Below are 143,725 nucleotides of genomic sequence, written 5' to 3'. Positions count from 1 at the left end.
TTCAGGTCCACCTTTCCCCGGGCAGGCCCGGATGTCCTCAGATGCTCTCCGAGCAAACAGCAACAAAATCCCTCAGGGGTTAAAGGCCCGTTCTTGCTCTAAGTGCACTGGAGCCTCAAGAAAGTGTAGCTGCCCCTGCTTCCAGTACAACATTTCACTTCCTCATCTTACGTACGGTGAAACCCAGGCACACGAAGGACAAACAATTTTTCTGAAGCTCTCGTACTGATCTGGTGACATGCCTGGAGGAACCCTCAGGGCCTCTCTCTCCTTGTCTCTCTCTGAATCCTTCAGTGTCTTCCTTTGCCTTTCTGCTTAATTCACACTTCAAGTCTGACTGCCAATCTATAGTATATGTACTACTATGTATAAAATATAAATACTTCTTAGATTCCTGCTTCACTTCCTGTCCTTTTCTCCTCCTGTATATAACTACGTTTGAAAAATAAAAAGGCTCCGTGGCAAGGGAAAACCACAGAACTGCTCCCAGGCATGGACCCCTGCGGGGAGAGAGGGCAGCCTCTGTCTGTGGGGCGAGGGCGCTTCAGATCTGGACTGCACAGCCGGTTCCATGGGACACAACTCAGCAGAAATTGGCAATGGAGGCATCTGTGCCAGACGAGGTGAACTTCCACAACCTGGTTTTAAGGAACAGTAAGTACAATAGAAATAGATAGATACACGATGCTGAATCTTGAGTAATAAAACAAGTTATAAACAGAAGTATGCCAACTTAAAGACGGACATCATAGGGAATAGTCTGGTCAACAACCAATCACCATTAGAATCAAAAAGTAAACCGGCCTTTTCACTGAGCACCTCCACGACATTTGTCAGCGCACTAAGTACATTGGAACCATGCAAAAATACACAAACATCTTAACTAGGTTGTTTTTTTTTTTGTAAAAAAAATCAAACACCAACATTATGCATTTTTGTTAATTATATTGGTTAAAGTAACAGCCAGTGGCTGCCAAATATCAGATACATCATATACATATTTTTATACAGAATCTGGACAACACAACATTACACATCAGAGAGAAAGAGAGAAAAATAGTATTTGTTCCTTTGTGGGTTTGTTGTTCTTGTTGTTCAGTAAAAAAATAAAATATGAGAAGCAATGCTAAGAAGGAAAACACTTCAACAAGTTAGGAATACATAGGGAGAATTGCTACCCAGAAATACAGGAGGAGAAGAGTTCATAGTTAGGTCTGTATCGAGAATTTTCTTCACTAAGGAACGAAAGAGCACGACAGGTGCACTGCTTTGGAAAAGCAGAGAGAGCGATGACACCATGCTGTCGGTTCCCAGCACGTTTCCAGCAAGAAGGAAAAAAAAATCATAATCACAAATTAATTTCACAAGTTTTGTTTTCAAAAATGTCCTCCCTTACCCAGGAAGCTGGGTAGTACAGGGTGTGGGCAGCTCAGTTTTGAGAGTCCTTGGCAAAGGTCTGGCCGAAACCAGTGGCCTCAGATTAGTTGGGAGACGTGAGCTGTCTGTGGGAACTCACACAACGAAATGTGACGTCGGCTTGCTCCAGTCTAGGCAAGTTTTCCCGTCGCCAGCCAGGGATCTGGTGGAGGGAGGACACGACCCCATGACAGGTTCTGCTAGCCAGGCCCCAGTCCTGTCCCCTAAACATCTGGCATCAACACAATCCTAAGAATTCAACCTGGAAAGAAACAAGACCTTGAACACAAGCTATGGAAGCACTACCGTGGTCGCAGTTAGATACAAAAATGTGAAAATTCAGATGTAATCAAAAATACAAAATCAGTGTCAATAAGATTTGCTTTTTTTTTTAAACCATTACAGTGCAAGGTTTTTCAAATTACAGTAAAAGTTATGTGTCTGCTTACAGTAACGAGAGTAAGTAGCTGAATTTGTTCTGCTAGAATCGGAGGTCCCTGATAAGTGGAATGCACCAGTCTGAAATCAACCCAGCACAAGAAACGGGTATTGGAACACAAACACAGTTCACTATGGTCTTTATCTCTCCAACAGCAACAAAATAATGGTGTCATTTGTACAACTCATTAGCATGAAGTTCTTCCTCCATTAAAAAAATCAGTAAATGGATGGTATCAAAATTCCAACAAAGACTGGAAATCTGGGGCTGAAGGGTGGAGTACCTGAAGGGCGTTTTCCCACATCACTGAGCTTCCCCATTGTTCTTCAGAAAAAAGGAAGTATTTTGGCATGAGCCCTTTTGGGCAGTGCTGCCTCCTGTTTCAGCAGCCTGGTGGGGTGGGGTGGGGGGCGGGGAGTGGCACCACCTCACAGATCAAAGGAAACCATGCCGAGGGTCACGCCCCACCATGCCATCACGAATCACCCCCAGGAGAGGAAAACAGAACTGTTAAACCAGAGCTGGGGGCCCAGAACGGGTGGGACTGATCTGGTGAAAGGATGGCCCTTGTCAAGGCCATTGCACTTCTCGGAGTCTCGGGTTCTGGAAAGGATGGAGAGAACAGAGCCCAGAGCCCCACACTGCATCTGACAAAAAAAGGCCATCATTTCCTCAGAGCTTTTCCTCTGGGCGTGGGCAAGAGGCTGAAAGAAAGGGTGACTGAGGACTCATCCTCTTTTGAGATTTGTAAAGCCTGCCAATGGAGGATGGGTTAGGAGGTGGGCAAGACACACTGGAAAGCCTCAAGGAGCCTGTCTCTCCATGTATGGGGTGGTGAGTGGGGAGTGGCAACCTTGACATCAGGCCAGAAGCCCGTGGGGGCCACACAGAGCCCCTGTTCCTCAAACAGCCCCTCTAGCCTCCTCCTGGGACCCAAACCCGGGAAACCCACTCTTTGACCCGTTTGACTGCCCCCTCATTTAGTCCCTCCGAGTTCATTCGAGTGGTGTGGGGCAAACTCTTCCCAGGTTTGCTGAAATTGAATGGGGACTATTTTAGGCAGTCCCAGGTTGTTATCTAGGGCCCGGGACCTGCAGTCCTACAGAAGTGTGGGTAGCACCCTCTCTCATTCCCCTGGGAGTGGCCGGGAAGTTGGATCCACTGGCCTCACACGAGGCACCTGAGTAAGTGAACAAACCCTTTACTCACACCTACATTCTGAGAAAGGGAAGAAGCACAGATTCCTCTCTCATGTTAGAAAGCTTTTGTACCTTTGAAAGGGAGTGAGGTGCAGTGAGCCCAGGAAGCACTCAATTATTTGGTGACAATCGGGCCACCGGAGGAAACTGGGACTTCCTCCCCAAATTTTGCAGCATGCCATAAGAAGAAAAAAAAGCACCAGCCCCTGCAGGCCTGGTGCTTGCCCACTACTCCGGCTCCCACTCCGTGGGTAGAGGTGGCAGCCGTGCTCAGCTGCAGCAGGTGTCTTCTGGTTTGTCCCATTCCTAGGAGCTGTGGGTTCACGTAGAACCTGTGTGTGCATCCTTTGCTTTTTGTATAAAGTGCTCACACTTCCTCATCACTTCGGCCCTAAGAGGTTCTGCACCAGCCTCATTTCCTACCTAGGTTTCCTAGAGTCAGTACCCAACCCCACCCTATTACAGCAAAGTGGCTGCCCTGGAAAAATCCTCTGTTCTGCTCACTCAGTTCTGACGTAAAACACAGCTCAAGACCTGGTCCTCTGGGGTACAGACGTGATGGGAGCCCCAAATAAGCCCTCTCCTTATTGCTCTGGGTGTCACTAAGTGGTTAGTCACTTCTGAGCCAGTTGAGGTCTACAGGGACCGCTCCCAGGGGTCTTCTCTCAAATGGAGGAATTTTAAAAGGTCTAAGCAAGCTGCCTTGCCTGAATGGCCTTAGCCAACACCTATGTTCTTCCTGAGATAAATCCCCAAAGCTCTGCCCAGCTCGATCTGCTCTCTACAAATGATGTGTTTCTGATCTGGCAGCCGATGATTGAGATAACATTCGATGATTGGCGATCACAATGCATTCACATGAGCAAAAGGACAGAATAAAGTTAGAAATGAGTTGATATGTGATGTGTCTTGAAGGCTAAAGAAACCTCCAAGATTCCTCTGTGCTAAGGTCCTGTTGCTGGCCCCAGGCCAATGTGACCCCTGGTGAAAATGCCCCAGAACTGGGTTGTGCTGCCCCGTTTTTGGTCCATGAGACTATTTAGAGCTGTTTGCTGTCAATTATGAATCTGTGTCTGCCTGAAACAGACTCCCGGGAATGGTATTGTGGAGAATGGACACTGTCAGCGCAGGGACATTGGTGGGACGTGGACTGTCAACTACCACCCAGGAGGATGGGAACTGGATGTCACTGGCTAGGGCGTCAGGTTCCCAGGTTAGACCCATACTCCCTTGGAACTGTGTGACTTCAGGCAGAGCCTTAGTTTCCTCATTTGTGTGTTGCCTGTGATGTTACTTTACTCAGGGTCGCTGAGAAAACCAAATGAGATACTACCTGTGAAAGCAGGAGATGCTGGTGGACAGCTCATTCACCTCTGTGCGAAGGCCCACACCTTCCTCACGAACCAAAGTTAGATAATTGTCTGCATCTGAAGCCTGTAGCCTGCTCTAAGTGGAACTTCAAAAGAGAATAGGGCTTTTGAGAGCATTATTTTTGCTTGCTTTTTTTTTTGGTCAAAAAATCTCTGTACATCCAATAGGGTTGACTCTCATCTTATGATGAGCAGATACTATGGTCTGTACCCCAATACACTTCAGCCGCTTGATGTGGATGACAAAAAAGGATTAGAAAAAGCAAAAAAAAATTTTTTTTACCTTTAACATACATATTTGAGTATGCTTATCAGGATAATGAGAAGTTGGCTTCACCTTTTCTTTTAAGGCAAGAGAAAAATATAGTTGATTTAGGAGATGCTCACCTTTGATTTAAGGAAGATCTCCCTGGTTTCTTATGCTCATAAAGATTAGGACATGTCAAAAGGAGAGGAGGTAAGGTTTTGTTTTGTTTTTCCCTCTGAGGGTTTCTTAGAAAAAGTTCCCAGACTGGAGACAATTCAGAGCTCATAGGCATTTTGTGGGATGAGTGGGTATACTACTGATAGATAGAATTTTAGGATAGGGAGGGACCTTGGGGACTGTCATCTTCACAGGGCAGAAGACTTAACTGTGCTTGAGCTGGTGGATGAGTTGGACACGAATCCCATGCTCCTGCTACCACACTCACGTTTCAGGGGCACACGAGCTTGCTCGGAGGGAAGGCTGGGCTGGAGAGCACCTCTCCCTGGCCCTGTGATGCAACAGCACAGCTTCCCAAACCTGCTCTCACCCAGCCACGCCTAGAGAATTTGCTGGAGAAACTACCGATGAATTTGTAGTGGTCCAGTTTGGTGTACTGCACTAGGAGATTAAGGAATTGATTACAACTGTCTCTTAAAGGTTTAAGAAACCTGCTGTATCTCATCACTGTCAAACAGTGAGGATTTTTAAAAAAATACCATCTATTGACACAATCTGTAGCTTTAAAATGGACTTACTTGGAGACTAATATGTAGTATTTTAGAAAAGGTCCCTGTTAAGTGATGAATGCAATAGATATGATACATCTTGACTTCAGAAGCTCTTTTGATAACACACTTCAAGACATATCTCAACATTCACCATGAGATTAGAATAGCGCCGAAGAAAATAGTTATTAAGTGACATTAAAATTTCATTTTTGGCTACAGGGGCATTGTGAGAGTGTTCTGCAGGGACTGGTGTAGGAATTCTCATCTCATAGGGAACCTTTGAAGGTTCGTTGGCTGATGCAAGGCTTGTGTTTACCCCATGTCATACCACCACACCTTGCTTCTCTCCTGGCTGTTCCTGAGCAAATATCCTTCTCTCTTATTCTCTATAACCTATGTTCATGTTCACAGTTTACTGCTTAACCTAAACTCTGCAGGTCTATAAACTGAGGATGGAGGTATGTGTTCTGTGGACATAAAGAAATGATGGCTAAAAACAATACCTACAGAGGTTGCAGGGCGGTTGGGTTTCGAGTCTTTCATATCTCCTGGAGGCAAGGCAGTAAAGGGGTCTGTGATGTTTGTATCCCTAAATCCATATGTTGGAGCCCCAATCCCCAAAGTGATGGTATGTAGAGGTGAGGCCCTTGAGAGATAATTGGGTTTAGATAAGGTCAGGTGAGTGTAGTCCCCATGATGGGATTAGTGCCCTTCTAAAAAGAAAAGACCAGAGCGCTCTCACTCTCTCTCTCTTCATCATGGGAGGATTCAGGAAGAAGGCATCCATCTCCAAACCAGAAAGAGACCTCTCACTAGACACCGAATCTCGTGGCACCTTGATCTTGGATTTCCCAGCCTTCAGAACTGTGAGAAAGAAGTGTTTGCTGTTTAAGTCATCCAGTCTATGGTCTTTTGTTATAGAAGCCCGAATTGACTAGGACATTGTTCATTCCTAAATTCTGGATCTGCATCACTTTAAGTCTCCAGATCAAGGCCACCATGCTTTCTTTCTAGAACCATCTATCTAAAGGAAAGAGGAATCTTTTCATTACTGTCCTTCCTCTCTCTCCCTTCTTTCCGGTTAAGACCCTTTCCTAAGGAGCATTGCTTTTGAGAAGGGCTCCTGGTGATCTTGCAAGAAGCATCTGCTAAAAATGGCTGTTAAGAGAGCTAATATATCCATGTACACTAGGGGTTACTTTCAGGGAAAAGAGGGGACACTCTTATAGGGGACACATAGTGCTAAGGTCCTAAACTGAGCGTATGCCATCCTTCTGAAAGGCAGGTAGAGCAGAGAGCTCACAACGCCCGTGCCATCTTCTCTCCTTTTGAGCCCAAAGATTGGGATCTGAACTCACCACTTTCAGCCTTACCATCCGGCCCCTGATGTGCAGGTTTAGCCAGATTGTGAATTGCTCAAGGGCAGGGGATAGTCAGGTGCCTGGGAGATTTTTCTGGGTGAGTGATGAGTGAGTAAGACAACTAAATTAATGAACAGAATGACTAGCCTGGGTGTGAGATCAAGAGTTTGACTGAGCTTTGGGTTCTTGAGGGAGGAGGTCTCCTTTAAATCAGCAGAGATTGCCTCAGTTTTGACAGCTGGCAGGAGGTAAAGCAAAGGCTTCATGAGCTTTGGGGGGCAAAGTTAGAGCCCTGGTTCTCCCAGTTCTTCAGGTCGGTCAGCATGGAACTGGCAGCTCTTGTCAGATACAGAGGTTTGCTTTGCTGTTCGGTTTCTTTCTAGCACCTTGGGTTCCAAAAAACAATGGGGTCAATCATAGCCCTTGTTTCTCCTCTAAAACATGGATGGATCTCACCCAAAGAACCTCCTGGGAGAAATCAGAGAAACACCAATTGACTTAAAAATGACGTTCTTGTAGGACATATTTTAGGATATTTTTTCAGAGAAAATCACTGGAACTCAGGGAAAGAGTTTCTTTTCCATTTGTCAGACTCAAGCTGAAGCCCCAGGGCTGCTGCTCTCGGGCCTTCGCAGTGTGAGTAGTCTGTACCCAGGTCAGGCCATTTGGGGCTAGTGCAAGGCTAGGTAAATGTACCAGTTGTAGGAATGAAGTCCCAGTTAGGCAGCAGGAGTAAAAGAAAGGTAAGATGCCCCCAGCAACTTAAGTGAGGGGAGGGTGCATGGTCAGGTGTGATGGCAAAGGCAGGGGACTTTCGATCAAGACACCTGAGCCCCCAGCATGGTTTTGTCTTTCACTAATCAAGGGAAGTTGGGAAAATCATTCAGCCCCCTAAGTCTCATTTTTGTCCTCTATAAAATGAAGCTCTATGTTAAATCCCCATAGAAAATGCCACTGTAAAGAATAAGCTGGATGATGTAAATAAGAAAATATACAGAAAAGCACTGAGCAAAGTGCCTGGCAAGAAGTAAATGTTGAGTAATTATGCACTAAATCTGAGATGAATGACAATTTGAGCAACACATCCTTGTGCTGACAAGGTGGAGTATGAGGGACATGGGAGCCAGTGAATGTGTCGGGGTCACCCTCAGCCTGGGATGCACAGGTGGTCAGGCTCAGGAGAGTCACAGAAGGTGAGAGGTAAAGGGAATGCTCAAAATTTAATAACGTAAAGCTTGGAATTAAAAATAACTTGTGCAAAATAGAAGTGCACCTGTTCTGAATGGATGCTAGGCTGGTCTGGTTAATGCTGGCATCTGAGATGCAGGAAATCACCATCTCTCCCATTCTGAAAAAAATTCCATGTCATGAATTGGCAACAACAGACATTTTATGGAGGGCATTTTATGGAGGTGAAAGAGAGAATGACTATAACGAAAGAGATCAAGGTAACTGGGGGATTCCAACTGGGAGGCCAAGCCTGTTTGTTGTATTAATAGGTTCTAATGCTCAGAACTGCCACTCCCTGCATTTCCACTTAGACTAATGCTGAGAATCTGAGTATATATCGAAGTCCAGGCCATACTTTAAATGGGAAATACGAATTCTAGGAATGGACCCATCTGTGGGCAGGTTCTTGTGCTTGCCCTGCTTCTTGTACCTTACATGAAATTAAGTTGAACAAATTGTGGGATGATGTGTGTGTAGGGCCGAGGGAATGGGGTTGGGGGGCACTGGGGGGGCGGATTGGGAAAAGGGTCAGAAAAAAATCTGTGGCCTCCTTTTCTACATATTCTTTTCATGGTATTTGGAAAGGCCCAGGACCACTGCACTAACTGCAGGAGAAACCTGGACTTTCCCCAGATCCCAAAGACTCAGTGCCCATAGGACCAGCTTCGAGGCCGCTATAGTGAATGCACAGAGCTGACTGAGATCTGCAGGGCTTGCCTTGCTCTGGGAGGCTGCAGTGGTCCTAAATATTCATGAAGGTTGGCCTGACCAGGGTTGGATTAAAACCTTATTAAGAAACAGAGATCAGACTCCTTGTGTCTCATTGGCAGCTTCGGGCTTTAAGAAATTCTGTTCTTTATTAAAGACTTCTTCCCCTTAGGCCTGGGAAATTCAGCGGTTCCAAAAAATCAAACCTGGAATGGTCAGTTGACACCTTCCAATCCTCTGATGTACCCTCACTGATGGAGATACACAAACCACACCTACTTTAAGTCATCCTTCCTCCTGGCTCCCGCAATGCAGGGAGGACCAGGGGAATAGAAGCGAGGCACACCAAAGCTTCAGGGACCTAAACTTTGAGCCACGCCATGCACACGAACCCATGAGTGTCTAAAAGCCCAGCTGTGGTAGTTCTAGAGGCCTCAGATGAGGGAGAGTGGTTATCCACAAGGAGGAACCATTCTCTGGATCATTTTACCAAAGGAAGAGAAACTGGTTGTAGCTTGAGAGATTCTTCTTTCAACAAGGTCGGGTGAATGTTAACAGACAGTGAAAGACACAGTATGGCATCCGTAGGTGTTGCTGGAAATTGCCTTGCTTTCTTATTAGGAAGCAATCAATCTCTTAAGTGAATGAAAGATGGAAGATGTCTGTGGGCATGGTCAACCCAATTGACCCATCTTCATGTACCCTGTGGATCCTTCCAAACCCAACTTGAATGCCAGTCTTTTTAAAGTCTTCCTTTATATCTCCACTTAACAGTATCGCTTCCTGTTTTAGATATCCAGAACATCTTGCACCTCTCCTAGGGCTCTATGTCTCACAGTATTATAGGCTCTATTTCTCACATTTATCATCTTTCATATTTAATTTGGGGGGGGGGTTTGTATCATCTTTAGGGCCCCTACAGTTCTAGCCATGCACTTGACATAGCAGGTGTTCAATAAATATTTGACAGCCAAGTGACTGACTGAATTTGAAGTGGGAATACTGTTCTGACAGAAAAATTCCAGTAGGGTAGAAATAAATCATTATCTGACACCTTATTTTTGTGAGGAAGGTCAGTTCATGGTAGACCTGGCCTGAGAAATCCAAGGTCAAAAGTCTCTACAATGACTGCACCACACATCAAATTCAGGGTGAGAGAAATTCTTGTATCATTTGCCACATCTTATTGTAATGTATTTGTTGCCTCTGATCTCAAAGTTCCTTAGGCACAGAAGTTGTTGTCTTGAAGCAAGACACCCAGAAAGCAGGGAGTCAGATATAGATTCTAAGTTAGAGATTCCCTCAGAAGTTCAAGAGCAATTAACAACCATGAACAGGACTGAAAGCCTCTCTATCTAGCATGATCACATCCTAGAGGAATAACAATAAAAGAAATCCCATAGCTTCCTCATAACAGTGCAAAAACTGCCCATAACAACCCAACAATGGTCAAGTCCAAAGACCAACCCACTCTGAGTAGACATGGTCTCCAGAAAGAAAAGAAAGAAGCTAGAAAAAAATTTTTTTGCAATGAGATGAGGCTCCACATGCTTTCCCCTGTTCCCATGCTCGCTCTGACATGTCAGTGATTCCCTCTCAATCAAGGCAGCTTTGCTCGTGAGCCGGCAGCAGGTCACTACATGGACAAAACTGACTGGTTTGTCGTGCCACACTTGTCACCAGGATTCACACACATCAGTCCATTCAGATTTAGAAATCGGTCCATTTGGATCCTTCCAGTACAAAAAACAGTTTCAACCTAGTGCTTGGGGCTACTCACACATACACCTAAAATGTCTCTACCCACGACGCAGCAAGAAGTTCCTTCTGTTCACCTGAAATCTCCTAGTTACTTATGCCCTGATGATTCGGGAGTGCAACGGGAATGGGCATCCAGAAAGTATGGTACCCAGCATGGAAGTGGCCCAGGACCTTCACAGAGAGAGAAGTCAGCCCAGTATTTAACTGTCAGAAGGGCCTCCGGTAAATAAAACTTCCCCTGTGGGAAAATTGGGGGCCTGAGATAAAAGGAAAGATGAAGCAAAGACATGAGAGTGTAGATGGCTATGTAGCTAGTGTTCTGTTTGCGTTGGATAGGTTGGAAGGTAGTGGTGCAAGAAAGAACCCCTCCAAAACCCCCCTAAGTCAGGCTCCTCTGAGTCTACAATAGTTATGTCACCCAAAGAACAGGGAATAATAAGAATTGTGTTTTCTAGTTCCTAAAAAACAAAGCGGAACCTTTCTTAAAGATGTAATTATTCCAAAAGAAACCTTGGGATCTGGGGAAGCTCAGTGAGGTGGCAAATCCCTCAGGTGGCAAAACCAACTTTGGAAGCATGTTGTCATTGTGACTTTGTGTATGTTTGAATTTATCATTTATTCCCTCTCACCTACTTACAGGTCTCTGTATAAATAAGTTATATTTATCAGTAGATTTTCCCCCTTTCAAAACAACACCAATGTGTTCCACCTTCAGTACACATTTTGTCTTCATTTCAGTTCACAGACAGACCATTATACCATAAAAAGAGAGAAAATGCTGAGAACAGACAAAGTATAACCTATCCAGAGCTGTTTTAAATGCCGGTTCCACACTGATAAAGAGCAAAGCAAACCTCTCAAATACAAGATAAAATGTCTGTTATTAATACACACTAGCAATTTTTTATAACCATCATAAGAAAAAAAGGAGGAAAAAATGGACATATTATGAAACTGAATTGTAAGCATTTTTCTTTTTTGTAGTCATGGTGGGTACTTTAAGGGAAAACTTGCCATTTGGAGAAGTGCTTCTCCCCACTTTGAGTACCGCTTCCCCCTAGTTCTCTGGAGCTGGGAAGTATTCACACACACACAGAATTTTTCTAAAGTATCATTTTCAAGGATCTTTAACTCATAGACCTTTTAAAATCCCATTTAAGACATATTTAATGAGTTTGAGAAACGTCTTACACATTTTGGCAAAAGACACGGCAAAATCAGGATTGTTGAATCATACAATGTCTTTAGGAGTCGTGGCTGACGTGTGCTTAGCAGGAGAAAGTAATTTTGTTCAAACACATAGGAACCAAAAGGAATCAATTGCCAATAATCCACCTTGTAATTTCTATCCAAGATTCCCTTCACCGGATACTGCAATCGGTCAGGATTCTTTTGAAAAACTTGAGTCTTTATGGCATTGCTGTCTTGTAGACTACAAATCTTTCCAAATCACCATCCCTCTTATCACATGGTATGGGAGCAAGTTCCAGAAGGTTTAGAGAAGATGTCGGAGCTGGGCACCGGGTAGGTCGCCACCAAATAGCACAACACATAAACTCAACCCAGGGGAAACGGCAAAGTCAGAAAGTTGGAAGCAGTCCAAACCAGACCACAAGGCTAAGGAGTCCGCGAGGACCACGCTCCATGCCAGGAAGTTGAAATTGAAAAAAGAACGAAGGCTGGACATAAATGAATACCAGAAGCTTCAAAAAAAGTCAAAGCCAAACCAATGTTTCCTTTTTCCCCCTACGCACAAAACCTTTTTGTTCTAAACCCAAAGCCCAAAGGCAGTGGGATCAATCGTTTTATCTGGAAGATTCGTCTGCAGAGACGCTTCCCTTCCACTTGATCACTCGAGTCCACAGAAATAAAGCACCTTTGGAACCAAAAGTTGTTCAAGAATCCTAATGTCTTATTCAATGTGCCGAAAGAGCACAGTGAAAATAATTAGAAGAATTCATCAAGTGACAAACACAATAATATTGACTCTAGTGAACAGGCAAAAGGGCTCCCCAGGGCGATTCACAACTAAAGAGATAGAGCACAATAAAAGGCTATGACATTTCATGAATATTCTGTGTTATAGCTTTGAACTTTATTGCAAAGCAAAAATATATATTTATATATATATATTTTTTTTATCTACATTTCACCTCTGACATTGTACACAACACGAAAGCACAGGAAACCAAAAAAACCATAATGAGGTAGATACATAACACTTACAGATGGAGGAGACTAAAGAGTTTAAATTTGGCTTCACACTGTGGCCACCAACGTGGGGGCTTCCAGCACAGCAGCAGGCGTTGGTGCACGGGGCAAGAAGCCCAGTGATCTCAGATCCAAAAATAAGCTCCATTAAAAAAAAATACCTGCTTCAAAATGAAAAATAAAGTTGTTTTCCTTGGAAAAGTCAGGACTCAGATGTGTTCAATTGCAAACCCTGGTGAAATAAAGGTTTTGTTTTCGCTTTTGCACCCAGGGGGGAATCTTCACCTACTAGGAGTAACCTGCCCCGTAGGGTTCTTCTGTGTAGTCCTGCTGGTGGGGGTGGGGCAGCCGTAGGAGCTCCGTGGCCAGGTGCGGACAGTGAAGGGGCACAGCCTCTCCATTTTCCCTGCAGTCGCCTTCACCTCTGCAGTCCCTGCAGCAGGGACCACCAGCCTCGCCTCGGGGGGCCCTTGAAATATGCCTGGATGTGGCTGGAAATCAATTTAGCTGTGAAGTCCCTGGCACGGCTTTACTTGTCTAGGGCCATCTGCTCTCCCAGCGGGTGAGGCAAGGAGCACCTACTGGTTTGGGGCCCTGGGATCATCCCTTTCCCCTGGGCAGTTCTGCTTATAGCCTTTCCAATGGAGAGCTGAAAAGGCCACCAAGACAGCCATCTTCGGCCTTGATTTTAACCATAAATGCAGTGTCAGGCAGTGGTAGCTGCCACAGAGGCCAATGTCTCCCTCCTTCTGATGTCTTGGATGATAGGAGAATGAGATAAGAAGGGACCAGGAGAGCCATCTGGCTGGTGGAGGCAGCAGCTGGGAGAACAGAGCCACAAAATGACCGACTAAGGAAGGGTCAGTTTGGCCAGTGCAGATGGCCCTTAGGGACCTATGGGACTCCAACTAGAAAGCCAAGGAGTAACTTGGGTTTGTCACCAGTGACTAGAAGACCCTGGAGACCGGAGGGAAAAGGGGGAGGAAACAAGGCTCAGAGACACGGGTAGAGCTCAAAGAGGAACAGGATCAAGCTCCCCTGGATTGTTCAGTAGTTACTGTGGTCCTGCTTCTGGCAGGATTGGCTCCAGTGGGAAAGAGCTGGGACCAGCTGCTGGCCAGGTCATCCTCAGGCAAGAAGGAAGGCAGAGGGGTCCTGGGGGAATGCTCAGTGAGTCTGGGATAATGGCAGGATGGGGGAGAGAACTCGACAGGCACCCACCTGGGTGAGAAGACTGGTACACGAGCAAAGTGGCGGTCGGGGAAGCTTGAAGCAGGCCTGTGCCGGGCAGGACCATGCCCCGTTCTCCAGAGCCAGACTGCTGGCTACACTGTGCACGGTCTCCCCTGTGGGCCCACAGATGCTCTAGGGGAACCCCTCTCCTCTTGGTCTTCCCAAGGCCTAGCAGAGCGCCTGGCATGTGGAGGCTGTCCTCGGGTCGTTAATTGCATTTTCAGAAAATGCAACAAGAGCATGGTTTGGGGAAGAAGGGGAGGTGTCCACAGTGTAATAAGAGCTTTGAAGACCCTATATCCCCCCCCCAAAGTAATACTCAGAGGCATCCTCCTGCCTTCCTAGATGTATCTCCAGTGAAGTCTCCCATTCAAATTTTGAGCATAAACCATTGCAGCGAGAGGGAATACAGAGAAGCAGGGTCCAGTGGGAAAGGAACTAAAACCAATCCATCTGAGTATGTATAAAAACTGAGGTCACAGCAAAGCTGGGTAGCTGCCTCTGGCCTGTCTGGGCAACAAGGTCAAAGTCAGGGTTGTGATCTGTCATGAGCACTTAATTTCAGGGAGCAAAGACAGTGAGCTTGTGATCACCACTCTCAAGTGATTTCCACTCTTGCCCTCCAGGAGTTCCTGGACAAGACAAGGCCAAGTGCACTTCCAAGTGTATCCCAAAGCTCACTAATCCAAAGACTAAATCTCTGTCCCCTTGGAGACCCACAGGCAAAGGAATCGGTCTGGACTGCAATGGGTGGCATTCGAATAAGGGTCAGGCAGGGCTCTCTCCTGCAAAGCTTTGGATAGTGAGTGCAGGCAAGGTGGTTCTTCTGTTGGAGGCCTTTGAGAATAAGTTTGATACCTTTTTGTCTGTGACTGTGAGAATGAGCAGAACTTAGGTGGTGTCTGAGTCTCCCTCAAACCCTGAGATCCTGTTGTTCTGCGTGCTCTAAAGAAGCCCCAGCTCAGCCCCAGGCCTGAGGGGTTTTCTCCGAGGATAACTGCTGTGACTACAGGCAGGGAGGCCTGGGGCAGCTGCCCAGGGGGCATCCAGCTGACGTCCTTGTTGTAAACATGTAAAGCGTGAGGCTGACTGGAGAAAGGATGAAGGGTGCATCGTGGCCCTCCCCCCACCTCTCTCTAACCTGCCCTTTCCCCTTTCCCCAGGTGTTCTCCTTCACTTATTTATATTGGTCCCCACCCCCCTTAACCAGTTCACATAACAGTGAATATCACTTTCTTAAGCCAAATAGTTGGATGTTGGTCATCTCATCTCCTGACTGAGGACTTTTTCAGGAGCTCCTAATGGTTTATCATCCTAACTTCAAATTTATCAGTTCAGTTGCCAAGGCTTTCATCAGATGCATTTTCTTGTCTGGCAACTTGAGTGTCTTTCTGGTATGGGTCAGTCCCAGAAGTCACTAGGTTCACCCCTCTGTTTTAGAGATGGGGTAACTGAGGCTCATGGAGGCACGTGACTGGCCCAGGAATGGTGGGGGCAGGAGCAGGATGCAGGCTCCCAGGTCGCCTCTCCCTCTGGCCCAAGCATCAGGGGTTTCTCACCATGCCCTGCCTAGAGTTATTCCTTCTCTCTACCATGTCAGAGCCACTAACTTTGAAATCCTACTCAAAACTTGCCCGGTGAGGCATCCATTTCTGAATTTGCCCCAATGCCAACTATCAACTCTTTTCATGGATCCTTAGAGAAATGATCCACTTTCCTAGAGTCACCTCACCTTTCCAGATCACACAACAACTCCAATAGGCCCACAGGAGAAGACAGAGTTCTCAGCACAGAAATGGACATTCGAAAGCACTTAAAGAAAGGTTCCACTGAGCTCTCCCAGGGCGCATGCCAAAGAGGCCCTGCTCAGCATGACCTGTGGGGAACAGATGTCCTTCTCCATGGGGACACCTTATTTCATAAATGGCCATCAAGTTTCAAGTCCCCTACAAGCTCCCACTTAGCCTCCCCAGGCATCAGCAAGGAAGCAAACATGCCAGGGCTTCCGTGGTCCAAGCAGTCCCTGCCAGGCCCTCCAAGCCACCTGAGCTACCTGGGCAGTGCGAGCCTTTGGGAGAGAGTGTGGGGAGAGCCTTGACCTTGAAAGAGAGTGGGAGCAGACACCCAGGTCTGGCCCCCACTGACCTGACTGACCGCAGGACCCTGTGCAGGCTCCCTGAGCCTCAGTCTCCTCCTTTGTAAAGGGGGGGGGGGTGAGATTTCTCGTCTTGCAAGATCACGGAAAGGATTTAGACGAGCTGATTTGTATGAAGGTCGCTGGGACAGAGCCTCCCACATCACTGGTACTCAACTGGTGTCTGAATCTGAGTTTGCCTGTGCTCCTAAAAGAGAGGACATTATCAGCTTCATCACGGCTAATGTCACCTGCCCAGGTCACATTGGACTTCCTCTGACACTCAGTGTTCCTGAAACTCTAGTGACCCTGAACACTTATTTCTTCTAAAGGAGCTGCCCCTTTCATCCATAGAAGGAAACACAACATTTCTGGTGGGACTCCTCCCTCAGAACCAGCCAGCCTGGGAGAGCTATGGGCTGCACCTGACTTCTCTGGTCCTGGTGTTCATAGCTCTACACCTATGGGCCCTACAGGGTCTCAGGTGCCAATCGATGGCAAGAAGTCACCAAAGCCACCGCAACAAGACTTGGACCCCAGCAAAGGCACTGTTTGTGCTGCTGATGAATTGTCAGGCTTCAGGTCAGGCACCTCCCATAAGGTGAGATTTGTGCTGGAACTCAATAAGGCCACAGCCTCCAGAGCTGGGCACGTCCCTTCCCAGAGAAGCAGGTTGTCACAGCCCCCACACTAGTATTGGACACTCTGATTCAATCCTGCTGGAAAAGCAAAGGATCTAGACCACTTCCACCCTGTGGAACCTCTCCATTTTGCCCCAAACTCTGAACCCCACAGAAGACCGGAGACCCTAGGTCCCCAAGGCTGTCTGAGGGCCACGGCACTGGATGGGCAGGCCAGAGAAGAATGGGGTCATGGGCTGGACCTTGGGAACTTTTGAGAGGATGCCTCTAGCTCTCCAGACACTATTTATGGAAGGCCAGGAGTTGGGAGGTGTCACGGTGTCTTGGCACTGATCCCCTTGGCATTCTCTGAGCTGGAAAGACAAGTTGGCTTCTGGAAAAGACTTCTGGGGTTGTGTATGCAGGACCAGGCCCCATGAATGCCTAAAATCTCCAAAACACTACCTCCAAGGGCAAGAGGACCCCCTGTACAGGAGAAGAAAGAAATAATGAGCAATAAATTCCTGGGTGGGTCTTAGCAGGCATGACTTCTGGAACAGGATCAAACGCAAATGAACAGCACTTCATTAAGATCCCCTGAGTAGCAAGAGTATGTGCAGGATGGGGGAGACAGGAATGAGGCCCACAGAGAAAAAAAAGCTTCTTGTCCAAGGACTACTTCCTTTATTACTTCACAGGAATTCCATCTAAGCTCCCCCCAGCCTCGGGGTGGAAGCATATTGTGCTGGAGCAGTCTGGCAGTGTCTGAATTTATCTTTTAAAAGCTGTCTTGAATGGCTCGGCCATCTTGTGCAAGATTTGGATGCCGTGTGCAAAACTCAGACTTGTGCAGACGACCAGAGACGTTGAGAAGCTGCCTTCGGCAGCAGGGCTTCCCCTGCCTGATTTGTGCTTTGTCTAACCCCATGATCTCTCTTCTCCTCGGCAACTACATTTTCAAACCTTGTGAAGGTGTGCTTGGCCAGATCGGTTCCAGGGTAGATTATGAATGCACGAAAATCTCGTGTTCTGCTCTAGAGCTAAGAGTGTATTTCAGATACCTCCAAATGGAGTGTAACCTAAGGGCTGATGTTCTGAGCACTTTCAATGTCAGGCTCTTGAAGAGTCTCTTTCTATCTAACTTTCAAAATAAAAACAGATGCAGTAAGCCCACTCAGGCACATGGCCATCAGTGGCTGGCGTATCAGCAGGAAGCTGTGCACAGGTGAAGGACTAGGATTTGGCACTGGGCAGAGCAGGTAGAATGGGGGGAAGCACTTGGTGTAAAGCTAAGGTACAAAAGATGAGTTCAGCCTCTGGGGATAGGTTACTCCATATAGGTGACCACCAATGAGGAAATAAACACCTGGACCGAGCCCCGCCCCCCCCCCCCCCCCCCCCAGAGTACACCAGGTCCCCGCCTGGGTCTTTCCTCAGGACCAAGGCAAGGTGCTAATTTAGGGGCCGTTCCCATGCTTTCCCGACCCCTGACCCCAGAGGTCACATGTTCATTGTTCCACTTAAGCCAATTTTTTTTTGTCCTTGCCTTAAGTCAACACATCGCCAAAACATATCCTCTCAAAGTAAACCTTATAAAGAAAACAAGTATTTTGAATAAAAAAGATGAACAAGCTGTAAACATGTAACCAAAATGTAAAAATACACATCAGTTCACTTAGGGAACCAAACAGGCTTACATTGAATCTATTTTGTTAACATGAAAGAAAAAAAAGCCTTTCTCAGGAACTCCTACATTTAGAAGAATCACTGTAGCATGCTCACCTTGAACCAGGGGCTGGAGACTGTGGTCTTGTAAAAGGAAAATCCGCCAGGGAGATGGGGCTCGGTGGGGGGGGCGGGGGGCGGGGGGGGTGGGGAGAGGAACTGGGAGATTGCATAGTCGTGAAACTGGCTTCTCATCAAGGTGAACAAGTGCGTCATCTGATAAAATAGCATTTGAGATATATATATATATATATATTTCTTCTGTTCATTTCTGTTTACGCCTTTTTCTCTGTCCACCACACACTTCAGACACCGGAGCGTATTTACAGTAAACACACGCACACACACGCTAGCACGAAACACCTGAACGGCACAGCCATATTTTAAAACAAGCCCTCCCGGCTCGTTTCGGGCAAAGTTTGGATTCGCCAATACACTTTTGCTACAGCCTAACCCAATTTTTGTCGAAACTCATGCTTGGATGATTTTCTTCTTTCACCGAGAACGGGGACAGGCGAGAATGGGGGCATCGAGGGAAGCACCGGAAATGGTCCTGTCTGCTCACCCCCCTTCTGTGGAGATGCCTCACACTTTAGTTAGGGCTCCCTTATTTTGGAAGGGACATGAAAACACAACTGCCTCTTTTTTTTTTTTTTTAGCTTTCTTGAGGTAAACAGTATTTGTCAACACCTTAGGTAGCAGGCACGCTTTACAGTGCTGTTGAGAGACCTTAGACTGAGGAGGAGACAACACCAAATGCAACACCAGTGCTCGGGACACGTAGAAAACACGTCTATGGTTCGATGTATTTCCCTTTCCTCTCATCCAGTCAACTCCTTTGAATCGCATAGAACAGAACAGAAATTTGAATAATTTCCTGTATCGTCCTGGGCATCCCGTTTCCCATCCCACCCTATCACCTGAACCTCTCACGCTCGCCTACTAAAAGTTGTGAATCAACGAAAAATTAAAATAAAGATGAACATTCTTCACATTTTTCCATTCTTTCTATCTGCCTCAAGTACATATATATATGATATATATATACATATATATATATCATATATATGATAGTTTACATTAATATAGGAAATAGCAAAGGTCTTTTAGTTATATGTATATAGAATCACTGCCTCTTATCTTTATTTTCTATTCTCTCTCTCTTTTTGGATAAACGATTGGCTATAACAATCTATAGTAAGGCTTTACAGAAAGAATTCTGCATGTTTTGTTTTTCTCTAAGAACCAAAGTTTATAAAATGAGGTTTGATTCTAGCACCTTATACAGTATTAGTGATGTTGACCCTCGGGAGAAGCCAGCACTGCCCCGTGTTGGGCGACTCCTGTCCTGCTCCATGCGTTCAAAGGTGTTGCCAAGGGGGGAGGACCCACAGGGGGCAGAGACGGGGTGCGAGAGGGGAGCACAACCAGACCCCAGCATTGAAATCTTAGCGACGCGCACACACACAATCCTAAAAACACGCCAAGTTGCTGTCTCCAAATGAATAACAATTTAGTGTTTCAGGGCTGCCAATGAATCCTTTTGAGTTACCCTCCCCCATGAGGTAAGGAAATAGCAGGAAGCCCATTTTGGGTGGGGAAACTGAGCCGGGAGACCGATGCAGGTGAGCAGGTCACAGAAGAAACAGTTTGGGTTAGGACACAGAGTCAGGGCTGCCCAACTGCTAGCCGCTCAGCCCCAAACCCTCCTTCGTCACCTTGGGTGGGTGAGTTGAGATTTTGGAAAAGCACTTTATTGGCCGCTGATGAGGAAGCAATACAAACAATTTTTAAAAAGATAAGCACCAAAGGAAGTTCAAAAGAAGCTGCTCTTTGCTCCCTTATCAAACATTCCACGGAGACAGCAACTTTCACAAAAAAGGAGGAGAAACATGTCGCAGGGGTAACCATCTCACGTGTCGGGGCCCTTCCCGAAAGTCACAACTTGCCACAGAGCAAGCAGTCAGTTCCCGCTGAGTAGCCTCTGTGTCTGCCGGGGAATGATCAGCTCCCACCAATGCTGCATCAGAACCTCAATTATATAATCATATAACTATAGTGACATCTCTATCTCTATATCTATGTATGTATGTTTACGTTAAAGTCTTCGACCGCACTGGCCCATGACACCAAGGGAAAGTACTGGCGTTGCTGTTTGCTGCAAGTGGCCGCCTTGACTGGAGTTGTACTAGAGGGAAGCACCACAGGAAAAGGCACCGCAAGGTTTCGAGAAGTTAAATTGTTTGTTGTTGCCACCCTGGCCTCACCACGGTGGAGGAACAGAAAAGCCTTCTATCCTTAAGCAAGGCCCCTGGAGCAACTGGTTCAGGAAGGATCCCAGCCCACGTTCCTCTGCCCATTTGCACCCACAGGGAAAGAGGGGAGAAAAGAGGCCCAGGTGGTTCTTTTTGCTGCCAAGTCTTTTTGGCCACTGGAAAAGGGACACATATCCATTCTTAAAAAGAAAAAGTTGGCGGGGGAGACTCAGACATTGGAAACCGAGCCCTCCATAAAAAAAAAAAAAGTGAGAATATGAACAAAAATCTTGTGCTAAGGCAAGTTCTACATGGAAGTCTGTCATTCTCGTTTGATTCCTCAGAGGCAATGCGTTAGGGGAAAACAGAGAGAAGGTGCAGGAACGACATCTGCAGGCACCATTAGCCACGAATAGCACCAGGTCTAGATTAATGAGGACAGACAGACGTCCACGTCTGTCCACATCGCAGAGAACCATAGGTATTGGCTGAGAATCAGCATCACTCCATCCTTACAGTCTGGCCAAGGAATTGGAGGTCGTTGGCCATTTGGAGCACCAAGAATGACGTGTGCCACTGACAAACCAGAGAAGGGCAGGGGGCAGCGAGGACTGCACGGTGGGTGCTAAATGGCATTTCAATGTTTCCTAGTTACGTGCCAGCCTTGAAATAGCCCTTCTTATGTTTCTCCTTCCAGGCAGGGGCCACACTTCACCTGGGAATGGGGAGCCTGTATTGGTTGCAGGAAGGTCTGAGCATGGGGTGAGGGGTGTGGAGTTCTCCCCACCAGACATCTCCCTTCCCTCGCTCCTGGTCTGGCTGGAAGAAGGAAAGTCCACTGGCCATGCTGGTGTGGATGTAAGGCTCCCAGGACGTGCTGTCTAAGCCCGTGGTGATAGGATGGGTAGGCCTGAGACCAGAGTCAAAATGGCCACTGCAGAGACCTCCCTTTGCAAACTCTGGTCTGTGCTTCACCTGGACACAGGCGCTGGTCATAGGGCGAATCTGAACATGCAATTTCTGTGGCATACACACTTAAACTATTTCTTGCCTTTCTGCTTCTTTGAGCTGTCTTTTTTTTTTAAAAAAAAAAACTTAAGCTGGTTTTCAAATTCTGGTGCTCATCAATACCAAAAATGACAGTGTGAGCAAAAGTGAATTGTCCCTACCTCTCTCCAACAATCTGAATTATATATCCAAACCTACTTTGGGGATGTGGACAATAGGGGCAAACAGAAGGCTTCTGTCGGAAGAGTCCTCCGTTTGTTTGCAAAGGGCCTTCTCTGGCACCTTCATGGGACAGATGACAGCCCCTGGGACACCCCATCTGCCCCCATCCCTTCCCCCAGGTCTCCTTTTATGTTAGCTCCCACCCATATGCCTCCTGTCCTGACAGATGTGGGCGTTCGGGGGTCTCTGTCTACCCACAGTTTTAGGAGAACTGCCTCTGCCCATTTGTCCCTCCCAGGACTTCCTAGAGTTTCCGCCTGGACAGGGGGTGTGCTGCTGGCCTTGAAGCCCCTGCCTCTCCGATGACCTAAGGCCACAGGGGTCCTGACCACAGTCCCAGCAACTGCAGCGGAGTCTAGACAGGAAAGTGCCAGTCTGAGCTGCTGGGACAGGAGCGCGGGCTCTCCAAGCCTTCCTCTCCAGCTCCTCTTGCAGCTGCTGACAGGGGAAATGGTAGAGCAAAGGGAGATCCAAATGTATCATTGTTACTGGTCCCTAAATAAGATCAAGTGGACGGTTCAATCGGGGGCAACCAGGAGCATTGGTTTGTAGCACTGGAGAAGGGAAATAATTGCCAGGCTCAGCTCAGAGTCAGCCTCCTGATATGGTTTTCCCTTATTTTCAGAGCCAAGAGCTCCCTCTGCTGGACTCCTGCAGCACGGGCTTTGTGTCTCCAGGTAGACGGCTTACTATATGCTGACTTCCACTAGCATTCTTGGAGATTTTAACCGAGTCATGGTGGCCAGTGTTAGAATGAAAGGGACACTTTGGAAACAAAGAGACTGATGACTAGAGAGGCTAAATAATTGCTCCATGGTCACACAGTATTGGGCAAGAACTCAGATTTCCTACCAGAAGTCTTTACACTCTCCTGCTATGACAGCTGGGGATATCATTCTTAGCCTTTCTGCCTTCATATTCTCATTCAATATGTTTCCTCCCTCACTGCATCACCCATGGCAAGGGCTGTGTTTTGCACATAATAAGTGCTCAGTTAAATGAAATTACCTTTTAACAGTAAGAGCTTTTCTTGTCATGCAAAGGGGTTTCTTAATTATGTAGTTTATCTCCTCAGCCAGACACACAAGGGCTCTCCTTACCTGTAACACAGGTTTCACATAAGCAGTGCCTGTGTATGTCAGGTGTGATAATGGGCCAGGGTCCTTCTAGACTTCCCCCCACCCTCTTTGGCTAAGCCACTTCCCATAGTCCTGCTCTACAGAGATTGGGCTAGAAATAGGCTTGTTTCTATTCCCTTAGCTTGAGAATTTGGTCCACGGCTGGTGGCCATAAACCTACATGCTCAGGAGGGCTCAGCCTACAGTTCACTGTAAATTATTTTTAATGCCACCAAACTTTGGAAACTATATTCTACTCATATAACTGCTGCTCAGAACAGAAGGACTGATGACAAAGATCAGATACACAAAGGAAAAGGGAAGAAAAGATTCCCCGGGTTTGCTCTACAGCAAACTGCCCATCTCATTGAAAGGGTCAGAGAAGGACCAAGGCAGACACCATCAGCTTAGAATTGCCAAGTTCTAGAACTTTCCTTTGAAGGATGCATGCACAATCGTACATCAAGGATGTACAATCATTTTGTACATGGGGGGGTGGGGGGTAGGGAATTGCTGGAATCTCAAAATGAATGGTGTTTATGATTGTGCTCCTTTGAAACCCTCAAATCTACAAACAAGCCAGTTTCTCAGACACAGCTAATGCTCAGAGTAGATAGAAGCAACGAGAATATTTTCTTAGCCCTTTAGGGAAAATTACAAATTTTATGCACTCAAGACTGAATTACCTGAGAATTTCAACTAGTTTTGCTCTATAAAGAGTCAGTTAGCAGTGTCATATCAGTTTTATTGGGTTAAGATGGGAAGAATGACTGGTAGAAAAAGTATCCCAGAAAAACTAAATGAAGGTAAGAGAATGTCTTTAAAAATGGGCATCATTTTGAGAAGACAGACTGGATTCTAGCCTCTGACCACTGCAGGCTGCCTGCCCTCCCCAGACAGCCGGGTTGGGATGGACAGTGACCAGGAGAGCACACGGGAAGACCCTAGGCATCCCTGCAGGGCGAAGTCAGCGGCCTGCCCCTGGGAAGACATGTTAAGAAATGCTGGAAAGCTCTGCTCAGCTGCAGGAGAAAAACCTGTTGCTTTGAGCAGCAAACCACAGTGTAGCAACCCAATGAACCTTCAGAGGATTCCTTTCCTATTTCTTCCTCTCATTTCTCCTTCTCCTTTTGCCCCCTCCTGCCTCCCTCCCTCCCTCCCTCCCTCCCTCCCTTCCTTCCTTTCCTGCTTGTATATTTTCTTCTGTAACAAATCTGTAATTTTTAAAGCAAAAGAAAAAAGCCGCCTAGGAGGGCAGGGGTGCACTATTAGCGCCCCCAGGATTGTACTCTCATCCTGCCATGCTCTACCTCCAAATTCCCCTCCTTGAACCTCAAGGAGAGACTTTTCTGTAACATCCATAGAAAAATGGGAGTCTAGAAAACATATCTTGTCACAAGAGAGTTCTTGCAAGGAAAAAGAAAACGGAACTATTATTCACCGGGGATCGGAGCTGGGGGTCAGGGAAGACAAATGTAGGGGAGGAGGTAGGTGTCCCTCACGCTCCTACATGACAGTCCAGCAGCTGGATGCATGCCACACTACCGGGGTTGGAGACACTGACATGCACATGGGGCAGGTCAGGAAAGGGACCCCAAAGGCTGCTCCTTGGAGTGGGGCTTGGAAAGGTTTCTAGGGCCTCTTCCAGACTCTGGTTTTCTCCCACCTAACACAGTGGCTACCCTACCGACACCTGCCCAGGCCCCATTCACTTTAGGGTATGGCTCACATCACTGCAGGGGGCTTCCTTTGCCCTTCCAGTCAAAGCAAGTGCCTCCCAATGGGCTGCAGGTCAGGAAAAGAAGGCCTGTGGCTCAAAGCACTGAGCTGCCTTAGCAGCTCCCCCACCCCGTCCCCAGGTAACCTGAAACACTCTCGACTGTGCTAGGACTTGTCCAGCAGGAGTGAACGCTGGCTCTTTGGCTCAGGGGCATGCTGTCACCTGGCAGGAGGGAATTCGACTGTGCACCAGCTTCTTCTCAGGTCTGCCTAACAGACGTGTCTGGCCGTCCGTCAGCGCAAGAGGGAGGCTCGTGACACGGCTCTAAAATTGGTTCTGCCTCCTGCAAAGCGACTGCTCTGAAGTGGCGCCCATCTGTCAGCATCACCAGAAGGGGGTCACGCGCCCTTTTGCAGGACCAGCCTCCCAGCACCTGCAGGTACGCAGGGCAAATGCAGCGGGCTCAGCCTTCCCTGGCCATAGGTCCTGGCAGCTGGAGGACACCGAACGCAGACCTGGCCCCTGGCGGTGACTTCCCACCCTCCTTTTGTGTGCTTCTTTCTCTCCCTGCTCCAGTGACAGCCCTGTGGTTTGAGCGCTAGCAAGTGGGAGCCATTTAGAAAGCTGCCACCCAGAGTCTCCATATTGCCCTGTGAACCTGCTGAGGAAACTGGGAGCAGGTGGAGACTCTCAAAATCCCAACACAACCCTCCACTGGCTTCCTGTCCCAGGTGGAGGAGGTGAAGACATCTCCCCTCCCAGGGGAACCTTTATGGCCTGCACGTGGGAGGGAGAGCTGCCTGGCTAGACCAGGGCTATTTCAAGTCTGGCAAGAGCCCCGAACATCAGAATTCTCTGTTCCATCCCTATGTAAGCCCTTTAAGAAAAAGATACATACATATACATACACACATATGTGTGTATGTGTATATATATATACATGTACATGTGTATATATACAGTATATGTATATATACACGCACATATATGACCAGGATTGGCACGTTTATGTATCTAGATGTGATGAATAAGCTTAGAATGCAATTATATGGTCATGAACTTCAATGAGGCTCCCGGTTCTACACAGTTCCCGATAATCTTGAAATCTCAGGTTGCCTCACAGCTTCTGTGGTTTTCACTGTTCCCTCTCTCTCTCATTTCATAATTACTCTAATGTCAGACCAGGAAACACAAAGCCCTAGACAATGAGGAGGTGCCACAGGCCAGAGGGGTCACCACTGTGCAGTGAGCCGTCGAGCTGTGCAGGGCCTTTGCGTGTGTCGATGGCATCTGCCCTAGGCAGCCAGGGGTGGGGAGAATTTGGCACTGTCACCTGGAGGCCCATGGTGGCCTCATAAGTTATCAGTGAGTGTCCCCCGCTGCCTAAGTTAACACAATCTGCCCCTCTCTCCTGCCCTCCAGCCCTGTAGGGCTTCCTCGGGGACCCAGAGCCACACCTTTTAAAGGCATGTGTATTCACTAAAGGAAGAAAGGGAGCCGGTCCTGGGCCTCAGTCAGGCTGGATCTGTGGAGAGGCTCAGAGAAATGCGAAATGGCGGTTTCTGGGCAGTTGATGACATACTTGGTGGAAGCATGTAGCAACAGTAGTGTCCAGGCCAGTGAAAAGGGGTTGAAGGTGACAAATGCCCCCAACCTGAAGCTGTGTGCCTGTAGGGACTGGGCTAAGGAAGTGGGCCTTTTGGAATCAACACCAGGGTTGGGCGCTGTGGCGAGCACAGGCTGGAGAAGGGCAGAGAAGGGCTGAGAAGCACAGGACGGTTGGGGGCCGGGCGACTCCAGAGCTGAAGACGTCGCTTCCTCAGGCCCTGGGTCCAAGGCCAAGGACAGAGAACCTCCGTGCTCACTACCTTGGGTTCCCGAAGAAACTCAGGTGGGGCCTCCAAGTCCTGTGTCTAAGGTAGGGGGGGCCCCTGTGAACCACTGAGCCCCATGTCTTCTCTGGGCAACAGAAGAGCCACATTCACATGAAATAACCCTGCCTTTCTCATTGTCCCTTCTTCCCTCTGAAAGGAGAGGAAATTCATTCTCTTCTTTCCCTGAAGGTTGGCATTCTATTTTCAAGATAACAAGTGGGTTCACTCTGGTTTTAAAGCACAGAGAAGGCCCCCGCTGAGCTCTGTGGCTTTCTTTTTGTGGCACAGAGATCTCGGAGGATTCAGGGAGACAGCCCTCATGATACTGAAAGAGCATTGCTAAAGCTACAAGGCTCTGGGGACACTTCCAGGAAGCTTTAATTTGGGGCCGGAATTCCCACCTGCTTAGCTCAGTGGGTGGTTTGGCTCTTTGTAGAAACTAGTGAACCTTGGGCACAGCACTTGACAAATAATTTGAGGAGTGGTACATTTTAGAATATTTTAGAATCCCGACTTGATTCCTTGAATGCGTTTGGGAAGGCAAGAACGTTGCACATAGAAAAACAAATGAGAAATTTAAAAAGGCTTTGTTTGAAGTTAGGCAGCTAAGAGATTGAAAACTCCACCACCACCACACATACAAAAAAAAGTCACATGTTTTGATTCGTTTTCTAGTCAAGATCATTGTCTTTGGAAGCCAAGACTTTCCAGCAAACAACAGTGGACCAGACTCTCCAGGGACACAGACCAACCCCAAAGTACCCAGAACTGCCCCAGAACAGCCTGAGCAAACCACTCTCTGGGTCTGGAGAGAGAAGATGAAGGCCAAGGCAAAGCTGAAGCTGAGCCCAGGAGGAATGACAGAAACACCAGAACCACATCCTCTGGTCACAGGCCACGCTCGCTGACATTTGCCTTCATTTTCCCTCAAAGGAAGAAGAGCAACCGACATTTGTTTGCTTCTCAGAATCACATTCTCTGCTGGAAGCCAACGCATCTATAGCCTGTCCTTCTTGCCCAAACATTTGGGAAGGAAGACAGAGAACATCCTTCCGGGACAGAAAGATAGACAACATCTTTCTTGACCCACATTAAGATAACTGCTATTCTGTCCTCTTGAAGTCATTTAAAAATATCTATTAATCAAAAAGGAGAAGAGGAATTAAATGGCCTTCCTCTTTCTTGGGAGCACCGAGCTTGGTGCCTGGCACACAGCAGGCGCTCAGCTGATGTTTAAAAGGATTTTAAATAGGAAGCAAACTTGATAACCACAATACTTTTATCTCCAAAGGACTTTGCCAGACTTTCATCACCTTATCCTCACAACACCCCTGTGAGGTAAGTAAGCAATACTCTTTCCCTCTTTACAAAAAGGAGAAATTGGTCTCAGGAGTGGCTTGACTTTGTTCTGCACAAGTCTACAGTCCTGAATTTTGTACTTCCAATAAGATGATCACTTCATGAGAACGTGCCTTTCCTTTCTTTAGATGCTTTCTCTGGCCCTTCAGTAAAACGATAATGCTTAAATAGGTCACTCAGGAAAATCAATTTCCTCTGTTTGAAAAGAAGATGCTTCGCTATGTCTGCCTCACAGGGTGTAGGAAGTAACCGTTAGATGGTTACACATAGTTTTTTCCCCACATACTTCTGGAAACCCTCCTCTTCTTAATCATTCTTCCTACCCATCTACTGAGTCATTTTGTCCTTGGTGGCTCCGTGTGTCCATCTTCTCATTCATAAATGCCGCATAGTTCATTCACCATCCATCCCAGTCAAAAAAGAAGTGCCGATAAGAACGGAGAGTCAAGTCTGAGGTCTCACTTATTCCTTCCTTCTGGTTACCATCAGAAATACCTAGTGGAAATAAATAAGCCAAGCAGGATCTGGCCGATCCACAGAACGATCAGAGATACAAGATCAAACAGAAGTCATTATTGAGTTCCAAACTATAATCTGGTCCCTTGTGCTGTCAAAACAATAACATTAATCTTGGCGAGCAGAGTCAGAACAGGTGGGAAAGGAGCTTTTGTCAGGGCCTGTGGCCAAGGAGCAGAAGGATCTGTAGCAACAACTGGGACCTGCGTGGGTGAGTTACCTGTTCCTTTGAGACAGTCTCAGGAGGTCCCCTTTTATGGGTGTGTGAGAGAGAGAATTTTTACATTGGAATGCACCTGAACTCCAAGGAAAGGGTCAAAGTCAGAGCCAGGTTTGACTGACCTAGAAGCATTGAAGCTTCTAGAATTTTCTTCTCCAAGAAGGTTCTCAGAGCCAATAGGAAATCAGTGTTGCAGCTGGCCCTCCTGCTAATGTTCTCCACTGCTCCCACCTGCCCTCACTCTGGTTTAAGTCCTAAGGAGACCATGAAGTTTCTTAGGACAGGTCTGTTTTCTCCCTCAGAGGGTATCTTGGTAGTTGAATTGAAAACAGTCAAACCATAGGAAAAAGAAAAAAAAAAGGAAAAAGAAACTCAGTGAAACTTTTCCAATTCAAATGGTGAAGAAAAAATACCCTGATCGAAATAAAACCCCTCGTGATATCCCCCAGCCCCTGTTTGTCTCTGAATCTCTGCCCTCGGGCCCCACCCCAAGCACACCAAGGAATGATGAAAACCCGCCATTGGGACCCACAGTTGGGCTGACAAGATGTTTTTTTAAAAAACAAAGTTTTACTTCTGTACTCTGCGGAGGCAAAGAGAAGGCGAGTCCATGGGATGAGGCGAGCCTCAAGGCTGAAAAAGATGGAAAGGAAGAACAAATTGAAAGGAATTTCCTGAAGAGCTTTCAACCCCCTGAAAGACAATCTCCAAACCCTCCCCATTCACCCGTTCCCTTGTCTGCCCAAAGTTCAACAAAGGTCAGTTTTCAAGTGGACCCTTCCACATATTCTCTGCTCCTTTAGGGATCATTAACATCGGGACATTTGGTGTAAGAGTTGCAAGTGGCTGGCTGGAGCGAGGTGACCCTCAGGCGCCTGAGCAAGCGCCACTGTGCTGGGCTCACAGTGTGTGAAGTGTCTAAGAAGGACAGGTATGTGCGCATTCTCCCTGTCCAGCTCCGCTGCTCCTCGCGCGGGCCTCCAGGCGCCAGGGCCCCCGGAGAACACGCCGTTCTTCTGTGGCTCCACTTCCCAAGTAACAAGGTCACCGCTATTCCTTATGTGATGCCTTCACTACAAGCAGTAATGACGGAATCCTCACAGCATCCCTGAGCAAGAGAGAAAGAAGAGGTTGGCCTTCTTCCTCTCCACTTTACAGATGGAGAAACCAAGGCACCGAGAGGTGAAGAATCCATGATCACAGTGGGACCCTGACTCAGCCTGTGATATTTCCTGATCTTTCTGGGTCTAAAGAAGAGCCTCTAAGAAGTCGACAGCTGAAGGAAACCCTCTAACCCCACTGCAGCCTGAGGACCCCAGAGCTCTGTGGAGGATGGAAAAGGTGACCAGTTGTCTGTGTCCGCCATGACATATGGCCAAAGGCTGCTTCTAAAGGTACCCTCTCTGGGTTCCCTGTTGGCACCCTACCCAAGGCAAATTATCTCTTCATCCTCCTTGGTTTGAGGATTCATTTTAGGAGCAGTCCTTCCCGGATGAGCATGGATGAGCTGATTGACTTCACTTTCTGGTGTGGGGTCTTGTGATTCGAGTGAGGGACTGGCAAGGACAGGCACCTCCCACAGGGGGCTTGCATATTGTCCTGTATATTGTCCTGTGTGGGGCAGGCCAGGGCAGGTGCCCCTGAGGTCCTGCCTGCTCATTTCTGATTTGGTCTATTCTTAGCCCTTGACACAAGGTGTTGGCCGTGTGCAGGGGGAACTCCTATGGTTGTCCGTCTGCGGCCCTCAGGAGCTGCCATTAATAGCACTCCCAACCTTTGGCTCCAGCACATACCAGCCATTTCCTGCCAGCCAGCACAAGGAAAGGTACAGGGAGCAAGAAGGCACAGCTCCTTCCCAGGAGGAGGGGAAGAAGCAGATGGTGCCCGGGAGAGTTAAGTAAGGCAGACAAACCGGGCAGGCAGAGGAATAAAGCTGCAGGCAGATCAAGGCAGTGCCCTTGTCTTTTGATATTTGGCCAATAGCACAAGATGCAGTGTTTTAAGCAAGAAATAAAACCTTTAGGATAGCTAAGGATGGGTGAGAAAGAGGCATATGTTGCCAGCATGGGAATTTAGATTATGCATCATCTTTGGCCCCAGCAAGGGGCTTCGGGGGAAAAAAAAAAAAAACTTGGAGAGGGCAGAGTTGCCTTTTTTACAAGTTTTGAAATTGGGGCAGGCACACATTGATTTAGGATGCTCTGGGGACAGTCATCTTACAAGCTTATGGTTTGGTAGCCTGTGTGACAGGCCGGCCACTACCACTTCCACGTCAAACTGTGCTTGGGGGTGGAATGCGGCTGCTGTGACAGTGGCCCATTTCAGACAAGGAGATAAGGATTTTAACCTTAAAGAATTTCCCATTTTGTTCATTTCAGTCACACCTGCGTTGAAATCCACTTCCTCCAGGGTGGCTGTGTGCACTTCTTGTGGAGGGCCACCCGACAGAAGCTGGTAATCGGGAAGTGCTCGAGAATGCAATGAACATCACTGCCCCTGATAAGGCTGAGCCTACCCCTCAGGCAGGGCCTTGCCCAGGTCTCCCTCCAGCTTGTCAAGATCTTCCCGGCAGTTTTCTGGTCCTCGCCAGGAATATCACTTGCCTCTAGTTAAATGAATGGCACTCCTCTCTCCACAGTCTCCAAATTTAAGGCCCCCTCCCTCAACCAAATCTGGCAGTGTTGTTTTAATATGTCTTTTTCCAGCTTGGCAAAGAAGTAACAGATTTCAGCTTTTTGATAAGAAAATCAAAAGAGTGTACACAAGGCATGCTCCCCTCACTTAGGCGGCTGCACCCGGAGCTGCTACCGTCACACCGGAAAGGGCTCTGAGTCAGAAGCCACTTTCCTTGCCTAGGAAAGCTCCGCCACGTGTGTCCATCCCATCAGAGAGGGCCAGGAGCAGGAGGGCATGGATGCTGTCTGTAGAATATGGTCCTGCCCAGGCCTGCCTCCAGACCAAAGCTTCTGCACCTGCATACTGCTAGGTAATGGGGAGAGGGGATTTTGCTCTGGACTGGGGGCATCAGGGCTCGGGGCCCATCCTAGAGCTCCCCGCCCCCAGGAGCAGGGAGCAGAGTGGATAAAGGGAAGTGTACTTCCTCTCTCAGGTCAGGTACACGGACAGCACAGGGCGGGGGGTTTGGTGGATACGAAGGTGTGAGGTCATGCCTACTTAGGGGTTCTCCAACAAGCTCAGCATCAGAAACCTCTTCTTCTGCCCTGTGACCACGTGGGAGAGTAAACGTAGAGGAAGAATGGAGGACAGGATGTCATTTGGTGTCTGTTTAACCCCCCCGCAAATTTCTATCTGTGAGAATAAGGCCCTAATTGAGGCATGGTCTGACACTTACAACACGAGATGCCACTCGGCCAATAGGTTTACCCTCACGGTCACAATCCAGAGAGGTATTTATGCTCTTTGAAACCACCCTGGGACTCAGAGGGGAGAGGTTAGGCCATGGGGTCACAGAGTTTCAGGTGATTGTGTGTTCAGGGAGGTTGAATATGGGCATCTTGCAGGGGTGGCAGAGCCCCCGGGGCCACAGAAAATGTTGTCCTCCTGGACTGAGAAGAGACATATCATCAGCCATGCCATTGACAGAGATGGGGCCTGTTCCCACAGCACCCATGGGTTCCAGCGTCTTTGGATGAGTCTGACCCTGTCTCTGAACCTTCCAAAGACAGTGGAGGAGTATATTTGAGACATGAGAAAATCCAGGGGTGAGCAAGGTCAGTGGGGGTTCACATGATGAGTTTAAACCCTCTTAGCTTCCCTCAACATGGTCTTAAGAGACCTGATGCTCCCATCTGGGATGTCACAGGCTTGTGGCATTGAGCTCAGATGACGTCACCTCCAGTGATCAGAGGAGACTGGCATTTCCTTTCAATGCAGAGGCCCGAGACAAGGCAGATAGATCTACTGAGCGAGGGAGAAATAGAGCTTTCAGAAAAGAAAGGATGCGACAGAATCAGCCAGATTTCAAACATGCATATTTCTGAGAATGAAAGAAAGAGCCACATTTTCTGTGTGGTTGTGGGCATATTTGCTGTGGGGCAGCAGAAAGGAGAGGGCCTCCCATTTTATTCTGTACAGCCTCCCATTTTATTCTGTAGCTCCTGGTACAGGGAGCTTATCTCGTACGAGAACCAAACACCAAGAGTTCATGTATTCTCATCAGGAGTTCTTAGGCAAGAAGTGGGTCCAAAGGGTTTTTTTTTTTTCTTGGAAATAACATCATAGGTGATCCCTTGGGGCTGGGCAAGCAGCACCTCGCCACTCCTAAGGGGCTGGTCAGGGACTCAGGCAAGTGGCAGGCTAAGGGCAGATCCCCAGTGTGGAGGATGCCACCACTTCTCACTGGAGGAAAAAGGTGACCTCCTGCAAAGCAGCCTAGAGGAACTGGGTTTTCAGGACCCAAGTCTTGCAGATAGGGAGACAGACCTCCCCGGTGAACTCAGGGCATGGAGAGTGTGGATTCCCGCACTGCTACCCTGGGCCAGCAAGCCAGCAAGCCAGCCACCCCCTGCAGGGGAAGCACACTAGCAGGGGAGGGGATGACTAGGACCAGTAGTGAGGTTTCCAGGCAACTGAAAATGTGGGCACTCACTAGAGGCTGATGAGATTGAGAGGACAGAAGAAAACTCTCATCTGGCCAATCTCTTTACGTTTCCTGCTTTCCCTCCCTCCCTCCCGTGTTTTCTCCTTCTTCCCTGACTTCTCTCCCTTTTTCTGTCTGTTTGTAAAACAAGCTTTCCCTGCTGCTGTGCTTAGAGGCGTGTTTTTCTTTGCATCATTGGGAAGGGAGCCGGCAAGGTGAAGGGGTGGGAACGGCCTTTCGAGGGAGAGGTGTGCCCTCCTGCCTGAGTCTTGCAGAGGCCCATCCAATAAAGGCTGAACGAATGGGTTTCTGAAAGGTCCTGTGCTCTCCTCATTTGTGCCCAGCGGCTACAGCCCCAGAGGACCCTCCCTGAGTTGGAAGTTATCACCCCAACTTTTGGTGCTCCAGGTCAATGAAAGTGAGCCGGTTTCTCAGCTGCATGTAAACATAAACACGCACACACGTACGCACACACACTCGCTGGATGCACAGTAGAAAAATAGAGCTGCAAATTAAAGCCTATGCCTGTGTTGAAATGAAAGAGAAAGACAAAGGAAATAAGTCCCAGAAGAGACGAACAAGCCTAAGTGGCACTGGTCCCAAAGGGATGCAAGGGGACAACATCAAGGACTGCTCTAGTGATGGACATCCAGAGGACTCCAGGCACGCGGAGCCCCAGAGCTGAGGCAGACAAGAGCTGGGACCCCAGCAAGTCCAGAGGATGGCTCCCCTTACATGGCCTCGCATCCTCCAGCCTCGGCAGAGTAAGCAGAGAGCTAAGCCCTCAGGAGGGAAGCAGAGTACAAAGGAAAAGCACCTCTGACCACATTGGAACTCCCAATTACCACTGAGTGGCCAGTGAGCCTGGCCCTTGGATGGGCAGAGACAGGCCCACGTGGCTGGTCTTCACCAAGGCCTGGGTGTGCTCTGTGCAGTGTGCTTCCTGGGTGGGTGGCCCCGGGGCCACGGGTTCTCTGCACCTCTCCTCCGGCCCCTCCTTCCCACTGGGGAGGACCCCGGGGGACTACTGAGTCAGGGAGGGGACAGGACAGCACTGCAGAGTGTAGTAACAGTAAAGGAAATCAAAGGGATCTGAACAAAGACAGGGACATCCGGATTTACAACTAAATTGAAGTTTAAAACTTGTTATTTTTTATACACCTTTAGATAAACAGTAAAGGGGGTGGGAAGGAGAAGCTTCTTGGAATAATAATTTTTTAAAAAACCCACAAACATAAAAAAAAAATTCCTCAGTGTTTGAACTTCTCTTAAGAATAGTTCAGTGTGAGGTCTTGCACCCTAAACAGTTATATCTGGAATTTTAAAAAAAATCGCAGCTACACACAACAAAGACTAAGAGTATTTGCTAAAAAATATTGTGTGTGTGTATATATTTATATGTATATATATCTTTTTGTGGAGATTTTTTGTTTTTGTGATTTTTTTCTTTTCCTTTTTTTTTTTTTTTTGTGCCCAAGTAGAGATACGATGGGATTGAAACGATGTCCTGGAACAGAATATTCCTTATAGGAACAATACTTTGAAAAATAACAGTTAAATGCTTGAACGTACTTGCAACAGCTCTCCAAATTCAATTTGGTACAATGAGAAAATAAACAGACTTTCGCCAAAATGACACAGCCTCTCAGACCCCAGGTGCGCTGCTGGTGTGAGTCTTGCCATCCAGACAGGGCTCATATTCCAGCACCGCCCCTCCTTCCGGCTGCCCCTCCCCAGACACCCCCTGCTCCACCCTAGCCACACCCAGAGTCTGCCTTAGAGTCGTGTTCTACACTTCTGGCAAGACCTTGCAGCAGACACACACACATACACACACAGACACACACACACACATATACCTGTGCTATGGGCACACACACTACACACACACACAAAATTTCCCACTCACCCCAGATGCACCAAGTGAGCTGAATGACTTTTCAGCCAACCACAATAGTGAAAGACAGAAGCACCAAACAGTCTTTGAAATGGGTCAGTTATTACAATTTGACATGGGTTTTGTTTTATATACTCGAATTTTCCTCTGTGTTCGTATTTTTAAAAAGCACAAATGAAAAATGAAGAATCCTTTCCAGATCAATTTAAGGCTTCCCACCAAATGGAAACAGAAGAGGCCTTACACAGTATCACTCGTGATAAATGTATACCTTTCAGAGCCTTAAAATGACGGACCAAAATCATTTTTGCCAGTCACTGATTAAGTTTTGTGCCTTTAAATCAATGTCATTCTTTTTGCTACTATGCTGAGTTTTATTATTACTGATTTTCTTGGATTATGTACATGGAAATTTCCTTAATTTACTTTAGAATTTCCTGTTCTCATCGAATTATTGTGGTGGCTTTTTTGTTTTGTTCTGTTTTGCTTTTCACCAGGAAAGAAATGTGCGCTGTACTGGGCGAGCGCATTAAAATGGCACGTGGTCCGCCTTCGAGGAGCTTTCTCGGCCGTCTGAGTTCCACACGGCCATTTGGCCCCTAGAAGGCGCCTTCAAATTGGGGTCGGGACAGGGGAGGAGGGGGAGAAATTGAAAAGAGAACGGGGTTTCAGTGCTTTCGCTTTTGGTAAATTGGTTTGTTTTCTTACAAATAATCAGATACGAAGAATGATTGCTTTGTGTTTCATTTGTTGGTTGGTTTTTGTTTTGTTTCTAGATTTGTTTCAATTGATTGTTTAATTTTCCCTCTCTTGGTACAAAAGACACCAGAGAGTTTTGCATGAGAAACCATGACAGTACTTAATGAAACTCAGCACCTAAGGGCATAAGGCAGTTGAAGGTTTTTTGTTTGTTTGTTTGTTTGTTTGTTTGTGTTTGTTTTGTTTTGTTCTTTCAATCAGCACCAATCCCATAAATGATCTACACTTGGTGGAAGGTATAAAACATTTGTTTTTCTTTTGGAGTGGAGACAACTCTTCCTTCTCCACCCTATGAACAATAGTGTGGGATTTTCAATACTGTTTCTTATGTGTAAAAAACAAAAGAAAGGTTTTCTTTTTGTTTTTACTTACAAAACATAGAGAATATCTTTGTATACATACAGCGACTGGAAAGAAAGCTTATCTGAAGGGGTCGTGACTTATTATTTTCTCTTTTTGTAGCAGTGGTGGTGGTGGTGGTGGTGGTGATGGTGGTGGTGATTTTGTGTATCGGGGGGAAGGGAGGGTTATATTTCTTGCGAAGCGGCATTTACCGCAAACCAACTTAAGGTCCCCTTCTCAACTTGGGTCAAGATGCTCTCAGAGTGAAGATTCGTACTGTAGCAACTCGTAAAGGAGTGGTCCATCTCGATACCGAATGCCTACCGCGGTGGGGGTGACATACTGCAGAATGTTAATAGTCCTTCTCAACCTCCTGTCTACAAAATGAGCATCCCAAGCTGGGTATCTCTTTCTTGGCATGTCAATCTTAATGAGGGGCCCTTCTGGTTGGTAAGGACGCCCCAACGGGGTGGGGGGCCCCATGGGTCTCACTTGGAAAACGGGCAAGCAAGTGTCAGCCGTGAGATCCTCCTGTTGTTCCGTTACGGCTCTGGTAGGCGTGACCTGGGTCCCCCGGTACCCAGGGGTCTGAGGCGCCATGGGCTCAACATCGGGGGGCAAAGGGATGCCCCAGAGCAGCTCGGCACAACAGGAGCTGGCAAAGATCTTAGCTCGTGGCCCCATGGGATGCAGCACACCGTAATACAAGAGCATCAGTGCGATCCCAGCCACAAAGCTAATAAAGACACAACACAGTGCTGGCACCGCATAGGAGTCAGTGGTCTCCGGGTCTCTGTAAAAATACCAAAGGAACGTCAAGGCAGCATTCTCGGTCAAGACTATCGTATAATAGGCAAACATTCGATATCGAGTCCGCCCTTCCTTGACGTTAAACCAGCAGAAAATGTACACAATCCCTACCACCATGTTGAAGAGGATCTCCTCCCACTTGGACATGCAGAAGTCCGTTCCGCCATGGATGATCCAGAAGGCCATGGCGCACCAGTGAACCACCACGAAGATCCCGAAGTAGAGCTGGAAGATGGAAGCAAAGAGGGCAAAAGAGATAACTCTGGATGAGATGGTGAAGAGGCGCCAGAAGAGGTGGATGAGGGCCCCTCTGTAGCTCATACTCTTCTTGTCGTCCCTGGAGTCCCGCAGCAGCTTGTGATAGGAGGCTAGCACCCAAGCCAGGGACATCAGGGAAGTCACAGAGGAGACACCTGCCGGAAAGACACAAACCCACACAGTCAAAATCTTGGATGCCAACTGCAGGGCACAGCATGGCTGCCAGCTGAGGAGACGCCCACACACACCACGATCTAAAGAAGGAGGGAGAGAGAAACACAAAATCAGGAACCGAACTTGGAGGTCACAGTTGTCCCCTAGGCTGACAGCTTTGAGATCTCGTTTTCGTTCCAACAACCCAGCCCAGGGCTTCCCAGAAATTCACTGCTCAAGGGCAAAGCTGAGGCTGACATGCACGCTCCATCGAGGGGCTGAGAACAGGGGCCGCCGTGGTGGCTCATGACTTCTGCTATGATGGGACCACACGTGTTCTATTTTAAGGAATCCTGAGGTCACAGGATGCTTGTGCAGACAGATGTGTGGCAAGGGATGGTGTCCTTGTCATCAGCAGCCTAAGCTGTCAGAGGAACTCACAGAGGGGTTCACCAGTTGTGATGACTGACAGCTTACTCACCATCCCTGGGTCCACAGCCCTTCCCCTTTGGGGAGGCACTGGAGTCGTTCTTTTGCCTTTTTACCAGCTCACTCGAGGGCTCAGGAGCCCTTCACCAAACCTTCCTCCACGTAGTTTCTCCCTCCCACATGCACTCTCCAAGACCACCCTGATCAAGGACCCTGGAGTCTCCTGTCTGTTTGCTGACTGCCTTTTTCACTCTTTCTTGTCTCTCTCGGCCTCCCCACAACCCTTGTTGCTTTCTCAATAAACCAGCGCTCATTGTTCTCTGAGGTCTTGATCTGAGAGGCCCTGTTCTTCCCTAAATTCCACCCTGACTCAGCAGCAGGGTACCTCATGATTTGAGGGTGCCTTTCCTCCTCACTGGCCTGGTTTCCAAGGCTTCTGCACATCATTCTTTGTGTTTCTCCTCAGCGGGCAAGGGAATGAGTGTATCTGATCCTAAGTGATACTTGAATCACCAAGAGCAACTTTACTTATAATGTTGCTCATTTGATATTTGTAACAAAATCAAACTAAACACAATAAATAGTTATTAGAGTTTCTCCAAACCCACCCAACAGCCAGCAATCATTAGTCAGATATTATCCCCGCAACCTGTTCTCAAGTGAGACACGTGATCACTCTCAACGACCCCCCCCCCGCCCCGCATCATCTTCGCTCAGTCCATTTAGCATCTCTTCTGCTTTTCCCTTCTCCCAAAATTTCAGAACCAAATGCAACTAAATTCAACTATGGTCCTGAATAGTATTCCACGGACAACATCTCCTCCCCACATTCCCTGACCTCACGCCAGAGCACAATTCCATGACATTCTTCCAGGCTGAAATCAATGTTACCTAGTTATTTTCTCTCTTAAGCTTCAAGGTCAGAGCTAGGACTCCCATTCCTCAAGAGACTAAGTAAACTGCCCCAGAGCTGTAGACTCTGTTCATCTTTCCCCAGGTCCCTGTCCACCTCTCCACTCCTCCCCAAACTTCAGTGAAGAATCGAGTCCTCTGCCATTTTCTACCCTCCCTGCACTGGCCTTCCTTGCCCATCTCACATAACCCCTCCCTTCCATCATTTCAAGATAATGCTCTAGTCTGAAGCTTGCAAACCATTATAGAGTAATAACAAGAACCAGTATTGTACCATGAGCCTAGAAAAACGCTGGGTGGTTAACTGTTACCATGAGTATGTGTTGATTTTGTAATAATAATGACCAAGACTGAAAACAAACATGGGAGAAACTATCCCAAGTTCTCCATAGAAGCCAATCTTAAAAACACCTAACAATTTTCCTCTCACTTCTCTGGAAAGTTCTGAACACAGTCCTCTGTGTCCTGCTTTGCCCTTTGTACACACAGGGCATTTCCACGAGCCTCTGCTGAGGGCCTACATTCATGAGACCCAGTGGTTATACTACCTTTTTAGCTTCCTGTGTGTGTGTGGTCTGTTGGGTTGGGGCAGGGAGGGAGGTGGGTCCCCTTAGGAGTCACATGATTTAGGCTGTAGGTTTCTGGAGGGCAGGGAACATGCAGTCACCTCAACGGTATATACCAGGCCTATTACCAACACTGGAGCATCCCCAGAAAGGGGATGTCACCCCTCTCTTTGTGAATGCACTTCTTGATGTTAATGGTGATACAGCTCGGATGTACTGCTGAACCTTGGTGGTCAGAGGGGAATTCTACCAAAGCTGAATGGGAAGATGGCCATCTAGAAGCCAAGAAAAAAGGCCTCAGAAGAAACCAATCCTGCCAACACCTTGATCTTGGACTTCCAGCCTCTAGAACAGTGAGAAAATAAATTTCTGGTGTTTTAGCCACCTAGTCTGTTATTTTGTTCCAGCAGCCCTAGCAAACTAATACAGTGCTCTAATCCAGTTTTTTAGATGAAGAAACAAGATAGCTTAAAAAAATCATACATCTGTCAAGAAGTGGAATCAGGATTCAAATCCAGAATCTGACTCTGGTGGCCTTAAAAGTGACCATTGTCCTGAATGGACTCTGCAGACATAGCCTTGGGAGGGGCTGGGGAAGAAAGGAAGTCTAGGCTAGCTGGGTACAGAGGATTTGAATCTTTTGCCAAGAATGGAAAAGAAGCATATTATTCACGGGTATCTGAGAGAAGCCCTTGATCATGGAGCTAAAAACCAAACTTGAATTCTACCCACCTTCCTCAGGAGAGTAACATTCAAGCCACAAAGAAAGAGGTGATGCCAATAGAATTAACTGAGATCACTTTCCCTCTGTTAAGTGATTAATCTCCAAAGGCCTGCAGAGTCTCCCATTACAGGGGGGGGAAGTGCAGGGCTTTCCCTCTCTGCTGTGGCTCGCTTGGAAGACTTCTGTCTTGCCTGAGGTCAGTCCAAGAGTCAAAGCATTATCCTGGCCAAGACCCAAACTCACAGGGACCAGCAGTGGAAGCAGCCTCGTGGTCCCTGGTCAAATTCTTGGATGGGCCTGGGAGCATTTATGATTCACTTCCAACCGTGGCTCTATCACTCTCTGCATTCCGAAGATCAGGCTGGAAATTGTTAAACACTTCACGTTCGGCTGTGACAAGTTCCGGGCAGTGACCTTCACGGCTTGCTCACATCTCCTGGTGCAGCCCAGGAGGTGGGGCTTGCAGCTGGCCCACTGAGTTGACAGGAGTCCAGCTCATCCAGCTAGGCAGCACTAAGCCAAAATCTCATCGCGGGATGGGGCATTCCCCTCCCCTGAGAAAGGCTTGGGAGAAGGGCCTTCTGGCTCTGATCACCAAACCTGGGAGCTAAGGCTTCCAGAAATGGAATGGCCACACCTATAGCCAACAGAACACAGCAAGAGGGGCTGCACCTTGCAGTTGGGTGCCCTTTACCAAGGCGGGGGAAGTCCCAGTCTGGTGGTGTCATTGCAGTATTCAAGGGTCACTGTCAATTGAACTGTTGCCAATTGGGAAACAAAGCAAAATGAAGAAAAGTGAGTGTGGCTGTCTTGTCATGTGAGAAACATAGTGACAGGGTCTCTGAGAAAGGACAGGACTCTGAAATCGGAGGACAGGGGCACATAAAGTGGAAGAATCAGGAGGGATTCTGATGCAATAGGGCTCTGGGACAGCGGGAGGGCCAGCCATCAGGGTAATGTTGGGAGGCTGAATTTTGGCAAGTAGAAGGCAGGGCTGTGGCTCAGAATGGGTCGGGGAGGCACTGAGAGGCCCACATATGGGAGCCCCAGTATGCCACCAGAGAGGGAGCTTGAAGGAGAAGCCAGATGTTAGAGCATCTCAGGGAGAGAACACAGCATGTGGGTGCAAGGGGTGCTCTGAGAACCCAAGGGAGTACCTGCAGATGGCTACGAGACTGCTTCTGAGTGAGAGTCGGGGGGCCGATAGCAGCACTCTGTTTAGCAGAGTCAGATGCACACACCCAGGTCTGTCACCAGCTGCCCTCCTCCACCCTTTGCCACAGAGTGCTCAGTCCCCCAGCTAAATCACATGTTGGAAAAACAATGAAGAGGGCTGGACAGGGGCTGAGCACAGGGAAGGGCGGGGGTAGGAAGAGTCACCCATGAAGGGACTTACAGCTCCCTCGCCCCTGGCTCCTTCCTATCACAAGGTCAAGTTCCTCCTGTCTTACAAAGACTGACTCCCTGGACCCCGCTTCCTCTCTCCATGCAATCCCGCCTATCTTTGTCTCTCCTCCTCCAACCTTCTCAAGGGCGATGGCCTTGCTCCCTTCACCCTTCCACCTCCCCTTTCCTCCTGATCCCCAACCTCGACGGAGATCTCTCATTGAGGTGGTCGGTTCCTAAGGGCAGCGTTAACAGGACTGGTTTGTGCACTCCTCCTGTGTGACATTGGCGCTTGGACCCACTCTGTCCTTCTTCACAGTTGTGGAATCCTTTCCCTGCTGGGCTATTACCCCCATTTAAAAAACGAGGAAACTGGACGTGAGGTTAAAACACTTGGATGTGGCCACACCCATGTTCTGACATTGGATGCTCACCTAACTTGTAGGACATTGCACTTCACTGGGTTGGTCCCCTAAATATCCCCCAAACCAAGGAACATGTTCAACTGGCTATTTGTCCAGCTGCATGTCAAGGTCAGCATCTCCCTCCTTTTACCCTTGCCTCCTTCCTTCCCACCACTGAAGCTAATGTTTAGGTGGAAACCCACCACCTGCTTTTCAAATTCCCGTTGTGTTTCTTCCCCATAATGAGTTCCTTTTAGATGGGCAATTCTTCCCTTCCCACCTGTCAAATTTCACCCTATCTTCCTACATTTTTTTTAAAAAGCACAGTCTCTTCTTGGAAATGCTCCCGGAAAAAGATATCACAGCTGTGTGCGTGGCTTCTGTCCTCACCTCCACCCAGGTACACAGCAAGGGGGTGATGGCAAAAAAGTACTTTACTAACCAGGCAGCCATGGGGGAAAGAAAGAGGCCCCATGGGTGCCATCTATGAGCCAGGATCAAAGACCTTAAGTAACTGGGCCAAGGTTACGTACTTAGTGAGCAAGAACTCAGACACTGAGGCCTGGGATTATTTCACCCCTCCAATGGGATCAGTGTGCTTAAGCTGGCTCTCCCCTGGCGTGTGAGACCTGATTGTTAACTTTGCTGAAATCTGTAGGCTAGCTGATGTTTTTTTGAAGCCTTAAATAAGCATGATGGCAGTATTTATACCACAGAAATTGGCAAAAGCTAAGAAGTCAGGTTTCCCCCAATTCTGTTAAGAGCCAGTTGTTACACATTTACCAGCCCACCACCACTGGTCGGATCGACGTCCTTCCTGAAATGCTTGGTGGGCCTCACTATGAATCAGGAGAGCCCTGTAAGGGTCTCCTCCATATGCCAATGCCATACTTCTAGGCAGAGCAGTGCATGACCCGGCTGTTAGAGTCATATTCTGTAATCCCGATATAGCTGCAACAAAGAAATCAACCTCCTTGTAAGATTTTCACTGCAAACATGCTCACAAATAACTAAGGTCTAAGGTTTTCTTTGAGGGTGATTTTTTTACAAGCGCTGCCATACTCATTTTTGTCACATTTCTGTCTTGGAAGACAATGTGATTCCCACATGAGGTCACCACATGAGGTAGCCTTAACACAACCCTGACATTTCCAGACAGACCCTCAGGAAGGGTCGAAATAGAAGTAGAAGACGTACCCATCATCTGTGGATGCCAGCCTTCAGGACTGACGTGCACGTGTGGCTGAGGCCATCTGGAAAAACTCACGGCCAGTCAGAGTGGCCTGGTATAGACGTGGGAAGGGAGGAGTGGGATGTCTCAGGAAAGCTGACAGCTGAGAAATTACATCACACACTGGCTGAAGAAAAAGCTGTTTCATAAGGGAGACAGCCTCAGGGGGACGGAGTTCAAATCTGGCCACTACCATGGTAATCTCTGTTGTACCATCGCCTTACCACATTTAAGTGAAATATCTCTTTATTGGCTCTGAATCCAGGCTTATCGTGTCATGTGATCATCCCTGGTAGGTGTTCCGTAACAATCCTGACTTTTCTCTATGGAATGGCTACCTCGGCCCAGACTCTACGCAAGACACGTTAACTCAATCCTTCTTCCCTGTGAGCTGGTGGGCTGATTTTATGATGAGGAAGCTGAGGCTCATGGGCTAAGTCCCCTTTCCACAGCAAGTCATTAAGAAATCACAGAACCAGGATCTGAAACGGTGCTGCCTAACCCCCATACTCAGACTCTTTTTTAATAACTGGGAAAGCTGTATCTCCTCATTCAAACCTGCAGATGAATGAATCAGCATTCAGATTTGTATGTCAAATTCTTATCAGTTTGCTATCCGAGATCAGCCCTCTGATCACCTCTGAGCACTGAATCAAAGAAGTCAGCTTTGTGGTCTGCAACACTGGAGACACAGCCCTGGAAGGCCCTGTCCGAGTGTCCCAGGGTGCAGAGGGGTGACACCTCTCCTCTGTCTCTTGCCTGGATTGTTGGGATGGCCTCCTACCCGATTTTCCTGCATCTCCTCTTGTTGCAATACAGCCAAAGTGACTAAGCCAAAGAATGTCCTTCCGAGTGGCCTCCCCCTGAGGCAGACTGTCAGTGATCACTGATGTTCCACGCCCTTCCTCCGGTAGAAAACACAATCCTGCCCTGCGGAACCCAGGTGTGGCCTGTGGCATGCTCTGGCCAGTGAAACAGGGTCACTTTCAGGTGGAAGAGCATATTCTCCTGTGCCCCCAAAAGAGGCTACTCCCCCAGTGACCCAGGACAGACATGCAACATGAATCGAAGTTGTTTTAAGTCGCTGGAATTGTTCACATATTCTAAACCACAGCATGACTAGCCTCTCCTGAGCTATATGCCATGTCACTTAGGGTCAATGTCAATGGGTCTGGAGACCCTTATAAGGCCCTCCAGAGTCCCACGTGAAACTGCTTTAGAGTTCCAAATACAACCTGTCAGTCCCCTGCTTGAGTCCTTCTGTAGCTCCCCTCGTTGGTGGGCTCCTATCGAAGCTCCTCTCATGTGACAAGGCCCTCACACTCCCCCTGTCCCAGATGTGCCCCAGGCACTTCCCCACCTCAGGGCACATGCACCTGCTCTTCCCTCTCCCTAAAATGCCCCTCCCCTAGATATCCCCAGGTTGCCCCACTGAGACCCTCACTTAAAGCTCAGCTTCTCAGCCAGGCCAGGCCTGCCCCCTGACACGGGTGACTGCGAGCACCCAGTGCCCCCTCCCCCCTTCGGTGTTCTGTTTTCCACTTCAGCATGTCCTGCCACCTGGATATACTTTACCTCTTACTTGTTCCTTTTTTTTTTAAGTTCAAATACACCCTGATGCATATGAGCTCCCTAAGGTCAGGGCAGTGACTGGGTCCTTCTGAAAATATGTGCAAAACTGGTATTTTTCTCATGAAAGAGTTCACAGCAATCCTTGGATTCTCAAGTGAACTCACGGGGAAATGGGGCCATGAGACCATCAGCCGTCCCGACCTCCCACCATCACCCCTGAATGTGGGGGAGGGGAATTCTCTGGGGTCTCCATTCTCCTTTAGGAAGAGGCCTTGAGGGCAGAAGACAGAAATGAAAAGGAGCAAATACTTATTGAATGTTTCCAATGTACCCGGCATTATTGCAGATACTTTGCCCATTTAACTTCATTTAATCCTCGCAATAATCCACTGGAGTGTCTATTGGGCTCTATTTTCCAGAAAAGGAAACTAAGACTCAAGCAGGTAAGAGGACTTGTTTGAGGTTATTGCATGAAGCATGTCTTTTATTCTGTGCTTTGACATCTGGGGTCTTGCTGACTCTGGAGGGACTGTCCCTCCCAGGGTTGCCAAATTCCTAGGAAGAGCAAGCCCCTGGTGCCTTTCCTGCAAACAAATCCATCCAGAGCCCACACCCTTCACTGGGCTCAGACCCTCCAGGCCAGCAGCCTCCTGCTCTAATCACCCCAGGGCCAGGTATCAGACAACCTGGGATGAGTGCCCCAGAGCCTGCTGAAATGATTCTGGGCTGGCCAACTCTAGGCCTGCTTCCACTGCCTTACCCATCGCCTCCTGCAGGAACCACAGTAAAGGCTCCGGCTCACATTTCCTCCTCACTCCCTCTGCCTCCTGATGGACCCTGGTGCTTCCCCGCGTGGTGGACAATAGGAGGTATGCAGCTTCCAGGTCAAACCCTGCTATTTAAAGGACCCAGTAGGAAGAAAGCTAAATCCAGTGCTCCCTGCTTCACTTATGTCTTCTTTCTGAGATGCCATCAGAGCTGTCAAAATGCCACCTTCACAGCCAGCTGGACAAGGGCAAACTCTAGAGATTCTAGAACAAATGTCAGCCATGCAGCTGGCATGGCACAAGCCTCACAGACACCTGGGTCCTGGCTGGCCTGGGGCAAACCATGAAGAAGACTATCTGTCATCGCTAGAAAGTTCCAGTAAATCCATCCTGAAATCATAGTACCTGGTCAACCAGTTTCACTGCCCTGATGTTCCCAGAGTGACTGCATTTTAACAGAGGCCACGAGGTGCCCTGGGAAGGACATACATGGGCCCTGGCACCAACAGACCTGACCTTAGTGTATTGTTTGTGAACCATGCATAAAATGTGAATTCGGGGGGTCCAGTGAACTGTGAACGTGAAACACACGGGTCCATCTTTGAAACATATGCATACTATACTATATATATAAAATATACAAATATGTAGAGAGAAAGAATATATATAGTGTACATATACATACTGATTATATATAAAATCATGGGAGACTTAACAATCAGGGCACATTCTGAGAAAGAGGACTTTGTCATTGTGTGAACGTCCCAGAGCGCACGTACACGGACCGAGGCGGCACGGCCCACTACACTCCCAGGCGGCGTGGCGCAGCCTGCTGCTCCTGCACTAGGAGCCATTACAGCACGTCACTGCACAAAGCAGTGAGACATTAACTCAAGCACAAGACAGAACGATGCAATCAAGAGACACGGCAGATGTAACACGCATGAGGCTGCTGCCGGCACAACATGGCGTACTGTTGTAGAGCGAACTTATTTGATTAGTAGAAAGAGAACTAAAATAATGGTTAAAAGTACAGTAGAGTAAATACATATGAGCCGGTCACATAGCCATTCATCATCATCATCGAATTGATGTGCTGTGCATTAGTGCATTTGCTACACTTTTACACGACTGGCAGTGCAGTAGGTATGTTTACACCAGCATCACCACAAACAGGAGTTACACTTACAATCTTGATGGCAGCTGTGATGTCACTGGGTGATAGCAATTTTCAGGTCCATTATAATTTTATTGGACCACCATCTAGTAGGTGGGCTGTCTATTGGCCAAGACACTGTCACATAGCACGTGACCATAACACACGTACACAGTATTCTATAGTATACAAGGAGGTGGCTGCATGTTACATTCTCTCTCTCTGTCTCTCCTCTGGGCCACTATACATAATATGTATATTTCATATATGTTTATACAATATGTATTTATATACTCTCTATATGACATATATACTCCATTATATTTGAATTGGTTTATATTTGATGTTTCCTGTCTCTACTAACATGTGGGTCCCAGGAGGGCAGAGGCTGCCTTCTGCCTCGTTCATCTCAGAGGCTGGAACAGAGCCTGACACACAGCAGGCGCTCAGTGCAGATGCGTTTGAGTGAGTTTGCGTAACGCATTACCACTGACCATCAGACTCGTATATAATATTCTGTTTCAACAAAAGCCCAATCTAAAGGATTCCCTCCTGAAATTGTGCCCTACCATGAGAGGAGCAAGCCGGTGGCCAAGGTCGGGAGGACCTCCCAGCTCAATCTTAGCCACAGGCCCCTGTGAGCTCGGTTTGTACGTAGGAAGAGGAAGGGCCTGCTGGGATTCGAAGATTCTGTAAGTGGTGCAGTTTGAGATCCCTGCTCTCAAGGCAAAGAGCAAAATTCACTGCAGCCTTCTTGTTCTGTCCCCTGTCCTGTCAGAAATGTGATGGGGGAGGGGTGGGCAGCAGGCTTTGTGTGGGAGGCGACTCAGAAAGTTCTAGCCATTTAGAAGCAGATAAAATCCTTGAAAAGGCTGGGCGTCAGGTGTGGCCCTGTATCCCATGGTGTGGGAGATGATGTGGTTGTCAAATTCTTGAACTACTTCCAGTTCCAGTGGTTTGGGGTTGCTTTACCTGGAGCCACTGAGTCTCTGAGGGTGACAGCCGTGATTAACCAGAACCATTGTCTTCAGCGTGGGTGGTCCAGTTTCGATGCCTCTACTCCCAGCTTAGCCATGCCAGCTGTATTTCGATGGAGTGACACCACTGTTCAGCAACACGGCAGCTCAGGTGAGTGGCCTGGTGCAGGGAGGCAGGACTGCTGAGCAGGAGGGGCTGGCACAGCCCGTGCGGGGGCTGATTCAGACGTGATCATTGCCCCCCCCCCCCCCCCGAACTCTCAGTGCTGAGTGGCCCAGGATAAGAAATGCCTGCCTGGTGAGGTGACTTCGCCAAACCGGATCCTTACTGGGGATGGTGGGTGATGCGCCCCTTCGAAGGCTGAGAGCGAAAATGCTAGCCACCATCACAGAGGGCCTCTTTTGTGCCAAGAACAAATGCATTTCACTTTCTCCTGACAAAACCCCTCTGGGTCAGCAGTACAAGCTGTGGTTTACAACAGAGAACCCCCATGGCTGCAAAAGGTTAAGGGCCTTGTCTGAGCAGAGTGGATGCAGCAACTAAGTGTAGAGCAGGGTGTGAAGCCAGAGCAGGGTGTGGTCCACACGGGGTCGGGGGTGGGAGAGCTTTCCACAGTGCCAACCAGGAGAAAGCACCTTTCTTCTGGGTGACCATCTCAGGAAAGTAACCAAGAGGACAGGCAGGAAAGAAGTCAAAGTCCTCGGTTATCACTGGCGAAAGGCCAAGGGTGAAGGGAATGATGGGGCCCCCAGAACAGCAGAGGTGGTGGTGGGCCCCATGTTGTCACAGGTGGGCAGATTTGACAGCTGGCTCCTGAACTCCAGGGCAGCCTGGAGCGTGTGGAGTCTGCATGTGCAAGAAGGCCTGGAAAGAATACAGGACCCAGCTGTCCTCAGGTCAGTGTCAGACCCAATCTTTATCTCTGGTTGTCAGTAGAGGGAAGGCAACATGCCTAGAACTCCTCTTGATGTCCTGACCCGCTGAGCATCTCCAATCACTTGGGTCCAGAATTGAGCGGGTCCTTGAACATTATGCATGAAAACTTGAGGTTCAGAAAGGGTGGCTCACCCATAATCTCACCGGAAGTGGAACAGCCCACAAAGATTCGCCCCCAGCTGCGCTTCTCGGGGTATCTTCAATTCCACTCTCTCCCCAGACTCAGAGATGTGTGACATGAGAAGACATCATTTGTGAAACACGTAGACTTCCTTTCCTTGGAAATCTTAAGGAACAGAAAAGATCTTTTGAAGATCATTTCACTGCAGCCTTTCCTGGAGCTAGAAGTTCCCGGGAGCCTTCGAGTTCATGATGGTCTCCATGATGGTCTCTGACGTGAATGCCTGGCCTAGTAACTAAAGGCTGCTGCTGCCCAAATTTCACTGGGACTTCCCCACTTTTCTCTTAGAGTCATAGCTTGCCTGAAAGGAACTTTGGGAGTCCCTCCTGCCCTTCTCAGTCAGGTCATTCAGGCCCAAAGAAGATGAGATCTGAGCGGTTTGCCCAGCCTCCATTCCCACATGACGTATAGGGGACACGACCGGGCACTGTCCCTCCATGAGACAGTTGAGGCAGAGTTCACAGGAGAGCAGTTCTGAGGGGTGAGGCATGTCTGTGGGGCAGTGAAAATGGTCTGAGGTTGCTATGGTGACTGTACAACTCTCTGAATAAAAAGCCACTGAACTATTGTACACTTCAAATGAGTGAACTGTACAGTCTGTAAGTTGTTTCTCAACAAAGATGCCTAAATAGTTTCTGTTAAAAAAGCAGGAGGACCTGACCCATAGCTCTGCTGGCAAGACCCCTGGGGCAGGGTGGAGCTATAGGAGCAGCCCTAGGGCCACCCTTATCTCAGCCTCCTCACTGCTCTCAAACACCAGAGGCCCCTCTGAGCTCAAGGCCTTGCCCTTGACTATTCCTGGCCCATCTCATCCAGAACTCTGTGGGGCTGGCTCCTGTCCATCTTCAGATCTTTGCTCAAAGGTTACCTCTGGGAAACCTTCCTCAGCCGCCCCGAGGGAAGCCGCACACAGCTCTGCACCTCTCCCATCCCTCTTCCCCGTTGTAGTGTTTCCCTGGGTGCTGACCACTTCCTGAGACAGGTATCCCCCACCTTTCAAAGGTTGCCATTGAGCCGCTCTGCTTTTATGGAAGACCTGCAGTTAGTATTATGTGTTTCTGCTACCTGAAAGAATAGGAAGAGGAGTTTCATTTTTACAAACAAACAAAAAAAAGGTGAAAAGTGTTCGTTCTGCACAAGCCTTTACAGAGGCAGCCTGTACCCCAGGCAGCGAGAGACCCCCTCCCCAGGGTCCTTCCCCGAGAACCACACTCAGCATCCAGCTTCAAGCCCCATTGCTCTGAACTATGTCTGAGAGCATCTGGGCTTCATCTCGGTTTATTTTGTGTATCCCTTAGCAAGATGGGACCTAAGGTATCAGGAAAGCCCAAGAGAGCTTGAGAGGGTGTCATACATGGTGTGAAACTGGATGTGATCAAGTGTTTCAATGGTGGTGAATGAAATAGACACAGTGCGTGTGTTGAACTTGCCTGCCTCCACCCTTTGTACCACTGATTCACAGAGAAAAAGAATCTTGAAAGCTGCCAGTTACCATTGGCTATGCTAGTAGTGAAGTGGTCTCTCTAAGTCCGCATCCGGCACTGCACGCCGTGGCCAGCGTTGCCCAAGGAGGTGGACGGGTCTACACAGTGGGGAGCTCTGCCGGCGGGGAGCGCTCAGAAAGTTTCTCCACATAAAGCAATGGCAACTGCTTCTCCACTTTATGCTCTTTCAGCTTATGGAAGTTCTCACAGAAACATTGACTGTGGGACAGCAGGGGAAACCTGTCTATAAAATAAAGTATTTGTTTTGATCGTTGTCTGCCTCTGCCTGTAAGAACTGTCAGCTCCGTGAGGGCAGGGTTTTCTACCTGTTTTGCTTATTGCTGTATCTGCCCTGGCGTCCATCATGGTGCTGGGCACATCACAGGTGCTACATAGTTATTGAATAAGTGAATAAATGGCCCAATTCCATCCACTGCTCAGGCTCTGAACCTGCAGCCCCCGGAGCCTCCCTGAGGTTAGGCTGCCGCCCGAGCAGGCTCAGGAAGGCTGCCCCGGGGCTCCTCTCTGTCCCAGCATTCTGTGCACAAGCACTTCCAAGTGAATAATTGCTCTTTCATCTGCGCTAACTATAATGAAATCGATTTAGTTCATCTTTTCCTGTTTTCTTCTGCTGCTCTAAGAACTCTCTGTTGTATAAGGACACACTACATTTTCTTTTGCACTTAAACATTTGGTAAGAGGGTAGATCTTGTGTTGAGTGCTCTTAGCAGAATTTAAAAGAAAAAGAACCCTCCTTCTCTTTTTCTCTTACCAGTTGTTAGGGGCAATCTCAGCTGAAAGCCTCAGAATTATATCCAGATTCGGGTTGGACTGGTGCAGTGAAGGCCTCATTTAGGTGTCTGTTCAGGGTCCTTGCAACTTCCCCTTAAAAGTGTAAGGTCTGAACGTTGTGTTTAACGAGAAGCCATGGGGAGCCGAAGCAGGACTGCGAGCTGGTGTTGGCTGGTAAGGGCACCCTGTGTGCACACCCGAGCAGCTATCTGATGGCAGAGGCGGGGGGGGGGGGGGCCCGGGGGGCGGGGCTGGGGNGGGGGGGGGGGGGGGGGGGGGGGGGGGCTGTCTCTTCAAAAGGAGTGGTGAACAGAGAGCTGGAGAGAGGCCATCCTGGGGGACACAGGAGAGGCCAGGTTGAGTCTGTGCTCTGGCCTGAGGGGGAGGCTATGTCCATGTGTGTATCTCGTCCTTTCAGTTGCGGGTAGAGATGCAAGACAGCCAGGAGAGGGGGGTGAATAGAGAATGGCACATCTTTCCCTTCACTCGTGTGTTCCTGGTGAAGACACAGAAGTGTGATGACCAATCTGGAAGTCGAGATCAAAGGCTGGAAGGTCTCGGTACCCACTTGGTCTGAAGCCCACAGCTGGTCTCTGAGATGGGCCGCTCCAGCTCAGCAGGGACGCATTAGGGAGGGGGGCCCTGCTTCTCTAGGGTTCCCTCAAACCATGGCCCACACTGGTGGGTGGGGGGCAGGCACAGAAACTCCCCGATTCTCGGCAAGGTGATTCATTATCTGGGGGTGTTTGAGGCAGTGGATTGGTCATTTTAACATCCTAATAACAAATGTTGCTTCTTGGTAATAAGGAAAGGGAGCAGGGAATTCCCAGCTCCGATGCAGAGCTCAGAGCCATCGCCTTCGGGCCACACAACCAGATCACCATCACTTTCTGCGTGGCAGCTCCACCTCACTGTAACCAAAATCCTCCATGATCAAGCAATCAACTTTTGTGTCCCAGACTTAGGGGGCAACAGCCAGTGACCACACGGAGAGGCATCAGAAAGCATTTTTCACATAAGAAAAAAGGAAGCTCCCAGGAGGAGAGCTGCGGAAGTATTCCACCGTTGGGGGAAGAGGGGCGGAGGACGGTTCAGCTGAGCCAAGAGCTCAGACCTGGGCCTTCCTTGCGAGGACTAGGACCAGAAGGCCAGGCTCCACGCTGCGAAGGGAAGCCTGGTCAGGGAGACTGAAGTGGGAGTGACGCTTCCTGCAGGATGCGTTTCGCCCTCGCCAGGGAAGGGAAGAGTGCTCTGGTGCTGGAGGCTGAATAGGAAGGCACAGACATTCATTTCATGGGAGCTGGGGAACAGGAAGGCACGGGTGCCTTTCTGAAGTGCTGGGATGCTGCCGGGCAGGGCTCCCGCGAGGGAGGGAAGCAAACGTGAGGCTTGAGGACAAGTCACCGGAAAGGCGTTGGTTGTGAAAGGAGCCAGCAAGTGAAGTGAAGGAGGAAAACCATCAGGTAGGTTAAGGCCCAGGAGGCAGAGAGAAAGAGCCCTAATCGAAGCCTAGCACTCAATGCTCGTTTAAAAGAAAACCAGTGCTTAAAGGCAGGGTTTCATATTCCCTCATACTTTCTTGTCTGAATAAAAATGCTTGTTCTACATAAAGTTGGTGCTAGAATCCTTGGTTAATGATGGCAGGCAAGACTGGGGGTTTGAACCACGTCCTACAGAAGCTGTGCTACTAATCTCAGATGCCCACTCAGTGCAGCAGAAACTAGAGCCTTCTCTGGGAGCCTTCCTTGCTGTGTGACTTTGGGCAACTTACTTGGCTTCTCTGTGCTCCAGCTTCCCATATATTAAATAGGGAGGGTGGGCAAGCTGGCCTCAATCGACCTCTTTAGCGCTAAAGATTCTATAGCTCCAAATCCATTTGTTAACTAAAGTCACAAGGTTTAAGTTTTGGGATACCAATCCAAGGTACCTTCTTTAGGTATCATCTCTCGGCAGCTGCCCAACCCCCACTCACAGGGGTGCAGGAACATCTGTGAAGTGACCACTTATGAGAACAAGTTGAATCTGCTTTTAGCCTCTCTGAGAGAAGCCCATTCCTGTGGGAGAAGCATGTCCCCATATGTGTCCCCGAGCGAGGGCTGGTCTGCACCATGCCAGCTGGCTCCCTTCCGGGATCAGAGGTGACTCTACCTTCAAGTTTTAGACCCAGCCCAAGCCCTTGCGGTGGTCACAAGCTTCTGATCCCATCCAGGGATTTCCAGTCTGGCCCACCACCTCCCCTGGTTGATAAGAGGGTTGAGGGGCACACATGGCTGAGGAAATATCTGAGAATGTCTAGTGCTTTCTCTGAGGGATTCCGCAGAGATCTAAGAAGACTGAAGGGACATGAGCTGCCCTGGAAATGAGGCGCACCAGGTTTTCATGCCAAATCTCTCACTGACTGTGTAGGCATCTCACTGTGTCTGGCCAACCCCCATGAGTCTCCAGGGTCAGAACAGAGACTGTTTCCAAGGAAAGGCCAGTCAAAGGCATGGGAATGCCCACCTGTCTCTCTCACTGGTAGGTACCCTGGGGCCTGGGAGGGGCCTGGGTCTCAAGCCAAGTGGGGCTCAACAGTTAAAACAATGAGGCTTCCTCAGCCGTGCTTAGTAGAGGTGGCTCACACCTATGGTCTCGAAGACTGAGAACATTTACAAAAGGCCAAGCCCTGGGCAGAGAGTCCAGAAGGTCCATCTCCGGACCTAATCAGTACCCTTGTACCTGGGGTACACACACACACACACATGCACACACCGGAGCTGATGGGTCTACGACGCATGTCAGCCTCTGCTCCCTCCCCACATCAGCGACTTGTTCCTGCAGAATCCACGCAAGCCTGTCTCTGCGAGGCTCAGCCACAGCCATCGTTAAGGGCACAAACGCTGGAGCTGGACTGCCTAGGCCCTGTGGCTGCCTGTGCTTATCATGCAACCTCTCCGAACCTCAGTTTCATCAACTACACAGTGAGAATACTAGAGCGTCTACTCATAGGGTGGCTATGGGATCTTATTGGGTTAATCCACGCAAACTTCTTAAACCAGTCTCTGGTGCACAGTCGGGCTCCCCCAAGGTCTTAACTAACATTGTCAGTGGGGTCATCCTCATCACCTCCACTGTCCCCGCACTCACTGCAATACACCCCATGCTCTAGGCACCTCGGACCACTCACTCCTGCAATACACTCACTGCAATACACCCCATTCATTCAATACACTGCAATACAGTCACTGCAATATACCCCACTGCAATACACCCGCACTCATTGCAATACACCCCATGCTCTAGGCACCTCGGACCACTCACTCCTGCCCACGCCAGACTCTCTCGGGCCTCTGTCCCTCAGCACCCGCGGTTCCTCTGCCCAGAAGTACCGCCCGACCTTCTCTTTCAGGAGAGTCCTACGGATCTGACAAAACTCAGATCAAATGCTACCCCCTCCATCACAACCCCAGAAACAGTCACTCCCTCCTGTGTTCATGTATCCATCAAAACATTCAAATGCATTGCTCCGGACCATAAACTCCTAAAGGGGGTGTCTTTGCCAACTTAGTCCTGACCCGGTGTCTGGCCCACAGCAGGTGTCTGACAAATGGCAGTAACGAGACACCAGGGGAAGGTGGTCATCAGAGCCCATAAGCAGAGCAACTCCTCCAATATGGGCTTGAGCAAAAGAGGCAGACTTGGGTGCCGTGGAGGTGCAGCAGAGGGCACCCCACGCCCGCCCCTGCCGATGTTCCCGTGGAAGCATCAGAAAACCCAAAAGTGAGGACCGGTGACAGCTATTAACTCTCCATCTGCTCCCCGTGCTGGTTCCCCCTCCTCCATCTCAACACAGCCAGGTAGACCTCCCTCCTCCTCTCGCCCATAGAAGCCCTGCTACGTCCGGTTGATTCACCCTCCAGAGCACCATTCGGANACCCACACTCACTGCAATACACCCCATGCTCTAGGCACCTCGGACCACTCACTCCTGCAATACACTCACTGCAATACACCCCATTCACTCAATACACTGCAATACACTCACTGCAATACACCCCACTGCAATACACCCACACTCACTGCAATACACCCCATGCTCTAGGCACCTCGGACCACTCACTCCTGCCCATGCCAGACTCTCTCGGGCCTCTGTCCCTCAGCACCCGCGGTTCCTCTGCCCAGAAGGACCGCCCGACCTTCTCTTTCAGGAGCGTTCCTATGGATCTGACAAAACCCAGATCAAATGCTACCCCCTCCATCACAACCCCAGAAACAGTCACTCCCTCCTGTGTTCATTTATCCATCAAAACATTCAAATGCATTGCTCCGGACCATAAACTCCTAAAGGGGGTGTCTTTGCCAACTCAGTCCTGACCCGGTGTCTGGCCCACGGCAGGTGTCTGACAAATGGCAGTAATGAGACACCAGGGGAAGGTGGTCATCAGAGCCCATAAGCAGAGCAACTCCTCCAATGTGGGCTTGAGCAAAAGAGGCAGACTTGGGTGCCGTGGAGGTGCAGCAGAGGGCACCCCACGCCCGCCCCTGCCGATGTTCCCGTGGAAGCATCAGAAAACCCAAAAGTGAGGACCGGTGACAGCTATTAACTCTCGATCTGCTCCCCGCTCTGGTTCCCCCTCCTCCATCTCAACACAGCCAGGTAGACCTCCCTCCTCCTCTCGCCCATAGAAGCCCTGCTACGTCCGGTTGATTCACCCTCCAGAGCACCATTCGGATCGGCACACTCGGCACCATCTCCCCAAAACACTCAGTCCCATCATCTCACGCCCAGACTTCCCCAGCTGCTGCTAAGCTGGGACTCCTGGCTCAGCCCCTGCTCACCCTGCACAGCAAGAAAGGGATTTTTCTTTAAAGGGGAATCGGACTGTATAGCTTTCCTTCATAAACCTTCCCATTGCACTTAGTACAAACTGGAGCTCCTCACAGGGCCCAGCACGCCCTGACTGCTCGGGCTCCTGCCGTCCCTCTCCTCCCCAACCCCGCCCCCACTGCCAGCCTCCAGCTGTACTGGGGGTCCTGACACTTTCTGGAAGAAGCCAGGCTTTCCTTACCCCAGGACCTTCGTATGTGCTATCCCCTTTGCCTGGAAGCCTGTTTGTGCTCTTCCTAGAGTTGGCTCCTTCTCATTTACAGGAAACCTAAATGTCAGTTGTCTGGAGAGGCTTCCTCTGCCCTCCTTGCCCAAAGCAGCCTCTGCCCAGCCCCCATCCTGTGGACTTTGGTCACAGTACCATATTTGCTTGCTCCAAAGCACTTACCACCTGTTGTATCTAATTGTTTCATCTGTCTCTCCAGAGACAGGAGATACCCAAGGGCATGGACCGAGTCTGTTATGCTCCCTGTTGCCCCCATCCCATGATAGGGCGCCTAATTTAATGCATCTCTGTGGAATGGCAGACTGTACCAAACACTCATAATACGCCAGGCAAGGTGCCAGAGAGGCAGACATGCAGCTCACAAGACCTCCGAAACAATTCCGAAGGTAGTATTACACCCACTTTACACACGAAGACACCCTGTGGGGAAATTAACTTGCCCTGTGTCATAAAGTCAGTAAATGGCCACGGTGGCACTTGCGTGCAACTCAGCCTGACTTTCCACTCTTCTGGACTGCATTCCAAACCCTGTCGCAGCCCAGGGTGCTGGCGGGGCTTCCAGCAGACCCGTGGCTCACTACCAGTGTGAATGGTGCAGCCACACACGTTCTCCTAGAGCTCTGTGTTTATCTCTACTGAAAATATCCAGACATCAGATTTAAGGAAGACCCTGTGAAGTGCCCAAATGACTCGCATAATACTTGTATGGGTTATTATGACTCGTTATAATTTTCACTTGAGTCTGAATTTATGGGGAAATGGAATACAACCCCCCCCCCACCCAGGCTGACTCCTGTTAACCCAGCGGCGAGTGAGGATTAGAAAGTGGACAGATGGCCAGAGTGGGAGAGGCTGGCCTTGGGCGAGATCAATGGGAAGCGTCCCTGCTAAAGTGACTGCGACCTTTCTACCCATCTATTAGCATTAACGGCATACAGTGGTCAGCCAAAGGCCAGCCCAAGCAAGGCCAGTCCGTCATGGACCTCACTAGCAAAGCTTGCCGTCCAATGCAGAAGGCAGATTGACAACGAAAGCTCTACCATCACTACAACCACCACTGACGAAACAGCCAGATGTTGTACAAGGCCCCCGACACGTGTCACATCATGACATGCTCATAACAACCCTTTGAAGTAGGTTAGACTAACATTATCCTCACTTCAGAAAGGAGAAAATGAAGGAACAGAAAGGCTTGGCCACTGCCCCAAGTCCCACAGCTGTCCAGTAGCAGGGCGGGAGCTGGCCCCTCCTTCCAATTTGCCCCCGACACTCCCCGCTCTCACGTGACTGGAGAGCCCTTCCATCTGGTCCCCTCCAAGTCCACAGACTTTCTCTCCCCTCCTCCAATTTCTAATACTTAAACTGATTTTCTTTAAAGTGCATTCATGTCATGCAACTTTTTACAGGGAAAAGAGAGGGACGGCATCTATTATCATAACAAACGATACAGTGAGGAGCAGACCGGGTGCCCCTGGGCTTGGGGACAGCAGGTCTCCTTCCTTCCCATCAACCCTGTTACTGCCACAGACCCCAACCTCGTCTTGGGGATTTACAACCAACAGCAAAGACTGCCGTCGACCCTAGTTTCGCCCAGCAGCTCCCAAATGTATTTAACCACGAACACCTATGTTGAGAAACACCTGTTCCACACAGCACACCAATGTGAGAAAATGCTCACCCAAACTGCGAGCTGCGTACAAAGAGAGNTCCAGTAGCAGGGCGGGAGCTGGCCCCTCCTTCCAATTTGCCCCCCACACTCCCCGCTCTCACGTGACTGGAGAGCCCTTCCATCTGGTCCCCTCCAAGTCCACAGACTTTCTCTCCCCTCCTCCAATTTCTAATACTTAAACTGGTTTTCTTTAAAGTGCATTCATGTCATGCAACTTTTTACAGGGAAAAGAGAGGGAAGGCATCTATTATCATAACAAACGATACAGTGAGGAGCAGACCGGGTGCCCCTGGGCTTGGGGACAGCAGGTCCCCTTCCTTCCCATCAACCCTGTTACTGCCACAGACCCCAACCTCGTCTTGGGGATTTACAACCAACAGCAAAGACTGCCGTCGACCCTAGTTTCGCCCAGCAGCTCCCAAATGTATTTAACCACGAACACCTATGTTGAGAAACACCTGTTCCACACAGCACACCAATGTGAGAAAATGCTCACCCAAACTGCGAGCTGCGTACAAAGAGAGGGGTGTGAGGGGGGAAGGGCTGGGGGGCTTCTCCGGAGTGCACGACCCCTGTCACTGCAGCTCTCCCTCCCAGTGCCTGCTGCTGGCAGCACACACGCAAGCAGCCTCTTCGCCTTCACTGACCTTGACCCCTCTGGGCTCCCAGGTCAAGAGGAAGCCATGTCGGCTGCCCCTTGAGTTCCCTCCCCAGGGATTTCACATCAGGGCTGTCATCTCTGTGTTTATAATCTGAGAAACCATCATGGAATGGACACGCTCAGCAAAAAGGCTGGCGCTGGGATGACCCCCAGGGCCAAAGAGGGGTGGCGGTGGGCGATCTCCCCAGCAGCTCTTGCTTGACAGTTTACAAAGTGATCTACGTGCATCATGTCACTGCATTCTCCTAAAAATCAAGGGTCAGCCTCACCTCCCCATGACACCAAAGAGGACAGGAGGCCCCGAAAAGGGAAAGGGCAACGGCCGAAGCCACAGCTGGTGATAAGCAGGGCCCGGGACCCCAGTGTCCCATTGGGAGCTTGACCCCTGCACTCTTTGGGGTGCTGGGATGTGGCCAAAGGTCGGACGGACAATGTGGCAGCCTGAGCCACGTGGTGGGGTGGGAGATTTGAAACTAAAACTGCAAAGGGCAGTTTAGATGGGGGTCTCAAACCGCAATAGGGCGGGGAAAAGGAGGACCCAGGTGGGGGAGACAGGAGCCCTCTGCAGCCCCCAGGACACGTGGCCCCTGGGGCAGGTTTCTCTGGCCGAGAAGCTGCAGCCGGTGGGGTCTGAGGGCGGCTGCATGTGGCGGCTTCATGAGCAGGAAGGACGCCTGTCACTGGGCACCTCACTCTGCCACCCGGGCCCTTGAGGGCTCCCTCAAGGCTGGCAGAACAGGGCTGTTCTGACCATCGGTGACCAGGTATGGGACTCTGCCTTGCCCAGTGAAGTCTAACCTCATGAGGCCTTCTTGGGCAGCCAAATGGCCAGAGGGCCACAGGGTCCAGGATGGGGTACAAGGCCAGTGGGTCGAGTGTGCTAGGCTCTGGACCCTCCCCCAGTATAACTAGAACAGCTCCTTGAGCCTGTTATATAAATGGAGTGTCTACATAAGCTTTGATCTGAAGCCAGAGCCATGCTTAAACATGTCTGAAACTGCTGTGGACCACACTTTAGTCTGTTCGCCACATGCTATCTCTAGGCCACCTTCCCCACCCTGCACATGTGCTAACGCCTCAGCTCAGGCCAGCACCAAAGGGAAGGGGCTGGTCCCTCCCCCGAAGTGGGAGACCAGGTCCCTGTGAGCTGCTGTTCCCAGGGACACCTGAGACTCTGGCTCCGCTCCACTCAGTCAAACAAAGTGGCTGTGGGCAGTGAGCACATTTGCACCAGGGGTCCAGGAAATGTCTGTGCCACTCACGCCCTCTTGGTGTGAGAGCCAGGTCAGCACTTCGCAGGAGCCTGGGCATCCTGAGCACCGGGGGTCGGCATGGGCAACACCCACAGAGGATGCTGGGTACTGAGTGTGCGGAAGGCAGCGGGCACCAGGTGGTCCCCAGATGGGATGGGCGGCCTGTCCCTGCCCACAGGAAGGTCACTCCCCCGGGCTCCTGGGGGCGGGGCACTCACAGGGCAGCGTCTCGGCGCTGTTCTTCTGGATCATTATGCAGAGCTGTAGCACCAGTTGGGGGGCGCTCTCCAGGAAGGTCTCGAGGAGGCGCAACATGTTGACGTCTGCATATTCGTACATCATAGCCCAGTAGAAGCGTCGCTGGTGTTCCTTCCGCCGCTGGCTCTGGATCCCCAGGTACATGGTGCGGATATACCTGCCGAGAGGGACGGAGCAGAACAGAGAGCGTGGGTGGGGGCGGGGGCTCTGGGAGGGCCATGTTGCCCCCCCAAACCACAGCCACCTATGCTGGAGTCTTCTCCTCTGCTCTGAGGGGTCCTCCCAGCCATGGACACAGATACAGACATGAGGGTAGGGCTCTGGGGTAGCATTTGTGGAGCTTCTACTAAATACTGTGGCTGGCTGCATCCCAGGCGATAGGCAGGTGCAGTTCCCATTTGGGGCAGATGGGGAACAGCAAGGGGTCCACAGTTGGACAGTGGAGCAACCAGAAGCTGGCCCCAGGCCATTGTACATCAAAGCTCATGCACCCCTCAATACAAGGGAGACACAGTCTACCCTGAGCCTTGGAGCAGGTCTGGCCCAGGACGCCGTCACACAAGTGCACTGAGCCTGCTCCACCAGGGAGGACCAGGGGCAAAGGAAACAGCTTCAGGTGGGGTACATGGGCTCCGGGTTCAAATCCCAGCTTTGTCGTTTGCTAATGGGACCTTGCACTAATTACTCCAACTCCATGTCCTTGTTACTCTTTCACATGGAGAAAAGAATCACAGCATCACAGAGTTGGGTGTGGGGGAGATTAGGGAGGCAGCCAGTGGTGGGCACACGTCTTGTGTCCAGTAAGAAAACTCCATGCCTCCTTTTACCTGAACTCTTGCAAGCTGTCTCCAAGCCCCATTCAAGGGGAGGATTCAAAGTACTAAGTCGGCCTGCAGTCTCTGAGGCTGGCCAGGGCCAGCGGAGCCGGTGGCGCCAGGGAAAAGACACGTTCAGAAGGCTTGGTTGTGTGGCTCAGTTAGGATCAAGTACATGAACCATAAACCAGGGGCCACAGCCAACAGGATAGACCCACACGTGCGTCCCTGACCATCCCAGGGAACGCAATCATTGTGCCTTCTACGATGCCGAGCCTGAATTGTAGAGGCCGACACCCTGTGTCATCCCCACTGCCTTCAAGCATTGTCACCTGTCCACCTGGGGCTGCTGGGTGGTCCCTTCTCTCTGTCCCATCACCACCACCAGCCTGGTCCCTGCCACTACCCCTCCTGCCCCAGATCAAAGCAGAAGCCTCCACGTTGGTCCCCCAGCACCCACTAGGGCTCCAGAACCACCCGCTCTGCACACAGCAGCCAAGGTGCTGTTTGAAAATCATAAATGCAACCATGTCAACCCCTGTTTTCATCCACCCCATGGCTTCCCATAATGCTTACAATCAAATCCCCACCGCCCCCCTTGGCTCACGGGACCCTGACTGCCCCTCACTTCCCATTCTTTCTCCCCACTTTTTCATGTCTTTTCTGTCTCCCATGGAGCACATGAGCCTGTCTGTTGTTCATGCCGTGTCCCCAGTGCCTATGGCTGTAGAAGGAAGACACCTGCCTTTCAGGACTGAGGAGCCTGGGTAGAACGACTCTACATCTGCAGCGAACTTCTGGGAGGGATCACAGAGCAGGTCTCAGAGAGGGGCCCTGCCTTTCCCTTGGAGCAATGCGAGACGGGGCACTGCCCAAGAACCTTGCACTGATGTTACAGGAGCCCAAGCTTTAGAAGCAAAGACGCCAAAACATACATCTGTAAAATAATTTCAACCTGCAGAGTGTTGCTCTTCTCCATTTCCTAAATGGTGGGGCTCCCACCAGAGCGCTAATCGCAGACTGGCCCCCACAGATGGCAGCTGCTCCAGGGTCCCCTGGGGTGTGCTTGGGACACAAGGCAACCTGCAAACCCTTGCCTGGGACCTAAACCCAACACACAGGCCACTGTGCACACCCATCCAACACCCAACGGATGGGGCTGAGGCTGTCTCTCTGGGCTTCGAAGGGCCTGTGGGAGGAGCTGCCTCTCTGAAAGGGCCTGTGCGGAGGAGCTGGGGCAGACACCTCATTTCGCTGCAGACACATTCCCAGGAGTGAGCAGAGAAACAGTCCTGCCAGGGACCAAAGGCAGGAAGGCAGGAAGCCCAGGCACAGGCACAGGGCAGGAGGCAGAGCAGTAGGGGAGGGGAGTGGGGGAGGGCAGGAGACCCGGGCCCATCACCTCCTGGAGTCTCTGCCAGGCCTTGTGGGGCAGGCTAATTATCGTCATGTAACACAAAGGGAAACTGAGGTTTGGAAGTGAAATGAAGCACCGAATTCCCGTTCTGTTCCAGGCTCTGTCACTTACTAGCCGTGGCATTTCCCATGAGTCTGGCCTCTCTCTCGGCCTCAGTCTATAAGTTCCCAAAGTCAAGGGACCAGGGAAGAAGCTCAGAAAAGGGCAAGGAGGTATTGTGCTTTATGTGTAAAGCCACAGGGTCACTGAGAGAGAGAGACTGAGAGGGAGATACACAGGGAAACAGAGACAGGCACACACACACACAGAGAAGGGACGCAGAAAGAAACAGAGAGAGAAAGATGGGAAGGAAAGAGAAAGTGAGGAAGGAGAGGAAAGCAGAGTCAAAATTTGAGGGCCTGAAGGAGAGGGCCACCTGGAAGAGACGACGGCCACAATAAACCTGCACAGGGAGGGGCACATTATAAGGAGATAGGTCATGAGGAGTTTGGGAGGGATTGGGTAGGCCAGACTGAATCAGGATGGGGGGAAGGGTCGGATGGAGCAGACCCAGCAGTGGCTTGGGAAGGCAGAGCTGTGGGGGACAGGGGAGTGCTGGCTGAGGGGCAGAGGCAGGGCTGTGAGTCAGAAAGTTCTGCACTGGTGCCCGGAACAGCCGTGTGCCCAGCTGAGCCATGTGCTCAGTGGCCTCACAGGTTGAATGTGGTGTCCATGATCCAACACTCAACTCTACCTCCACAGGCACCTGAGACACACAATGCCGTGGGCCCCAGACTCCCACAGGGACAAGACCACAAACGTCCATACTCTTGCAGGGGTGCTCTCAGACCACACGCTCTTCTTCTCCTGGCCTCACGAGGTGGATCCAGGTGGAGAAATGCTTGTGGGCAGTCAAGCCTCTGCACGCAGGTCCCAGGCCGAGTAACACCACCACTCAGATTGACCCAGGTCTGCCCTTCCCCAGGGGGAAAGGAGCACTTGACCTGCCCCACCAGCCCCCATTTCCCCAAACCACAAACCCCTCTGCCCATCAGGGCCAGGGCAATGGAAGGCAATGAGCCCAGAACATGCTGATTCAACTGCAATGTGTAGCAGAGACATAAACCTCAAATATTCTCTGTGCGAGCATCCCAGTGTATGGGAATAAATAAAGGTGGGAGTGGGCAAAGCCAGAGCCTCTCCCCCTGGTGCTGATAAACGAACGGATGCTGGGAGCCCAGAGTGCACCAGGCTCAAATCTGAAACCAAATCTGGAAAACACACCCTCTACAACAGCAGCTCACACAGCCTCCCACCCTGGAGTCCAGCCCAGGATTTCCTGATCAACTGCCTTCTACCTGGTCTGCCCTTTTAGCTCCTGAAAACTCATCTTCTCCTCCTAAGTCCTGGGGTCCCCAATAGAAACACAACCGAGGGGTGTGTGTGAAACTCAGAGTGCGTCTAAGTGACCTCTGGGACACTCAGCCAGCTGCCTAAGCTAAGACTACAGCCCCTCTGCAAAGACAGCCTTAGCCCATGGCCACAAGGTGGCGCCCGACCCTAAGCCACACAGGAAGGAGCTCTGGAGGTGATCTCATCCTCAGCAAGCAGCCTCCCGAGGCCCAGCACCACCTTGCTTCGCAGATGCCTTGCAGGGCAGGAGGTTGGGGGCCCAGATGTGTTGAGTCCCTATGGGAGGGACACAAGGTGACACAAGGTGGGCTGCTGCTCCCCCAAACCATCAACCTTCCTCCCTGGCAGGTTCCGAAAAGCTCACAGCCACAAGGAAAGTGGTCCAGAAGGAAAGACACTCAACTCTCTTGGATTTGTTCCCACATCTCGCGTCACCACCTGTCACACCGTCTCTCTTAAGAGCATCACATCATGAAATGCATGGGTCTCAAAGCTGAGAGTCAGCGCGTCCTCATGGAGCGAGGACTCAGCAAAGCTGGTCTGCGGTCCCTCAGCACGACCTTGGGCAAGTCCCTCCTGAGGCTGGGCCTGCACTATTCGCCCATCTGGGAGGAGTGGGGGCAGACTCGAGGATCTCCAAGCTTCCACAGTGGCTTTGTAACTCCCTCCTTCTTTAAGTGGGGGGCTCTGCAGAACCACAGCATAGTCTAGCATGTTTACAAATATAGAGTTTGTATGTGGTGTGTGCTCACAGGTGCCAGGCGCAGCTCTGAGCATGTCGTATTTATTAACTCATTTAGTCCTTGCAACAACCTGTCGGGGCTGACGCAATATCGCCCTCATTTTACAGAGGGCAACTAAATCACCGAGGTTAGGAACTGGGCCTGAACCTACCCAGCTCAGGGGTTGAGCAGGGCTTCCAGCCTCACAGTCCAGCACAGGGACCAGTGCTCTCCACCCCTCCCACAGGCCTCTCGGAGGTGGACCACGTGTCTCTTTGCCTCTGAGTGTGGTACAGTGGAAAAGCACGGTCCACCCAAAATACCCGGGCTCTAGTCCAGTGCTGTCAGTGGCTGTGCTACCTGGGAAACACCTCTAACCACTCTGAGCCCCAGTCCCTCATCTACCAGATCGAAGACCTCATCTACCATCCTGGCCCAGAGGAAGACCCCAGGGCATGTTGAATGGATGAATGTGTGCAATCGTGCCCTCCTGGAGGGTCGCAGGGGCATGAGGGGGCTCAAATGACATACCATGAGCATATCTGGGAGACCAGAAGCCAGATGACAGCTATTTCTGCCCCCCCCCCCGAGGTGTTTTCTGCCTCTGCCCTTTACCCCAATCTGCAAACCATGGAATTGTTCAAAACTCCTTGTACCTGCCTCAGAACTCTCTAGCTCTCTGGGCACACGTTCAGGCAAATCAGGGAGGTCTTGCCCAAACTGAGTTGCCCCCCCGGGAATCAGCAGTAGCTCTGCCTGATGCTGGTTGGGATGGGAAACAAGTGATTTCTGCAGGGGGGGTGGGCTGAGTCGGTTTGCTGCTGTGGGCCTATGGTGCCCTGCTGCCTCTTACAATGTTCTCAGAAACAGCGTTTTGAAAATGCTCATTGTTGAGATCTAACCACACTTAAAGCCCCAAACAGGGCTCAGTCCAGGATGTGGGCCTGAAGCTCAGAGAATCCTCCTTAAGAAAAATAGTAACACCTACCAAACACGTGAAGTCAGAGTAGCACCAATTCTATACACTTTTTCCCCAGAAAAATAAAAGAGGAAAGAACACTTCACCACTCATTTTATGAGGCCAGCATTACTTTGATATCAGAACTAGACAGATGCCATATAAGAAAATAAAACTACAGACAGTGCCCCTCATAAACACAGATGTAAAGCAGCTTCAACAAAATGTTAACACATCAAACCCAATGACATACAGAAGGGGCATTTCAGCATAGGGTTTATTTGGGGGGTAAAGTGGGTTTGATATTCAACATAATCAATAATATTAATAGGAAAGATCACACATCACATTAACTGATGCAGAAAGTGTGCATTTTACAGAATTCAACATCCATTCATGACTTTAAAAACCTCTCAGGAAACTAAGACTAGAGAGAACTTTTTTCACTTGACATAGAGAAAGAGCATCCACAAAAACCTATCGTTAATATTGTAATTGGTAACAAAAGACCGAAATCTTCCCTCTCAGGATCGGGAACAAGGTGATGAGGTCTGCTCTCACCGCACCTACCTCACACCACACCACACTGGAAGTGCCAGAGTGAGATAGGCTAAGAAAAAGGAAGTGTACACAGATTGCAAAGAAAGAAGTAAAACTGTCCCTAATTTGTAAATGACGTGATTGTCTAAGTAGAAAATCCCAAGGAATACACAGAAAAGCTTATAGAACCAATTAGTAGGTTTAGCAAAGTCCCATGACACATGGTCAGCATATAAAATTAATTTCTATAGACTACTAATGAACAATTAAAAGTTAAAATTTCAGAAACACATAAGATTTGCCCTGGCTGGTGTGGCTCAGTGGACTGAGTGCTGGCCTGCAAACCAAAAGGTCGCCAGTTGGATTCCCAGTCAGGGCACATGCCCGGGGTTGTGGGCCAGGTCCCCAGTTGGGGCGCGCGAGAAACAACCACACATCGATGTTTCTCTCCTTCTCCCCTTCCTTCCCCTCTCTCTAAAAGTAAATAAATAAAATCTTTTAAAATAATAAAACACATAAGATTTAAATTGGTAGCACCAAAGTATGTTTAGGAATTAATAAAATGTGCAAGATTTATACTTTAAAGCTATAAAACACTAATAAAAGACACCAAATAGAATCTAAGTGATAGAGAGACGTGTCATGTTCATGGATGGAATAACTCAATATAGTGACGATATAATGACCATTCTCCCCAAGTGGATCAATGGACTTAACACAATTTCAATAAAGACCCAGCAGGACTTTTTTTTTCATATACAGACAAGCAGATTCTAAAATTTATATGGGAAGGCAAAGAAACTAGAACAGCCAAACAATCTGGAAAAAAGGTCCCAGTGAATTTAAAGAACTCACTATGAGATTTTAGAACATACTATAAAGCTACATTGATTAAGACAGTGTGGCAAAAAAAAACAGAGAAACACAGATCAATGGAACAGAATACAGAGTCTAGAAACAGAACCACACACACGGTCAACAGATTTCTAACAAAGTGCAAAGATAATTCGATGGAGAAAAGGTGTTTTTTTCAACAAATGCTGGGGGAACAATTAGTCATTCACAGGCTAATTTAAAACATAGCACAGATTAAAATGTGTAACTATAAAACTTTTAGAAGAAAGCATAGGAGAAAAATCTTTGTAACAAACACGCTACAGACTAGGAGAAAATATTAGCAAATCACACATCTGACAAAGAATTGGTATCCAGAATACATCCAGAACTCTCCAAATTGCCAACTCGGCAAGAAGGAAGACAGGAAGAGACTGGGCCATAAAGTGACAAGACTTCTCGCCGGCCACCCTTTCCTGCTCCTTCTCCCCTGATTGCAGTCCCCGTGGGCCTGGCCCCCAGGACTAGCCACTGTGGAGAAGACTCTGGTGATGAGGCTCCAGCGTGGGACGTGAGGAATGGCTGTGGGGCACTGACTCACCCCTGGGCCGAGTGAGCCTGGACAGGAAATGGATGGGCAGGAGCTACAGGTTTTAAGGCAGTACTGGCCCCACAGCCCAATCCCAGAGGGCCCTATGGGTCAAGACTATTAAGGGGGACTGCTGGGGTGGGGGCCAGGGGTCTTACTGTCTGCTTAGGGAGCCAGCTTGAGCAGGGTGGTCGTAGTAATCCCCAGGTCTCACCGCTCACCTAGTTGGTGGCTTCTTTTAGAACCCAACTCTGTGAGCTCTTCTCTCCCACCAGGGAGTGGTGGTCACCTCTGAGGGCGCATCAGACCCCAATTTGGCCTTGGCCCTTCAAGCTTCCCCTAGGAGGGAGGGAGGAACCTGAGACAGGGAGCAGTGGGTACAGCGGCCTTGCCAGCTGGCTCTGTTACCGAACACGCCAGGCCTGCCTGCCTGTCCTGCGTGCACATCTCTTGGTGCAGGGCCAGCGGTGTCACTGTGGAAGGCTGCCCCTCCAGAGGCCACATGCCAGTCAGGGAGGGGAGCCAACCCCTGGAAGCCTCTAGAAACCTGCGGGGCATGTGCTGGCTGGAGGCTGTGGCAGATCCTGTGCTTCACCTGCAACCACAGTGCGGGGCAGGCCCTGGGGAGGCAGCGGGCAGGCAGGGTTCCACTGGGACCTCGGACTTTCCCTCCGTGTGCTCATCTGCAGACACTGTCCCCGAGACTGAGCAAAGCAAAGCCACACAACACAGCTCCTGCCCTCCCCACGGGGCTGGGTCTTGTCAGCAGCGCTCTGGCCCCGATGGCCAGTCTGGGCTGTGGTCCCTGAGCCCAGGCTGCTCCGCCACCAGTACTCAGGCCTGGGGGGCAGCGATAGCTGGGGCTGCACTCTGACCCCTCCAGCCCTTTACAGAAAGACCAGGGAAGCGGACCTCAAAGGTCAGGCATATTTTTCTCTGAAACTAATAATACAGTTGTTCACCTAAAGGGCTCTTTGCTGCTTTAAAAAATGCCTTTATATTTTTGTTGATTTAAATATGACTAGCCATGCCTCCAGGCCACCTCAAGGCATCTTTACTCTTATTCTAGGGGTGTGGCACACACTCTCTCTCTCTCAGACACACACACACACACACACATACACACGGTCACATTCACACGTGCCACCTACAGGAAGACACGCCGAACAAACACCACACACAGACACACATGTACACTACACATCCCTACTATGTACATGCTAACTACACAAGAAGTTTACACACCCACATGGCAACATACTGTGTCCTACACAGCAGAGAGACCCACACAGACAAACAACCACATGCATGCACACGCTTCACGCATCTAACTCCTCACCTAGACAGACATCCAGAGGCACCGTGTCATAGCCAAGCCTGGGTTACTGAGGGGGTGGCCTCCTGCCCAAGCCTCCCCTCCCGGCCCCCAGGGCTGCCTGCTCCTGACCATCCACTGTCATCACAGCAGACACAGGACACAAAACAAAAGCCAAACTCACATCGAGGCACTGGGCTCTGCTCAGCTGTGAACCAGCTCAGAGAGAACAGGAGCACGGCAATTGCTGGCCAGAGGGAAAGTGAGAGGATGCAGGGCTTCCAAAATCAGTTGACTCACTGCCCCCACTATCAGGGACGGAGCTGGGCTGGCTGCCACCAAAACAGCAAAGAACTCACTGATACCTGGGCGTGCAAAGGGCCCTAGGCCTGTTCTCTTGGGGTTCGCTTCCCTCCACCTGCACCTGGCTTGCGTGGGAATCCTGCCTTGCGTGGGAATCCTGCCTTGCGTGGTGAAGGTGAAGGTGTGGAGGGCTGCTGTGACATTGTAAGACCTGCATTCTCACCTGGTCCCTCCTTCTAGGGGTGGAGGGGTTGCCTTCCGTGTGTCGAGTCTCGAGGCTAGGAGGCTCTAGGGGCTGGTGGTCATGCAGTGACTGTAGGAGACAGTGGCCCAAAGTTGGGCTGGGAGGTGTCTTGGGGTCCTGGGCTGCCTGGGGCTTGTTTGGGAATCTTGCCACTCTGGGGCTCTCACGTGCTGAGAACTGCTGAGCCGGGTCATCGGGGGCTACCCAGGGAGGCTGTCAAGACAAAAAAGGCTGAGCTCTTCCCTGCATGCCCTTGACTCTGTGCCCAGGTATGAACCCCATGGCTGTTCCCCAGGATCCCGGAGCAGGAGCAAGAACAGGACAGAGCAAAAGCCCTTCCAGCTCTTGCAGACCCTTCCCAGACCTCAGGGTAATGAGCTCCTGGTGAGGGAGTCAAGGTCAGAGAGTAGCCTGTGAGCCTCTGCCAGGTCGCCCTTGTCACCATCCCCACCTTCTGGGTGCGGAGATCAAAGTTAACCTCGATTCAGGAACCTGGGCTGCTCCCCACTGGCTCTGCATCCAGGTGGCTAGTCCACCCACCCCCTCCCACACCTGCTTTCCCCACCACCCCCTCCCACACCTGCTCCCCATCCCCTGGCCATGCCCCACAGCACGTGCCCTCCCCTGCTGCTTGCTCTTGCTCCGGGACCTAGGGAACAGTCACGGGTTCCCACCTGGACACAGAGTCAAGGGCATGCAGGTAGGAGCCGGGCCCAGCTCCCCACCACACGCCTCACTCCCTGCACACGTCAAATTACTCTCCCCCCCACCATGCCACCCTCCCATTCTACTGCCTCCTCAATATAGTAATAGCGCCCATTTATTGGCTCTTCCCTATGTGCCACGCGCAAGGTAAGCACTCAACAGGTATTAGGTCATTTAATCTAAAAGCCACGTAATTGCCTACAGATGAAGGAGCTGAAGCAAGAGGGCCCCCAAGGATGCAGCTACTGAGATTCACACCAGGGAGCCGAAATCCGGGGAGGGTGCTGCTAACTCCACACACTACACCCTCCGCTTCATTACCTTTCTCTCATTCCTTCCCTCTTCCCACCTCCTTGACTCTTTTCAACAACCCCATGACCGACTTGGAGTCAGTGGGTCCCCTCTCAAAGTTGTGAGGTGTTAGAACAGCCACTAACATTTTCCCTCATTTAGGCAGCCCGCCTTCCCCCATTCTATGCGGCAGCCTGGGCTGCTGCCCCTGCAGCCCATCTGTGAGCCCCATTTCACAGATTAGAAAATCAAGGCTCAAATTGGAAAACCACATTTTATCTGACTATGTCACATGCCTCTGTTACCCACCCTGGAGGACTCTCCCCTCCATTCTCACAGCATTTCAGGTAGCCCACCCTGTACTGGAGTCACACGTGGAGAGAGGTGTCTCTCCAGCTTAATTTTAAGCCCCAGGAGGGGCATCTGTACGCCCGGTGCCCCTGGCCCACCACGGCAGACATCCACTCGAAGGTGCTACAGTGAATTTAGCCCCTGGTCATATTTGACTAAGGGATGCCTGCAACCCTGGCCTCAAATACACGAAATCCATGTTCCCCAGAAAGACAAGCAGAACAGGGACAGGAGCTCAGTGAAAGCAGGAAAGATTTGGGTTGGACACAAGAGAAAACTTACCGACCAGCACGGCCGGATAACACCACTACAGGACAGGCTTTCCGTCCATCTGCGGGTAGTGCGGGAAGAGAGGAGCAAACCCACGGGGCGTCAGATCTCAGGACCTGCCTGTGCCCACTCAGCCCTAGTGGCTTATCACGGGCACCCAAACACTCATGGGACTGTACCCTGCATGCCCACCCGCAAGTCCCACCTGCGGACTCCCTTACAACCACTTGAAATGCAATGTACAGGTGGTTCAAGGGGGCCCCTGAGCCTGGCACAGCAGGAATTGTGCACTAATATAGCCCCCGGCTCTTTCTGAGTGTGAGAATGGACTCTAGAACCTTCCATCACTTGGAGGGCACTGGAAATACCCCTTCCCCCCACCCCCCTCGCACTCCAGCTGAGATGTCTTCAGCGTGAAGGAAGGTGGAGGGCCAGCTGCTGGCTCGGCCCCAGAGAGCAGCGCTTCAAATCGGAGCTATTTTTAGCCCTTCTCGCCAGCGTCCCTGACACCAGCTGAGCAGTGGTGGCGGGCTCGGGGCACACATCTGAGAGGGCAGGCACGAAATGCCATTTCTTTGCAGGGGGCCAGGGGGGAAAGCAGGGGAAGCACCATAAAGCTTCAGGGAAGGGAGGTGGCTGCCGTGGGTGTCACCCAGCAGTCATCCTGGACCCAGGGTTGTGGTGGCAGGATGGCCTAAGCATCCCTCGACATCTCAGGTTCAGGAGAGCAAAGGTGGGTGGGAGACATGCCACCTGCCCCTGCCTTGGGGGCCCGGCAGCATGGCACAGGGGGGCCCAGGCTGCTGCCCCTGCGCTGGGACTCCGCAAAAACCCTGATCAAAATGACTGGCACACGCTGGTAAACCTACATTTGGGAGAAATACTTTTTCTTCCCCATGTTAAGCTCCCAGAAGGACAGAGACCCAGTTTCTGGGCGCTGGTTTACCTTTACACACCGGGTGTGTGGCACTTGGTAGGCATTCGCTGTTTGTCCCACAAATGAATGAACCAATTGGGCAGCTCGTTAATACAATCCTTGAGCTCTGGAAAGTCCAGGCATTTATATTCCAAGCTCCCAGGGCAGGTGTGAAGAAAGCTTTCCTCTTCTCCAGGCTCAGGGTTGGGCCCACTCTCCCCTGGAGGCGCCAGAGCCCCGGCCCAGAGTTGCTCATGGGGGCCCCTTCCCTGCCCCCTCCCTCCCTCCCTCTTCCTCAAGCCCCACTCTGCCTGAGCCTGAGTCCCCAGTCCTGAGCAAGTACGTGCCCGTGTGAAATTCCACTTCTAGCCAGCCAAGCTCTTCGCAGCCAGGTGGGCAAGCACATCCCTGGGGCCGCCTTGTGCTTTTCTGGTTGGACTTGGGACCGTTGCCACACCTACAACAGGAAGGGCCATGCTGCTGTCCCCAGATTAAAGCTGAAGACTTCTGACAGCAGGCTCCGGGACCGGCATTGTCCTGCCTGTGTCCTGGTAGGCGATGTCCTAGGATTCAAGGCAACCCATGTCCACACAGCCTGCAGAGAACCAGGGAGGGGGGCTCCTCCTCAATGAAGGGAAGCATTGGTGGCAGTCAGGGTCACTCGTAACTTTGAGAGGGACCCACTGCCCCCAAGCAGAGTCACCAGCACTTTGCCAGGGACTTTCAATCTTGATAAACATACTAAAGTGAGCCTACCCAGCTCGGTGGCCTGTAAGGGTCCCTGGCATCAGGAAGACCTCCCTGTGCCTTTGTCACAAGCCTCAGGGGCAGGGTGTGGCTAAACCCGCCTGTCGTCTCCTTTCCAGCCCCTGGAGGATCTGTGGTGAGGGAAGCATCCAGGATGTTCAGGGGTTTGGCCGCCCACACTACCTCCTGGGGGTGAGGTGCCCCAGAGGGTTATTCTCTCAATGGGCCACCCATCCTTTCTATGTTCCCTAAACGTGTCCCTGTGAGACCCTCACGAGTGCTCTGCCACAGCAGTCCAGCCCTCTCCCAACCGTATTCACACACTCAACAGTCATAATTGAGCTCCTACTGCACATCCGGCCCTGCAGCCACACAGGAAACCCAGCCGTTCTCCGTGCCTGTCTTCCTCCAAATCCCACTGCCTCTGTCCGAGACTCCACCGGTCCTGATGGAAGATACCGTCACAGGATCAGAGCCACGAATAGTTCGTGTTCAGCATTTAGGCTCCAGAAACCACCTCCCAGCAACGTCCAGCAGTGAACACTGCCAATGGCGAGCCGCTGAGGAATCCCTGTGACGGGTCTGTCGTGTCCGCAAGGCTGTCCTGCTGCCACCATGTCCTGGCTGTGGCCTTGGGAGTGGCCTTCCCCACTATACTTTCTCCTTGGTGGGTTGAGCAAGTAAGACCGGATGAGCTCTCAGGTCCTGGCACAACACTGACTCTACAGGCCTTGTAGGGCCTGGTCTGTTGCCCAGAGACCTTTCCAGGTCACTGGTCACCCCTCGAGACTTGGGCTGTTGCTCCCAGAGCACATCCCATGCCCTGCCCCCCGCCTTGCTCACCCTGCAGGCCGCTTTCCTCCCAGGAGTGCAGCCTCCGCTCACCCAAGTCCCCTCTGTATTCAGGCCCCATCCCCGACCTGGGAAGCCAGACGTGTCATGTGTGCTGTTTCCTGGAGCTTCCCAGGCAAACAAGCTAGAAACAGAAATAGAAAGTGGCATCTAGTCGACTTTGCATTGTCCCAGCCAGGAGGCCAGTGACGTTTTCACACCGTAGAGCGCACCACGCACCGCCAGGCGATGAAAGGCTGGGCCCGCTCACCAACGCCCTGAGCAGCTCAGCCTCCAGGAAGGCTCCGAAAGTTAAACCCAAGAAAGGGCAGCAAAGGGCAGGCCTGGGCTCTCCCCGCACCCAGGCCAGGGTCCTGCTGCGTGAGCCTCACACTGATGCTCCTCTTTCCCAGACAGAGACCCCATTTGTTGTGGGGGCTACGAGGGAGCGGAGATGAGCACTGGGCTTTGAGTCAGGAAACAAGGGCCCCAGGGCCACCTTTACTGTGGACTGCCTTGGGGGTTGGGACTCCTTGCCCCTCTTGTCTGATCCCAGCCTCCAATCCGTAAAGCAAGGAACTGAGGGGTCATCTGTTACTTCCTCCCAAATCTTTAGTCTTGAAGGGGCAGACATGTGGACTCTGTCACTGTCCATGCCCTGTGGTGACCTGGGGCGGGGGGTGGGGTGTGAAGCAGAGTCTGGCTCAGGGCACCTGCCAGGTCAGGCGGCAGCACCCATCCCCGGCCCGCCCCAGGCGGGGTGGAGAACACACACTGGGGTGCGGTGACTGCACAGTTCGCTCTGCCTCTCTGCTCCTGTGCGCTCTTCCTCCGACCTGCTTCAGACGCCGCTCCGACTCTTCCTCACCGCCTTCCTGAAGTTCTAACCGGGTGATCGTGTTTCTCCCGCCCAATCAGAGCGGGAAGCAGGGCCTGCATGGCAGCCCTGAGTGCTCAGCTGGAAGCTCAGAGCCAGCCCTGGGCCCAATCTCCTCCCCAGGGCTCTGACCTCCTATTCTTGTAGCTGAGAGGGCATAGCCATTCACAGGACAGTCACCTGAATGGAGGGCAGCGAGGCTTCCCAGGTGCCGGGCTTGGAGCCAGGCGCTGGTCTCCCCCACCCCCACAATCTCCCCTCACATCTAACAGGGAGACAGGCAAGTGCACGGTCACCTGTGACACTCCCTTCATGCTCTAAATGGGCCAGAGTTTGTGAACAGAGTGCATCTATGGCTACCCCACTTTATACATGAGGACACTGAGGCAACTGGGCACTAAATAAATCATCCAAGGATGCAGAGTCAAGGGCCAGAGCCTGTGGACTATGCTGTCTCCCAAAGTATACGGGGCTCTGAGATCACACGGAAGCTCCTAACCAGATGGGGGAGGGTAAGGAGGGTTCCAGGTGAAGCCTGAGCATTATCTCAGTCAAGAGAACAATTCTGCAGCCACGAGCCCCCCTCTCCCCCTCAAGCCTGACTTGACTCAGGGTGCCAGAGGCTGAGCCCATGGCCCGTCCCACGTGGCCCCCTCCTGGCTCTTTCTAATGAAAAATAACCCATGGTGTTAAGACTAGAAGCTTTCTGAGGTCAGACACTGGGTCGGCCTCACCTTTCCATCTTCTCCAGCCCAGAATAAATGAATAAGTGGGCACATGGATGCATGCATGGTAGGTGGTTGGAAGAAAAGGTGGCTGGGGCCAAAGGGTATGAAAGGTGAGAGGGAGGAACCGCTTCAGAGCAGGGGAAGGTGGGATTCCACTTCTCCCTGAAGATGGCCATAGCCTGGCCAGAGGGTACAAAGGGCTCATCGCTCTCAGCTCCCAACCTCCACTAGGGCCTACACAGGGTGCCCACCTGAAGCCAGCGTGAGGCAGGGCACCCCCCAGCCCAAGCCCAAGCTCCCAGACACCTCATCTGCCAGGAGCTCCTAAGGCCAAAAGGCAGCAAACGCTCTCCTAGAAGCCTAGGGCAGAGAGCGCCCGCCCTGTGCCTGCAGCCCCGAGATGGCCAGCACCACATCAGCAACTTGAGCCTCAATCGCTCCATCCAGCAAATGGGGATAAAGGTGTCTCGTGGATTCTCTTTCAACTCCCTACAGGCGCAAGTGAAGAAAGCGGTATGTCCATACAGCAAGCGGTCTTCGTCCAGGAACACAGAACAGGAAGAGAGAGCCTGGTCTCCTCCCTCGACAGAGAGCGCTGAATAATTCATGAAGTCATGCCTCCGCACAGTCTGCAGAATTTGAGAGGGCAAGAGCAAATGATACAGCTGGCCAGCACCAGACCCTCCTCCACTCGCTGGCCACACTATCCCCCTGCCAAGGTCGCCCACGAGTAATTGCTGAGCATTTTCTGAGGCAGGCAGTTCATTGGAAGTATCTCCCATGCCATCACTTTTAACCCTCACGTCGCCCCTCCAGGCAGGTAGCTGTGGCGTCCTATGGGTGAGCAACCTGAGGTGTGGTGGTTCCAGCGGAGCTGTTCTTCAGGACGGCCCCTCTCTCTGCAGATCTATGCCCCATACAGCCTATGTGGGTCATGTGCATTGCCTCACTTAACAGGACCTGTGAGGCAGGTTCTGTCACAGCCCCATCTTACAGATGAAGAAACTGAGGCACAAAGGAGTCAAGTAACTTGCCTAAGGTCTCACATGTGGTAGGCAGCAGAGTTGGAAGATAAACCTGAGCTATGTGGCTCTGTTTCCCTGACAGATACCCATGAAGATGCCAGGATCATGGGAATAAGCTACCTTGGGTCTCCCCTTTTATAGGGAAGAAAGCGGGGTGCAGAGAAATGTGTCCGAGGCTCGCTGTGACGGAGGTGGATGAGATCCAGGTCCATAGATCCTGGCGTCCTCTGCTGCACTGGGCACGTGCCCTTTCTGGGCAGCCCAGCATGCCCACCTCAGTGTGAGGATGCCGTGTCAGAATGCTGGGAGAAACACAGTGGCCAGGCAGTGCTTCCCTTGGGGCCAGGCCCTGCACAGATCCATGGTCATCCTCACAGGCTTGGGGGCCTAACTGACTCCCCAGGAAGCAGATGGCACCAGGACTCTGGGAGGTTATCGTTCCCACCTTACTGCACCCATCCCTTTCCAGCTAGTGGCATCCCTGGGGCTCATCTCCCTTCCCCACCAACTGTAAGCTCCAGGGGAACAGTGGTCCCATTTCCATCCTTGTAACCCTGCAGCAACCAGCCCAGACGGTGGCAGGCACACAGCAGGCGTTGGCTGGCACTGGCTGAATGGGGTGACTGGGTCATCTCTGCAGGCTTCCCGGTTAGGGCTCGAGTCTCTGCCAGCTGTCAGCAGCTTCCATTGGATGCACACGGCTTGGACCTCTCCAGAGCTGAGTGAGACCTCCCAGCTTCGGCTGCCCCTGGGGAGAGCTCCACTGGGCAAAGCCAGAGACCGAAGCCACATTTGTCTGTGAGCAACAGGCCCCGCCAGGCCAGCGAGGTCAGAGCAGGGACAGCTGAGACTCCGAAGTTTCAGGGAGCCCTGGAGAGGAAATGGGGCTCCTGTCTCACGAGTCACCACCCTCCAGGCCCCCCTAAGGCACCCCCTCTCAACACATCCTAAGTCAAACCCATCCTCTCTCCTTTTGTTCATGCCCTGCCAACAACTAAGTCCTCGTTCTCCAAGACCCAGACAAAACAACATCTCTGGGAGTCCACCCTGACCCCTCCCCATCTCTGCTCCCGTGGGGAGAGGGCAGTGCCCCTCCTCCGTCCCTTCTCCACCAGCACCTGTTACCGTGGCACTCAGCACACTGTAATGTGGTCATCATCTTGTACTTAGTGTTTGGTTTTCCCCTTGGCCTCATTCACAAGACCATGAACTCCTAGGACAAGGACTTGTCCACACAGGGCTGGACTCATGGCGGGTACTCAGTTTACTTCTGTGAATGAAAGAGTGAGTGGTCACTAAATTAGCAGACGGATGAGACTGTGGGCTGCCCGCAGAGAAAACGCTGGGAAAGTCACCCACTTGATCAAGGTGGTCTTTCTTTCCCACACAGCTCAGCAAGACTCCTCCCACCCCTGCCGGGGATGCCCAGGGGCTGACCCGGAGCTGGCTCCCCATTCTTGGCCCCTCCCTCATCCCACAAGGTCAGGACTCCATGCTCCTCAAATCTCTCCTGTCACAGAGGAGAAAAATTGGTCAAGTTAATTCACACCAAGATGAGAGTGACTTAAGTGAGTATCTCTCCAAGCAAGGGAGATAAATGCTTAAAATAAAAGGATGGGGTGGGGGGTTCCTGGCACTGGCATTTCAGACAACACAATGGGCTCCCCCAGAGTGCAGACCCCCCACTCCTTCTTCTACGGGAAAGAACGGCCTTGCCCTGCTCTCACAAGGTCAAGGCAGAGAAAAGTCGGTCTGAGCAGCCACAAAACCCATCCTTGGACCCCAAAGATACACTTTTCTCCCAACCAGACAGAGCAACCAAGGGGTGCACCTCGTTGCACTTTCCCGTTTCTCCTCGCCTTGGACTCCGTGATGCAGATAAGGTGGGCACCATTGTTCCCCTTTACGGAGGACCCTGAGCTGTGAGAGTGTGACTTTCGGGATTTCAACCACAGAGACATTGGAAGTCAGGCAGAGTAGCCCAGACCGGTCTTCGTGGGGTCCCCAAAACCACCCTGCACAGCCACAGATGTCCTGTTCGCTCTCCCCGGCTTCATCCATCAGAGTCACATTGCCATACTGTCATCCTGTTTACAGGAAAGTCACTCCAGAAATGTCTGCCTTGGAGTCTGTCACGGGCTGAACTGTGTCCCCTCCAAAGTCATATGTTCAAGTCCTTGCCCCTGGACTGGGACTGCATTACTTGGTGATAGAATCTTTAAAGAGGTAAGCTGAGGTCACGTGGGTGGGCCCTAATCCACATGATGGGCGTCCTTATAAGAAGAGGAGATTAGGACACAGATATACATACACTAACGGACAACCATATGAGGACACAGTGAAGAGGTCACTATTATGGACTAAACTGCCCTCCCCAATGTCAGGTGTTGAAGCCCAAACCCCCACTGTGACTGTATTTGGGGGTAGGGCATTTAAGGAGGTGATTAAGATTAAACGAGCTCATCAGGGTGGGACCCTAACCCGACAGGATTGGCATCCTTGTAAGAAGAGGAAGAGACACCAGAGATCTGTCCCTCTGTGCACACACGGACAGAAGGTAGTTGTTTACAAGCCAGGCAGACAGGCTTCAGCAGAAACAAACCCTGCCAGCACCCTGACCTTGGACCTCCAGTCTGTGCAACTAGGAGAAGGTGAGTTTCTGTTGTGTAAGCTCCCAGCCTGTGCTCCTTTGTTATGGAAGTGCTTGAAAACCGAGTCCTAGGACCATCCACGGAGAAAGACGTCTCCACTGATAAATCCAGCAAATAGTTGCTGCAGGCAACCCAGGCCTTATGGCCATCTGACAGGGGTGGGGAGGGAGCAGAGTGTGGGTGGAGAGATTCTGAACCTGGGGTTCAAGTTCTGATCCCCTTCCTGCTGTTAGATAGCCACTAAACTTTTGACTTAAGCCAAATGAGGTACACATCTTGTCTCACTTTGCAAGAACAACAGAAAGTTGGAGTAGACTGGGCAGGAATCCAACTCTTTCCTTCACAAAGAAAATTGAGGCCAAGAGAGAGATGTCTGGTGGTAGTTTGTCCCCAGGTGTCTTGGCTCCTCACCGCCCTGCATTTTTCCTGCCGTCTTGCTGTCTTCCCTAATGGGTCCTCTCCTGCGGCCAAGGGTTGCTGGTGGGAAGGGTGCAGAAAAGAGAGCTGAGGCCACTGAGTAACTTTCCCCATTTGCCTAGGGCTGGCCCTGGGGAGGAAACCCCAGAACCTTCCTCTGTGGCCTGGGGGCTAGAGTACCTCCCTCACCCCAGTGGCCATTTACTGGGCTTCAGTCTCCTTACTTCCTGCCCAGCCTGAGATGTCCTGCTGGGTGGAGGGTGGGAGTGATGTTCATGACTTGCCCTGCTTCTAGCCCTGCCTCAGCCCGTCTTCTCTGCCCTGCGATGCCAGCTCCACCCATCCTACAAAACGGACCAAGCCTGCCCCACACACTCAGGAGGGGATCCTTACTGAGGCAGAGTTCACCCTGAGGTGGGAGAGGCTGAAGGGCCTGAACTCTGACCTGAGAGCCCCGCCGATTGTCAGCAGTGAGGGACACTCAAGGCATAAGGGCAAGTGATCTCTTGCCACCCCCGCGGTTCAGATGCCCGGTGTGAGCCTCTACAAGCCCCTGAGAATTGGGAGCCTGTAGCCTCGAGCAGAGATTTCCAAAAGAAACTCAGCAGGGGAGGGCTGAGAAAAGACTTCACAGGGATCACAGCCAATAATCAAGGCAAAATGGCTGCAGCCCCTCGCACCTCACACCCCACCCTCCACCCCAGTGGCTGGTGGGGAGAGAGAGATGGGACTAGGACTGGGACTAGGAAACTGCCTTCGGCTTCCCAGACACAGGGAAGGTCTCTCTCCTATCTGTAACCCCATCAGAAGTAAGGATCTATTCTCATCTTACAGGTTCTTTGACTCCCTGGGGCCCACAGCTGGGCCTCTGCCTGGAAGGAGCTTCAGGAAGACCCGAGGTCCAGGGCACCCCCCTGCCCCACTCACTGTCCTTACCAGTGACAGGATCCCAGTGCCTGGGGGATTAAGTGTTAACGTCTGACTGTCTCCCAGGAGACAAGACAGGCAAGACCCCAGACGCTGATGCACAACCGCCGGCAGGAAGGGAAAATGAGGGGACCGCACAACAGATGGAGACTTCACCTGCCCAGATCCGCCAGTCCCCTGCTCCAATGCCCGGTCTCACTCCGTACAGCATGTTCCCACGCCTCCCCACCAGGTTGGTGGTAGACTTCACCCTACCCCGGGGGGCCTCCCCTTCCCCCTCAGAACCAGCCAGACTGGGGACGGACGGGGTGGGGGTGGGGGTGGGAATCCATGCAGATCAGAACTGGTTGTTTTTGGTCCAAGAACTTGAACTAAACCTAATCAAGAACCAACCAGTATACTCAATCTCAGAATGATTCCCAATATTAGTACTCTTTTTGTAAACTAATTGTTAACGGTTAAAACAATCTAGTGATTTATAGTTAGATTTGTAAGTAAACATTGACATTTTCTAAGTCTGCTAAACTGAAACAAAAAGAGGAAACCCACAGGGATTTGGGGAGTGCTCTGTGATTCTAGTTGTGCGCTGTGCAACCTTAGGTAAGTCACATGCCCCCTCTGGGCCTCAGCTTCCCTTACTGGTGTCACCCTAGATGTAACGGCTCTTACTGCTGTTTATCTACTCCCTGAATTTCAACAGAGTCCCCAAATGGACTCCGTGTAGCCCTTCCATGAGGTTTGGTTCTCCGTCTGGAGAGGAACCAAGGCAAGTCGTCTGGAAAAGGAATGTTCTGTATGTGCCATCTGTGAGGAGCCTGGGAAACAGAGGACTGAACCCTGGGACTCGGGGAGCCTGCTGACTCTTTGGAGCCGGCACTAATGTAATTATGTGATTAAGACGTTCATTGGTTTTCACTGTGCTTCATTTGGTTAAATCAAAAGTGCCAACGAGCTGCCCGGTGGGTGACAGTGTTCTCCCAGGAGGGCCCAAGTAGAGCTGTTCTGGGCAGGGGTCGTTCTGACATCCGGATGCCCTCTGGCAAGGCGGGCAGCTCAGGAGGCTGTGGTCACGGGGGAAGGCGCGCGCTCGCTCCTGTCGGGGGTGGAAGTCATAGAAGCTGTGGGTGGAAAGGCCCATGTCCGTCACCTGTGCCGGCGTTCTCCTTTTCCAGATGGAGAAGCAGGCCTGGGTCACTGGCTGGGCAGGCGGTGCCCGTGTGTGCCTGTGGTTTCTCCTCTCTGAAGAGAGTGACTCACTCCTTCTCCATCCTAAGGAACGAGGAGCTCAGCCGAGGACGTCACAGAGAGTCGGAGGACCTCTGCAGGGGGAAGCAGGTGGAACAAAGGTGTGGAGGGTAATTACCATCAGGGTTATCCAGCCCTGGGGGTCGGGCAGCGAGGCCTAGAGCATCACTGCTTTTAGGGAACGGGCCCCTCCTTCTGTGCAAAAGCACTGTCTACACTTGAACAGGAACACATTGAGCCTGGGAATGTGGCCCAACCTGCCTGGGAACTGGAGGACACCCTTCTTCAGGGCTCCCGCTGCCAGTGGTAGGGCACAGATGCCTGCGTTCCAGCCGCCTCTCCTGGGTCCTGTACTGTGCCTGCTCTCGGGCCCCCCACGTGGGGTCGCGCAGAGATGACAGTGCGGCTTTCCCCACTCTCCAGGTCGGCCAAAGGGATTCTCTGACCTTCCCCTCCTCCATTCTGGAGCGAGTTCTGAAACCCCAGAAGTGCGAAAGCAACTGGCTTCCCTCTGCAGCCACACTGCAGAAAAGTCTGCACTTTTTCTCTGTAGCCCCATGGGGCTGGGGGAGGGCAGGCAGGAGCAATAGGTAGACTTCAGGGGGAGACCGGTTGTGCCCAGTGTCTTAGCTCGGCCGCCTGCTGCTGTAACAGCGTTTGCACAACCCTGAAAGTGAGGACCTCCTTAACGTGGGCATCCTGCGACTGGCCTGCCCCGCCCTAGCCCAGGTCTTCAACCTGCCCCTGGTCCAGAATGCCTCCTGGTGGAACGCATAGAGGCTGTCTACTAGGCAGGCGCATTCAGGGTGGGTTCGGGAATGTCTCCTGCAGGATGGCCGGAGAACCCTCAAGCCCACTCATTAACCCACGAACCCCAGGCAGTGTTAGAGGCCCCTGCCTGGGGCGAGCCGAGGCTGTTCCTTTGATCAGGGAATGCTCCCACCTCTCCGCTGAGGGGAAGAAAATGGAAACTCAGCGAATCCCCACTGTGGGTTGGGCTGTCTGCCACTCTCGCACAGTTATCTTATTTGGTCCCTGACACAGCCCAGCAAGGGAGGGTCTCACTTTACAGATAAGGTGGGCTGTCATGGGAACTGTCCAAGGTCACACAGACCCGGAACCTCAGGTCAGACACCCAAGCCAGCCACCTCAAGGTCCCAAGGCCCGAATTTTCACTCATTCTCTCACGTCCGCATCTCCTCATCCATTCACTCCTTCAATGAATACTATCCAAGGGCCTGTGGTGTGGCAGGAGCTGCTCTAGGAGCTTGAGATGCGCCTCGCATCCCCATGGTGGGCCAGGCAGAACCACGCAGGCCAGCTTGAAGAAAACAAAGCTAGCTTTGACCAGTGTGGCTCAGTCGGCTGGGCGTCATCCTGCAGACCAAAGTCACCGGGTCAATTCCCAGTCAGGGCACACGCCTGGGTTGCTTCACGTACGAGAGCCAACTGATGGATGTTTCTCTCACAAGATGTTTCTTTCCCTCTTTCTCCCTCCCTTCCCCCTCTCTAAAAAATAAATTAATTAAAAAAATACACAGATATCAACCATAAAAAAAAGAATTAAAAAACAGGGTGATATGACAGGGGGTGACCAAGGGCATGGCCAGATTGGACTGGCCAGTCAGGAAGGCCTTTCTGAGGAAGGAACTGCTGTCCTGAGAAGTGAATGACAGCCAGCCAGCCACTCAGAGTTCTAGGATAACAGTACTTGGGACAGTGGGCAGGGTGAGGACCTAGATGGGGAGGAGGAGTGTAGGGTATAGACTGAGATTGGTGAATGGGGGACAGCAAACGACATCTCACACAAGGTCAGAGAGGAAAGCAAGGCAGGCTGATGAGCCCCTAAGAAATTTTTTAAGTACAGAGGGAAGCCCCTGATAAGACTTAACCAGAAAAGTGTATGTAAGATCCAGTTTCCCAATGAAGTTCACTCTGGCTTTTGTGTCCGGACAAGCAGGAAGTTGGGAGGCCTCGGAGTAGGCAGCTGGCAGTCCTCCGAGCAGGAGAGGACAGTGGCTTGAATGAGGGTGGTCGAGGGGAAGTGGAGAGAAGTCGACGACACTGAGTGGCCTTTAGACAGGGAGCTGCGTGACTTCCCGGCTGACTGGTGAGGGGCTGGTGGGAGAAACCGGAACCAGGAGTGGGACTCGCCGTGAGCCAGAATCCAGACACCAGTCCGACACAGAGTGAGACAGCATTGTCCAATGAGTGGGTGAATGAAGAGAATCGTTCCTTGGGGCTAGAAGGTCACTGACTCGGACCCACCCGATGGAGGATGTATGTGGCTCTGAGAGGGAGGCAACTGAGGCCCAAGATAGGAAAACCAGAAATGTGCACTCCGGTTTGCTCCTTTCTACCTTTTTTATGGGAGGCTATGGTCACTTCATTTCCCCACAATTCCCCTGTTCTTCTACTGGGAGGGAGTGCTCCTGCTGTCCTGGGGATGTCCCAAGAGAGAAGGAAGGCCAGTGACTGTGGCTGGACTTTTCAGCACCTGAGGGGCCCCAGCAAATGGTAGGGGAGCATTCAGTGTTCACGAGACACAGAGGCATGTCTAATTATACACCACCTTTTTAGGGTAAAAGCTATCCCTTTTATTCAGGGGGAGAGCATTAAGCACCTTCTCCCTCAAAGTGCTGGTCTTACTGCGAGCTATTCTTTGAAGTACAATGAAAGAGGCCTTGGTCTAATCACGTCTTTGGTGGGGGTGCCAGAGTCGGGAGGAGGGGCGCCTCCTGAGAGCTCGAGGGGACTTATTTTCAGTCTTTTTTTAAGAGGTAAGAAAATGCAAACCCTAAGTAGGCTTAAATGCTTTTTCCCAAAGCATAATATTATCATACAATGGAGAGGTTATTAAATCACATAATACAACTCAGTTCTGTAGCCAGCTCTGGGTGATAGAATCGAGAAGTGTTTCCGAAGCCCCCAGAGCCTCGGCCCAATCTGTGGCCGTGGGGCTTGGGGTCGGGCTGCTGTGAACCTGAGAGGGACGCGCCCGGGTGCTCTGACAGGGAGAAGGACTTTACCACCTCCTGCTGGACCTGTGACCAGGGGGAATTTTCTCTAGAGGGTGCATTTCTGCTTCTGTTTTACATTGTGCAACTTTAGAACCTGGTTAGAAGGGGGATTTGACTCAATTATCTCTTTTACCTCCCCTCCTCCATGTTCAGGTTGGCATTCTGGCTCATCTGTTTTTGAAGCAAGACAAGATCTTAGTTTTGGACCCTGTCCAGACTTCGAAGGAGTGACTGTCCTTTGAGCCTCAGCACCCTCACCAGTCACCCTGCATCCGCACTGAGCCCGATGGCAGCAGGCTGAATACCCAGTCTAGCCGCTGCTACTCTGCTCAGCCCTCCAGTGGCCACCAGCACTTGCAGAGTCCCACCCAGCCACTTGACAAAGTGGCCCCTGCTTCTGCCCTGACCTTCCCCACCCCGCCCCCTCGCTCACTGGCTCCCACCAGCTGGATTGGGTCAGCTCCTGCCTCAGGGCCTTTGCTTTAGTGGTCCATCTCCCTGCAGTGATTCAGATCCCAGCTCACAGCTAGGTGCCATTGGGTAAGTGAAAGAACCTCTCTGAAGCCATCGTCTGCATGTCGCTAAGGCAGGCGACATGACCCCCACCTCAGAGGGTGGTTGTGAGGAATGTGTGAGCTGTAGAGCACAGACAAACGATTTGATTCGATAAGCCCCAGCATTCTGCCATCTCCTGCTGTAGCACACCCCCAAATTTCTGTGGCTGCAGGACTGGGGGTGGTGCAAGAGCCCAAAGGGCCTGGAGGTACCCCCTGGTGGGGTACTGCCAGCCAATGGCAGTCCACAAACTGAAAGACGTCCTCAGGCCACAGCTTCAGCTCAGAGGACCACATGGGGTCTGTGACCTCAGAGAACCTTCTCCTGGGGGCCCTGGGGTACAGGTACCCCCCTAGCCTACCTCCCCAGGGCAGGGGCTGCCTACAACCTCTGTGTATACTGGGAGATACACTGCATGGAGAGGCGGCTGTGGGAAATAATGAACAGTTACTTCTATAAAACCTATACTCTCAACACCCTCCTGAAGCTTCCAGAACACTTGTCCCCTCAGTGCCTAACTCAGGACTGAACCTCAGACCTGGAGGCTCAAAACCACGGAGAGACTAGAGGTGCCCAGGCGCAGGACCCCAGGTTTTCCACATTCATGGGTGAGAACAATGGCGACACTAACCACTCCCTACATGGAACCCAGTTCACCGGGAGCATGTAGGGACACATACATACCTTGGTCATTTCAGTCCAGGAAATGACACTTCAATCTTCACAAGCCATTTGGGCAACATCTTCTTTGTCTTGAAAATAAAAGGAAACCCTAGTAATTGCCATGAGAAGTCTCCCAACAAGCCACTCCTGCCTGTCACCGTGGCCTGCCTCCGCAGGAAGCTGGCTGCCCAGCCCAGGCCAGCACTGGCCAAGGCCACGCCCAGCATCCCCTCCACTTCTCCAGCAGGTAGAGCTTGGGTCCTGTGCTGCTACCAGACCTGCTCCCTGATGCCAAAGGGATGAGCCCGGCTGCAGTCTGCGGCGTTCTCTGAAGCCCCATTCCCGGCACGTGGCCCACACCCACGGACCGCATTCTGACTCAGTTTCCCTGACCTACAGTACTCCAGGGCCCTGCGGAACCAGGAACCTGCACTGTGAAAAACCTTGCTTATAGTTTTCCAAGTCTCTTTCTGCTCTTTGTCTCCTTCCCTTCCCTCTTCCCTGAAGGCACTGGCCAAGGGCCACCGGCTGGTTGGGACACCCCCAGCCAAGCTGCTGGCTGTGCTCTCAGTTGTCCACTGTGGAAACCACATTGCCAAAGCCCCAGATCCACATGCAAGCAAGCTCTGGCCTCATGGATGGCACATCCCTGGGTCCTGTGGACACATGTCCGCCCTAAGTCCTTCCTTCCGAGTTCTGAGAAAGCCCACAGTGGCTCAGCTGTGTTCCGAAGCAGGCGCCGCCCAGGGGCACGGCTCCGGGTTAGTGTACCCCCTTGTGCTGCAGGGGGAACGGAGCTACAATGAAAGGCTAGGCTCCCCGCCACACCAGGTCCTCTGAGCGCTCCGAGGGTACACATTCCTAGGTGAGGAACTATCTGGGGGCACCTGTCCATCTGGTCGGCTGTTCACCACGGGCCCAACACAGCACCTGGGGCACGCACACCAGTCTATGTCACGAACACTGGTAGGAGGATATGTGGACACGGTGACGCTTCTGGCTTTCCAGTCACTTTACATGATTATCTCAGGCATTCAGGGGCCCCGTGGGAGCATTTCCAGATTACTCTTTCCAGAAGGAAAACCAAGACAGCAAACAGCTCACTTGAGACTTCAAGGGGGTGAGGGCTTGGTGCCTGGAAGCACCATCTCTCTCTCCAGCACCACTTCTCTCTCCAGCAGCTACAGGGTGTTGCCGGGGCAACAGACGGCTGTCTGACAGGACTCGGCAATTTAACTCTTACTCCACACAAAACACAAAAGTGAGAACGGTTTAGCAGATGTTCTTGCTTCCGACAGCTCAAGAGACAGAGAGAAGCTCGTGTGGCATCTGGTCTGAGCGAGTAAAGGCATTTCCGACTCCCACGTGGCGCTGTCTCACACCCAGCAGGTGTGGGCTGCTGGGTTCCGCGGGGATCCAAGAATGGCCCTCAACATCCCAAACGCTGGGATCTCACAGGGGCACCAAACTCGCCTTTCAGGCAGGGCCAAGGAGACTGAGCTGAGATTCTTTCTAGGTGCAACAGTGCCCAGCGGTCTTCAGGATGGCCCTCAAGCTTCAGCGTGCACCAGATTACAGGCAGCGGGGGTGCTGCTAAAACAGATTCCTGGGCCCCACCTTCAGAGTTTCAGGCTCAGCGTGCCAGTGGTGGGACCCAAGAATGACCATATCTAACAAGTTATGAAAGGATGCTGATCCTGCCAGTCCAGGGACCACCCTTTGAGACCACCAGTGTAGGTAGCCTTGCCACTCAAAACGGGGTCTTGTACCAGTAGGGTCAGTACCACCTAGACATTTGCTACGAATGCAAGTTCTCAGGCCCTGCCCTCCGAACTCTGGCATGGAATCTCTGTTCTTTCTGGCACCCGGGCCTTCCAGGCTTCAGCAGACCTGGCCCATGATTCTTGTGCACAGTGATGTTTGAGAGGCACTGGGCTAGGACAGCAGTTCTCAAACCTTCACTGTGTGGCAGAATCCCCCAGAGAACATTCCGAGGGTCCAGGCTGCCCTCCAATCTCTGGGGTAGAGTGCAGGCAGGCCTCTGTCATATGTCAAGCTCCCCAGGTGATTACAATGCACAGCCAAGCCTGAGAACCACTGATCTGGAGCCCGGTTATACCAGTGGCTTCAGCCGCCCGCCAGAGCTGGTTAAAACTGCAGAATCTTGGGCCCTACCTCTGCTGCACCAGAGTCTGCACTTCAGTGAGATCCCTAAGTGTTTGGTATGAACAGTCAAGTTCAAGTTCCACTGGTCTAGAGACCCCAGCTGCTCGCATCTACTGGTAGTATGACCTATGAACAAAGCGTCCATCTTCTCTGAGCCTCAGTTTATTCTTCTGTAGAATAGGGTCACTACATAAGCCAGGAAAGCATGCATTCCTCATATGGTTGCAAGATCACTGAGACTACATTTGAGGTGCCTCATTGCAGGAGCTTGATAAGTTTCCATGGGAACAGTTCCAGACCCCCAGAGGGCACCAACTGGCACCCCTAAGCCTTCCCAAACTGCCTGGGTCCCCTCTGGTCTAAGGTTGTTACTCCTTAAAGCTCAGCCAGGAGGCTGGAGCTGGAAAGGCTGGGGTGGCCCACCCTGCAGGAGGGGGAGCCTGAGACCAGCTCAGAGATGCCAAGAGCAGGCAGACAGGCCCTGAAGCTGGGAACAGGGATGTGACCACAGGAAGAGGGAAGGTTGAGAAGAGGTGGGAGAGGCAGGTCCAAAGTAGCAGCAAGGAGCGAAGGCATGGCTAGCTTGGCACAAACAGGCAAATGTGGGATTTCAGGCCTCATTCCTTTTCCAGAAGGCTCCTGCACTCCTGCTGGGTTGGAGTGGGGCTCATGCCCTGGCCAGACAGTGCACTGATGGTCAGAGACCTGGCCCAGAGCCCCCTACCCCACTCGGAGCACAGCCCCAAGGGCAGCCCAGGCAGGGAACACCCCAGCCTCCCACCTCCCTGAGCCCGGCTCAGAGGCATTCTGCTGCCCCCCAGAGGCCGGCCTGTGGCTTGGGAGGGTCCTTCTGTTGCTCCATATCTGGTCTCCTTGGGACCCTAGTGCTCGAGAGGGTGGCAGGATTGCTCCCTGCCTGGCCTTGCAGCTCAGGCTTGGCTTCCCTCCTCCCCCCTGCCCGCTGAAGGGAACATGCAGTCACAGACCAGACACAGCTCCCCCACTGCAGATGAAGAACAGAGAGCCTATCATTCAATCAGTGAATAAAGAAATGAAGAAACAAAACTCACAGTTCTCTTTCAGTGCCTGCAGCGCTAGACTCTTCCATCTGCTCTCTAGATCCTGTCCCTGCTCTGTGCCCCAGGGGGCCGACCTGTGTGGACCACATCTGCGGTCCCCGCTGCCCACTCAGGGCTAGAGGTGGAAACAGCTCCACGCCGCTCCGGGCTCCCTCCAGATGCTGCACTGGTGCTTGGTGCTCTGCCTGAAGTCTGCCCACGTCTTTACTCAGTCCTCCCCGTTACCAGCTTTAAGGGGTCATTATTTCCCTGCCTGACACACCAGGCAGATGAGAAAGAGAAAAGAGATGGAGGAGTGTGAGGAAAGGAAAACAGGGGGATGGTGAAGAAGAACATAAGGGAATGGCACAGAGAAGAAAGCAGGAGTGAGAAGGAAAGACTCCACCCCCAGCCTGGGGTTCGAGCGGACACTGGGCTGGCTGTGGGGGCTCCGGCACCTTCTGAGGCCACTGCACACCCCTCAGCCTGCTGGCTTGCCCTCCAGTGGCTCCTCTTCTCTACGATGAAAACTGCTTTATTTTTTGCTATCCTTTATTTTTAACTTCAATTTTAATATGTTAAATGAAGACCTATTTTCCACCTATAGGTTGAAATTAAAAGTAAAGGGGCAAAACAAAACAAAAAACCTGAGGCTTTGGAAATATCCTTATGAGTTTAGAGCGGCAGGTCCCAAACTACAGTGCGCCAGAATCACACCCTTGGGGCCCCAACAACAGTCCTGCTGCTCAGAAACCACCTGTAGCTCCTCTTGTGTCCTAGGTCAGCGCTGGGCCTTGATATCGGGGTTTTCACATGCACCCCAGGGCTCCTAAAACAGGGGTTCCCACATGCCACTTTGAGAAGCTCTGGCCTAGGCACATGCACCCCAGCCTCTCAAGAACACGCCTGCGGATTTGTCATCTCCTTGTACTTGGAGGTGGTCCAGACTCTCAGAAATCATGTTTGAATTTTTGCAAAGCAAGCAGAGCCTGGTTAAAGATGTTGCCTGGTAGAATCCAAAGGAACTCAGTCCTGGCCTGGTAACTCAGTTGCTTGGAGCATCTTCCTGTGCACCAAAGAGCCTCAGCTTCTTCTGTCAAAGTGGTCTGTGACTGCTCAACCTGGGGAGATTCCAGGGGCTGAGCCAATAACTGCAGGGGACCAGGCCTCCAGCTGCCACATGCTGGCCCACAGTCCCCTCAGCTTCCCTGGGAGGGACAGTCCTGGGGGAGGGAGTGTGACAGCTGCCCCCCCCCCACCATCTCCCACTCATGAGGAGGCCACAGAACCACTTCTCCCAGCAAAAAGACACAGTAGCCTCTTGGTGGACTGCTGTCCCCCAGCTCTCCCCAATGTCAGGCTCAAACAAAGTTGCAATGAAAAGCAAACAACAGCTAAGCACCGTATTTACAACCTTTGTCCTCTGAGTGGGCCAAAACCACAGCACTTTCCCTCTGCGGGAGAGTTCCCCTGCCCACGCCCACTGGGCTCAGGAAAGCAGCTGGAAGAAGAATTACCACTCTGCCCAGGTCCACGCCCACGCCCACGGCACAGTGCCTGTGCCCTTGCTGATCTGCGGGATCCTCTGCAGCCAGAGGTGAGAGGAAGACACAGTTCCCATGAGCTTTTCAATAACAGGGGAAGCACAGCCTCCTGCAGGAGCACTGGCCAGGGAGTCAGCAGGCCGGGACTCAAATCCCAGCCCTGCAGAGGGTTGGTCAGGAGCTGACGGCCAGTCAGATGGTTTCCCCTCAGGCTTGGTTACCTCCACAGTGCTCTGCTCTGAGAAATGTGGGTTTGAAGCCCTGCCCTGCCACAGGGACCATCAATCTCTGTGACTCCCTTATAGGAAACATGACGGTGTCTGCACTGGCCCCCAGCTCTGTGGGAGGACCTACGAGGTCATGAAGAAAAACTGTATTTGTTGAATGAGTGAATAGAAGTAAACGGGCCAGCAAAGGGCCTGGTATGGTCTTCCTTCCCTTCCCCTACTGTCCTGTATAATGGCAGAGGCTCCATGAGTGGGAAACTGCCACAGGAAAGCTAAGGGTCACAGAGAGCCAGGGGACCTCAAGCAGCACCTGGTCCAGTCCCTATTTGCAGGATAAGAAGCCACTAGCCACAGGAGAACACCCAGGACAACCTCTGGCTCCCTCCCGGTCACGTTAGGGGCCACCCGTATGTGCTTCTGCCTCCAAAGAACTGTGAGCAGCTTTCAGACACGATCCTGAATTCCTTTACCCAGTAAACGGTCCTGGGGTCTGTTAGGCGCCTGACAGTGGGTACACGAGAATGGAGGAGAGACCCTGCCTTCAGGAGTTCCAGCTCCACAGGCCAGAAAGAGAATGGCCCAGCCTGCATCTCATTCCTCTCTTATTCTTGTGCCCAGGGCAGAAGAGCGCCCAGTGAGATCTTGTTGAATGAATGAACAATCACAAAGCCAATGAAGTGGCTTTAGTGGCTTTCTTATTCCCAAGATAGCTCATCACTCACTTCCTCACTCTTTGTCTCTGTCTCTGTGTCCCTGTGTCTGTCTGTCTGTCTCTCTCTCAGACCAGGCTTCCTAGGACAATTTTTTCAATGAACTAATTTGAAAATTAATGCCTCCAGAACTGACACAGCCTCCCCGAAGGCAGAACACATCTGGCCATCCGACGGCCAGTTTACTGGAGGGCTCACGGAACCAGGATCGAATGTGTGGATGCAGGAAGTGGTCACAACTAAGCGCGCTGCCCTCAGCACCGAGGCTTGCAGACCCCAAGGCAGGCCATTCCTCACTTGCACGTCTCACGTGCGCCACTACGTCACTGAGGCCGGCGCCACAAGACATTGACTGACACCCAAGGTCTGCGGATGTCCCCCAAAAGGAAATGGACTCCGAAAGGGTCAAGTGACACACCCCAAATCACAAAGGTAGTAAGATGGTATGAGTTCACATCCAGGACCCAAAATCAAGAACTGGTGCCTCTGGGTCTGTTGTACCCCCACGCAACACTGCCCCCTCATGGCCGTCCAGAGAATGAGGATAAATTATCCACGCCACTGTTCAGGTTAAGAAACAAAGGAATTTTTCCCATCTTTTCCACCAACCAATGTCACCCCAAGAAATTCAATAAAAACAAGAGAATTTCTAATAATCCAAACAGTCTGCCAGTGGGCCTTGGGAGATACTGGGTCCCCATTACTGGAGAAACTTGGGATGAGACTAAGTAACAACCCTGGATTAGATTTAAATATGTAACAACGGATGCTGTACAAACATCAGCAAAACAGCCCCAGTAGCCTGCAACAACCAGGACAGCTGGACCCGTGCACCCCAAATTTATTGTCACTTTTGTCACCGCTCAGAGAGCATGAGTGCTAATGTCCCTCTGATGTTAAGGGGTCTATAATTGAGGTTCTTGGGTGGGGGCAGCGAAGGGTCATGGTAAGCGATGTGGTTTTGAAATGAGTAAGTGAATGAGGAAAGATACTGAACCTCTGTGCCTGGGGACGACACTGACCGCCTGAGTTTGGGTAAGGATTAGATGGGCTGATTTTTTTATATTGCCATCAGAGAGCACAGGAGGCCCTCAGCTAATGGCAGCTGTCATTCCAGCAGCTGGTGCTGCTGTGAGCGGTGACTTCAAGACACGGCACTTTGGAGCAGAAACTGCCACCCACGTCCCTCCAACTTCTGGGTTCTGCTCTTTCAACTCCGCGTCTGAAACCCAAGGGTCCACCTTCCTGAGCCTCCTTTCCATTTCTTAGAGGGAGCGGAGGAAACGAAAGGGGCTGGCCCCTAGGTCCTGGTACCGCCGAGGGTCCCTATAACATGCAATGACATTCCAGCCCTTCCCCTGCTACCCCTCTAAACCTTAGCTCACCAGGTTCAGAACAGATTTATAGAAAAGAATAGATTCATTGCCTGATATGCATATTTAATGACCTTCAAAGATAGCTCATAAATACGCCATGCAATTTATTGGTATTTAATGTTATACATTAATTAATAATTTTTAGTCATCTACCATTTGCCAATTTGAAAAAAGTTAATATAACATTCAATAACTCTTGTCAAGACTTAATAAATTCCCATGGATTTATACATCTTGTGAAATGCACTCTGCTTCAAACAAATTAAATAAGGCATATGGTAGGGTGTGGGGGAGAGGGTGCACAATTTTTTAGAGACAAATTTCATAGGGAACAGGTATATTTTATCCCTTGAACTTTTGATCAAGAACCTTACATATTCTCTTCCCCCCCGCCAAAAAATACACAGGCACCCCAGACCCCAGACACCCTGCTCACGGCAGCTATTCTAGATCCATTGTTAGCCTCTGACCTCAACGCAGAAGGAAATGAGGTTCCTCTCTCTTCCTGCCAAGCTCTGTCCTCAGCTGTCCCCTTTCCTGTCATCAGTTCTTTGCATGAACAAAGGTGGCTATCCTCAGCCTCAGCCACTCTCTCCACATGAAAAGCCCACATCCTCAGTCCTGATCCCAGATGACTGGGGCTTCTCCACTGGAACCTATGCCTCAAGCCCAGCATGTCGGGGCTGCTGTGGGGCTGATGCCCACCAGCGCCCCTACCAGGCCTCGGAGGCAGCTGGACAACTCTCCCTTTTGTCTAGAAAATCTGCCTGTGGCAGGATTAACTCTACTAACCATCCACGTGGTTTGGGATTCACGGCAGTATTCCAGGTAGGGCCAGTGGTAGCCTGAACAGAGAGAAGGGTCAAGTAGAAGAGGCATTTCCAAGACAGAGCCAGCAAGGCTTGGGAACAGACCCAATATAAGGTGAAGAGGACAAGGCTTTGGAAAGAGATGAAGGGTGTGCAGGCAGTAGCCAGATGGAGCAGAACCCCATTAGCAGAGGGATTGATAGAAATAGTGTGAGAGCAAATGGTAGTGTAGCATGTCCAGACCTGAATCTAAAAATTAATAGAATTACAAGCCTAGGGCTTGAGAATGAGCCTCCCAAACTTAGTATCAACTGTACTCTCCAAGTCCTAAGATTTCTTTAAAGATGCCCAGTGACACTGCCCAGCTTCCCAGTGGCTGACAATTTCTTCCTTACAACCAAGTTCAATTCTTCACACTCAAGCTGGAGTCATTCTTGGATGACTGCTTCTTTCTCCAGTGTAAGTGCCACCATTTTGAGGTTAATAATAGGCTTTATTATTATATAAAGGTGTCACATCTGAAATCCAAATGATGGCTGATAGGAAAATGGGCAAATCCATGAACTGTGCTTTTATTCCAAAGGCTGTTTAGAAAAAAGCTCGTGGCTTGGATTAAGGCTGTTCAGAATTCCAAAGGCTCACTGCTAAGCCCATATAAAGAAAGGCTCATGCCATGCAAACCAACATTGGTGCACTTAGGGCCGCAGTCTGCCCAGAAGCCTCGGTTGCTGCCTTCCGTCAAGGCTGTCACAATCGGAAGGATGTGAAAGGCAGAAATGCAATCGGTCTGTCCCAGTGAAGTCTGCTCTAGCTAACACAGTTCTTGGTGATGTCTTTGCAATCAGTTCTCTTTCAAAGGCAAGTGGCAGGTGGCAAAATTAATATATGACAGCAAACTAAAGATAAATAAAAGATACCGTGAGAACGTTACTTTCCCTTTGCTTTCTCTGGGTTGAACATCGTTTCCAAGAAAGCAAATTAAATGTTTACTTTCACAAGGAAAAAGCCAGTCTGGGGAGAGTTCCCACGTGTCCTGGCTTCTCTGTGTGAGATGCCACAGTAGAACGCATCCAGAAGTGCCAGGCGCACCCACTTTCCGGGCTGAGGTCCCACATCTGTAAGACAGAGAGCACGCTATGTTCCTTACCAGCAACCACCCCTGCCACACGTGCGCCTCTCCGTGACTCCAGGAAGGGGCCCTACACGTGGTTTAACCCATCTCCAAGGCTGAGAAGGAATTTCAGTGGCGCTGTTATGACAAAAAGAAAAATAGGAAAATTTTCTGTTCATTGTCAAGTTAGCGTTGATGAAAAGGCCTTGGCTCAGGACAGACCTGTCTGGAGTCAGTTTTATGAGCTCACGGGAAGTGACTTGGGTTCAAGGCTAGGAAAGAATCAGCGACTGCTCTGTGGTTGGAATTAGAGCCCCTGGCATTTCTCAAAGCCCCCACATGCTGTGATCTTCCCTTGCAGGGATTCAGTGGCTGGAGGAGGACAGAGCTTGTCTGAGTAACTGGGAAATACGCAGAGGGAGCAGGCCCTTGGCAGCTCTGGGTCCAAGGACAGACTGGGAAAGAAGCACCCAGGCTGGGCTGGCCTCACTGAGACCCCACTTCTGCTCCTTTCTAGTCACATGGCCTTGGACCGACCTTTTGAATGCTCTAGGCCCGTCCTTTCATCTGTAAAATGGGAGCGCACACCAACTAACTTAAAGGTTTATCAGACTCAAATGAAAGAATGCATAGGAATGTCTTGCGATTTGTAAGACATTTGCAATTTGTAAGTAATGTACCAATGTAAGCTCTCAAGTGGATTTTGAGAGAAAAATAATGTAATAAAATAAAACTAAGAGAAATTAAAAGGTAGAGTTAATACTGACAAAAAATTAAGGAATCAAATATGTTTAAATGTAGAATTGACATATAAAAAGGGAAGAAAGCACAAAAAGCATAAAATAAGAAATGGCGATGGGAAAACAGTTGCTGATAGAAAAACATTAAAGGAATCACGTGAGATGTATCTGTTCCACACAGCCAAATCTGCAAGCTGAATTAAGTGAATTATAAGAAAGTAAAAATGACCAAAACCAACGTCTGGAAAGATGTAAAAAGTAAAGAGAACAATTGTCATAGAACAAAAGCTGTCATAGAGAGGAACCCGTGAAAAAAAGCTAGGCCCATTTGGTGTTACAGAAAATCCTATCTAACCCTTGAGAAACAGACAACTGCAATGCTATTTCAACTATTCTGGAATTTGGGGGGCGGGGAGCTTACAATTCCCTTTATAAAACTAGCATAACATTGACATCAAAACCCAGAAAGTTAAAGCACAAATAAAGCTATAGACTAATCTTGCTTAGAAATACTATTGCAAACCCTTAAATAAAATATTATCGAACAGAATCCAGCAGCATAGTAAAAGAACAACACATCTTAGACAAATGAGTCATGTATTCAACAAGCACAGAGATGTAGTAAGAAATGTATTACCATAACTTTCCATACTAATGGATCAAAAGAGAAAAATCATGTGATCATCTCCATAGATACTGAAAGGCATCAACATCCATTTCAATCAAAGTAAAACTCTAATTTTCATCTTAAAGTATAATAAAATTCGTGCACGCACACACACACACACACACACACACACACCCCTACCTCAACTCAAAAGGCTGCATTATGTTTATTTGGTCAGCACTAGAGGTATCAAAGAATGTCTGTTAGCAATACAAAACATTTTTAGCATTGGTCTGAAGGCACAAGGGTGACTCAAGAGGGAAAAGAGGACACTACTCTGGACACAAAGGACTTACGAGACACTAGCAATAGAGATTCAATCCTGACCATCACTAAACACCACTCAGCAAGCTAAGGGCTTCTGTGAATTCAGCACCATTTACCTGTGTTTGGTCCAAGAAACAGACGAGAGGATGACATCTACAGCTTTGTAAAGGGCTGAGCCCTATGGAGGTGATAGCACAGAGAGAGCTGGGTGATGCCTGTTGGGAGCACTATCCAAGCACATGAGCTCACCTGGAGAATCCAGCGGCTGAACAGAAGGATTAAGGAAAATGAGTAGTGAGAGAGACCACTAGGGCTGACACACATTGTACCTGGGTTCATACTTTCCTTATGATTCCTTTGGTTGGACTGTCTGTGAGAAAACAAGCAAAGTGGAAGGTCGCTCATTATGCAATGACGTCCCATTGGACAGGGAGGTAGTGGGAACTCAGCTAGGCCCAGACCACAAACCATATGAGACATGAGATCACTGATATCTGCATTAGATATCGTTCTTAAAAGCAGTCCCATATTGGTAATTGAAAGAAACCATGGGAAGAGATAGAGGAGGCTAAAACAGTACCTCTCAAGATAGCAGGGTGGCTGGAAAAATAGGCTCAAATCTTGGCTCCACCACCTCATGAATATGTAACATTTAGTATGTTTTTTAGCCAGTCTAAAGTCCTGTCTTATCTATAAAATCAGGCCAATATCAGTAATTGACCTCAAAGAACTGGTTATAAAAATTAATGAGATAAGGCATGTAAAGCATTTAGCATGGTATATGCTCATGAAGTATTATTTATTAACAAGACTGTGGTGATGCAGGGGGCAAAATCCACTGTAAGTGTCCCATCTGGGTCACAGACCACTAGAAACAAGTGGTTTCTTATGAATGGGACGTGATCTGGCAAGGGGTATATATGAAACGATCTAGCCAAAATAGTCTCTTGCTCCTGGGATCTTGACTGACATCTGTTTGCTACATGTCACAGAGTCTGACGAAATGTCAGCATTCAGTGCTAACCCATCTCTATTAGGATGATCAGGTGGTCTGCAGGGCAGACGACACAGCTCTGGGAGCCGGGTGATGGCATGGCTGCACCGTGTCATCTACAGGACCTTATTCCTCTCCTAGAGAGCAGTGACATCCTTTGTAAAGCGAGATTGGGACCACGATTTGCCCCACTTTATGGAGGAGGTTGTCAAAGCGACAGATCCACTATGTTAAAATAAACAAACAAAAGTTTTGTAACAGTCCTGTGTCTGAATGGGGAGTGGTTACATAGGCAGAGTGATTTTCAATGCAGTGTTAGCAAAGAACCATCCATTCAGGGACCACTGAGTGTGGGGCTGCTGCTGGCCGCGGTCCTGAAAGACTGTGCTGACCCCGAGAGTAGGTGCCCCCTTCACAAGGCAGTGTTACTCTCCCACCTACAAGTGCAGCGGCTGCTGACCATGGTTCTGGAAAACTTTCTGTGGTCCATGGTCTCAACACACTGCAGTGCAGAGTTGTTCTCTGTGTTCAAAGCTTTGCTCTAGTTGAAATCACCTTCCCCCTTCCCCTTTAAATTCGAGTTAGTTCTTTCTTGATCCTCTGGCTAACTGACTAGCCTGGGGACCATTATGACTCAGAAGATTCAAAGAAGTAGGTTCTTTTTCAAGATCAACTTGGATGTTAACATCTGAACAAGATGGGTCTCTTTCCTGGATCCTCAGGATTGCCACAGGTATTAATTTGCAGCCAAACAACAGCTCAGATCAGTATAAAAGCAGATTCTGGGAGACTTCCCACACAAACAATGACCCTGGTTCAGGCAAGGCTTTCTATGGACTTAAGAGAAACGGTGGTGGTTAACATCTGGACTCCGATGAGACCAGAAGCATGGTTTCTAGTCTAAATTTAATTAAAGGCAAGTTGCAGGGTCATTACTGTTTCCACTAACACATCTTCAATAGCTATCTTTTATTCACTCTCTTTCCTCTTCCTACATAAGAGAGCATTTTTCTTTCTTACTCCTGAGCACGCATCCAAGTTGGAATCAGTTCAAACACTTTTCTTGTCTGGTTTTGCTTCCATACATATGAAATGGGTAAAGCCTAGTGAAAAAAATGAAAGTGGGAAACCAGAACTAGATGATTCTATTCTGCACCTAGATCCCGGCGACATTTCTCCACTATAAACAGGTGGTTAACAACAGATGCCAGAGGATAGCCGTGTAAAGGGCACAGCAGGAAGCACAAAATGGCAGGAGCCCTGCCCACCGGCCTTCGCCCCCGCAATACCAAGATCTGCACTCTTCGGAGAATGAAGGTCTATAAATAGCACAGTGATGACATCATCCTCCTCCAGCCTATTGTTGCTCAGCTGTCAATTATTTTTTAAAGAGCTTACAGAAAAATTAATAGATGGTGGTAAATTCTACAGCACCATCTAACCATAAACACACACACACACTCCACAGACTAACAGATTGTAGTGGCCACTTATTAGAATAAAGGTTCATATTTCCAAAAAACCACCACTCTGACTTTAGGCTGAACCTCTCGTGTCTGACTCATCCGTACGGCCCTCTCCATGCCCAGAGGGGCAGGTGTGCTTCCCTTGATAATTCGATGGCACGATCTATAAACCAGGTCTCAATTTCTTTGCAGAGTGAGCAACATGAGGCTCAACCTTAAATGAATAGTAGCCTCTTAACCTTTAAAACAGATCCGATGTGTTAGAAGGAACTTCGGTCTCTCTCGTTCCTATCATAAAGTGAGGCCCAGACTGGACATCGGGAGAAAGGACATGGGAGTGGAGCCTCTACTTCCACATGACCTTGAGCAGATTCCCTGAACTACTCCATCCTGCAAACCAAGCAGGGGATGTGTGTCAAGCCAGTCCATTCTGCATCTGGAGAGAAAGTCTCCAAGAGACCAAGTGCTGCTGTGACTGTTTTGCGGAAGACGAGAGGAGGGGGTGGCCTGTGGGGCACATCCAAGGCTCCTGGGAAGCCACCACCAAATGTACCTCTGGGATCTCCAGCCCTGCTTCTCTAAGTTCCCGAGTGATGCTGGCCTGGAGTGGCAAACCACCTCAGAAGGTCAGAGAATGTCACCTTTCCCCAGTGACCTTGGATCCTTAATGCTTCTTTTAAAAGTTGGTGTCTGATCCTCACTACCAAAGAGCAAGGAGGAAGAAAAGAGGGTAGGTGGGAAATAGAGAAAAGAATGTCTTTTAAATTGTAGATATGTGTGTATCTACATTTATATAAATAGCAACCACAATGGGACACGGGGGTGGGGCACACGCTATTTTAAGGACAAGCTGCAGTAGTAAAGTAATCTCCCGAGTGATGCTCCTTCCTGGCCGCATGCCCGAGTCCGGGCAAGGCGCAGTGCTTTTCATTCCAGTCACAGTGAACGCCTCTTACCAATCCATCCATCTTAATCAGCACCTACCACTCGCAGCAGCAGCCTTGCAGTCAGGAAGCAGAGGAGCAGACAGCAGGAGGGACGGGGTGTGAGGGCCGTGGCGAGAGGTGACGTCATAAAAGGAAGGAAGGAAGGAAGGAAGGAAGGAAGGAAGGAAGGAAGGAAGGAAGGAAGGAAGGAAGGAAAGGGGTGGGAAAGAGCTGGCACAGGGAGCAGGCACAGGCCCAGCTACATGGCCCTCCTGTCTCCACCTCTCTCATTCTGAATGGACGCCCCCTTCGTTGGTATGGCTCTCAGCCAGGTGGAGGGCTGAACGGTGAGCTGGCCCTGGGCCTGTGTCCTCCGGGTAAACACACTGAATGCTCAGCGGCTCCAGCGGCAGGTGCCCCTGAAACCAAGCTCCTGACACAGGGTGGACAGAAGGCAGTGTGACATGGGAAGAAGACTGAATGGCTGTCTCCTGTGTCTTCCCTCTGCTCTGCTCCCTGCCTCAGCCTAACTTCACCCTAGGCCCCAAGTCTATTTGTCATGGAGCCCCCCACCTGACACCTGGCCCATTCACATACCCCAGCTCCACCTCTGCTGTCCTTTGAAATGTACCCATTGGAGTTTCAATTGTCCAAAAGCCAGGTTCTTCTGAAGGGGGCCTGGGGCTCCCCACCCTGCTCAGCCACAGCTACACCGCCCTGCACCTGCAGCTCCAGGCCACCCCACGCCAGTCAGGGTCGGGCCTGGAATACATGCTGAGCTTAGCAAATGCCTGTGTCCACCCAGCCTCAGTCTGCCCCTACGACGCGGCCTAGATCCTGCTTGGTATTTCACTCACCTGCTGTAGCCAGAACCCATTAGAAACTTCCCTCCCTGCCCCCTGAGCCCTGACCCCCAATCCCTAGCTGGGAGCTAACGTCCCCCTTGGGTCAGTTCCCCAGGCCTGGTGTCCAGGTTTGCTCCTGAGGGACACTTGCTTCCCAGGCAGGACTTGGCCGGAGGACTTGGGCTGGGACCAGCAGGTCTGTGGACATCTCCAAGTTCAGGACTAGTGGGAGACCAGCAGCAAGGGCAGTGGGGGTGGGGAATCTGGGAGGTGGATGTCCTCAGCCTGGTCACAAGGTCACAGCTGCTCTGCTAATCAAATCTTGAAGCTAGACTCAACTATTAGAGTTAGAAGGGATGTAAGTGTCCTTTCTGCATTACCCCCACACTCGGGGGCCTCAGTGGCTTAGGAGACTAACAGTTACAAAGTCCCTATTCTCTACTCATTCGTGTGTTACTCCAGAACCACTGTAGGAGAGAAAAATCCTCCCCATTTTACAGATGAGGAAACTTGTCTGAACTAAAAAACGAATACCAGGTAGAGCCAGAATGCAAATAAAAATATAATCCCAAAGCTCATGGTGCCCACATTTCCCTCCCACCCCCAACCCTGCCCGAGCCCCGGAAGAGGACAGAGGAAGCATGGGGGTGGGGAAGGGCAGGTGGGTGGGGACGAGCAGAAGGCAGACTTCCTGTGTCGCCAGTACATGTCTGCCAAGGCCCTTTTAACAGATAAGCTCTACCCCTGATATTTCTCATAGAAAGGACCAAGATACACCTTTGTAACTCACTGTGATCTCCTATACGTCCATTAGGAGGCCAAGTGGGGTGCAGAACAGGGGCACGGTAAGCTTTGCATTAGCTGGGTGCCCGAGGCTCTGGAAGACTTTTCTCTCCTTTGTCAGTGATTTCTGTCTTCTGACAATACTTTCCGACTGCACCCAGCTAATTTAAGGAAAGGCTTTGAATGGCTTTTCAATAGTCTTTTGCTTTTTTTTTTTTTTACATTTTTCACATACAGCAGAAGTTAAGTATAAAGGAACAGAGCACCTCTCTACACTGCTGAGAGCAAGAAATAAAAATTTCCCAATCACAGGTATCCTTTGCAATTTTCCTCTTTGAAGAAAAATAAAACACTACACCCACCCATTCTCTTAGCTTTTTGTCTTCTGTAGACAAATATGGCGTAAAGGGAAATATTCATATGCTTTTGTGTAAGGCCTGCTTCAGTCCACAAGAAAGAGACTACACTTGCCCTGGCTGGTATAGCTCAGTGGATTGAGCACGGGCCTGTGAACCACACAATCACGGTTTGATTCCCAGTCAGGGCACATGCCTGGGTTGCAGGCCAGTTCCCAATTCCTGGCAGGGGATGCATGAGAGGAAACCATACATTGATATTTCTCTCTCTCTCTCCTTCCCTTCCCCTCTAAAGATAAATAAATAAAATCTTTTTAAAAAGAGAGACTGCACTTATAGGAAAAGGAAAGTACTGAGCAAAGTCTTTCCCCACCAACTACACAGGCGCAGGTGCTTGTGCAAGCCACACCCACACCCACACACCACAACCTGATCATTTGCACTTTCTCTCCAGGGAGGACGCCCAATGTCTCCAGGGCTCCTCTCTAAAACCCCCTCATCGGTACTGACTTTCTTAAAATCTATATACATTGGATTATAAATGACCCCACTCAGCAATGACTTCAGGAGCATCTGGTGTGTGTCAGGCACCACGCTCAGTCTACAGTAATGCCTGGTATCTCATCCTCCCTGTGTGCTGGATGCTGTTGTAAGAGCGTTACAAGTTCTAGCTCACTCAACCCCCGTAACAGCCCCGTGAGGTCAGTACTATTATTAGGTCCATTATGCAGACCAAGGAAATGGAACACAAATGAACCCAAGGCCAGGCAGTCAGTAAGTGGAAAAACCAGGATGTAAGCCCAGAGAGTGGGATTCTGGATCCACACTCTTTGCCACCCCGGAATATCACAGACCCTGCCCTCTCTTTCTAGCCGGCGAGATGGCTGTATGAAAAAACAACTAAGGCACTATGGGTAGAATTTCTTCTGACAGATGAGGATTATGGAGAGGAGGCCACACCAGGTGGAGGGGCTGGCAATGGCCCACAGACGAGAACATGAGTGAGTGTAAGGGTCAGGTAAAGACCATCGTGCGGTGAGACAGTTGACTATGGGTCAACCTGACTGGGCCCTGGGGCACCCAGACATTGGGTCAAACATTGCGTGTGTCTGTAAGGGTGTTTCTGAATGAGATTAGCATTTGCCTCAGTAGACTGAGCAAAGCAAAGCAGATGGCCCTCCCCATTGTGGGTGGGCCTCATCCAATCAGATGAAGGTCTGAAGAGAGCAAAAAGGCTCACTCACCTCTGAATAAGAGAGCATTCTTCCTGCCTGACGTGAAGTGAAAATAAAAGGCAGGTTGCGTGCAGATAATGAAGAGTGATAGCATGAAGGAGAAGAAAGCAGACAAAGCTGTCTCTTGCCCCTCCCAAGGAGTTCCATGGTAACAAATGGGCCAGCCTTGAACTCTTATAAGAGAATATCAGGCAGGCATGATCAGGGTAGGGGGTTGACGGCTGGGAAGGGACCTCGTGATGACCGTAAAAGGCATCTGGGATGCCAATCACAGGACACATACTAAGAGGTGAAGGGGAATTTAGAGAGGGCCCGATCCCACCCTGGGCTTTGCAGAAGACTGAGGCCAGGGAGGGGAGGGGACAGGCCTGGGGTGATACCTATGTGCATAGCAGAGGGGCAGTCACCAGCTCTGCCAAGACACTGTCCAGAGCTCACTCCCAAGATCATATGCCCTCCCACTGACCCAGCTGGCCCTGCCCCAGAGGTGCCCAGGAAAGCTTCCCCGTAATAAGGCAACAAAGGGGAAGAATGGCCACACACACACACACACACACACACACACACACACACCCCTTGGTTGTCATTTTGAACCTAATTGTTTTAACACCCGCTGTCAAAACTCTTCTCTGGCACCAGTGACCTGCAAGATCTGGAATAATGAGGAAGTGTTTAAAAATAGTCCAGATTCCTAGAATTCACCTCTACCTCTCACCCTCCCTTCTCTATCTTCCAGACAGGCCTGGTGAGAACTCCACTTCAAATTTAGAGGTGCGATGACAAAAACTGTGACTCTCATTTACTAGGAGTGGTAGAGAAAAGCAGTAGGCAAGAGTGGGCACTGATGAAGCAGGGCCCCTGGGCTGTGTCTCCAGCAGAACAGGCTGCAAAACTTGGTGTGCCCTCAGCCCCGAGCCCCCGCTCTCCAGGCTGGGTGCTCGTGCTCTCCACCACCCCAAGTGGGCTCCAGGTCCCTCTGCAGACAAGCACCTCTATGATCTGAACACCCCTTGGTGGCGGTCCCACCAGCTCCCTGCAGCCCCACCAGACCCTGCTCCTTCTGCCTCAGAGCAGCACGGTGGGGAGAGACAAGCTGTCTGTAGTCGGACAAACTGAAGGTCAAATCCTGGCACAGGATTTGCCGTGTGACTTGACAGTCAGATGCCTGAATCTCTCGCAGTCTCAGTTTCTGTATGTACAAGCTCCTATGACTGTTCTAAGGATAAATGTAAAGTGTGAAGTACTTTCCACTCCACACCTGGAAGGTAACAAAAACTCTTAAATATTTATTCCTTTTCTTCCCTTTCCTGTGCCCAGCCATCTTACTTTTTCCAACCCATCAAACGTGCTTCGGTAACAGTAAGTTAGGGAAATCCAGTCCTTCAGTCAGAAGGACAGAAGGAGCTCAATCATGCTGCTATTCATGGTGTTGAGACACTGGAGGCAAGTCCAATGTCCAACCTTAAGAAAACGGCTAAGTTTTGGTTCATCTCTTCTATGAAGCTGGTGCAAGCATTTAAATTCTATGTTATGGACATGAGAACATGCTCATAATGTGATGTTAAGAGACAAAAATCAGCATGCAACTTGTATTTATAATATGATTTAATTAATGTGAGTGAAAACACTAAAATAAAAGTAGGTGCAGTGTTGACAGATTGTTTCTGGGTAGAGGACTGATCAGTGAGAGTTTTCTCTTCATTTATGCTTTATAATTTCCAGAACAAAATATTTAAAGAAATAGCCAATGGTCACCAGATGTCTAGTTTTAAAAGAGTTGGGCTGACATTACAGGGGGACCAAAAATGTCTTTTTCTAGACACCAAAGTAAATTAAAATTTCTGGGGGAAAAATCATTTTCCATATTGGAAAAAATGGAGGTGATGAGGCTTGTTCTACCTCTGGTTTGGTTTGTGTCAGTGGGAGAAGAGGAAGCGTCAAAGGGACGGGCTCTCCCCCTGCAGGCGGGGCGAACACTGGCGTGTGCAGAGCGAGCCCCGCCGCCCACCCAGGACGGCGTGAGACTCAGCCACGGGCTCTAGTGCGGGTCATGCGCAGAATCGGGGAGGCTTCTTGAAGGACCCCAAGATCCAGGCCAGTGAGGAGAACTCACACACTGCTTACAAACTAGCAATTTAGAGGATTAAGAGAAGTATGAGAGGAAGGTGTCTGACTGCACTGTCTCCATATGACTGCCCAGACCATGGGTTTGACTAACAGAGATTTCCATCTCTGAGGACAACCAAAAACCTCTGTCCTAGGAGGAGTCGAGGAACCCCTAACCCAACACACTGAAGTTATAGATGGGGAAAAAAAAGACCCAAGCAGGTGAAGTGACTTTTCCTTGAGTCATTGAGCCAACTAAAGGCATGTTTTGGTTACAAAAAAACCCTCCTGACTCCTAGTCCCGTCTGCTTTCCACTAATTTGGGATGGTGGACTTGGAAGTTTGTTTGAAACCATAGGAGAAGACAGCAGAATGGAGACCACGTGCAGCCTTACAAACCTGGCGCCCTCTAGTGAAGACATATGTCACTGCAGCTAAACAGTTCACAAGGCTGAAAAGGTGTGCAAATAAGAAACCAGTAACAATGCATCAGGATATATTGTTTACTTCCTCGCTGAGCACATGACTGCATTTCTCTATGTACATATTACATGTTTTGGAGCATCATTATTTTTTCCCAGAGCCTCTCTCTGATACTGCATCACCTCAATCCTTTGCCTTTCTGCTTAGGAAGAAGGCGCATGCCTCCCAGGACTTCAAACAAACCATGTGTCTGAAATCTGGATGTAGGGGCAGGAAAGAGCAAAACAATCGCTGTATTTCTATAATAATTTAGCACAAATGGTAAACAGAGCTAATATTTCTTCAGCATAGACTAAGTGTTAGAAGCCATATATATATTTTTTCCTCTTACTCAAAAACAACACCGTGAAGCAAGAGCTCCATTTCTGATGGGGAAACTTTTTAGTTCAGAGAATTAAAAAGTAACCTGCTTGGAGTCGCCCAGTTAGAAAGTGGCCTCTTTTTTAACACGCTGCCCCTAGGCTCCCTCAGATAGAAGCAGAAAGTAGACAGCTAGGAAGTGGAAGACCTTGATTCTCAGACATTCAGACTTTTATCTCATGGACAAAGACACACGTTTATTCCAATCGAGCAGCAACTTGTCTAATGTGTAAAGGAAGATTTTCCTCTGTCTCCCAGAGCCGGCTCCCAGATGCCAACTCTGGGCCAGTCGGGCTGCTCTGACTCCCTTGGGTTGCCCCTGCCTCCAGCATCTGCAGGGAAGAGGGGCTGCGGTTACTCCGGCATCCTGGAAGTTCGCCAAAGCTAAGAAGGAAGAGCAAAGAGAGCTGTGTATTTAAGAGCAGCTGGGACTGGGTAAGGAAGGAGCTTCCTGGCTCCGCAGGCCTCAGAACCCCACCGGCCCACAGGCACCACAGCGGCCAGCCCGGGGCAAGCAGTACATGGGGGCTCCAGACCTGGTCCCACCTATGGCTGGGCTCACCTCAGGGCCCCCACACCCCTTGGCACTCCAGGCTTCCCCCAGTCCCTACTTGCTTCCTCCAGCACTTCCGATTCAACAGACCTCCGTTTTCTAATCAGGCCTATGGGAGTATAAGAACAACTCTGTCTTTCTTCTCCAGTAGGTGCCCCAAGAGAATCAATCCATGACTATAGACAGTGGAGGTTCCTGCCAAGAAATCACAAACCACCTCAAAACACTTCCGCCTCCGTGCACTTCATGCAGGTCATCCCCTTTCTGGGAATGTCATCTTCCCCTGTCCCAGGAGGGCCAGCCCAATCCTGCACAAAGACTCTCCCCTCTGAATTCCAAAGCTGTCTACAGCTCTCTTTCTCTGTATCGTAATCACTTGTGTTCATATACAATCTTCCCTCCTAGACTGTGAGCTTTCCAGGGGGAGGAATCATCCCACAGACACACAGCTGCTCCATAATCCTTGAAAAGCCCAAGTGCTCAGCAGTGTTTGTAATTCTCTTCCTCACTAGGGGAAGGAGGTGGCAGAAAGGAACCACAGAGAATATCAATTGACCTGCATATAGCAGGTGGGAAGGCATAAGGTGTTGTAAATGTCCAGGTCCCTAAGGCTGTCCCACCTTCCACCCAACACAGGAAGCCCTTGGGAACATGCCCAACAAGGGACACACAGGTGACAACTAATTACTCTCACCAGCCACTGACCCCGGGACACTCCAGGCCATAGTGGTGGCAGGAACTCAGTGACCTCGAGCACTGTCTTCTCCCATGCAGCCCTCCACCATCACCACCACCACGTGAGCTGGATCCATGCTAAGCACAGTGCTGGGCACTTAGAATACCTGGAGAAGGGGGTCAAAGGGGAATGGAGCACAGCCTCCATCCCCAGGTGCCAGGGTGCCCACTCCAGCTGGGATGGAAACTCATTCATGGAAATCATCTGGGTAGAGTTACAGAGCAAGGCACCTTTTTGGATGGAATCCAGTGTTCAGTCAGGGATTTTCACAGGAGACCCTCATGGGGTCTCCAAAGCCCAAATAAGGGAGGTGACTGCCCTAGTGAAGGGCAGACCCCAACTCTGTAGCTGCAAAAGTTGAATGTTTACCCTCTGTGCTGCCTCAGCTCACAAAGTTCTCAGCACAGAGGGCCAAAAAGGGAGGCTTGTCTGGGGCTGGGCAGCTTAATTCGGGAAGGAACCCCCAGTGCAAGTCGGCCTGCAAGTAATTAATGTATTTTTGACTACATATTGGCCCCATGCAGACAATGAGAAAGCAGAAATGAAGCTGCACGCCATCTGCCTACTTGCGCTCACATTCTGACAGAGGGACAAGTGCGTCATTATCATATCATCACCATCATCACCACCATCATCACCATCATCACCACTATCATCACCATCATCACCACCACCACCAACACCATCATCATTACCTTCATTACCAACACTGCAGCCACCACCACCATCATCACCACCACCACCACCACCATCATCACCATCATCACCACCACCAACACCATCATCATTACCTTCATCACCAACACTGCAGCCGCCACCACCACCATCACCAACACCAGCACCACCATCAGCAGCAATGGCATCACCATCACCATCACCACCACCATCATCACTGTCAAGCCTGTCATCCTACCCCTATCCTCACCAACACCATCGCCATCATCGTCACCATCACCCTATCTTCACCATCACTGGTGGCAGCTTTGTCATCAGAGTTACCATATGACACACTGTAATATCTAATCTGTGTGAGCACCATGGAGAACATTCATTACCTTTAATATTCAAACAATCCTTCTGAAGTAGGAATTATTATGCCCATTTTACAAACAAGCAACATGGAGCTCAGAGAAGCCATGCAGCCTACCCAGAGTCAATACACTGTAAGGACCAGGGTTCTAGAACTGGTCTGTCAGACTGTAGGACCTTCCCTCTTTCTGTTTCTCTAGGCTGCCTCCAACAACAAATAACTATGCTCACCTGTGAATGCTCTAGCACACACAGGCTACGAGTTTCGGGAACACACAGAAGGGTGTGGTTAATTCTGCCTGGAATGGTGAGCAAGAAGTTCACAGGGAAGGATGTAGTCAAGGTGAACCTGTGGGAAGTCTTTTGAGTTCTAGTGGGAAGAGGGTTGGCCATGTGTCTCAAGGAGAGGAGAGAACATGTATAAAAGCGGGGAGTAGAAAGGAATGCCGCACAGTGAGGGCACAGCAGGTCTGGACTGTTGCAAGAGTGACTAGTGAGGGAGGGGGAGTAGAGACAGCTGAGACCAGGGCATGAGGGCCTCATCCGCTGGGCTTGTGAGTTAGAAGTAGCCCTGGGAGTCTTGAGCCAGGGCAGCAAAACGCTCCAATCATGTTAAAAAAAAAAAAAAAAAAGCTCACTGTGGGGTGAGGATATAACGAGAAGCATGTTTGTTATTCTGGTGTTTATAAAAGTGGCAACTGCCAACCAGACCAGCAATAGGGAACTGGTTAAATGAACTTGTTGTTCATCCATACAATGGGACACTCTGCAGTCATTAAATACAATGACAGCCATGTCCCAACAAGTCATCTCCCGGGTATATTCCCAAAAGAAGTGAAAGGAGGGGTTTGAAGAGACATTTGTGTCCCCATGTTCAGAGCAGCACCCTTCACAAGAGCCAAAGGGTGGAAGCAACCCAAGTACCCAGGGATGGATGCACGGGTAAATAAAAGGCGGTCTATTTGTCTACTGGAACGTTACTCAGCTTTAAAAAGGAGGGCAATCCTGGTATATGTTACAACATGGGTGGACCTTGAGGACATTATACTAAACGAAAAAGGCCAGTCACCAAAAGACAAACACTGTATGATTGCACTTACCTCAGGTGGTCAAATTCAGAGAGAAAGAAAGCAGAGCGGAGGTTGGCAGGGGCGGTGGGAGGGTGAGGTGGAGGGGGACATAGGGAATCGGTGTTTAATGGGTATCAGCTTCACCTCGGGAAGATGAAAGGGTTCTGGGGATGGACGGTGGTGGTGGTAGCACAACGATGTGAATGTACTTAATGCCACTGAACTGAATCCTTAAAAATGGTTAGGATGCTAAATTTTATATTATGTGTATTTTACCATAATAAAAATGTTGATATGGGTGTGTATTAATATGGAAATATGCTATACATTGGGTGAGGGAAAGCATAATACGTTATATTACAATCCTATATTTAAATACATATAGGGAAAATAGTAAAAATATTAGAAGATATGAATCCAAATGTTAACAGTGGTTTTTTTGAACTGTGAGATTACATTTTATTTTCCTCCTTTGCGTTCCCTGTGCTTTTCAAAGGTTCTGCAATGAACATATATAAAAATGTTTTCAATTAAAGACAAAAAGAAAATAGTAGGCAAGACAGAGAATGATCGCATCATTTACTTACTAGGGAGTAGAGTGAGGAATGGGCCGGGGGGAGAAGTAAGGAAGCCGAAGAGCCAGTTCAGGGGCGTCCGCAGCAGGTCACTGAGTCGTTCTTTCAGTGCCCGCTGCAGGCAACGCTGGCTTGGAGAGGAAGGCATCTGCTCGGGAAGGCTGGGGCAGACGGACAGTCGGTTGCCCCCGGGATCACAATTTTCATCGTTTATTTCTTACCCGAATGCTAGATGCATGACATGCCAGTCAGTGGAGATACCAACATGACCAAGATCCTTTTCTGTCTTCCAAGAATGTACATTCTGCTGATGGGAGACAGAACACTAAGCTGCCAAGTGGAATGGAGCCAGGTGTCCGTGGATGCCCAGAGTGCTGGGGAACAGAGCAGTGGGACGCACGAGCCAGGCACGAGGGGACTTCTCTGAAAGCCGGTGCCTGCAGAATTCTGCAGACCAGGCCCAGGGGAACAGAGTGTGGTGTTTCAAGAAGACGGAACAGCATGTGCAAAGGCTCAGAGGCCACAGAGAGCCTGGAGGTCCACTACAGACAGAACTGGCATAATTCTTTCCTTGAAGACCCACAGATATCTCTGACTAGCAGGACGTAAGTTTTCTGTGGCTACCTCTAGTTTTCAGTGGGTTGCCTCTCCAGCAGCCATGTCCCTCCTCTCCCTTAGTTTATAGAAGCCCCTCTGTGTTCCAGGGGCAACATGGAAAAAGTAGGTCCTCCCCTAACCCAGGGGATGGACACGATTGATCTAAGCCAAGTGGTTAATTATGTTTCCCTTTTGCAGGGATTAGTGTAGAAGGAGACACAGGGCCAAATTCCAGCCAATGGACCCTAAGAAGAATCCTGCTAGGTGCTTCTGGTTAGGATATTGCTTCTCTATAAGCAAAAAGCTGCTAAGAAAAAGGCTCATTTTATACCTTTCCTCTTGATCCCAGTTTGGGGTGCTGCTCCAATGTCTGGAGCTGTGGCAGCTGATTTAAGACCACTAGGAACAGGCAAGGATTGTTAAGACAGGGGTGCAACATCCTAACATTTTTGAACTGCTAAACTGGTTTTGGAAATGCCTATCTCCAGCATCTTGTCACGTAAGACAATTAAATGCCTTTATTATTAAGCCTCTGTTAGTTGGGCATTCTGTTCCTTGCTGCCAAATGCATCTTAAGTAACACGCCTACCTCAAGATCAGGAGATAATGTAAAGGCTTTTGCTGGTCTGGCAGCAAAGCCTACATCCCAATGCTCATTTGATGCTTGAAAGTCAATACTTCCCTTACATCAGGCCAGACTCCCCTGCAGCCTTTTACATGCACACAGAAATAAAGCTGGTAACATAGTGTCCACCCAACTATCACCATCATGATCACTGCCAATGTTGATGGGTCAAGTGCAGATCATACTGTACCAAACCCACAGAGAAAGACAGTCTGCTCTTTCCTTCCCCCAGACAAAACACACTTGGTGAAGGAGATGGTAACAGAGCAAAAGGAAAAAAGCTCTACCCGGGTCTCATCTACCTGTTGTGGGTGCAAGCAATAGCCAGCGGATGGCTATTGTTGTGCCAGCTGTTGTCAGTTTTTTTATTTGACAATCTAAGGGAAAAGTGTTGCATGTTTTAAAAATTCTTGCAGCACGTGGATTAAAAATGGCTGCTCTACAGTATCACCCCAGCCCACCAGCCATGCCTTGCTCTTGTCTCCACCACATACACCCAAAGTCAAAGGCAGGCTCAGGCAGAGGCAGGACATGATAAAATGGCTGACTAATCCAAGGATTTCTCCGATTCCCTCTTCCTCAGCCTGGTGCATCCCACCACCTGTCCTCAGTTACGACAGGGGGCTCCACAGACTTTCTGAAAGGTCCCGCAGCAGCCCTTAACACCACCTCTGGGCTGACATACTGCTGGGAGTCCAGGATGAGCCACAGGCCAAGCTACTCATATGACGCCAAGCAACTTGGTCATGGCCCTCTGGCCCAGTGAGAAAGAGCAGCCATGTCCGCCATGGCCTGGTAGGGCTCTCCCGGGCTGAGGGCCACCCATTCGCACCCTCAAAAGGAGCAAGGGCCTGAGGAGTTGTCCATCTTAAACTGTTGTCTACAGCAGTGTAAGGGCTTGTTAGCAGAGACGAGGAGCCAGACCCCGCATTGTACTGAAATACCTGTCTTAGAAAGTCAGTAGGTGTGGGTCAGTCCTACTCTGCAGCTTCTTGGCTTTTGGCAAATCATTCCACAGTCAGTCAATAAATATTAATGTCTCTCTGTCTGAAAAGATAGGGCCTGCCAGAAATAACATCAGCTATGAACAAGACAAATTTTGGTTCCAAACTGGTCCCAATCACCCTACAAATGTCTGACCACACTCCTCACAACTGTTGGGGTCACATCTAAAACCAGAGAAGTCTGAGGAACGGTCACAGTTTTGAGGGGCCTAAGGGGACTCGATGACTTAAAAGTGACGTGGTGTCCTGGGTGGGGTCCTGCACCCAAACAGGAACATTAGAGAAAACTAAGGTAATCTGAATGAAGTGTGGGACTTGGTTAATAATAATAGCACATCGATTCCTGTTTGTTAACTGTGACGAATAGTCCACACTGACGTGAGGTGTTAGTCACAGGAGAAACGGGGTGTGGAGTGTATGGGGACCCTCCAAACACCTTTACAATAAGTCTGTAAATCTGAAACTGCGCTAGAATAAAATGTTTATTTTATTTTATCTTATCACTCTATGATAATAAGAGTAATAATATCACTCTTATTATCATAGAGTGATATTAATAACTGGTACCAGGCACTTACTACTAGTGTGGTTTCAGGAAAATCGTGTCCCTTCTCTGAGCCTCAGTTTCACATTTATAAAAAGGGACAGTAGCCATCTCATGGGGGGAGGTGGCTTGTGTACACTGCCTTCCTAACACAATTCCTGGCACACAATTGGCACTCACTAAACTTTCCTTTTTAAAATCCCAGCTGAGAAAGGTGCTTATGATTCCATATTAACACATATTAACTAGTGCGTGGTTTTAAAGTTGCCCAGTCTTCCCCAAAATGTGCTACATAGCTTACTTGTTTGTTTGTTTGTTTTGGTCCAACATCAAGGCTCAGGAACTCCACCTCTCTGCCAGGCCTCTTTCTGGCCCTTTAGTCTGAAGCACCGGTCTCCGCCCCCTTCTATTGCTCCTGTGACACTGACACAGAGTTAAAGCAGACACTCCCAGCAAGTCAGAGAACAGACGCTTCCCGCCACAGCAGGGGTGCAGGTGAGCCCAAAATCTGGCTTGAGCAATGCGGCCATTTTTCATTCATAACCCTCTGTTATGCCGCGCCAGGCCTACTGCACGCCGCGCATTTTTCCATGTGCACGGCATACATCGTCTCTACATTTCTCGGCAACCCTAGGATCCCTCAATGACTGATGAGAAAACTGAGGCTCAGAATAGTTAAGTGACTTGCCTCAAGTCCCACAGCAGTCACCAGCAGAACTGGGATTTGAACTCTGGCTCCAAACGCATGCTCCTTCCCACATGCCACATTCCCTTCAGGGAGCTTCTGCCTGCTGGGAGAGACTGGCATGGACACAAGCCATTGCACAAGTGGGGGATGCCGCAGGAACCAAGGGGAAGGATGTGTGGACTCTTGGGGGAGACCAACAAGCCCCCAGACAGGGTAGGTGGCCCCTGCCCTGCAGCCACAGAGCAGATGAGCATTGAGGAGGGTCCCAAACATTTTCATTAATTCATTCATTCATTCATTCATTCATGTGTTCATTCATTCTTTAACAAAAATTTATGGAGCTTCTCCTACTAAGTACCAGGCCTGTCATAGCTGCTAAGGATGCATCAGAGAACAAAAGTGATGAAGACCCCCAAGCTGCACGGAATCCACAATCTAACAGGGAAGGAGACAGTACATGAGTAAGTGATGCACATGGTGATGAGTACTGCTGAGAAGAATACAGCAGAGAAGGAGCAGGGAATGCCTGGGGTCACAGGGCTGCGGTTTCAGTGGATGGAAAGGCCTCACTGAGTAAAGCCATCTGAGTAGAGAACTAAAGGACAGAGCGACAGGGAGCTAGCAGTGAGAGCGACAGGAGAACATTCCAGGTAGGGGAAGCAGCCAAGGCAAAGGGTAAAGTATGGCTGGAGTCAAGAAAGTGCTCGGTGTCCACTGAGGGGCCACGCATGGTACTGGGGGGCAACATGACCACTGGGTGCAGTGAAACACAGCAGGCATGGTCACACAGGGCACAGTGCTGCAGGCTTGGGGACTGTTGGTGTGTCAGTGACAGGAGCCCTTAGCTATTCTCTTACCTAAGAAGAACCCTAGTGAAGAGAATTTAGAACTTGACAGACAGGGCCTTGAACCCTTATCAGAGCACATGGAGAAGAAGTACACACACTTCAACTGTGCCAAGGGCCAGCCCTTCGGGGACCATCTCTGGCCTGGCATCCCAGGCCACAGGAGCCCTGCACATCCCACTCCCAACCCTGACTGCTGGCAGGCGGACACATGGAAAGGTAACATCCAAACCTCTTTGGAACCACAGGTGCCAGGGAGCTGCTATGCAGGTATATCTCACCTGGCAGGTTACTTAGCCTCTCCCCGTCTCCGTTTTATCATCTGAGAGATGGGGTTGATAAGGGTCCCTATCTCAGAAGAAGGATTCCATGACTTAATAAATGTAAAGGGTTCACACCACTTGCACACAGTAGGAGCTCAACTGTGCATGTCTGTTGTTTGTGTCATTGTGACTACTGCTATTATCATTATCATTAGTATTGACAGCAGCCTTAACCATATTCTTCGTCTACCTAAGAGTTTTTCCAGACCACAGGGGGAGGGAGAAGAGCTAGAGAAATGTAGACAATGGGAAAGGTACCCCCTTCGCTCTACCCACCCACCCCCAGCTATGTGCTCCCTCCATGGTCCTCTCCTTCCCTCCAATCTGGTGCCCCCCTTTTCTCTGCATTAATCTTGGTCTCAACAGCCTTCTCGCTATCTACCAAAAATCAGTACATTCCGCCTTGCATCAGGCCACCTCTAATCAGTGGCAGTGATACATGCAGTTCATTTCCAAGACCTCCACACTTCCAGGGCCTCTTTCATCCAAGGCCTTGCTGACAGCCCTTCTATATCTGTAGATCACCCCTATCCTCAGTTTGAAGATAACAATGAGGCCAGTGAGGGTGAGTGAACTTCCCAAGGTCACAAAGCAGGATGGGGGCCAAGTTGAAAAGGGAACCTAGCTTCCCAAGGGAACCTGTATTAAGTGCTTACTAGACACCAGGCATGTCATCTTCATAGCAACCCTGGGGGCAGGTACCAGCAACACCTCTGTCTTATAGAGAAAGACACCAGGGCCCAGGGGAGTTACTGAAGCTACCCAAGGTCTCCCGTTAGACGTATTCAGATTCAGGCAAAGGAGGCTGAAAAGACGGACTTTATCCACCCTGTGGTTCTCTTGAAGTCTCTCCTCCACCAAGGAGAGGAAAGGTGGGCTTCAGGAGAGGTGGAGAAGGAGTTGCCACAGCACTTCACAATGTGCCGTCGAGGAATATGGACCGGAAAGGCTGAAGAGGTGACCCCTGGGAAACGAGCCTGTGCGTGCTTGTGTGAGAGGCTGACCTGTGGTTCCCCGGCTGCTGGTAAGGGCTGTGTCTGGCTTAGCCTGGCCAACACAGGCTCCAGATGGCAAAGAACTGACTTTCCGACTGGCAGTTTGTCACCACAGATTCATTGGGAGACACTTAATAATCAGTCCCTTTTTGTGAAACCTCAGTGCCTAGTCTGGCCCCAGATCTGTCCTGCTGAAGGGAACTAGGCATCCATCAATCCAGACCTAGTGGGGAGGGGCCATGTTCTTCCAATTAGTATGGAAACCAGTGCCCACGTATTTATATTGATTCTCTACCCTTGCTTTGCAGAACGAATTAAACAAAGATCAAGACCCACTTTGGAGGGGCTCCATAGGAGAAAGGATCTGCCGTATGAAGTTGGGGGGCTATAGAAGGACCTCTGAGTCATCCTGCCTCTGGCCCTGTCTTCCTGCCCACCTGTAACCAAGCCACTCCTTGGGGGGAATGTCCTTGTGAGGCCACCAACCTCCTCCAGCATCTGCTCCCCTCCTCCAACACCCAGGCCTGTAGGCCAGACCCAAGTTCTCCCTAGATCACGTTGTCCAGACACTGCTATAACTCCCAGAGCAGACGGGTCTGACGGGCCAGAAGGGATGTGAGACTCCAGATCCGTCATAATCTGAGTCTTTAAAGGTCCCCAAATGCCCATTTAGACAATCTGCATTTTCTAACAGCTAGTAAACATTCTGAGACCCGGTGGGCGGTTTTAAAGGTCCTGAAATAGCTCGTTTGCATAATCCATATTTTCAGAGCCCCTAAGTATTTGCCCAACCTGCATAATCTCAGTCTTTACTGTGCACGAGGAAGGCAGCAGCCCTTCACATCCCTTCGGGGAGACGATGACTCTTGTTTTTAAAAGGGACCACATTTTCAAAAGCAGGCACAGAGCTAACCACAAAAGGAAAATATTTAAAGAGAAGCTGTTAACCTGTGTAGGCCGGCAAATGTTCTTTCCTGAAAGTCAGGAAAATCCTCCTGTGAGCTCCCAAAGATACTAATTATACAAGTGCCCCCTGAAAACACTTCCGTTAAGGTTGGAGGCCTCAGAGCCTTCTCCCTCCCCACTTCTCCCTCCCTCGTGGGTTCCCTCCAGGAGGCGAAGAAGAGCCCAGGTTCCCCCTGAACAGCTTTTTCAGCATCACTTTTCCAGAGTTGTCCTCAGCCCCAAGCCTTTGTTGGGGAAAGGAAAGGCGACTTGTGAGGAGAAATTTAGGTGTCAGCATTGCGGGCCACTCAGCCCAGATTGGGGGTAAAGAGTGGAATTCTTGCAGTCACCAAAATAAAGCCCCAGGGGACAGTGAGAAAAAAAGCTCCTAGATAAGTAACCCACAAGGATGCTGCCTGTCTGCTCTCTTGGATGGAAAAATTAGCTGTGCTGTTAGGAAGGATATCCAAACTCCAAAATATGTGCAAACACAGGCAAAACATGGAAGACCCCCTCCAGCATAATCATACTGTATGACCCCATTCCTACAAACTTCTAAAACAGGCAAAACTAATCTATGGCAAGGAGCCGGAAGGCGGTTACCCTGGCTGGGGTTAGGGCTGGAAGGAAGATGTGGCAAACTCGTAAGTTGCTAGAAACAGCCTGATCTCAGGGCTGTTTACCTGGGTGCATTCACTCAGAGCAACGCGCGCATGCGCGTGTCTGTGTGTGTGTGTGTGTGTGTGTGTGTGTGTGTGTGTGTGTGTTTGTTTAGAGGTAATCCAAATTCCCTTAGTTCCACTTTCAACTTCCCCAGTTTCTCCTGGCACCGAGTGCACTTAAATGCCCTCTTTGCCACACCGGGGTTTCTTCTCTGAGCATATCCAGGATGCCCAGCTATCTGTGAAAGGGCTTGCTCCTCCTTTGTCCAGATTCTTGATTAAGGAAAGGTCTGGGGGGAGGAGAGTATTTAGAGCACCAAGGATGTCTCCAAAGGGACTGGGGCTTCTTTGCTGTTCTTACCTGCTAGAAACCCCTTCCCCTTAGAGAAGGGTACCTCCAAAGGGGGTGGGAGAAGGGAACTGGCGGAGAAACTCAGCCCTGTCTGGCAAAAGAGGACTGTCTTCCTGTGGAGCGTCTCTGAGCCTGGGAACGGGCTCCGGGCCAGGTGGCTCTGGGTTTCTCCAGCTTCAGGCAGGCCGCAGGGCTGGCTGAACTTGACACAGCCAACCCTGCAGAGACCAGCTGAGCTCACAAATGGGAAGAAGGAGAAGTGGAGAAAGCTGGGGAGGAGCAGGGGAGGGAGACTCGGGGAGCGAGTGGAGGTAAGGAAAGGAAAACGGGAACTGGAAGGGGGAACACTGACCGATGCTGAGGGTGGGCTGGGCGCCGGTGCAGGAGGCTAGGGAGGGCGGAGAGCTACTTTGACAACCCGGCTCTCTCCCTGCACCCCACCCCTAACCTCGGCACCTCCCCTGGGTACAGTCGCCGCTGCACCCCAACAACCCCCAGCCCAGGGACTCGCGCCAAGGTGGGGGTGGAGCTGTAGTCGAAAATTGATGAAGACCTTGATTTCCAGGTGGGACCTTCCTCGCCCCACTCCGTCCCCTTCGCCCCTGCCCGGGGTGAGAAGAGTCTGAGCTCCATCCAGCACGTCAGTGCAGCGGCTGCACTCTGGCTAGCGACTAGGGGTGAGTGCTCGCGAGGGGCGCAGGCACCACGCTGCCTCCCGAGCCCTCCTCGCGGGAGCCCAGAGACTTCTCCGGCTTCCCCCATAGCCTGATTGCCTTTGCCTGCGCTGCCCTTCCAACCCCGCGTCGCAGGAGCCGTCGCCAAGACGTCCCACTGTGAGCGCCGAGAGCGCGCCCGCGGGTTGGCTGCGGAGGCTCGGAGCTCTCAGCGGGACGTTCCGAAAGCCCCCACCACACTCGTCCAGGCCTGGAATTACATCATCCCGCCGGAGGCCTCGCCCCCGCCTTAGCCTCTGCAGCTGACGTCCGAGCTCCCCCGGTGCATCCCTGCCTGCTCTCGCTCCGCTCCTCCACACCCCGGCTCTCCAGGCCAGTGCGCGTCTCTGTTTACCCACTACCCCATCTCTTCCCGAGCCACGCCCGCAAGACTCACAGCCAGCGTAGCCTCATCATCCCCTATTTTCGCAGTTCCTTCCTCGATTCCACCTCCTCTCAGACCCTCAAGCGCCCAAATCTCGGGCAAGTCATCTTTATGATGATAGATAGATAGATAGATAGATAGATAGATAGATAGAGATTGATAAATGGATGGATATACGTAGATGATAGCTACAGCAATCGATACATATAGACAATAGATATAGACAGATGTAGATGGCAGGTGATAGGCAGACATAGACATTTACATATACATGTAGGTACTGGAGGGAATCCCCAGGGCCTGGCCAGGACAGCACTCGAGCTTTCACAACCAGCGTAGCCGAAATGAAGCTTCGGGGGCTGCAGTTGCCGAGGCTGTGCAGACTGGAACGCGCTCTGAGCCCCTCTGTAATCAGCCATAAGAGCAGCTCAGCCCGGAAACCCAAGTGCTACTTGCAGATGGTTTGGGCACAGCTCCAGTTGTGCCGGGCTTGCCTGCTGGCACCACCAGGTTAATTCATCCATTCTTTCAACAAGCATCCACGGAACCTAAAGTAGCCACATGTTGCTGGATCCTAACACCGAGGGACCAACAGGGCAGGTGCCTGCTAGATAGGGGCTGACCTTTTGGTGGGCATCAGACTCCCACACAGTAAGTCCGTGTGACAAGTGCCCTGGAAGAGGTTGAGGGCGGAGAGTTATGAAACACATGGGAGGGAAAGCATTTGACCTGGGTCTTGAAGGATGGGTTGGGGATTCCAGGAGAAGGCAAGGCATTTTTCAGGCAGGTACACCAGGATGTGCCCACAGGAGTGGAGGGCCCCATCTCTCTGTGCTGAGGAGCAGTTTTGGTGGGGCTGGACCACAGTGCCCTGAGACGATGACATGTGTTGGATGTAGATTGTGCTGAGGAGGAGGAGAGGGTTGGCTGAGGCCAAGTTGAGAGGGAAACTGATATCCGGGTTATTTTTTCTGTTCCTATGTCCTTTGTCTGACCTGTCCCTAGGCACCTTAGGTGACATAGGGTGAATCCCTATGCCTCTTGGCCAGGTCTTCAAACTGGACGCGTGATAATCTAAGAGCCAATCAGCCCTCCTGTGGGAGAAGCTCCAGTGTCAGCAGGCCTTCATCTATCAGACCTAAATCCTCCCACTCACCCAGGGACAGCCTCCCCCTCAGGGTGACTCAGCTCCTGGCTCCCCTCCTACACCAGCAGAGATGTGTGGCTGGTTACCATAGCGACCCCAAAGGAGCCATACCCGTCTTCTCTAATGAGACCTGGATGTCTACATTGCTTCTGCACTGGAAGCCTGTGCACAGCCGCTCACCTGCACAGGTACAGTATTTGACAGGTGGCCTCTCAGGGCCTTCCTTCCTTGAATGAACTCAGGATGGAGGTCATGGTAGGAAGGGGGAGGCCTGATGACAGCCACTGCCACTGTGGGGACTCTAGGCTGCTATTTCTCTCCATAACATTAGGGTCTCCAGAGGGAGTGAGACAAAGAACATGAAGCCAGGGGCTAAGGACTGCCATCAGGGTTTGGTGTCTGTGGAAGACTGCCAGGTGTACTCTTCATGAATACACCTGGGGGAGATGATTATTTGTCCAACGTCATCATCCTCATCAAAGTCACACACCCAGGCACACACACACGGCACCAAAATACTCTTTCTGAAGCATGCTTCATTAGTCTCCTGCCCCAAACCTTCAATAGCTCCCCAGTGGCAAGAAAGAAAACTCAAACTCTTCACCCTGGCCTCAGCCTCCCTTTTAACTACCTCACAACCTACCTAGGAGCCATCCTTGCTGCCCTCAACGGCGCTCCACACACCCGTCACACCGCAGCCTCTGCAGCCAGTTTCCTGCTTCCCGACAGTTCTCCCGCCACGATGCTGGTTTCCAGCTGATCCTCCGCCTGCCCTGCCTCAGTGCTGTGTCCACTCCCTCAGGTTGTCCTCACCCTCAAGGCTCAGCCCACTCCTCAGCCCACCTTGTCCCTTTCTTACCCCCAGGGAAAGGTCAGTCCCTCCTTCCTTCTTCCTGGTCAAATATTTTAAGTTACTATTAGAAGACAGTGTCTACCATGAATTCTATAGACTTAAGTGTGTCTGCCACCCTCATGGCACACGGTCTGTGAAAGGCAAACATACGGTTCTATCCTGGTGTCCTTTTACCCCTCAGAGGGCCTAGCATGAGACCAAAATTAATGTGCACTGCACAGCACCGATTCGCCCTCCCTCTCTTTGATTGGTTTTGAAGAACTTCACCAAAGATAAATGGGGAGACCCTGCATTTGCAGTCATCCTCCGCTCACCCCCAGCAGCCCCCGTCCCCTAGTAAAGAGACGGGGTTACAAGAGCAGTGTGACTGGATCCTTCACCTCTGGACCCTTGGCCGACCCATCAAAGTAGCACTTCCTCCCTTCCAGCTCTTTAGAGCTACAGCTGCCCATGGGAGCTGGACCTTCTCTGGGGGTGCAGACAGGGTTTCCTGGCCTCAGGCAGAGGAGACAAGAAACTCAGGAACAGGCTGTTAGAATGAGCGGACAGTGCAGCCAGGCACAGGCCCCGACCCTGGTGAGTACCTCACCTGGTAATGGAGCGAGCAGCATGGTGGCAGGCACTGGCCTGCAGGACACAGCTGGCCGAGGCTGGGGGGGCCACGACCTCACAAACCCCAACCCAGCCTGCCGATGCAGCCCTTGCAGGCAAGGCTAATGCGGTTAATTGGTTGCAACCTTCAGCTAAGAGTACAAACATTGATTGGGCATCCGTGGGGCTCAGAAGCTGTGACCTCTGAGGATGCTTCACTTCCTTATAAGCTTGAACCGAGAAAAGAGAAATCCGATCAGAGGTCGTGGTGCTCACTTTCCAGCTGGGCCAAAGCACAGCAGAAAGGTGGTGGGTTATAAATAGTGGAAGAGCAACCACTGAGAAATCAATGGCGTGGAGGGAAGACAGCTCTCTTCCCTAGGCAGGGCCTGGCACACCTCTCCAGGGAAAAGCCAGGCCCAGTTAGAGCAGTTGGCAGGAGATGATGACCACACTCCCGCTCACCCTGGTGGTGATCCCCTGGCCTGTCTCAGAAGGGTTTGCCTCTGGCTCCTGGGGCAGGGGAACTTGCAGGGTGGCGATGGGATGGGGGGGACTTTAACTAAAGTGTCTTGAGAGTTGGGTGTGGGCTCTGGGTGGAGCCAGGAGTTACACGGAATGTAACCCACGTGGCCCTGGAAATCTTGCAGTATACCCTAGACAGAATGGCTAGGAGCCATCCTCACTGGTGTGATTAGGACATGTAACAGACAGTAGGGGTCCAAAGCACAGTCTAGAAAGAGGTGCCGTAGAGCAGCGGTCCCAAAGCTCTCCTGGGAAAGACCTGCAGGTCACGCCCCAGCCCAGCGGCCTGCCCAGGTTACCCCTGGCTGTCGCTAAGAGGAGCAACATCCTTAAATGTGGACACGGGTATTTCTGTTCTGTGTGCAGTGAACCCAAACACTCTTGATGAGAAGTGGCCGAGCTGTCCCAATGGGTCCAAGGCAAAGGCTCCATGCCAAGTGCAAGAGCACATGATGCTATCCCTGATTCAGTGTATGGCTCGAGGGCAGTGTGCAGATGCCTTTCAGTGGGCGAAGTGGGCAGCGGGAGCAGAGGAGACTCATATGCTTGCGCCTGTGTTATCTTCCGCAGCCCTTACAACTACACCTAAGGTTGAGATTTCCCTTTAACAGATGCCAAAACTGAGGCCCAGAGGGATTATCTGGCCCAAGGCTCTGCAACTGGTAAGTGATAGAACCCAGATCCAAGTTTTTTTTATTCCTAAAGCTTGGGCTTTTTTAACTATTCCATGTAGCCTATAAAAATAGAGAGATCATTTTCATGTCTATATTTGTCATTAATATTTAATTCATCGATGTTTAATTTCTCAGGCACCTCTTAACCACCCGCATTGTCCCGGGGCCGCAGCTAGGCATCCCTAACCCAGGCCCCTGGGACCAGGGCTCCTGCCTCCCAGGCCCACTGGGAAACGCGTCGCTCCTCCTCCCCTTTCCTTTTCATTGCGGTGATGTCGGCGCTGACAGCCAGCGCTCCAGTTATCCCGCTGAGGCAATTTCAGCTCCAATTTGTTCAAACTCCAGACCAAAGGCTCAGCCTCAGCCTCTGATGTGCTGCACAGAAACCAGAGACAGGAACTCGTCTGGATTGGGGGGTCTGGGCTAGCCCAGGTGGAATGAAGGACAGTGCACCCTCATTTCTCTCTGCTGTGCAGCCCCCACAGCTCCATCCTCACCACCACCCGAGGTCATTGCTGCAGACCCCCGATGCACTCCATTCTGCCTCCTTGGTGTCTGGAGCATCTCACCTGCCCCGCCAAAGCTTCTGATACTGGTGTCCAGAGGCCACAGTTTGAAGGACACTGCAGGGGGCAGGGGCATGGCGGTCCTAGGCTGAGGCAGCCAAGTGCGGATTACTTTCTAAAGAGTTGCTTTCTCTCTTGGAACCTAAGATGGTCCCTTGGGAGTGAGGGTGGGGAAGGGGCATAAAGATCTAATAACCCTCTACACCCTCCCCCCCATTTGGGGTTGAGGACTCCCACAACCAGAGAAGGGCTTATGCCTTCAGCATCTTAAATCCTCTTTTCTTTCAGTTAGCGTTTTTCCAAAGGTGCCCTCTGCGCAGATGCCTTCCTAACTCTGGGTGAGAATTCCCCAGCCCCCTGCTCCGGCACCACCCAGAGTTGCACTGTTCCCCTTGGAAGGAATTCTCGGCACTCCACGCCCTTCTTCGTTTCTGAGGCACGCTGTCTTTCCCCAGACCGGAGGGAGGGGGGAGGGGGGAACACCTGTGGAAGCAGAACTTAAAACTTTACAAGAAAAATAGGGCCCGGATAATCTTAATTGCAGTGGAACCTAGGAAAGTCCTTGTAACTATATTTTCACCACATTGCAACATACACATCACAACACATGCAGACTGTCCTCCACCAAAGACACTTTGCACATTTTAAAGTTGTCATCAAAGATAACGTGCAATTAATCGCCACTTTCCACCCTTTGTGTCACAGAAGTGGCAGGGGAATTCTCTCTCCCATAGTTTTGAGTGAAATGATCCTCAGTCTTGACAAGGTAGCTCAGTTGGTTAGAGCATTGTCCCAGTACACCAAGGTTGCAGGTTCGATCCCCCATCAGGGTGCATAAATAAGTAGAACAACAAATTGATCTCTCTCTATATATATGTATATAGATCTCTTTCTCTCTCTCTCCTTGTCATCTCTTTCTCTCTAAAATCAATTAAAAAATAAAAAATAAATGAAAAGATATTAATTTTTGCCTTGTTGCAAACAACATGACTATTAAACATGTGTGTGTGTGTGTGTGTGTGTGTGTCCATCTGATTCTCCATCCAAATGTTTACTTCTTTTCTGATTTCATGACTTTGGGTTGTTCACTCCCATTGTCCCCCTGTCCCCACAGCCCTTGCCCTGCCAAATAACCTGGGAAAATTACCCAAAATCCGAGTCTGTTTCCTCATCAGAGAAATAGGGATGTACTTCCTTTAGGTGCCCTCCCACCCCCATTTCCACCAGGTCCTAAGAGATGCCTCCTCTCCTGGCCCCATGGTAGCCAAAGATGTGCAACGGTCTAGAATGGATGCCTCTTAAAGAGACAGTCCAGATGAGCAGACAGCTGCAGAGGGTGGGAGTTGGGAACCCTGGGAACACCCAGAATGAAATTGCCCCTCATTCCCCAGGGCTGCAGGCATGTCCTGGGTTGAGGTAGCAGCCCGGTGGCTGGCCCAGTCACATGGTCACCACTAAGCCCACTCCCTAGCAAGGTTGTCTCCGAGTCCCTGTGGATCCAAAGGCTGCAGGAGGGGCTGAGGGTCAGACCTCCCCAGGACGCGGGCTCTGCCATGAGCAGGGAGAACAAGGTGCTCCCACCCCGCACGAGGCCTTTGAGCTGATCAGAATGTGTCACGCAGGGATGAGAGAGAATTTATTTCGTCAGAAGTTCAAATGCCTGTGACAAATTTCCAGACACTTTTGTTCTGGCCTCATCTCCCAAACACACACCCATCTGCTGGAACCCTGTACTCACCTCGGCCAGATTCATGTCTGCTCAAATAAAAGCTTCAATTCAGTGGTTACATTTGATGTCCCTGCTGCCTTTCAACACATTTTTACATAATCTGACTTTAGAGCCTTTTCTTTATAATATGCTTCTCTTCTAAAAGGAACCAATACTTTGCCTGATGGAGTCTATTCATAAAATGTCTATTGAATACCTGCTAGGGCTGGCTCAGAGCTAGACCCTTGGGGTGCAGGGGGGCTGGTGGGGAAAGAAGAGTACAGGAGGCACATCTGTTCCCTCCAAGAAGCTCAGAGTCGGGGCGGCACGGGGGGAGAACGAGCTTCACAGAACTGATCCGAATGCATGCCAGGCTTGGGAAGGACTTCAAAAGAGGTGAACACAAATTGCATCAGGAACAAAAGACTAACTCCTATGTTTGCATGGGCCTGTGACTGCAAACTCGCAAATTCACGAGTTAGAATTTATGAATATGCAATGGGGGTACATGAAATAAAGCTCTTGGTATAATAATACTAATACATGCTACATGGAGTGTGACCAGATGAGTAATTAGTGAAGCTCTGGGGTGTGATATTGTTATTCCCACTTGTGGAGGGAGAAATAGAAACTGCCTATATTTATAAACAGCTGTGCTCCCCAGTACGGCAGCGTCTGGCCACTCAGGGCTGGCGAGCACTGGAAATGCAGTTGGTCTGAAAGGAGATGCGCTGAGTGTTTAATAGGCCGGGTACCAAAGTCTCTGAACACAAAGACGTGAGCATCTCATGAATAAGCGTTACACTGGTTATATGTTTAAGTGGTAATATACTGACATACACTGGGTTAAGTGAAAATCATTCCTGCATTATTAAAATTAATTTTACCTACTTCTCTTTGCGTTTTCAAATTGGCTACTAGAAAACGAAAAATCCCCAGAGTGCTAGCCTTTATGGTCTGTGTTATATTTCTTTTGGCCAGCACGAATCTAGAGCATTTGTATTCACTTTATCGCTTAATGATCAGCATCAATTCTACAAAGTACACATTAGTCCCATTTTAAAGACAAGCTACCCAAGGCTCAGGGAAGTGGTGAACTGACCTAGGCCACACCACATTAGGCTCCAGCAACTCATTTGGGTCCACAGCTCAAGGTCTCACCTGCTTTCTCACCCGTAATGGGGAACTAACACCTCCCTGGCTGTCATGTAGTAAGAACAGACGGGGAATACAGTTACAGCTCCTGAAGCTGGGCTGGGGGGCCCTCCTCCCTGGGGCTGCCAGTTGCCCCCAGGAATCGCCTGGCTGCCCCCCACACCCCTGCATTGGGGTGCCCCCCCCCCGAGTGGCTGTCCGCGCATGATGTGAGCAGCTCCTGGGGGCAGAGGCTCATCTTCCTCCCTGCATTTCTGGTGCCTGATGCTGTGGTCCCTGAACAGTCAATGCTCAAATGATTGCTTAATCAATTTGCTATTTGAAACGAGGACTGGGCTGAGCCATGTGGAACGTGTGGGCTGAGCCATGCTGCTTTTAAAAAATAACAGCCTTTATTTTTTAGAGTAGCTTTAGGTTCACTGCAAAACTGAGTGGAAGGTACAGGGAGTTCCCATGTACTCCTGCCTCCCCCCAACCTCCCCCACACATAGCCCCCGCCCCCATCAACATGCCCACGGAGCGCCACATTTCACTGGCACATCGTTATCACCCAGGTCCATGGCTCACAGTAGGGTTCCCTAGGTGTCATATGTCCTATGGGCTTGGACAAATGTATCATGACATGTGCCCACCATTACAGAAACATACAGAATAGCTTTACCACCATAAACATCCTTCGTTCTCCACCTATTCACTCCTCCTTCCCCTCAACCTTTGACTTTTTTACTGTTTCCATAGCTTTACCTTTTTCAGAACGTCATTTACTTAGAATCAAACAATATGTAGCCTTTTCAGATCAGCTTCTTTCACCTAGTAATATGCTTTTAAAATTCTTCCATGTCTTTTCATGGCTTGATAGCTCATTTCTTTTTATTGCTGAAGAATACTCCATTGTCTGGATGTAACACTTTATTTATCCATTCACCTACTGAGGGACATCTTGGTTACTTCCAAGTTTTAGCAATTATGAATAAAGCTGCTATAAACATCCATGTGCAGGTTTCTGTGTGAACATAAGTTTTTAATTTATTTGGGTGGATACCAAGGAGCACAGTTGCTGGATCATATGGCTAGACTATGTTTAGTTTTGTAAGAAACTGCCAAACTGTCCTTCAAAGTGGCTGCATCATTTAGTACCCCCCATGATGACTGAGCAACCGCACTGCTTGATGAGCTGACACCCTGTTATCCACGCCTCCAGGACCCCCACCTTTGTGCTCCCTGCCCACTGAGCCCAGGCCACAGCTATCCAGCCTTATGGCTCCCCTGCAGGTAGCATTTAGCACTGAGTAGATGTACCTTTGCTCCTTAATAATAATTATAATAATACTGAGCCCATAACACAAGCTGGGCACTGGGCAAAGCTCTTCCGGGGTATGATCGAATCGCTCCTCACAGCAATCCTACGGGCGGTACCATCATTATCCCTATTTACATACATGATTCGTTTAGTGGCTTGCCTGAGTCGCAGTGCTGGTGGGTGGAAGTGGTGGGATTTGAACCCTCTGCACTGACCCCTGGGATGGGAGGCCCTCTGTCTGCATCACTCCATCCTACTCAGCTGTGAGCTCCTGAAGAGTCAGGACCTGCCCTACTCACCTGAAACTCACCCTGTGCCGGGTGTCTCACCCGTAGCCACTGGTGAATGCCAGCCAAGCCCCTGACGACCTTCCCAGTCCTGTGTCACTGGCACTGCTGCTCTTTCCTCCTGCATGAGCTGTCCCCAGGAATTCTGTCTGTCTCTCCACCATCCTCTCCACGCCCCTCCGTCCCAGGCCCCTGCAGCCTCACAGTCCCAAATTCCCTTCTGGGTTGATGACCCCAAATCCCACACCGAACCTGGCCTTGTGCGAGGACCTCCATCTCCCTTTCTTTTTTCTGGTCATTGTCGGGACTTCTCCCTTTAGGAGGCCTTTCCCCCTCATATTCGTTGCTATGGGCTGAATGTTTGTGTCCCCAAAATTCATACACTGAAGCCCCACCCCACAAGGTGATGGGATTTGGAGGTGAGGATTTGGAAGGAAATTCAGGTTAATTGAGGTCACAAGGGTGGGGCCCCATGACAACATTAGGGTGTTTGTAAGGTAATGAAGGGGCCTCTCGATGATTCAGTCTCACCTCTCAATTTTTCCTTCCAAACTTCTCTTGGCTTGGTCCTCTTTCTACCCCTGCTCCACCACGCCGGTGAGAGCTATTCTCCAACCACTGTGGTACAACTATAATAGTCTGATCAGTCTCCCTTTATAGAATTCATCCTACAGACAAATCTGCAACAAAAGTAACTCCCACACCATGCACACCACTCCACAACCTGGCCCCAAGCGCTCTCTGGATTAAGTCCGCTCTTTGTTCTTGTATTCACAGTCTGCGGTGAGCCAGGTCCCCACTTAATCCCATGCCAGCTCACCCTGCATAGATCTCTGCTCCATCCCGGCCACCTCCCTCTCCTGCTTGCCCACGCTGGGCTCATTTCCACCTCTGAGTGTCCCCTGGCCTGGAATGTCCTCATCGTTCTTCCCGTTCCATCTGGATGCCGAGAGGCCTTCCAGATGGTCCCAAGTCCAGCTACGCCAGGACAACTGCCCTAATAACATCAACCCCTCAGGACTGGTGCTTCCAGACTGCCCAGAGCGGGATCTCGGGTGCTGTACAAACAAGCGGAGCCCACAGGGGCCTCTGGTTTGGGAAGTTGGCTCCTGGCTGGAAAGGACCGCTCCATTCTGCTCCTACCCACAGAAACGGGCCATGAGAACAGAACCACGAGGCTGTGAGCATCCAGAAAATAAGCCCAGAAAAGCAGAGACTTGGGGACACTTAGCAGCTGTTTGTCAGCACCCAAAGGGCAGCCCCACACAGAACTGGGGATTGACTCTGAACTGGGCCAGAAAGAAGAAGGAAAGCAAATGGGTGCAAGGCCCATAGGAGTCAATTTCGGGGTACTGGAGAGAACTTTCCAGAGAAGACTTAGCTCAAAGGCCACCTCTTACTCCAAACCTCCTGAACTCCCCTGGCTAAAACGAGCCTCACGTATGAAACTGAGACTTTAGTCACACTTCTCAGTGCCTCTCACCCTCTACGCGGTGTTACGGTAAATTCACAGACAGAGCCTCACTCTGAACTAGACTACAGTATGGCAGCGGAGTCCATGGATGATTTGTTTGTGTAATTCCTAAACACCCAGTCTCTGGCCTGAGAAACAAAGTCTGGCAGAGTGTCTGTGGACTAAGAGTAGGCCAGGATCCCCAGCAGGCAGCCCGTGCCCTGCCACAGCTGTGCCCCCACCCTGGGCTTCTGAGCGGGGACGCCCAGGGCAGCCAGGAGACTGGGCTTACCACGAGGGCCCTTACAACTCTTGAATCCCAGGGTTCTGGTGCCCCTCTACAAGGATTTTGCCTTTGCTCATCTAGTTTCCCTTTTGCTTTCTTCACAAGTTGGCACTAGACATGGGGCTGAGAGCCAGATTAGCGACGAAAGCTGTCAAAAAATATCTCCCCTCCAGAAAAAGCAAGGGAAAACAACATCTTGGTGGGGTTTTCCAGGGGAAGAAAAAGTAAAATAGTCTCTTTCTGTGTGTTGCCCTGAAATGGCAGTTTCAGAGGGAAAACATATTTTTTTGGAGCAAAGCTGTTTGTGGTGTGAAAGATGGAGTGTGTGTGCTGAACACAAAGACACAAATTGGCCCGAGGCTCAGCTACACATGCTATTTTCCCAGGAGTTTATTTTGGGGAGGAAGGGGTTGGGGAGAAGAAAAATAAAATCTTTGTTTTGTGCAAATGGGAAAAATAGTTGGCCTGGATCAAATTCAAAGCTGGCATCTGGTACCAAGGAGGCCTGTAATGGAAATGCAGTGGGGAAGGAAATAGAGGTTGGAGGCGCAAGCGCCCTATCTGCTCTCTCCAAGCTCGCCAGGGAAGGGACAGGCTCAGCCCAACAGCGGGGCGGCCTGGGACCTGGGGCCATCGCAGACCGGAATGCCCAGGCTGCCCTCCGAGCCCAGCCTCCTGTATGTACTCCTGGGATCCAGCTCACAAGGCTCCGGAGAAGACTGAAGGAGATAATGCCCGTAAAGGCATCAGTGCAAGTCCTGGCCCCTATTGCTCACTGAGGGGTGGTGATGGTAATGGTGGTGGTGAATGTGATGGTGGTGATGGTGATGAGGAAGATCATGATGGTAATGATGGTGCTGCTAATGAGGAGAAGGATAATAATGATGGTGATGGTGATGTATAGGATGATGATGATGGTGATATGACAATGGTCATAATGGTGGTGATGCTGACGATGACTATGGTTCTTGCCTCCCCCTCTGTGGCCCCCCCTCCACAGCCCCTTCTTCCCCTCACAGCTCTACTGGCCTCTCAGACTCAGAAAAGACCTGTCTCAAAGTCTATCTGGATCAGCGTCCAAGAATGAAGTCTGAGAACTGCCAGCACCAGAAACCCCCGGGGTGTGTGTGTGACTTGTGCGGGCACCCAGGCTCACCTTAGAACTTCCAACTGTGACTCTCAGGACGGGGCCTGGGAAGAGACATTCTAAGCAAGCTCCCTGGGGAAGCCTCACGTACACTAGAGGTGGAAAACCACCCAAGGAGTTCGACTCCTTCATTGTACAAAAGAGGAAACTGAGGCCTGGAGAGGAACAAGTCATCCAGACAGGGACAACAGAGCCAGGACTAGACCCAGACTCTCAAATTCCAAGAGCAATGCACCCCACCCTGCCATTTATTCAACAGTGACGTGCTGCACGCTGGCTGTCTGTGGAGCACCGTCCAGGACCAAAGCTAAGCCAAGCCAAATGCCCGCCTTCGACAAGCACACTACCTGGGGAGAGGGGAGCAGAAGAGTATGGGGAAGCGGTGGGTGCTGGGCAAGGGGAACAGAGGAGAGGCTGCGGGAGTTCAAATGGGAGAGGCCGAATGGGTGGGGAAGGCAGAAGGCACGGAGGGTCTCAAAGACAAAGGAAAACAGTTTAGAGGAAAGGAAATTTAACTGAACTTTGCAGATGACAGAAGTTGCCCAAAAAATAAATAAAGAGATGGATACTGCAGGCAGAGAAAACAGCATGGCTGAAGGCACAAAGGTCTGATGTTGAGGACATTTATGGGAAACAGGAAGAGCCTCCGTTTGTCTAGAGCTCAGATGGAATGGGGCCCTAAGGGGCTCAAGGCCCAGGAGCCATAGAACACAGGCCTGACATGTGGCAGGTTGGCTTCTATCTTACAGGCAAAAGGGAGCCACAGGTGGCTCTCCGGGAAGGTCAGCCAATAGCAGCTTAAAACTGGATAGAATGGAAGGGGCCCTTAAAGGTAGCAGCTCCTAGGGAGGCCCCAGATGGGACATCTGCCAACTGCCCAGTCCTGTCCACCTTCCCACCTCCCTCCCGCCTTTGATGAGGAGAAAAGTGACAGGTTGAAAGGGTGTATATGTGACATTTGGTGGCCAGGACTGCTCTGTGCTCTCTCCTGGCCCAGCATGCCCACCCCGCTATATCCCAGCCCAGCCTCCTCTGTTTCCTTGCAACAGTCAGTAAGATGGGCCTCTCCTGGGCTACGTGGCTTACGTGCTGGCCAAACCCTGAGAGGCGGGGTGGGAGAAGGAGGTGGTAGCACCAGCCGGTGCCCCAAAGACTCTGAGTTTCAGATCCATACCCCTTTAGCAGCAGGGTGACCTCGGCCAGTTACAGACTCTCTCTGAGCCTCAGCCTCCTCATCTGTAAAAGGGAGATGGTGATACTTACCTTACGGACCTGGCCTGAGGTTGAGAGACAAAGAATGGCAGATGTGGTCCAGTGCACAGCCCAGCACAGGTGCAAGCTATCTGGTGGCCGCTCGGATGATGATGATGACGATGACAACGATGACGTAGCACCCCATTTCCAGCTCGCACCATCGGCGTCACCACCAGCATCAGCAGTATCATCACATCATCTTCCTGTGTTGCAATAGGTCAGGTCCCTCATCAGCCACTCAGGAACCAGGAGATCAAAACATCGACAGAGCTCTTTTGCTTCGGGCCCTGGCAGAGAGGGAGGCTCAAGGCCAAATCTCTGCCCCCAAACAGGCTTGTCAGTCTCCAAGGATAAAGGGGTGAGCTGGGCTCAGTGCGTCCACATTGGAACCCGAGAGGCCTGAGAACAAATTCTGGTCTACAGCTAAACTTCCAGAAGCCCAACTGTATCTTGGAGATCTTGATGAAGAATTCAAAGGCCTGAAACGTCCCATTATGCCCAGAAATATCATGAATAAGGATTTCACAGATATTGATCGTAACAGCTCCTTACATGTGTACACATAGTGGTGGGTCATTTACAAAACACGTTCTGATCCATCATCCTATGGGGTAGGTAGGGAGGAGATCACCGAGTTAATGTTGCAGATGGGGAAACTGAAGCCAGGGAGGTCGGCGGTGTCCTCAAAGTGCCACAGCTCACAGCAAGGGAAGAAGGCAGGCCCGAGTCCACGTCTAGTGCGCCTCTGTGTCTGATTAGAAGTTCCCTGTGAAAGTGCTTTCCTTACCAGTAGAGAGAAGAGCATTCCAGAGCCTATAGGATTCTCAGGAAGTATCTAGTCCTATCTCCTAGATGGTCATCTGGTTCAGATGAGAGGAGGGGACCTGGAGGAATGCACTCTGTGCCCAGCCTCAGCGAATCACAGGTGTTTAAAGCAAGAAGGACCCTACAGAGATCTTCTGACCAAGTTGTTTTCAAGCTGTTGAACTTGAACCTCGCTACTCAGAGTGGACCAGCAGTGTCAGTATCACCTAGGAGCTTGTTAGAAATACAAACCCTCCCCCACTCCACCCCCACACCTGCTGTCAGAATCTCTGGGGATGTGGCCCAGGAATCTGTATTGTAACTAACCCTCCAGGTGACTACGCACTAAATTTTGAGAATTTGGCTCATAAACCCAACGCACATGGCAATTTGAGAAACATTGCTCTCAAGACTTGAGAGGATTTAGAGAGGGGGATTCAACAGAAACTGGAGATAAATTTCATTAGGTTGACATAACTTATGTTTTTAAAGCACAATAAAAAACAGTCCTCATGCTCTAAATTATGTGCCAAATTTTGATACCTTGGAGGCCAGTGACCTAGACCGTGAACTTGGGCCACGAGCTTATGTCACATTTGTGCAGGCCTGACCCTGGAGCTCCTCCTGTTTGAACTCCCTGGGAGATGGCTGAGTCCTGTCCCATGCAGGCACCTGCCATGGGGACGGATGCTCCTGGCTGCTGTGCTTGGGGAATGCCAGGCAGGTAGATGCCTGAGACACCTCCCCGACTGGGGGCAAAGCCAGCCGTGCAGCCACGGAAAACGCTCACTCCAGCATGCCCTCATCATTTTGCAGATAACGCTAGTGTCTTTTGTAGCTTTACGTACTTGTTATGATCCCATTCATATTTATGATGAGAAGATGTCGCTTAGAGATGCTACAGTGAAACAAAAATTATCCAACACTCCTCTGTCAGTTTCTGGATCTGTATCACTCCAGAGGAAATAGCGCAACACTTGTAAGTGGAGCGGTTAGAAAACCCTGACCATTTCTAACCACGGATCTGCGCTGATCAGAGTTTTCTTAATACTGTGTTACACACACAGGCAACATGGTGTGTGTGGTCATGGAACATGAAATGACTGAGTGCCAAGACTGATGTGTATTAGCTACAACGCCTCATTTCAAGCCTGTGTGTTGTCAGAATGGATCCATTATTTTTCTCACCTTCTGATTTAATAAAAAGTGAGTATTCTAAGTTTCAACTTACAGGAACCTCTTTTTCAATAAGAACAACATTATTTGTATCTATTTTTCGGGACTTCCTACAGGGTTTAATTTGAGAAAAAGAGGCCTCTGTTTTAAAAATGTTAGAAAATGAGTAATTTAGGCCAACCCTCTTGTTTATAGATAAAAGATCTGAATCCCCATGAGGTCACAGGGTTCACCCAAGGTCACACAGGTATTTTAAGTATAATTGAACCCGAGAGCAGGGAAACATTTGTTATGCAGGAGGACACTAATAAATTGAGGGCAGAAGGGAAGAATATACTTCAGGGACTCAGAGAAGTAATTTTAGTCATTTAGTAAATTTAGTGGTTTCCATCCTTCAAGGATTTTTGGAGAAATAATTAGTTTTGTTTAGTTTGACCAGAGGGGGTTAGGTGGGCTTCTGTTACTCTAGCTGCCTGGTTATGTGTTCGCCCATTTTCCACTAGGGAAGCCCCCAAATCCCTCAACTCTCTGTTCACACTCCCGTCTGGGCTCCAGGGGCAGGTCACTCACATCTGCCACTCGGAGCTGTCACGCCCCTGTGGCTGGTTCAGGGAGGGCACAGAATCCAGCGGGAGCAAGGGGGACCGAGGAGGCTTTGGCAGGAAGAAGCCTGCGCATCGGTGACTGACACGGAGGAGCCCACACAACTCAGCCCACCTGCTTTCCCGATGAAAAGCCCACAGGAGAAACACACCAGTGACTGAAGTCATAGGTCTGAAGTCGAAGAGAGGCAAATATAGGTTAAAAAGCAGGGGTGGAGAGGTGACATGAAAGGAGAGAGACTGAGGACCTGGGAGGTGACAGAGTGACGGGTGGGGGGTGGCGATGAACCTGGGGAGCAGAAATTCTGCAGCCTCAGGGGCGACAAGAGCCCCAGGTAGGCTGAGGCCAACCCCAACCTGCCTGTGTGTGTTACTGCAGAGCATAGGGGCTGGAAGGACCACGAGGGACCTCTCTGTACCTCTGTCCTCTTACAGATGAGGCCACAGGGGCCCAGATGAAGATGTGGTTGGTGCAGAAATCAAAAGACTTGGAGTAGAGACCACCCACATTCAAGGTTAATGGAGGGGTGAGGTTGTTGGCTGTGAGGAGAGCAGAGGTGGACACTGGCGGTCGGCTGTTCCAGCCTGATGGCCACACGCCCTCTGCGAGGATTTGTGCCCACTCTTATTTGTACTCTTTCCCAGGCACGGCCCAGCAGCAAGTGCTTGAATACATGCTTGTTGAATGAATGAGCAAACATCTAAGGCCCTATCTGTGTATCCAGTTTCCACTCAACAAAGAGACCAAGGCGTCCACATGGAGTTCCATGGAACCCGAGCAAAACTGCTCTCCAAAGAGCAAAAGGATGTCAGCCCATTAGCAGAACAAGCTTCCCATTCACTCCTTAACAGCATAACTGGTAACTGCTAACACACCGAATTACTCATGCCTCCGAGGCCGGGGTTATCCCCCTTTCAACCATCACTCAACCATCACCCATCAGGGTTGTAGCCAGCCCTCCACCTCCCACATTTAAGATGAGGAAGTGTGAAGAAACACTCACCGCTGGCAGTTCCTTAGAAAAGACAATCTTTGCGATTAGAAGTCCAGGACAGGTGGTGAACAGGTAAAGATGCCTCCACTTTCCACTTCCCTTCCTCAGAAATAAGCCTCCTTCCTTCCTTCCTTCCTTCCTTCCTTCCTTCCTTCCTTCCTTCCTTCCTTCCTTCCTTCCTTCCCTAGCAGCCCCATGCCCTTTTGATGAAATGGTTTCAGACTTGCCAAAACCCACGGAGAGATCTCTTTGTCTGTTTGTCAATGTCAGAGGGGCAGGTGTGGATCGTGGGTAGGGTCTGAGGAATGCCTACTTAGTTCAGGAATATTGTTGAACCTAGACTTTTATAAGATCTACATGACTTTTTGCAGGTAGACTCATTTGAAAAACAAACAAATAAACAAGTAACCCCTCAAGGGCCCTACGGGGGTCCTGCCTCAGAGAGAAGCTGAAATGCTCCAACCTCTATGATACCCTCCTGCGCCCTCCTGGGCGTGATGCCGCACTAACGGGACGGGGCAGGGGGAAGGAGGTGGAGAACCAGGAGCTTCCTGGACACCTAGACGACTTTGGGTGTTTTCCTGAGAGCCTCCTGTACCTTGTACCTCAAGTCCAACAAATAAGTCAGGATCGAGCGCTGGGGACAGCAGTAGGCAAAACAGAGGAGACCCCGGTTCTGGGGGAAACACAAATTTAGTGGCGGAGGATAGACAATTAGCCAACACGCAAGCAACAAAATAACTTCAGACAGTGATAAGCACTAGATGTGAAATTAACTCAGGTGTGGGCATGCCTCGTTTTATCGCACTTTGCAGATCCTGCATGTTCATCAACAACCAGGCAAGACCCTCCACCAGCAAAAAGACCACGTGAGCCACCGAAGGCTCGGGCGACAGTTAACATTTTTTAGCAATAAAGTATTGTTTTAAGTTAAAGTATGTACATTGTTTTTTAGACATAATACTATTGCACACTTAATAGACTACAGTACAGAGGAGTGTAAATATGACTTATGCACTAGGGAAACCAAAACACTCGTGACTCACTTTATTGCTATATCGGCTTTAATGCCCTGACTCAGAACGGAACCGCCGTGCCTCCGAGGTATGCCTGTAATGTGACAGTGACGGGCAGTACTGCAAGCCCAGCATTCCCATGCCAGGTGTGGCCTGTGTTTACCCTACTGCAACCATGAGACGACTGGAGGATTTAACGGAAGCGATCCGTAGGTCCCGAGTGTGTTATCCTGATGAGCAGTCATGAGCCCTGTGGCTTTCTGGGGTGGCTTCAATCTGAGTCCTGCCTGGGCACCTGCAGGGAGGGCAGAGCCTGCTGCGTACAGTGGCCCCCAAACCAGACCGGGACTTCATGGAGCCTGAGAAACACCTGGAGAATAGGCTGAAAATACAGATTTCTGGTGCTGACTTCTAAGACGGATTTCCTAGGTGGAAAGTGGAAATCTGCATTTTTAAAGGCACCCCAGGGAATTCTGGTGTGCCCCAAGGTTGGAGAAGACCTGATCCAGTTGGTCTCCACAGGCCTTTGCAGGCCAAGGAAGCCACAGAGGGTGAGTACGGTGTCCGGGTTCCTCTTGGATTCTCTAGCCGGTCTACTGCCTTCAGGATTTGGGTTGCTCTCTGTCCCAGGGAGCACCGACCTCCAGGTGGCCATCTGTTGATCGGCACTCAGGGCTCCACTTAGTCTGGGCCAGACTTCAGGCCTCTGCTCCATTGCTCCCTGGCCTCATGCCCCTGCACTTCCTTCTCTACTCCCCCCAGCCCTGCTGCCTGTCAAGGAGGGAAGGCCGGCTTGGCTGGCTGCCCAGGTGCAAAGTGGCGGCAGTGGCTACAGGTTTTTATCAATGAGATCCACGGGGCATCTGCTGGGGATGAGTCAGGACCAGATCCTTGTGACTACTGCCCTGGCCGGCACTTTGGAGGTCACGGTGCAAAAGTGCTGGCTCCAGTGACAGGACACTTTCCTGGGGGAGAGTAAATGGCTCTGGGCTTGGGGAACTCAGAAGCCCTCCCTCTGAAGGGGTACCCTGTTCACTGGCTTGCTGCGGTGCAGCTTATTCTCATCAAAGTCTGATCTGGGTTCCTCACGGCAGGAACGGGCCAGTTGGCTTCATGCAGTCTTCTCTTGGCATCTCCCACTGCCTCACTTTATTCTTATTTGGTGAGTAGCTAAACCCTCTATCTATTCCCTCTTTTCTCAGGACGTGATTGGGCAGAAGGGCTTGGAGCTCTTTTTAGGCCGGTGCTGGGTGTCACTCTATTTATTTGCAGAAAGAACAATTCCCGAAGCAGAAGCAGATCCTAAGAACACAGCCTGGACTGGTCACTGGATGTCGCTCCCTGGGCCTCTCCACCGGAGCTGCAGCTGGCACCGTCCGGGGCTGGCTCCACGCCCTGGAGACACAGTGACCTGAAGACCCACCTGAACCTCACTGGGCCAGCTGCGTCTGCCAACACCACCACCACGGACTCTTTACTGGGACACCTGAGAGGAGGACACCGAACGTCAGGCTGCAGAGTGGCCATGGCAATCACACCCACCTCCTTGGGCAGAGCCTCAAAGCCTGCCAGACGTCCCCACCTTCTCTAGAGGTTCGTGAGGGCAGCTGGCAGGGAAACACTGGCTCACAAAAGCAAAAGGGTACCTTCTTCTAGTAATAGGTGAGGAACAAGAAAGAAAAAGAAAACCTTAGCAAATCTGATGGACAGATTTTCTACTATCTTTTTCTGTTTACCTTTTAAAATTCTTCAAGAATCATGGAGGGGTGAACAGAGCCAACACAAGGAAAACACAGAAACACTGTGTCCTCCGGCCTGTGTGACTTGCAGAGTGACTGAAAGGACATTTGTTTTCTATGCCTCAGTTTACCATCACCAAAAAGGAAATACAGTCATACTCTCTACCTAATGACATTTCAGTCAACCATGGACTGAGGATACCATGGTGGCCCCATAAGAGTATGATGGAGCCGAAAATTTCCTCTCACTTGGTGACATCACAGCCGTCATAAAGTTGTAGCGCAAAAGTTGCGAAGATCAACCAGGCTGTGGTTGAGACGGCAACCAACTTCAACCTGGTGTGAGTGAGGATGACACTGAGGAGCTCCTAGAGGTGGCTGCTGAGGAGGTGACTAATGAGGAATTGTGGACACTGGGACAGAAACACATAGCCGAAGAGGCAAGAGAAAAGGAAACTTCAGGAGAGATAGAAGAATCCCCATGGAAATCTACAGTGAAGGGGTTAGCAGAAGCTTTTGCAGGCCTCAACAAGACCCACAAAGAGTTAAAAAGCACGGACCCCAACACTGAAAGGTCTTCTTTAATAGACAGGAATGCTCATGGGGCATCGTCTGCTTACAAGCAAATCTATGATGAAAAACAGAAAGAAACCAGGCAGACCACCAAGGACACACTTCTGGAAAGAGTGACACCTCCTCAAGAGGGGCCGCAGGCAGGCCCCCCAGGAGGTGGTCCGGGGGAAGGCAGTGCTATCGTAGAGGACGCCAGTTCTGTGCGTGTTACTGCACCTGAAGACCCTCCCGTGGGACAAGACGTGGAGGTGGGACACGGTGACACTGGAGATCCCGACTCTGTGTAGGCCTAGGCTAAAATGTGGGCCTTAATTATTACAAAAAAGTTAAAGAAGTAAAAAAATAAATAAGTAAAACTAGAAAAAGTCTCAGGGAATAAGGATAGAAAGAAATGTTTTTGTGCAGCTGTCCAATGTGTTCATGTTTTAAGGTGTTATTCCAACAGAATTAAAAAGTGAAAAAATTAAAAGTTTATATCATAAAGTAAAAAAGTGACGGCAAGCTCAGGTTAATTTATTACTGAAGAGAGAGAAGCATTCTTATTTACTTAGTGTGGCCCGAGTGTGCAGTGTGACAAGGTCTCCGGGAGCACATGGCAACGCCCTGGCACCTCGCACTCACTCCCGTTCCCCGACTCACTCACCCAGAGCAGCTTCCAGCGCGGCAAACCTCCCCCGTGGTAAGTGCCCTACACAGGTGTACTGTTTTTAGCTTTTCTACCACATTGGTAATGCACATTTCTATGTTTAGATGTTTAGATTCACAAGCACGTATCGCTGTGTTGCAATGGCCTCCAGCACTGAGTGCAGTGACGTGCCATTCAGGCCCGTAGTACAGGCTGCACCTTGTGGCCTGGGTGTGTCGTGGGCTATGCCACCCAGGTCTGTGTACATGCGCTCTGCGATGATCTCACAGCAACGAAATCACCTAATGGCTCACTTCTCAGAACACATCCCCATCCTTCAGCGAGGCATGACTGTACAGCATTTGTTGCCTTCCCGGGGCCCCTTGCTTTAACCATCAAGCTATCGGATATCTGCTAGTAGTTGCTGTGTGACCTTGAGCAATGTGCTCTGTCCCTCGGGATTTTTACGTGCAGCATGTAAATATTTGCAAAGCAACGCCAGGAATAGTTTTCCACCCTACGCCTGAAGCTGGGCCGCAGTGGCTGGCACGACATCCGGTGTCCGTTCCATGAGATCTGTAGAAGAGGCCTGCTAGGCCTGATTCGGTGACGCTGGTCTGAGTAGCGCAGAGAAACGGGCCAGGTACAGAGCGGGGGAAGAGTGCAGCATCAGCAACAGAGAAGTGGTATGGTTTCAGGCGTACTACCAACCATTGGCTCACGTTAAGTTTACGGCTGATCTCAGCAGCAGCGGCAGCCACATCGAAGTCTTGGCTAGAGTGAGTCACTTGGAGTCTCCAAGCCCTGATGACCTCCTCACTTGTGCAAACAAGGGGATGGAACTGAATGGGTGGCCTTGGAGGTCCCTCCAGTTCTGCCAGTCTACTACTGCACAAAGAACAATGAGAAAAAGACAAGGGTGTCTATGCCCCATCTCCGATGCCCCAGTGCCCGCAGCCAGGGAAGCCTGGGGTGGGATGCTCTGTGCCTGTCTCCAGACCGGGTTGGTAATTTACGGCCAGCTCAACCCTACTCAATCGATTTAACCATAACCACCCAGGAAGGATCATGATCCCCACTGTACAGACACTCAGAGAGGTTATTTAACTTGCCCAGAGACACACAGCTCTGCAGTAGCAGATCCAAGGATTTGATTTATGCCTGCCTGCCCTTTGCGCTCTACAGTCATTGCAGGAAAGCCACTTGGTCACAGCCCAGAACCCAGGGTCTCACTCTCCTCTGCCATTCCCTTCCACACACCTCCACCTCTTTCCACCCACTTTGTCCCCTCCCTGCACTGGCTGAATGAGACAAAGCCACATCCACACATCCAGTGACACATACTTTGCCCCCAAAGCCAGCAAATCAAGAGGTAAATAGGTGTGGGACCCAGTGTCCCAGACAAGAGCAGAAAGAGGGACAGAGGGACAGATGGTGGAGAGAGATGGGACAAAGCCTGGAAGTCAAAAGGAGGGCATGAGGACAGAAGGAATCCAATCACCACCTGCCTAAAAATGCCTAATTAAAGTCCTTGGAAGCAACTGTGTTACCATTACCTGTAGCAGAAATGATGACATATGTGTGTACATGTGTACACATGCATGTGTGTGCATGTGCGTGCATGTGCTTTTGTGAGAGTATGTGTGTTCTCTGGCGGCAAGGCCTTCCCTGCACATCATCTCACTCACCACCCTTCCTGCACCCAGAGGCCGGCCGGCCTGGCCCAGAGTTGCTGGGACGACGTGCTTACGCTGAGAAGAGCTCCCCCACCTTCTGAGTCGGAACCTCCAGGAGGGCCTGGACTCTGATTTCACCTGCTGTGTGGGAACCACTGGCTGACCTCCAGCCAGTTACCTGCTCCCCTTGGCACCAGCCCCCTTCTCAGTCACCCAGCCCCAGGGCTCAGCTCTTACACACAAGATAGTCATTCCTCGACCACAGGGAGTCTCCCCAGAGCCATTTTGGGGCACTCCCTGTAGTCTACACTTAGGGAGAGAGTTCTTGGCCACAGTGCTGAAGGGACTGTTAGGTCAGAGGTGGGAAGAGCTTTGAGAGGGTTGACGCCCAGCTTGCCTTCACCTGTCATGCCGTTCACCTGAGACAGGCACAGTGTGTCCTCTCGGAAAAATCGCTTCCTCCTCCAGGCCTTAGCTCTTTGGCTGTGAATGAAGGGAGGGGGTCAAAGTTGGGGGGCTAAGGTTCACTTTATTTCTAAAGTTTCTGCATTCAATAACCCTGAGTCCTCTGGCCTTGCACAGTCAACTCTCTCCCATGAGTCACTGTTCCCCTCTGGCCTGGGTGAACCCACCCACCACAGGCAAAGATCCATCCCTGATCCTCTTGGGCCAACCAGAAAGTAATCTTGCTCTGGGGATCCCTTCCTCATTCCCAGACAGTGCGGGGGGGGCAGCGATGGCCGCGTCCCTCAGGGAGGGCCACCACCAGGCTCTGTTGCCTGCTCCTCTTCCTGGCTCTGGTCTCCTCCCATGAACAGATGAGCTCCAAACAACTGACTGGGCAGTGAAGGAATTTATCAGTGACTCGTTGTCTCTGGAAACAGCTTGCATTGATCAAATCTATTCCTAGCAGTCTGCTCATGAGAACCCCCATGGGGACCAGGATTCACTTGCTCTGCCTTGTGGATACAAATAAAAACACCCCTCTGTCCACAAAACTTCACTTTTACCCTTTAGTTCCCTCCAACACGCCCCTCCCCCGGGGAGAGGAGGCAACCCCCACCCCACCTAAGCAGGGAGAGGAGGTAGATCCCCCAGATCCTTCCACTCTGCAGAATTCAGGGTTTAAAAGTTTGTGCGCACAAGGGCACAGCCTGGTGGAAACTCGGGTGATGGAAAGAAGGCCAGACTACTGTGCTGCAGAGGTAAAATCATAGTGGGAATTTCCTTCTTTAAATTCTTTCTGATGTTGCAATGCTACCGGTTTATGAGAAACCAATTAGAGTGGAAATAATGAACGGGGAATCAAAGGATGTACAGAGAGTTCCAACAACACAGACTGCCATGGTTGACGATGGGAGGCCCAGCCACATCTTACAAATCAGTCTTTTAATGAAGTCGCAGCTTCAGGGAATGGGACTGGCTTCCTTCCTTCCTCTCCCAGGGGGAAGAAGACACTAGGCGGGGACAACCCCCCAGGCTCCTTCCGTTGGGCATGGCCTTTCCCATGGGTCCAAGGCTGGCCAGTCTGGGCACTGAATGCTGAACAGAGTCAGAGCAGGAGGAGGACAGCTCCCGGTGATTCAGTCTCGACTATGAACCCTCCACAACTGACCGACCTCAAGAGGCCATGAGGCCTGAGTGTGAAACCCAACTCACGGGCCGTGTGCTCTGGACAAAATGTCACCCACGTATGTACAGGTGTGCAGACTGTGTGCTGACACAGTGTCTTGTGGAGGGATGCTATTTACACTGTAGACATAAGCCAATTTTTCTGAGAGTGTATGGGTCGGTACCAAGGTTCCAGGCCCCCTGGCTGAGTACTACGGCAGCAGGAGAGACAGCCTTCCTGCGTGAATCCCCGACATGCCCACATGCCTACGTCATGGTGCCCTGTCCCACCCACACTCTGGGAGGGACCCGCAGTCACTTCTCTTTCCTGCCTTCTCTTAGGAAGCCTGATTCCTGCCTCCACCAAGGATTGCCTCCAGCAATACAAAACAGTTGCCTCACGGTGGTGGTGTGTGGGGAGCAGGAGAGGGAGTGGGAGGTGGGTGGAGCGTGATACTGCCAGCCTGTGTGCTGGGTCAGGGGGTGAGGGCTGGCAGGGTTGCTGCCCACCGGGCCATAGAGCTCCCCGGGCAGTTGAACTCCCCGGTCAGTTGTGGACTGGACCACCTCATATAGGAGTCCAAGTTGTACTAATTTAAAAGTTACTCAAGGAAAGTCCCCTCTTCTTTAAGTTAGACTTGTGTGTATTTGAGGTGTTAGGGCCCCTTTTCTAATGCATGCAAAGACTCTATGGACAAGCAGAGGCCCGGGACTGGGGCAGGCCCCTATGCCACGTCCAACAGGCCTGCGTGGATACCCGGGAAGGAGGGCTCCCAGCCCGGGAGCGTGGCAGGCCCTTCTCAGCACTGCAGGGAGGCAAGGCCCACAGTTTTGCTCCTCTCGGGAATCTGGCCCAGCACCCCCAAATTCCATATCCCAGGACAGCTCTGTCCGGCCAGCACCCCTCCCAGTCAGCTCTAGTCAGCTCCTACTTCCCCCACATTGGCCCTGAAGGGCAACCAGTGCGAGCGGGACATCTTGGACTCCATTAGGACTTTCTAAAGAGATGTACACAGCTGTACAGCAACCTCTCCAGGGATGGTTAGCACCTAGGGGTCCCGCTGCCCAGAGGCGAAAGCAAAGGCAAGGGCAGCGAGCGGGCCTCTCTCAGGCCGCTGTCCTGGCTTAGAGACCACGAACCACAGTTCCTGTCACACCACTGGTCACACCGTATTTCCTTTCTGTCCCCCCTTCAGACACTGTCCCAGCCAGAGAAAGTCCAATAATGACGACCACAAATGGATTCGACTCGGATCATCCCAGCCCCTCCCCCTATTTTGTCTCTATAGCTCTCATCACTCTCTAACACTATTCATGGCACCTCTTCATTTCCCCACTGCTGGTGCCCCACCAGGGGGGACGTGGATGCGAATCTGACTGGGGGCCTTCGCCCCGACACACCAGCACTGAGTGCTGCTCTGTGGCTCAGGCAGTAACTGTGTATGGAGGTGATCCTCTGTTAAAAATAGATGGAGGCACCCTGCCACTCTCCCCAAACTCCGGGAAGGCAGAACCAATGGTGCCTGATTACTATTCCAAGGAGATTGCAGCCTGCTTCTTATGTATGCGTTTACTGGGAAGTTCTTTATTTACATTGTTGTAATTTACATTTCCCACAAGTTCCCTGGTTCCCCAGATCCTCTCCATTCTCCACGTTGCTAAACTACTCAGTTGCTTCCATCTGCCAGGGGCTCACAAGGCTCTTCTGGGAACTGCTGGGTAAATATTCCCTGTGTGCACCTGGAAATGGCTAAGAGCGGGTAAAAGTTTCTCTACAAATCACCAGGCACTAGACACAT

The 143,725-nt window shown here is 50.6% G+C and overlaps 1 protein-coding gene across 1 annotated transcript; it reads right to left on the bottom strand.

The window, feature by feature from the left end:
• Nucleotides 1-36,954: 36,954 nt before the first annotated feature.
• Nucleotides 36,955-107,719, bottom strand: LOC118984622 (XK-related protein 6-like). Its single transcript, XM_037042758.1, has 5 exons — nt 107,603-107,719; nt 75,316-75,419; nt 59,906-60,102; nt 37,194-37,495; nt 36,955-37,065 (listed from the first exon to the last, which is right to left on the bottom strand). Exons 1-5 carry the CDS (start codon nt 107,717-107,719, stop codon nt 37,048-37,050), a joined length of 738 nt encoding a protein of 245 aa, XP_036898653.1. The 3' UTR covers nt 36,955-37,047.
• Nucleotides 107,720-143,725: the final 36,006 nt, after the last annotated feature.

Source organism: Sturnira hondurensis, unplaced genomic scaffold (genome assembly GCF_014824575.4).
Source record: "Sturnira hondurensis isolate 20B ecotype Veracruz unplaced genomic scaffold, ASM1482457v3 Scaffold0003693, whole genome shotgun sequence".
In the NCBI taxonomy this organism is placed as follows: domain Eukaryota; kingdom Metazoa; phylum Chordata; class Mammalia; order Chiroptera; family Phyllostomidae; genus Sturnira; species Sturnira hondurensis.
The sequence above is the reverse complement of the archived record's forward strand: the minus strand, read 5'-3'. Positions and strand labels throughout refer to the sequence as shown.

Bases quoted from the DNA above. Each gene is read 5' to 3' on its own strand.
- LOC118984622 (XM_037042758.1), bottom strand. From the start codon at position 107,719: ATGACAGGCTTGACAGTGATGATGGTGGTGGTGATGGTGATGGTGATG. The intron at 75,420-107,602 runs GTAATGATGATG...CAAATTCTGCAG, and splicing joins CTGCAGTGTTGGTGATGAAG to ACTGTGCGGAGGCATGACTT. The intron at 37,496-59,905 runs GTGAGTGCCCCG...TCTTTCCGGCAG, and splicing joins CAGCGCCGAGACGCTGCCCT to GTGTCTCCTCTGTGACTTCC.